The sequence below is a fragment of the Pezoporus wallicus genome, unplaced genomic scaffold (assembly GCF_028554395.1).
Source record: "Pezoporus wallicus isolate ANWC-B61680 ecotype Strahan unplaced genomic scaffold, APGP_CSIRO_Pwel_v1 contig_14689, whole genome shotgun sequence".
NCBI classification, from domain to species: Eukaryota; Metazoa; Chordata; class Aves; order Psittaciformes; family Psittacidae; genus Pezoporus; species Pezoporus wallicus.
In genome coordinates this window covers 493723-634879 of record NW_026637698.1, presented here as the reverse complement: position 1 = coordinate 634879, position 141157 = coordinate 493723, and the positions used below count along the sequence as shown (strand labels likewise).

The window sequence follows — 141157 nt, the reverse complement described above, 5'->3', positions numbered from 1 at the left end:
CCTCAAAACAGGAGCCTTAAATAGTTGCCATTCTTGTTCTGGAAGCGAGACCCTCGACACCTGCCTGTGCTCTGCATGTGTTGATGCCAATAACTTCACAAGGACTAACAGGTATGTTTGGAAGATCATAGAAGAGGGTGAGAAAACACTTTGGGCTGATGTCTCCTGTCCAGAGGAGGTAGTGCTATAGGGGTAGTGGTACCCACCCAGTGTATTAACTCTGAGGAGTAAGGTGTTTTGGCAAATAGTCTTAAAAGCACTGCAATTGTCTTTTACCTCCTGTTAATAAATCTACTTCTCCAAGGTAAGAATCCCCTGGACACTTTATCCAAAGGTCTATTGGATGGCAAGCAATGATGCACAGACATTGACTTTTGCTGTTATTTTTGTTCTGTTGAAATGGGCAGTCCCATCTGGAGACTTGACAGCTCATGAGTTGATGTAATTGTTTTTGGTTTGCATTTAACTGGATTGTAATGAGATTGACTTAAAATTATTAATTCTAATCAGTGATTAGAAATCCATGTAAAGAATTTTCTGTACAGTAGAGGAACAAAGTTACCTGATTTTAAATACTGAAACCCCAGACTATTGCCTATTCTAGAATTGGTTCTACTCAAAGAGTGACCTCTTATTAGCATGGACTGCACTGTTCCTGTTAAATGTCTATTGCATAATTGAATTCTTTTTTGTAGATATTGTATTAAAACCCAAGTGTCTGTATAGTTAATATATAGCTGCTTATGTGTAAATGCTATTTTAAACACTAAAAAGCTTTTAATTTTATGTGATAACCACAGTGTATGTCTTCAGTTCTTTGCACTACTGCATTATCTTTTATACCAGAATGATGAAATACTGGTTGAATCTTGCTCTTTTTTCCCTGCCACACTGAAGCTTCACAGGAGATGATGCTCAGGAGCTACCAACTGGGAGTTCTGGGATTCCAGGGTACTTTGGAAGTGCTTCCAGTTCAAAGCATGACAGGAACCTGATCAGTGTTCATCACTAAACCAGGTCACAGATGATTGAAGTGCAGAGGCCTGGCTCTTCCATGCAGGTTAAATGCCCTGTGGCACAAGGCCCTGCCGTTCATCAGAGCTGTAGCTCTGAGCTAATGACTAATACACTGGCACAGAGCTTGTGCTTTCCTCTTGAATTGCCCTTCTTAATATTGAGCTTCTCCCTCTCACAGCTTGGCAGGGGTAGGTGTACAGGAAAGGCTGGAGGAAGTCTGTGGAAGTAAAAGGATACATCCTGTTACAAAGACCATGAGCTGGAACATGTTTTCCTGCCTGCAGACCCAGGAGATGAATCTGCTGGTAGAGCCCATCAGTGTATTCAGCTGTTCCATGTGAATATTCCCTTCTTCTGGACTGTGCACATGCACTCCAGCAGAGACAAGCTAGGATCATTAGGACACCACTTTGCAGACTAACTGGTAAGCCTTAAATCAGTGTATTTGTCACGCAACATAAGGACAAAGTCTGAGTGGTTCATGCACAAAGAACAGCTTGATGAGGCACGTTCCCTCTTCTTAGCTGGTAGAGATCAAACAGCAAAGGTAGGGACAAAGCAGCAGTTATTATGGAAGCACCCACTATAAATGGTGCAGTTCTGCAGCAGATTTATAGCAAGAGCCTATGAGAAAGCCTTAAGAATTCCCCATCTTCTCCTTCTGAAACCCTATTTATTTACATAGGGTACAAAAAGTTCTAGCCAGCATTTTCCCAGGTAATATGAAATGATCAGAGTTTTGGACATGTTCTTTTACTGAGGCTAATGGACTCCAGCTGAGCTGGTTTGAATTGTCTGCAGGTGTCTCCAACTGCTTGAGTACTTTAATCAGCTGCTTTGCCCTTCCTTCCTCTTCCCCTTCCACCTAAAGGAAAACTCGGTCTGTGGTGGCTGTAGCTCTGCTGCCAGAAAGAAGCAATAGAGCTAAATAGGGCATTTTTCCTTCTCTATTTCTGGAATGATGAGCCAAAGCTACTTAATGCTTCTCTGCTATGAAATCACAGCACTGGAGTGAGGAGAACTGCTGAGATCCTCGGGTGCAACAATGTGCTCATGAAGACTTGCTGAGGTCTCCAGAAACAAGGATTTCCAGTCTTGAGGTGAGATTTTTGCTGGTTTGAATGAATCTGAGCACTGTTTTTGTTAAATATCTCATGTTTTTCCTCAAGTACATCAGGAGAGTTTTATCTTCAGGTGGCCACAAAACTGCCTGCAGTGCTCTGCAGTGCACCACAAAGCTCTTCACTTAACAAAGAGAATATTCCCTGGTTTGGATGAATTTGCAGATTCCTTAATGGAGCTGAATTGGTGAGTAAACTTCCAATACCATGTAGTGCATAGATGGAAAAGCTTCAATGTATGGAATAAAAGAGCAGTAGAGTTGCTTGTCAAAGTGAGTGGGGAAGATAAAATATCTCAGTGATGTGACCTGATTATTGCCTTGCTGCTGTTGGGTAGCAACGTGGAATAATGGTGCAGCTTCTCCATTTTCTCTTTGCATGGTTTGCCACTTCACATCTTGGTGCAGAAGGAGAGTGGAATAAGGGTTGTTTAAAGGATAAAAAGTTACTGTGAAGAGCCTTTTGCTAAGATATTTCTGGTTTCACTTGGAGGAAGCACTTGGCTGGTTGCTTCATTTCAGTATCACACAATGAGCTTCTTAACAACTGTGTTGGAGCCTAATTGTGCTTTGAAAGAATAAGTATGGTGGTATTGGTTAAAAAGTGTTGGATCAGGTTGTATCCTTTACTTTTGAACTGAAGGAGAGATGTCATCATTCCTCTCAGTATGATTAAAGATAAATCCTCTCCTGTATTGCATCTGCACTGTTAGGAAAAGTAAAGGTTGAGCGCTGGCTGCCACTTTCTTGACATGAAGAGGCACTACATGGCTAATATTTAATACCTGTTGGCTGATAGTTGGTAGCACAGTGTACCTGATGAGCCACCTCCTATTGCAGTAGTACTTGTGGTTTATAAGTAGACATTGAGACAATGCTGATTGGTACTGTGATGCTGTGTAATCCAACAGACCATCTCCTCTTTTCTTACTTGATCTCTGCCAAAGCTCTGGGCTGGCTGGTTTCTCTCCAGCCTTTTGGAAGGGCAGAGGTGTGTAATAAATGTGTATTACACTAAAGAGAAGGTTATAATAAGGATCAAAACTGGTGAACATCTTCGTTGGCTCTGGAAACACCTAAGACAAAAGGGAAGGTGCTGCTGCTGGGCTTTGTTAGGCAGGGATAAAGATCCTGCAGTCGTGAAGGTGAGCAGAGCAGGCCCAGGCCATCAGCTCCATCACCTGCGTACACAGCTGCATCACATAGGCTCTAATGAGTCCTAATAAATGCTTTGCAAGACCTAGAAAATGTGGACAAGTAAAGCAAAGGCACGGCAGCTGTGAGGCTGACAAGTGCTTTGTGATGACTCTTCTTTGAGGAATAAGTGATTGATTGATTTTGGGGAATGCCCCCCTGGGTAAGCGCTGCTCCTCTGTGCTGATCTTTGTGTGGTTTTAGAGAGGGGAGGAACTTTGTGCCCTGCCTTTGGATAGTGTGCTTTGCACTCTTCATTTCCGTGCCTCTCGTCCTCATTTCCATGCTCTTTGCAAATGCATGTTCATGAAGCACCAGTGGGTGAAGTGCAATTTGACTGGGTGCTGTACTCTTCATCTCGTGCGTGCAGCTGCCTGTGCGGAGCAGCGCAGCTCCTGTGCCTGTTGTGACAAAGCAGTCAAGGAAACACAAAAAGAAGTTGTTTTCCATGGAAAACATGACACAAATTTGAGCATTGAGTTTGGGAAGTGCAGCTTTTTGTGTCATGGCAGAGATATCAAACTGGACTTCATACTGGAAGAGGTGAATGATGATAATGATTTATATTACTGTATCTAAGCTCGTACAGCATAATTTAGGTGACAAACATCCCAGTTTTACTGGGATTCTGGCCTGAATAACTACAGTTGTTCTGAGTTGGAATGAAACTGTGAAATCTCTTGAGAAATACAGGTTCCATCTTGTGCTTTGTTTCAATAGGCAGTGATGTGTAAGGACCAGTGAATATGCTGCAGCGGGGTAGTGATGATATCATGAGCTAGATGAGCAGTGGTTATCATCAGAAGCTTTGCTTGGCCTTTCCATCTTAAAACCAGAGAGGCTCCTTGGTCTGAACATGGTTGTTTCCCTGTACCTCAGTTTGTGTAGGACACATCCGTTTCTTTGTGTCCTCCTCTATGTTCGTAGCTTCCCGTGTACTTTTCCAGGTATCCTCTAAACCTCAGTCCAAATAAGCAGAGCTTCCTCAGTACCATACTGTGAAGGTGTGACCCCGCTGTTTAAATAGCAGCAAGAGGGCAGCCCAGAGGATCAGTGTCCTGTCACAGCATCTCATTTACAGGGACAGTGGGGACGGTTGTATCAGGGATCCTGGTAGCCACTAGAACCAGTTTCACAGCCCATTTGCATTGACTGTAGGGTAAAAAAGAGACCCAGAGCTGTTAGGATGTCATTGACTCCATATTTAATAAGGTGGGTGCACAGACACACTAGATACATGTACAGATTGCAAGGACAGAGCGGCAGTGTGCAGGACCTTTTGGTTCTGTTCCCTCCCCTCATCTACCTCCTGTATCTAAGAGGAGCAGACCTGCACAGGAGCAGTATTTTCTGCTGTTGTTTGCTAGGAGAAGATCTTTATAGAGGGTGCTGTGTAGATAGGTACTCTTAGTATCATTAATCACAAGGATTTCTATTTATGGTCTGTAATCTCACACCTTTTCAGATGATTCCCTTTTGGTGTTCTAGTTCCTGTGCTGTTGAATATCTTTGAAGGTTCTTTTAAGGCCTGGGAAAGGATGCATGGATATATCTGGAGCAGTTATCTACGCTTGTGAGTGATGAAACAAGCAGATAGCTACAGAGAGGATGGATGCTGCTCTGCTTGGGGGTGTTTTGCTTTAGCTCATTGAGTAAAGCCCTATGCTTTGCAACTTAAAAGCTCTGCTCCTAGTGTCCAGCCCGCTGGATAAGGCTGTATTTTGTCTGGTGATTGTGTCTGGGACCATAGAGTCACCATAAACAGCGTTATCTCGTTCAGATACAGGCAGCTTCTATTGAGGAGCAGGTGATGGTGGATCTGGATTATTGTCTCTTGTTGAGGAGTCCTCTGGCTCCTCTTCAATGGAATTCTGGAAGTAATCCACTGTGTTGAGGTGAGGCTTAAGCACAATGATGTAGCATTTGGGGATATAGTAGGTCACCAGGATACCCAGGCTGATGATCAGCATGGTACCAATCTGCGCCACAGCCCTCAGCACTGATTTCAGTGTGACAAATACAGCAACGAAGAAGATATAGACGATGAAATAGATGAGGAAGGCAAACGTGATCCCTCTGGCAAAGTTGTACTTCTTCCCAGAGGCCTGAACCATGAAGGTGCACAGGAAGCAGGCAGAGCCTAAGCAGCCGTTGTAGCCGTGCATCAGAGCAAAGGCAAACCAGGACTCGGTGTTACACAGGAGCAGCACTTCGGTGGGCAGCGACTTGTAGTCAACCACCAGGTAGTCAGGGCCCAAGTGAAGGTAGCCAAGGCAGAACAAGCACTCGGGCAGCAGGCACAGGGCGACGAGGAGCCAGGCCCTCCTCTGGGTCACCCAGTGCAAGAAGGTGGGGGCACAGTGGGGGAACTCTGTCACAAGGGTGATCTCAAGGGACTTGATGAAGAAGGTGGAGAAGCAAGCACTGAGGCACAGGGTGTAGACCATGGGCTGGATCATACAGATGTTGCTGCTGGGCTTCCCTATGTAGAGGCAGCAGCTGAGACACAGCAGCAGGAGCGTGAGCAAGGCAAAGAGGCTCAGTTTGCCTCCAGAGGCCTGCACAAGGGGGGTCTCGAGGTTCTTTAGGAAGAGCACTGCTGCCAGACAGGCCAGGGTCATGGTGATGGACATCAGTGTCAGCAAGGCAATGGCGAGGGGCTCGGTCCAGAACAGGTACCGCTCGCTGCGGTTGTAGCATCGCGTGCTCTGGGCAGGGGACCACTGGTCCTGGCGGCAGGGAGCGCACGTGGAGCTGTCTGCAAAGCAGCAGTGAGGACCTGGTGACCACCTCACAGGGAGCGCTGCCCTTGAGGATGGGGCAGGCAGGACTTGGTGCTGCTTTGCCCCCTTCCTAAGTGTATGGGATCTCCAGAGCTTGTGGTAGTTCAGTCTCTTTCCCCCACCTCTGCTCCTCCACCCTCCCCCTAAAAGGACCCACATACATCTTGGCTCTGTTTCCCTTCCCCAGGATCACCAACTTCCAAAAGATCCCAAAATTTCACCATAGGACTCTCTCCTACCTCTGACCCCAGCATTTCATCATATCCGTCTCCTACCTCTTGAGGTAATAGTATTGCCCTTATACATCCTCTTTGGGATCAGCAGAGGAAGGTGCCCCACTGAAGATCTGTGCACCTTTGTGATCTCCACCAGCAGACAGACATAATACAGTTAAATCCATTGAGTTTCCCAGACCTCACCTTTAGCATTCCAGAAGGTGTTCTCTGGACAGTCTGTACAGTCATAGCAGCAGTGGTGGAATCCTTTGGTTTGTCTGACCTGTCCTGGTTTACACTGTTTGAAGCACTGTGTGGTCTCCTAGGCAAGAGGAAGAACGCACATCAGCCAGATGCTTTCAGAAGCACCATTATCACCACACACTGGAAGCTGGCAGTGCTGGGATCAAGCCATAGCTGAAATTCAGACAGCTCTGGGAATACTTTCCCTAGTTCAGCACAATGGAGGTGGGTTTCATGTTTGCAGAGGAGCAGGAGCTGGGTCCCACACACACCTTATGGGAGCAGCATGCAGGCAGAGAGCGCCTTGTGAACAGTCCTATGGAAGCGGCAGAATGGGTTACTTCACTTTGTGACTGTTTGTGCTTTTGCCCACTGTTTTTACCTCTGAATCCTTAGTGTGAAGCTCCATCTGGGACTCATTGATGTACAAGGACTCTCCATAGTCACCCAAAGGTAGATACTGAAGGGTGTTGTTTTCCCAGGACCAGAATATAAGCTTGTAGCCGGTTCTCGTGCCATGGGATTGATCAAACCTGAACTGTTGGCCATTTACCTCGAAGGGGAAGCTATCCATGAACTGCAGCAGCTGAGGAGAACATGAAAATAGACAGTAAATACTGGTACAGGTGATGTTCACAATGCAGCAAGCTGGTGTCTGGCTGAAATCAGTTGTCCCTTATGAGGGCTGTGATGGTGGTTATGGGCCTTCTGCCTGCATTACCAACTGTGTGATTAGTGGGAGCCAGAACCTTACTGTGGCTGCCCCACCCTGGCAGTGTTCAAGGCCAGGTTGGACACAGGGGCTTGGAGCAAGCTGCTCTGGTAGAAGGTGTCCCTCTTCATGGCAGGGGTTGGAGCTGGATGAGCTTTAAGGTCCCTTCCCCATCTGCCTGTGTGCAGACCGGGTGTAAACCTGCAGCGTTCCCCTTTCCTCACCTGCCAAGGCCTGATGGGTGCCCTGGGACACTCGTGCTGGCTGCACCCCAGGGCTCGGTGCAGCGCATGGGCCACGCCGTAGACGGCGACGTGCACGGGCTCTACCTGGGCTCGGCTCAGCGAGGACGCCACGGCCCGCAGCGAGACGCGGTCGCACTGCTTGCAGCGCGCGCCCAGCGTGTCCGGGCTCAGGAGCTGGTTGAGTTCTCTGGACTCCTGGCAGAAGTCCTCCTGCTGGACAGAGGTGAAGAGGTCAGCAACGTATTCCTGGAAGCCAGGGACTGGGCTGGTTTTCGTAATGAAGCCTAAGACTATCCCGACGCTCTGGATATGCGGGATGGAGGCGGCTATGTCAGACAACAGCCAGCTTTCAGTGCCAATCCAGACCTTCTTGCCCAGTCCCATCTTGATGCTGAGCTCCAGCAAGGCCTGGGCTGACAGACTATGAGAGAAAAGGACAATGATGTTGACTTGGGTCCTGTTAATTAAGTTAATGGTGTATTCCAGGTATTGTTTGGCATTGGGGTCTGCCAGGTCTGTAGGAATGATCCCCTCGAATGCAATGCAGATGCTGTGGTTTTCAGCGATGTTTAGGAATTGCTCCTGGGCTCCTCGGCCGTGTTCATCATCGCTTCCAATGACAGCAATCCAGTTCCACCCAAACTTGGTCAGCAGCAGGGCCACAGCTTTCACCAAGTTCTTAACACCCGGAACAGTGCGGTAGAAGGTTGGGTACAGCTCGGTGTTGCTGAGCTTCTCACTGCTGGCTCCGTAGCTGACCTGTGAGTTAGAGGGTAAGAGGGAAAGCAAGGCAAAGAGTAATGTGGAGGGAAGTGTCCACAGCCCAGATCACTCTCCACCTCCTTTGCTTAGTCTTGGTGCACTAGATTCTAAACAGTGATGGGAAGGAAGAACTCATCTAAAGGGATAACATCCACCATGGCTGCCTTTACCAAGAGAACCGTAAACTGGTCCATCACTTGTCTCTGGTAGCGCTGTCCCACATGGCCATCTCCTTCTGCTGTCATTTGTGTCCATCATCACAGCACCAGCCCTTATCATTAATGACAACAGTAATTTGCTGCTTTGTGCAAAGGGGGATGCAGCCAGGATTCAGGAATATCTCGGCTCAGGGCTGCGTTTACCTGACCATTCCAGCTGGCTCTATTGTGGGAACTGAGAACTTGCAGTCACAGATGTATTTGCATGGGATCCTCCCAGTTTATGCTGGGAGCTCTCTTACTCCCATTTTACATGGATCACACAGCAACCTGAGTTATACCTCTTCTCTCTCTGGGATGTCAGACACTGGACTGTGTCCAGGAGGGGAGCTTAGTGACTTATCCAGGCAATCTTTAGCAGAGGAAAGACTGGAACCTGCTTCAACAGTCCTAGTGTAGAGACCAATAGCATCAACAGAGTTGTTGATCCAAGCCCTTTGCCTACCTAAAAGGGGATTTCTTGCTTCTCCAGGGCGTTTCTTTACCTGTGGGATCCAGAAGAAGCTGAACAGCTTGGCTGTTAGCAGGCAGAGGTCGGACTTGTACGGCCCGATGACAGCGGTCACTCGCGGCTGGTAGTCGCTGTAGTTGCAGAGGACCCCGATGCCTGTGGTGCTGTTCTGGGTCAGGAACAGCAGGCTGGGCTGCAGGGCCATGGCTGGCTCAAAGCACGTGTCATACATGTCATAGCCCAGCTTCACTCCCGGGAGAAGGGAAGTGGAGTTGTTGATCTGGTCAATGGCAAACTTCATCCCTAGAGCCCATATTAGCCCGTCTACATACAGCCTGCAGTGAGAGGAGACAGGAGTTACGTGGTTTATCAGGGCTGTTAATGTGGTGATCAGCTTATTCCACACTGACGGTTCAGCATCCTGCCTGTTGCCAAGGCAGATGTACATGGCACTGTCAGAGCATCCTGGTACCCACAGCCTTTGTGAGTCTTGTCTTGTGAGTAGAGGGCCTCTGAGCGCCTTTCACAGCTGATTAGTCTTGTCTGTCCACAAAGACATCTGTGCTTCACAGGAGAAACAGAGGTACAGAGAGACCTGTAGTATGTTTACTGCTGCCCTTAGCCTTCTGTGCTGCCATGAAGCCAGTGCTTCCCACTGTAAGAGCTGTAAGTAGCTTGTAATGTGATGGTGTGAACCACCTTGGTGTAACTGAGCAGGAAACACTGCACAGCAGCAAGCCTACAAGCCAGGTGATGTTGTGACCTTGTGCACAGTACTTGAGTGTCCTTTGCCTCATAAAAGGCAATAAATAGCACAATCTCACCATGTGGCATCTGCCTGCGGAGTGCAGTGAATGCTTCTCATTCCATCTGGAAGCAAAAGCAACTGTAAGTGTTAGATTCCAAACACTAAGGAAGCCAATGCACTAAAAGCTGTCATCAGATTGGTGCTGCTTGTAAGTCTGACTGCACCAAGCAGACACAAACCCATTTCCCAGTTCAGACTCAGAAGTGGATGGTCCAGAACAGGCACAGCTCCAGCACCTCTGTTCCCATCTCCCCTTCAATGATCAGCTATGAGCCCATCAGTCACTACCAGAACTGTTTCCCTTTCTCCTCCCAGCCCAAGTGACCAAACTTAATGTGTACTTACGAAGCTGCTGTTCCTCTTACCTTTCACACACAACTAAGGAGGGCTCTGACCGCGCCGTCAGGTTTAGGATGTCCATTCCAAACGGGAACAAGCCTCCTAGGATATAATCACCAGGCTTTCTTAACTGAGCCGAGAGGCAAGTGGGTTCGAGGGCTGCTGCACAGGCAAAGCTCAAGCAGAGCAGCAGCTCCAGGACCATTCTTTGTCTGGTTTGGGGAAAACCCATCACAGAGACGTGGGGAAGGGGGATCCCATCTCCCCAGCTCCAGTTCAGTCTCTTTAAATAGAACTTGGAGAGATGAAAATGTCAGGGAAGGATTTGGTTAGCAAAATGCATCAAGTGTGTCACTGCTTGCTTAGTGGGCAATAGTCAAATATGCACCAGTACCCTGTGAGTGTGGTTGCAAACCACTGGCCTAATCCTGTTTTCCTTACTCAGTGAGTAGCCTTTACTCGAGCAGTGACTTGCTGAATTCACTGCTGCAGCTCTGGACGTTGGGCTGCTGTAGGTTGGTGGTAAACCCTAGTTAGGACACGCAGCCTTTGTATTAACTCCCATTGCCCCAGCCAAACAAGAAGCATCATCTTGAATGGAATATGGTTGTAGAAGCTGTCCCTGTTGATGGTTTTCCAAAACAACTGGGTTTGGGACTTGTGTAACAGTGGGAGCAGATCTTAATCCATGCGGGCTGCTCATCTAAAAGCATTGCCAAGGAGAATGAGCTTGGGTAGGAGCAGAATCCAGGTGTGCCAAGGAGAATGGGGCCCGTTACCATCATACAAGCATCACACACAGGGAGGATGAGAAGGAATCGCTCACCAGCATCACTTCCTGCTGTTAGCTGAGCGTGCTCTTGTGTGCTACTTGCAAGCAGCCTGCACTGAAAGAATGCCATATAATGTGGTTTTCAGTGCACCTCAGCATACACTGTGAACTAAAGGGGGTGGTGAGAGGCTTACCCAGCAGTCGCTTTTATTGTTGTTGTGTTTAATTCAAGGTCACCTCATCATGGGCATCACCAGCCCTTCCTCGGAGCACTGCAAGGACTCATCTGGAGCAGGACCCTGCACTCCGAGGCAGGTGAGCTCTTACCCAGCCTTACTGCTGCCTGTAGGCAGCTGTTGTTGCCTCATCTGAAGTTTTCTGACACTGAGCTGGGGTGGTAACTTCAGCTGAAACCCTTTGGTTTGGGTACAGGCTGCACAGGGTGTGATTGAGGTTGTGTCACGGTTTGCATTGTATCAGGTTTGCTCTGAACTGGAAAGTTCCATTTGCTGCATTTTATTGGCTTATGGTATATTTATACTGTATGACAAAACCTGCTGCTAGTGGCAAAGTGATGGCCCTCTTCTGCTGCGAGGGTAGAGTATGTATGAAGGGTATACGAGTACTGCAGGCAACAACAGTTGTAGGTTCCTATATATGTTATATGGATATGTTCATATATGTTATATGGGTATGTTCATATATGTTATAAATATGTTCGTATATCTTATGTAGATATGTTCAGGTATGTTATATGGATATGTTCGTATGTTATATAGATATGTTCATATATGTTATATGGATATGTTCATATACGTTATATAGATATGCTTCTATATGTTACATGGATACATTTATATATGTTCTATAGGTAAGTTTATAGTGACATCCTTTTAAGGTTATCTTCCCCTTAATGGGATATTTAAGTATTAGCTTTAACCGTGTCACTTGTAAAAGGTTCTAACACAAATTCAGCTGCATAGAGAAAAGGAAGTGTAGAAGCCACAGGGAATTATTTACTGCCATCCGTGCTTCCATGAGGAATCAAGTGGCAAGGACAGAGTTCATGTGATGGATTTGTGTGCATGGTATCCCACCTCCCTCTAGTGAATGTGTCCCTTGCTGCAGCTCTCGAGTAACACCGCTCTCTGCAGGGGAAGGTTTTACTCGTCTGGATTTGGCCCCATTCATGAAAGCTCCAGACTGAATTGCCCAAAGCCCAGTGCAGGACCCTCAGTTCTACTCAGTGGTGACTAAAGTGGGGCTGTTACAAAGGTTTCTGTTTGGAGACAGGGCAGGGCACCAGGGAAACAGAATGAGCACGAGGCAGTGCCTTGTGTAAATGAGCTGAGGGAAAGCTGCTTTACTTGGAAGCATCCTTTGCCCAGAATGACTGGATGTAAACTACTGAGTTCTTTCCTCTGCTGAGCAAGTTTGATTCGGTAATGGCAGAAACCATCCTGAACATGAATGTTTGTTTCTCTCGTAAGAGGAACAGTTGGGAGGAAAAGCAGTTTTCCCATGTGGCCATAACTCCCATTTCTGCACTAAACCTAAAGAGAGCAGAACCATTCTTTCACTTGACAGACATTAGCTGACATAACTTAAGGCATTTAGTACATGACACAGGTGAAATACCACCTGCATCTCTATCAGACAGCATGGGAGGCCCAGCGTTTTGTAGTCTGTACCGTGGAACTGCTCCATTTGAATACATGGATTTATCCTATGGAGCTATTTAATCATTTTAAGGTGGTCTTAGCAGAAAGGGAATGGTATTTGTGTGTTCACAGCAGAGCAACTGAACCTCCTGGTAGGACGTACAAGGAACTTCCATTTCCTATGCTCAGGCAAAGGACAGCATTGGCAGATGTGAGCAGTCAGAACAGGAGCTCAGTGCACAGCATCTGGCTTCACCTGGGTTACTCCTGACGGATTCACATCTGGGTTACTCCTGACAGACTCACATCTGGCCACCCAATGAAACAGACTCTGCTAGTGAAGGACAAGGCCTGAATGGGGAACACCAAGTCTTGCTCCATCCAACACCCTGAACCCAGCAAGCGCTCCTAGAAAGGACACTGCAGACGCACGGTGTGATTCCCACAATTTAATGTCCAGTCAGTTTAATCTCCATGAGGTAACTGTGATTTCCTGAATCCCTTGGTGTTCCAGCAGGCCACAATGGCACTACTGAGATACAATCAACTCCTGTGAGATTCCCCCTCCTCCCCCAGATATTCCTCACATCCTGGAGTGCTTTTCCAGCATTTAGAAAGCTGAAGCAAACGATTTCACATACTTGGTGGTGTGTATATGCACACACACTGGCGACTACATACAGTGATTTGCAATAGGAGCCTCCCAGAGCAGTGATTCCCAGTTCAGATTTGCCCCCAACCAAGCAAGAGAAGTTGGTTTGTGAGTGTTTGACACATTCATTAAGCAGAATTAACGAGAGCACATTTAGGAGCGTGGCCGGATGGGCAGGATTGAGCAGTACCTGCTAAAGCTGTTCTACATCGCAAGGTGCATAAAGCAGAGATGAATGGGCAGGGGAAGCTACAGGGAAGGAAGATCCTGCTGAATGGCTCCGTGCACCAAGAGGAACGGTCTCTCAGAGCACCACCACACAGCACCCCTTCCTCCTTCAGTTCTAGGGCACACAGGATGAGCAGCAGTAAGCAAATGAGTCTTTGACCACATGGAAAAGCGCTTCCTTTCAGCCATGCATCGCTCAGGGCTCTGTTTCCAAGGCTAAAACAAAAGAGGGGGCAACCCCCCCGCCCTGATCAGTTAAGGAACAGGTTGTAAACAACGTGAGCTCAGGGGGAGCGGATGTGCTCAGCCACCGCTCCTGGAGCTGCGCTGCCACGCAAGGGCACAGAAGCTGCTGCAGTTGCAGAGTTTGGCTTAAAGAAGCAGCAAACCCAGCCCTGCTGGGAGAGCTGGACCCAGAGCATCTTTAAGGTCAGTTCCTCCCCAGGCTGTTCTATCCCATGAGCACGCTGTGTTTCTCTTCCTGCAGAGCCAACACAGACACACACATATATAAAACCAGGAGGTGTGCGTCCTCTTACAAAGTGAGGCATCCCGAATAGCTTCACCAGCTCCACACTGGGAAAGGAAAGGGAACGCGACCCCGACCCCGCCTGCCCGTGCCAGCATCGCGTCCACCCTCCTCCCGCGGGGACGCGGCTCCCGAGCAGCCCTAGGGCAGGTCGAGCAGCCGGTGCTCCGCGAACAGCTCCTGGGTGATGCTGTAGACGTCGCTGATGTGGGGCAAGGCCTCCCCCAGCACGGCCACGGCCTCCTCGGCCGAGCCCACGTTCATGGTCTCCAGGAAGGCGTTGCGCGGCGGCAGCGCGCAGAAGGCCACGGTGGCGGCCTTGCGGATGACCCAGGGGTGGAAGGCGGCCAGGGAGGCGTTGTACGAGTCCGTGCAGATCGCGGACGGCCGCGAGTCCTCCCCGCCCGTCCTCAGCCCCTCCAGGAAGAGCTGCAGCCAGCGCAGGGCGCGGTGCAGCCGCAGCACCGTGCGGCAGCCGGAGTCGGGCCGGCCCGACCGCTTGTGCAGGTCCACCAGGCCGTCGGCCAGCTCGTACTGCACCATGGACTGCAGGGACACGTACCGCTCCCGCCGCTCGCCGCAGCAGTACCCCTCCATCAGCTGCACCTTGGCCTCCGCGTCCTTGGAGATGAAGGAGAAGACGGCGCCCAGGCTGTGCAGGAACCTGCAGCGGACACAGCGCACCCCCGTTACGGGCGGCGGCGGCAGCAGCGGGGCCGGGGTCGCAGCAGCCGCCGCCGCCGGCACTCACCGGATGAGCCCCCGCCAGCCGCGCAGGTAGGGCCCGAGCAGCACCTCCCGCCGCTCCGTCACGCAGGCCTCGAAGGCGCCCAGCACCTCCCGCAGGCTGAACGCGGCCGGCGCCGCCATGGCCCCATCACCTCGGGGCGGAGCCCGCGCCGCGCCTGCGCTCAGGGGAGACGGACCCCGAGCCGCCGGGACGGGTGAGGGAAGGGAAGGGAAGGACCGGGTCGGGCCGGGCCCTCCGGGGGACGGTGGAGCCGAGCGGGGCGGGAGCCGAGGGGCTGGCAGTGGCCTGTGCGTGGCTGGCGCTCAGCTGCGTCCTCTCTCCCCCATCCAGGAAGCAGCCGGGAGCCTGCGGCCTGGCGCTGAGGGGCCGTTGAGATGGCGGCGAAGTCGCCTGCTTGTGGCCGTTTCTGAGGTGATTTGCGCCGCCCAGCCCGGGATGTGAATCCTGTTCAGATGCCTGAGATAAAAGTGACTCCTCTGGGTAAGTGCTGAGGCAGGGACGCTGGGGCTGGCCGTGCACAGCACCGTGTGTAATGTGCGGGTGTGCGGTGTGCCCGCCCGAGCCTTGGCAGTGCCTCGTTGTCCTCCTCCTGGCTCCCAAGCAAGTAAGACTCAAACAGCCCGGTGGCTCTGTTCTAGTTACCGGGTTCAGGGAGAGAGTTGGGGCTGTTCAGCCTGGAGAAGAGAAGAGAAGGCTGCGTGGAGAGCTCAGAGCAGCTTCCAGTATCTGAAGGGGGCCTATAGGGATGCTGGGGAGGGACTCTTCATTAGGGACTGTAGTGACAGGACAAGGGGGAACGGGTTCAAACTGAAACAGAGGAAGTTTAGATTGGATCTAAGGAGGAAATTCTTTCTTGTGAGGGTGGTGAGGCACTGGAATGGGTTGCCCAGGGAGGTTGTGAATGCTCCATCCCTGGCAGTGTTCAAGGCCAGGTTGGACAAGGCCTTGAGTGACATGGTTTAGTGTGAGGTGTCCTTGCCCATGGCAGGGGGTTGGAACTGGATGATCTTAAGGTCCTTTCCAACCCGAACTATTCTATGATTAATACACACTAGGAAAGGAGTCAATGTGTTGTACAGAACAGGTAATTCAGTCACTGAACAGTGCTGAAGATCCACAGGAAGCACATTGCTCTCTTCCCCCCCCACCTTTTTTCCTTTATGGGTTGCATGGAATCTGTTGGGATGCATTCATGTACTGAGAGGGCAGAGGATGTGCTGCTGTATCCTCACAGGCAGCTTTCCAGCTTGGTATGGGCATAACTGGAGCTTGATGAAGGTCTCTGGTGCTTGCGGTGGGAAGCAGAGTCCCTGGGGAGGTGCAGAGCCCTGGGAGCCTCGAGTTCCATCCTAAACGCTGCTCTTGAAGTGGTGCAGCTGTGAGCGGTGGGCAGAGAGCAGCCACGTCCTGCATTGAACTGCTCCGGGCTGGATCCCTGTCTGCATTTACTGCAGGTTTGGAACTGGGCGGTCTCTTGTGAGTCCATGGGATAAATGGGACAAACCAGTTCACATTTGCTGCCCTCTGGCAGATCCGCTGCTTGGAAGAAGGGATGGAGCCTTTTCCTGCGCTGGGAAAGGGCCACGAGGTTTTCATGGGCCTTTAGTGCTGCTTTCCTGAAGTGACTGCAGCTACAGCAGAGGTTTCTTACTTGTGTCTGGTCCAGGAGCTGGGCAGGATGTGGGCCGCAGCTGCATCCTCGTGTCTATTGCCGGGAAGAACGTCATGCTGGACTGCGGGATGCACATGGGCTACAACGATGATGTGAGTACTGAGAAGCCTGGATTAGGTGGAGAGCTGCTCTCCAGGTGCATGTGCCTGCCTGTTCCCAGCTCTTGGGTCAGTGTTCTGCTGTTATTCCCTTTTACTTGAGCACTGCCTGGCTCATCCGGTGTGACACGGGTGACAAGAGCAGGGTGGGTGTCCCTGGGCTGTTACCAGCCACTGCTGGAGCTGAGTTATGGCAGAGAATGAACTGTTGCCCCTTCAGAACCTTCTGTGCAAGAGGTGCATCCCCTCGTGTATTCCTGGGCTGTGAAGTGCCACCATCCAGCCACCCTTTCCCTGGGCTGTGGATGCTGCGTTCCAGGTGGCTTGGGTCTTTCTGTATTTCACAATGGGCAGGCATCTTCTATGCTTGAAAGCATTACTGCTGTTGGTAGTTAGACTGCTCTTAACATGATGCTTGGTTATGGGCAGTGAATTACTTGTGGGATCTGCACCACCATCTCTGATGCTTTAGAGAGAGCTAGGAAATAACTCCTGATATTCGGTCAGCTGGTATTGCCTGGAATAACGGCAAAACTATTGTGTAAGGTGAGATAGAGTTAAAGCAACTGTGCCACTATAGGCAAGGTTTGGAGGCTTCCTGCCGTAGTGCCCATGGGTGAGCTGAAGCATTGGTCACCTCTGTTACCTGGAACATAAACCTGGCTGTGATTGTTTGTTTGCAAGGTCTCTCCTCTGGTCGCCCCTGTCCTGTTCTTTGACTCTCTCTGCACATAAATGCTCCATAGAGCACGTTCCCAGTGTTTCGGGTCATTCACATGGTTGTCGTGTTGGGGTACACACGGTTGTCGTGTTGGGGTACACACGGTTGTCATGTTGGGGTACACACAGTCATTGTGTTGGGGTGCACACGGTTGTCGTGTTGGGTTACACCCAGTCATGTTGGGTTACACCCAGTCATGTTGGGTTACACCCAGTCATGTTACATGTGGTGGTTGTGTTGGGTTACACGTGGTGGTTGTGTTGGGTTAGTAACGTGGTAGTAGCTGGGTTTGTATTATAATGGATATAATACATTATTATAATGGATATAATACATTATAATGTATTATAATGGATAACCTGTTTTTTCATGTCTCTGCAGAGGCGCTTTCCTGACTTCTCCTACATCACCCAGAATGGGAGGCTGACGGACTTCCTAGACTGCGTGATCATCAGGTGAGACAGCTGCCTCCCTTCCCTGTCAGAGCTCACATGGGAAAGCTTTGGGCACTGTCCCTAGCAACCCAAGCGTGTTGTGAGCTGATCACTGACATTTGGCCATTTAAAAACCTGGCGATCCAAGAGCCAGGCAGGATGGGTTCCTGTGCATCCCCCTTATCCTCTGTGTCTTTTTGCAGCCACTTCCACCTGGACCACTGTGGAGCTTTACCCTATTTCAGTGAGATGGTGGGTTACGATGGGCCCATTTACATGACGCATCCTACCAAGGCCATCTGCCCCATCCTGCTGGAGGACTACAGGAAAATTACTGTAGACAAGAAAGGGGAAACCAACTTCTTCACTTCCCAAATGATTAAAGACTGCATGAAAAAAGTGGTTGCTGTGCATCTGCACCAGACAGTGCAGGTGAGGGATGGCTTCTGCACCCTCGCGAGTCGTACCAGCTGGGTGGTTGGGGAAGGCAGGGAAGGTTTGGGTTTCTCCAAGGTGTTTGCACTAACACAGTGTTTGCCTCCTGGTGCAGGTGGATGAGGAGCTGGAGATCAAGGCCTACTACGCAGGCCACGTGCTGGGAGCAGCCATGTTCCAGATCAAGGTTGGGTGCGAGTCAGTCGTGTACACTGTGAGTATGTACAGCTAAATACAGAGCCCTTCTAATGCCCTGTGTCACTACTTAGAGAATATTAATGGATTTCTCCTCTTCCATTAGGGTGATTATAACATGACACCAGACAGACATTTAGGGTAAGTAGGAAGCTGAGTTGCTGAATTGTGGGTATTGCTGTGTTCTGTTCATACCAGGGGCTTTCAGCACTGGTTCTTTGTTAGGAGACTGGAACATTTAGTGAACGGATTGCATTGAGTCTTCCACAAGGACCTTAATGTAAACTTCTTCTGTATCATCATCATAATACATTTTTAAGGCTGCATAATAATTGGACTTCTGTGTTTAAAACACTTCTGGTCATGATGTCTTCTAAATGTGTTTAGTTTTTAGAGTGCCAATCACAAACTTTGATGTTCATTTAATTTTACTGCTATATATGGGAGATTTATATTATTAGTGATATTTAGAGTATTATTTCAATGCATTTAAAGCAAGTAATAGCCTGGAGAAGACTGGCTTTGCAAGTCTGTTCTGTGACTGGGCAGGCTGATGCACATCTGCGTACCTGTTCTCGTCTGCAGATGAGCCTGCGCCGTTCTCCGTGGCTCAGAAATGCCAGATACCAGCTCTTCATTTGCTTGAATTGCTCTTGTTCTAGTGCTGCCTGGATCGATAAGTGTCGCCCAGATTTACTTATCACTGAATCCACCTATGCCACAACCATCAGAGACTCCAAACGCTGCAGAGAAAGAGACTTCCTGAAGAAAGTTCATGAGACTGTGGAAAGAGGAGGAAAGGTACCGAGGGTTGATAACCTAAGTGGGGTGGGTTTTCCTTTGTGAAGCTCTTGTTGCCTACTGATTAACTTGGGCACCTACATGAGACCACCACCTGAAACAAGGCATTTCTGTAATCCTCCATCTGTATTTTAAAATAGAGACTATTGAACACTTAAACTACACCGAGAGGAAACCAGACTGAGTTCGTGAGGCAGGAAGGGAAATGCAGTGCTTAGTCTGCAGATATAAAGGCAAAACTAGTCTGCATCTGAACCCTGAACCATCCTCTTGGTCCTGTAAATGAAGGAACTAAGACTGACTGTTCAGTTACTGCTTTTAAACTTGATCAGGAATGCCCTCCAGTGTAGCCAGGTCTGTTCAGTATCCTGCTGCATGGTGTTCAGCACTGTTTTGTTACCATAAGCCCCTCCAAGTGCAGGGAAGATACACACTTAGCACCTAGTAAATGATGCTTCAGCACCTCAGTTGTGGAAAGGACAGAGAGTGTCAGACAGTGAGAGGGACTTGTTCAGGACTGATAACCATTTACACACAGTCTGGCTTTCACAGACTAAATCATCCCTCAATTGCAGGTTCTCATCCCTGTTTTTGCCCTTGGACGTGCCCAGGAACTTTGCATTTTGTTGGAAACCTTCTGGTGAGTGCGGTCTCTTTGCATTTCCCACCTCCTTTTTGTCCTCTTCATGTCTGTTTAGGACATAAGATGGCTCTGCAGGTCAGCCCACGCTGGAGATTGATTATGGAATTACTTCTTTCCATTTACTTCCCAGCGTTCCTGACTCTAAGCAGCAAGTTAACCATTTCCTTCTCCCTGGTCATTCTCTACTACTCCCCAAACACTCTGGATCAGTTTACTGTCCTTTAAACCATGGATTGCATCTTTGCTGCACTGTAAAACTGGTTTTAAGGGAGCAGAAGGAGGGATGAATATGAAACTTATAACATGTAATTATAAGCATTATCATTTGGTATTAAAAGCCCTAGCAGAATGATTAATATTTGTAATGGAAAGAAGGTGGCTGTAGTGGGTGGAAGGAAAATTAGACTTAAGCTACTTTATAGTAAGTGAATGCACAGGGATGTGGCAGTGTTATAACTTGCATGCAGTTGTTTTATCGTGTAGCTCATTGAGAGTAGGGTATGTGCAGAAAGCCTATGGAGACCTTATATGTTTATGGACTTCCAGCATTGGACCGTTGGGATGCTAATTAGTCCCTCACTGATATCTGGAACTCTTCTTCCTACAGGGAAAGGATGAACTTGAAGGCTCCAATTTACTTCTCCACGGGCCTGACGGAGAAGGCCAATCACTACTACAAGCTCTTCATCACCTGGACCAACCAGAAGATTCGGAAAACCTTTGTGCAGAGGAACATGTTTGAATTCAAACACATCAAAGCCTTTGATCGGGCCTTTGCAGACAACCCAGGGCCTATGGTAGGTGGGCATGATCCTTTACAACACAGGATTTATTACTGGCTTTATTTCTGACACGTGTCTTAGGCAGCAGCTGAAAGAGGAATCTGTTGAGCATGAACAGGACCAAGATAAAACCATCTGAAGGTGTTAGCACACTGTGGATGCTCACAGAATCTCCTAAAAAGCAGCTGAATTGATGTGACAGGTGTAGTTAATGTGCTGCAATGGGTATCACTGGATAGTCTCCACAGTTTCAGGGTATTTCTATATTATAAATAATGGGGGAACCCCCCCGTTTCCTGTGGTGATTCTTGAGGTATCTTTGAATTGCAGGTGGTGTTTGCAACCCCTGGCATGCTCCATGCAGGACAGTCCCTTCAGATCTTCAGGAAGTGGGCTGGGAATGAAAAGAATATGGTGAGAAATCCTGTTTCCTTCTGTGATGTTTTATATTAATGTGATAACATTATATGCATTCTGTTATCATATTATATAGAGAATCATAGAATACATTGGAAAGGACTTGAGATCATCTAGTTCCAACCACCTTGCCATGGTATATCAAGATATCTAGGTCATATTCTATATATATTACATGGTATGTTATATTGTATCATATTAGATATTATCAGAATACAACAGAATGTAATAGACTATAACAGAAGATAATAGAGTATATCAGAATATGATGGAATGTAACATAATGGGATGTAACAAACTAGATGCTAGAATATGAGAGAATGCAATAGAATGTAACAGAATATAACAGAGTATGGTAGAATGTAACAGAATCTGATAAAATGTAACAGAATATAATGTTATATAATATACATACACATAATAGCTTTTCATAATGCAACAGAATATTATAGAATCTGACAGAATATAACCGAATGTAACAGAATCTGATAGAATCTAGCAAAATATAATTGAATGTTACAGAATCTGATAGAATCCAACAGAATATCATTAGAATATAACAATGTAACAGAATATGCTAGAATGTTACAGGATATAACAGGATATGATAGACTCTAATAGGATATAAACAGATTATAATAATTACGATAGAGTGTAACAATGTCATAGAATATGATAGAGTATAATAGCTTGTAAGAGAATATAATGTTAGTGTTTAAGAATATAACAATCTGATAGAATATAATAGAATGTAATAGAATGTTACAGAATGATAGAATCTAATAGAATGTAACAAAATATAACAGAATATATTTTTTACCATACATTATATATGATATAATATGAAATGAATTTATTGATATGATACGCTAGACTAGAATATGATATAATGAGATTATAGAATGTAACAATCTAATAGAATATGATATATAATGTGGTATATTATACTATATCATATTCTATTATATCCTATCATATTATATATCCTAGTCTTGTATTTTGTTATATTCTAAATATATATCCTATCATATGCTATTATATTCTGTTACATTCTATCACATAATCTCATTATATTATAACCTATTGTAGATCATAATATAAAATGGCATATTGTAACCTATCATAATTTAATGTTATAATAGGATATGATGGGTATATATAATGATATATATATTAAACCATATGTATTATCATATGAGTGGTTGTGATAAGAACAAATGTTGCAGGAAAGCTTTTCCTCTTTACATGATGTGAGTCCTGCAGAGAACCAGCCGGGGGCAGAGGATGGTCCCATCTGAGATAGGAAGGACACAAACTTACATCCACAAATGCATAATGCTGATGTGGTTATGATAACAACACAGTCCATGTGTAGAGTCTGGAGTGTTTCTGCTCTCCTCCTCAGGTGATCATGCCTGGCTACTGCGTGCAGGGAACCGTAGGCCACAAGATCCTGAGCGGGCAGCGCAAGCTGGAGATGGAAGGAAGACAAATAGTAGGTTTGATTTTCAAAGAGGATCATTTGGGGGAAGTAAGTTCTTCAGAACTGGAGGTGGTAGTTAAACACCATGTACATGTATTGGGAATATGCCACATACAGCACTGAAAACACCCAAGGGACATTTTCTTTGGTATTGGACTGGGGGGAGTTCCCTTTTGCATTTTTGCATTGCCAACAGCTTGTCTTTTTCTGCCATAAGCTTTTGTCAGGGCATATTTATACCAATTAATAATTAGGCCCCATTAAGTCAGGTAAAAAGTATACATTTTTAGGTGGCATTAAACTGATACCAGCTGTCCTTCAGTATTCATTTGTTTTGGCAAACGTGCTCCAAGTCTTGTGCTCTGAAACTGGGTACTTTGAGCCTTTAAGTCATTAAGAGCTTTTCTGTGCAGCATCATATTCAGCATCTGCTGCCAAGCAGCTCTGACTCCAACCTCACTTCATTGGGAAATGAGGTTCATTCCCAGTCCATTGGGAAACTCAGTTGTGTTTCCTTCTTTAAACTAAATTCAGTAGGAGTTGGGGTCTGTGTGTGTGTGTGTTACACTCACTGTTCCAGATGCACAAAGTCAGTGCTTTCTGCTCCTCCCCAGCTGGAAGTGAAGATGCAGGTGGAGTACATGTCCTTCAGTGCGCATGCAGATGCCAAGGGGATCATGCAGCTGATTCGCCAGGCTGAGCCTCGGAATGTTCTCCTGGTCCACGGGGAAGCAAAGAAAATGGAGTTTCTGAAGCAGAAAATAGAACAGGAATTTCGTACGTATGGTGCTGGTACTGAAGAGGGAGTGGTGGCAGGAAGCAGGCAGGAACGTTCACATGTTTTATGGAATCCCAGCCTGGTTTGTGTTGGAAGGGACCTTAAAGCTCATCCAGTTCCAACCCCTGCCACGGGCAGGGACACCTTCCCCTAGAGCAGCTTGCTCCAAGCCCCTGTGTCCAACTTGGCTTTAAATTTAATCCACTGGACCTCAGCACAGGATTAGGCATAATGTAATTTATAGGACCAGTCACCCTCAGGAAACTAGTATCCATAACATATCTTATTTAACAGGTTAAGCCCATGTAATTCTAATGCCCATTTGGACTTGAAGTGTAAGTTGCTCTGTGATGTTTGTATCATTATAGCTTATCATTATTGTATCATTATATATATCTTATCATTATTATCATTATTCACTTAGTGAATTTGTATTAGAATCATAGAAGCTCATAATCCTGTTACAAGCCAAGGCAGGCAGGGTACATCTGAAACTGTAACTTTGGCAACTTTAGTTAAGGGGAATGAGCTCCAGGAAAAGCAATAATTCCTTGGAAACAACTGCCTTGGAAGGAGTGAGTAGGGAAAGCCTAGAGTTCACGTTGGATGATTACTTACTGCCTGCAGGTTTCTTTGCAGTAGTCTGTCAGCATCGGAGGGCAGGCAGTTCTGGTGCAGTCTGTTCTGCCCAGGCCAGCTGGGCTCACAGGGGGTTTGGTGGCTCTGGTAAAGGTGCCTGAGCAGCAGTTGTGCTTTTCAGCCCCTTTCAGAGAGCTGCAACATTCTTCTGCCATAAATCTCGGCTCCATCTGCTCAGGGCTGAAGCGCTGGTCCGGGTTTGGAACGGCTGCGGCAGCCGCTGTCCTTCTGACGCTGGTTCTTTACATTGCAGATGTCAGCTGCTACATGCCTGCCAATGGAGAGACCACAACAATATTCACCAATCCCAGCATTCCCGTGGACATATCCCTGGGACTCCTGAAGAGAGAAACGGCCATAGGTGACACACTTTCAACCAAGAAGTTCATCTGTTGGGCCCTGCCACCGTATTGTACTTGTATTAGGTGGCAATAGCTGTATATTGGGAACACCTATGAGGACATACAACAGAGCTTCCTGTACAAGAAGAGGGTTTATCAGCATTTAGAGGTTGGGAGGGCTTCCTGTGACACGCAGCAGCTACTGTGCTGTGAATGTGGGATCAGTAGTGTTTAACACACACTGCCTTGTTTGCTGCTCATTGCCCACTGCTAAGAAACAAAACCCATGCAAGTTTTTACTTGCTAGGTCTGAACTGCTTTGATAAACCTTTTTATAAGGTTTATAAAATTGGATAAATTTTGTAAAGTTAAGGAAATATATTTAAGAAAATTCTGAAAAATATTTAAGAAAAATCTGAAACCTCTCAGATCAGGAGGTGAAGTGGGAAGAGGCTGCAGGTCTGTATCGCTGAGCATGGCTTCTCCTGTGTCTGAAGTTCTGATGATGGTTTAATAAGCACCACGCGCTTTAACAGGAGAACAGAGATGTAAAATACTAGTCTCTGAACCTCAGCAAGACTCAGAAATCCAAACTGTTAAGTCCTATAGCAGGTGTCTGTCTGAAAAGTAAGTACTTCATCATTAACCATGGTCTCTTTCTTTGGCCTTGGTTTAGGTCTCCTACCAGATGTCAAGAAGCCAAAGCTCATGCACGGCACATTAATGATGAAGGATAACGTAAGTAAAAAGATTCTTATATTAATTTTGGGAACTAAAGAATTGATATGGCATTTTAGGTGGACATCCTGCCACCACCTTACCTTTACCTTCACTGCCTGTCATAGGCTCGTGCCTCGCTGTTACTGCTGCCCGAGGTATTTGAGAGGTTGAAAGGGAGCGATGGTACCTGCTGGGGTTCCCAGTGACGGACACGAGGAGGACCAGAGCTTCACAAACACCCTGTAATGGTTTGTGCTTTCCCTCTGCAGAGCTTCCGCCTGCTTTCCCCCGAGCAGGCTCTGAAGGAGCTGGGCCTGGCGGAACATCAGCTGCGCTTCACCTGCCGCGTCCACATCCAGGACCCGCGGAAGGAGCACGAGACGGTGCTGCGTGTGTACAACCACCTCAAAGGGTGAGGCCAGCCTCACCTCTCTGTGGTTCTCCCCGCTAGGCATGGACTTATACCACCTATATTAAGAGTGATAAGCTCAAATGCTCCCTCCTTTCTGCCCCTGAGTTACAAGGAGAAAAGTCTCTGCAGCCCAAAAGACTCAACTGCTCTAGATTTGAGCCTGTGTAGATCCCATAACCAGAGCAGTGGATACACTGCAGTGGCAGAGGTTGGTCATCACTTCCAGCTCCTGCTCTTTACCAGGCTATAGGCAGAACACCCCAAATCTTTGTTCCTGTTGCCTTGCTGCTCTCACTGCTGCTTCTACCTGAAGTCAGTACAGTTGTTTAGAGAGAGAGTGTCAAGTGCAGGGTCAAGACACCTCTTACAGCTATTCAGTAGCTGCAGCACATGAACCTTAAACACTTCCTACAGGCAGCTGGTCAGTTTTGAGTAGTCCCTTGCTTGGATGAACAGGGTTCAGCCTGGAGCCATACACATCATGAGAGCCAGAAATAAGTTCTGTAGGAAATGCTACGTGATTAATATAAGCACCAAAATAAGTTATAAATCAGCCCCATTCTCCACTGTGAACACATTGGTGTTGGGGATTCAGAGGTACAGGGGAGACCACCCTTCAGCCTGCACACATGTCCCATCCAAACTAAATCCTCTATCTTCTCTCTTACCAGGGTCCTGAAAGATTACTCAGTGCAGCATCTCCCTGATGGGTCTATAACAGTGGAGTCCATTCTTATCCAAGCCACGGCACACTCCGAGGATCAAGGAACCAAAGTTCTGCTCGTGTCCTGGACCTACCAGGTTGGAATTCTTCAAGATGTAATTAAATAATTGGTTAAGTACAAGTTAATTACAATTATATCTGTGGTTTGAGGACATTACAGTACCCAGCTTCTAATCTGAGCTACACCAGTACTGCCATAGCTTGGAGGTATTTGACATTGTATCTGTTAGGTGTGAACAACAAGCAGAAAGCAGGATAACACAAACCAGTGGTAACATCAGCTGTAGTCTGAACTTTCTTCCTTTCAAAAGTGTACTTCTCAGGCTACATTTTTAGATGCTTTTACAGCAAAGAGCTGCCTTCTTGAGGGCAAAAAAAGGAAAAGGTAAAAAAATCAATGGTTCTATATCCTTTTTCAAGACAAAAGGTCATTTTCCTCAAAAGGGGTACCTCAAGCCCAGACACCTGCTTTGCCAAAGGGAGTTTTGCATTGTTATTATGAAAGAACACCCAGAAATACATCTGTGCTGCCCAGACTGCTTCCATTTATGAACACTGCTAACATTAGAACTCCTTCAGTCTATTTCTAGGTACCAGAGTTGAATTTACTGCCCACAGGGCCAAGTCAAGCAGATGACTGCTTTCATCCCGTCTCTTTCTGCTCTGCTCTCTCTAGGACGAAGAACTGGGCAGCTATCTCACCTCCCTTCTGAAGAAAGGACTCCCCCAGAGCACAGCGTGAGCCCCCCCGAGGGCACCACTCTCAGGGGTGCTTCAGAGAGTCAGGTTTATTTTGGTTATTACCCTGTCAATGCTTTTTAATGGCTTTGTTTTAGTAAAGGAATTACAGTGTTTGTGCAGTGCCTGCCTACACCCTTCAGCAGCACCACGCTGGAGACCTGGGCCAGGGGTCACTGCAGCTTTAGAGTCGTGAGGACACCTTTAGTGCTGCTCACGCTGTAAGAGATGCTCTTTAAGCTCCTTTCCCTTAAACCCTCAGCAGTGAAACAAGGAGCTTTCAAAGCATCACAACTAACATGCACCCTATAATGGAGGCAAGAGAATAACCCCCTAACCCTGCTCTTTACCCAGCAGTGTAACATTTCCTTACCCATACTTCCCTCCATGGCAGCTGCCAGCCTGCAGGAAAGCTGCACTTCTGGATGGAGGCTAAGAATTAGTTTTTGCCTTTGTGCAGAACATAAAGACTGTGCTTAGGTGGAAGGAACAGTCCCTCCAGTGCTGGGAGGCTTCTCCATAGCCTATAAATGGGACAAAAATAGCAGTCTCTCATGAAAGGTAAAGGATTAGTTTGTTCTAATACTCCCACGGAGGCTTTCCTCGGCTCCATTTCCAAGTGCCAGGATTTGCACTTGTCTTTCCAACCCCATCAAGCACAGGAAGTCAGGAATCCTCAGCTTTTTAGAAGAGTTTGAGCAGGTTTGCTACTGATACTTAATAATTCCTCCAGGCTAAAAGCAGAGCACGGGAAGGGGGAGGTCAGTCACTGACCCATCATTAAACACAGACCCACTCTATGGGATTCAAACTGCAGGTAGCAATAACTCATAACTAATGCAAGTCAGGCCCATCCCAACAAATGCATCCACAAAAGCCATTTGTTACAAAGCTTTAGCTCTATTACAGTGATTTCACATCTGTTCTTGGTTTGCTTGCTGCATCCATCTTCTATTGCTGAAGTGGTTCAGTGATCAGCTTTAGCTGATCAATACAGCCTCCAAATGCAAGACCCTTGGCTTACCACCATCGTGCATGGATGGTTTCCCATCACCCAAGACCCCAACATACCCCTACACCCATGCTGCTTATTTTCCAACCCTCTTACCTCTGACCTGAAGCAGAGTAGCAGCTGCCATCAGAGAATGGGCAGAGCAACCATTGTGGAAAGAGAAGTTACAACATCATATAGACACATACAATCACTGATCTCCCCACACCATTCTGCCCCATGATCCCACTCCCTCCCTCCTTTAAGGTCCACAGCAGTTCCTGTTCCAGTAACACAGCATAACCCACGAACCCCAACGCTTGTTGTGACATTCACAGGTCCAAGTGTCACCTTCAACCTGCAGTCTGCACATTTGGAAATGGAAACACGGATTCAGCCCATTGCCAGAGCTAGGCCCTCCTCCTGCCCTGGTCAGCAGGCCCTAGGCCACCTTCCCTTTGCAGTCCTCCGCTCAGCAGTCAGTACATACACACACTTCATAGAGTTGGGAGTGGCGTGGGAAGGAACAGAGCACACAGTCTGTATCTGTTACCAAATCAACATCATCTTCAGAATGTTGTTGGCTGTTAAGCAGTTTATCAGCCTGGCCAGTGGGTTCCTGGTGCTTCTGAAACCCCCACATGATAAATTCTCTCCACAGTCTCACAGGGTGGAAAAAACGCAGCAGTTCTCAGAAGCTGTGTGGCTGTTAACAGAAGGGAGGAGATAGATAGGTTAGGTGTTGTGGTTTATAATCACAAACTGTGATGGCTGCACAGGACTGCACTGCAGCAGGAGCTGTGCTGGCATCGAGGCCTTCCCTTGACGACCATGTGGTCAGAGCAGCCTGTTCACTGCTGGTCTTGCACAGGGTTAACTGACCGGTAACTGCTTGGATCTGCCATCAGCTAAACCTGTGTTAACAGATGTCCAGCCTGAACCCACGGGTGCACAACCCTGGAAACCCTGTCCTCCTTGGGAAGGAGGGATGAGAAGCCCTTATTTGGCTGTGGAATGTAGGCAGAAAGCAGTTTGTGAACCCAGCTGGCTCTGGTGTGCCCCCCAGGAGGGAAGATCCCTCCAAAATGGGAAAAGCCAAGCAGGACAGCCCTGATCCACTCCAGCAGCAGGCTGGTTTCTTTCACATAAGCCTTTCCTGGGCTGCATGGCATTCCAGAAGAGCCTTGTGTTCTCCTACCAACCCAGTGTTAAATAAAAAGGAGACCAAAACATCAGTGTACATAAACACAGTGTGTGCTAGGCAGGACTGCAAAGAACACAGCTCCGGTTGGCTAATCCAAATACTAAGTTGTTAGGCACCTCCCTCCAGTGTGGCCTTGGATGTAACAGCCCTGTATGAAGAAAGGGTAGGGTTACAGGCTCGGTTTTGAAGGGACAGCTCGAAAGATGAACAGTGTACTTACTGCAAGCAGCTCAGTTGATTCCATCTCTATTTTCCATCTCCGTCTCTCTGATGAAGTTTATAAACATAGGAGAACTCCCCAAGTTTCTGGTCGCAGATGGTAAACACCACTTGAGGCCTGGATCTGAGCTTGAAGTTGAAGTGCCACTGCCTGCTGGAGGAGTTGAAGTAGTACAGGAGTGGGTTAAGGCAGCAGTTGAAGCTCACCAGGGCCAGGGTGACCTTCCGCATCTTGTAGATCAGGTTGGCAAATGCCTTGTTCTGGATGACCTGGGTTCTCATCAGGAAGTGGAGCAGGTGAGTGAGGTGATAGGGGAGAAAGCACAAAGTACAAATGACCAGGATGATGTAGATGGTGCTCAGGGCCTTCCTCTTGTGAATGCTGCTTTTGATGCGGGAGATCCTCTTGGCAATGAGAGGGTAGCTGATCAGAATGATGGAAAATGGGATCACAAACCCGAACACCAAGGCCAGGATGTTGTAAGTTGTCATGCGGGAAGTCCAGCTGCTGGTGGCAAAGTTCTCAAAACATACTACTGTGTTCCCCACACCCCTGCTGTGGAGGGGACCTCCGAGGATGAGTGGGACCATGATGCTCAGAGCGACCACCCAGAGCACTGCGACCACCACCACGTAATGGATGACCCTGATCTGGATGTAGGTGAAGGGGTGCAACACCGCGATGTAGCGGTCCACGCAGATGCAGGTGAAAAAGGCGATGCTGAGGCAGATGTTGATGTAGTACAGAGTCCCCGTTATCCTACAGGCTACGTCCCCAAAGATCCAGTTGTTCCCATTCAGGTGGTAATGAATTTTGAAAGGCAACACACACACAAACAAGGTGTCCACCAGAACTAGATTAATCATGTACACATAGGAATGGGAAGTGTGCTTTGCCCTGCAGGACAGCAGGTACAGAGCCAACACATTCTCTATCAGACCCAGCACGAAGACGAAGCTGTAGATGACAGTAAACAAGGAATACTGGAAGTCTGCTTCCAAATGGAATTCTGCACTGGAATTGGCACCTGTCTCATTGGAGACTCCTTCAGTCCAGGAAATGCCTGCCATGATTTCTGCTGGGGGGACATCCAACATGGGGTATGAGTCTTAAACCACCCCTTACCTCAGGAGGTTCTTGTGTCTGATTTCATCTTGAGTGGGTAAGAGCTGAAGCCTCTCAACAGCTATGTGAAGCCTTGGTGATGTCTCTGCTCAGTGTGTTCAGGTGGGAGGTGGTGTTGCTGGAAGAGAGAATAACTAATTTAAACCACAAGCATCTGAAGTTTGCACAGCAGCAACTCTGCTTTGACACTGGCATTAAAACCATCACAAGGTGGCAACACTGAAACACCAGAAGCAGCCACGCTGAACTGCTTTACCTTGTGCTGCATGTGTGGAACCTTCCTGCTAAGAATCAGTATTTAAAGCACAGAACAGAAACAGGTAGTTGGTGTAGGGTAAGGACTGGTTTGTGTGTCTGTCATACAGGAAGGAGGCGCTGTATGAGCAGACTCCTCATCCAGGTCACTCGCATCATGCAAGCAATGCTGCTCCAGCAGAGCAGTTTCTCTCCATCAAATATAAAAGACATTTCAATAACTGAGCCAAACACAGACACCTGAACAGATGTCACTAACAGAGACATTAAACCCAGCTCCAGTACGCACAATGTTGCTAAACTGAGCCATGGCCAGCACAAACCCACAAAGGGTGCTGGGTGCTTTCCAAAGGAAACTCTGAAATCACACTTCCTCCCAAGAGCTGTTTATCTGGTGAAGTCAAAAGCACCCAAAATATGTGGAAGATCAGAAAGGGAAAAGATGAGGTTTCACTTTATGTATGTGCTTACATAGGCCTTGCACCTCATAGCAAAGGGGTTGTGCACACACAGGAAAACGAACACAAAACCAGGCACAGGTCAGCTGTAACTTAAGCAGCACAGCGCTTGAAACAACCTTTATCCCTGGGTTTTGCCAGAGCAAGAGCCACTGAACATCCATCTTGTCTAGTGCCAGAGTAAAGCCTTGCAACTAGGGAAAGAGGTGGTCTGTGGAGCCATTAATGGGGCAGGACAGGCCCAGGGGATGGGTTGGCTGCTGCGCCCCACAAGTCAAGCACAAGTCATTTACAAGTCATTCTTCTACCCTGTCCCAAACAGTCACATACACACTGCAGGACCCCACCATGCACATCCATCTGTTTGAGAACACTTTTGCTCTCTGTAAGAGGCAATAGAAGCGACAGAGTCTATAATAAGCATGTATTTGCCAAGTACACAGCCACTTCCACCTCTTCTTGTAATGTACCCTTCACCCACCATGTTAAAAACTACTCTGATCAGTCCCAAATCCAGCCTTGCCTCCTCAGCGTGGTTCTGGTGGGGCTTGTCTGGGATTTTTGGGGCAGGGAGGGCTGTTATTTCTTCCAGACAACCCGGAAAGCATCACTGAACTATTTCTGCACAAAGTTATTTGATTTACAAAACCACACAAAAGCCTACATCAAAGTTTCCACTGGATCCTGAGTGCATTAAATTATTAGACACGTTTGCATAGAAAACCCAAGCTTGAGTCTTTGAACTCTGCTCAAGTGTGAGGTTTTTCTGGGTTTAATTCTAAAGCATCACTGTCAAACAATCAGACACAGAGATCTGCCCCTGGACTGGATGTCCAGATTGCATCAACTGAATAGAATTAGTAATGCACCGACATAAAAAGGAGAAGAATGCTGGATTCCCCTCAATCACAAGTCACAAGTATTAATGATGGACATGACAGAAATGTCTCTGAGTTTGTACAGAAGTTCCCCACTGCTGGTACATTCTGTGATGCTAAAGAGAGCATGTTCTTTAATTAAACATCTTCAGGTTATTTTTAACAGTAGCTCTGGGATTTAAAAAGCAAAGCAGGAGCTGACAACAGCGCTGTGCTAACTGCAGAGTCAGCCAGTCTGTGTCTGGGCCACTGCCTCCACAGCTGAGCCTGCTGCTCACTCACTGGACTTGGTAACAAGCCCAAAGAGTGACAGGTTTTTATTGTAACCAGAAGCTGGGACACGTTTCCAGACACATCCCATAGCAGGGATTTTTGCACCATGACTATCACAAAACAGCTGTACCTGAGCCTGTAGCAGCAGCTGGCTTCATTAACACCCAAACAGCAGGAGGATTTGGTTTGGTTTTCTGTCCTAGAATAGATTTAGTTCGAGAGTTGACTTACCAGAGCTCAGATCACCTCTCACACCAAAGCTGCACATGAGCACGCTGGGCTCTCCAAAGAGTCCTCACAACCGCGAGGTCACTGCTGAGCTCGTCCACGTAGGGGCTGTAACAGCAGAGCGTGCTGCCCTGCAAGATGCACTGCACAGCTCTGCTGCGTTCTGCTCTAGAGAAAGAAACCACAGGAAGCAAAGATGAAGAGCTGTCACTCAGCTCCAAGGCAGAGCACTGGCCCCACTCCCGGAGCCAGGAGAGCACAGCCCATGGCCAGTACCTGTGTGGGCTTTAGTTCTCTCCACATATCCACGCTCCCACACAAAGCTCCCCCATCACCTCCCACCCATCCTGCCCTCCAGCCTTTGTGGAACCAAGCACCAGTGCTTCAGTCCAAGACATCTGAAATGGGCCTGGAGCTGCACTCTCACTTCCCTCCAAAGGGAGGAAGAGCAAGACTTTGCTCAGGCAAATCACTGTCTAAAACCACATGGATGCATTTAAGGTCTGGAGCTGGGCTTATGTTGGAAAAAATCACTGCAGTGTGTTACAGCATGCCCACCTTTGGCTTCTTACCCAGCAAGGCTGGGCCAGAAAAGCACAAACAGGTACCACTCCATCAACAGAGCAGCCTCAACCCTCCTTTTCCATGGAGGAGCCCCAGAGCTCCCCCAAGGTTCTGTTGTCTTCTTTGGGAGTTGGTCCCTGTGGGAGTAAAGCAGCTACCAGCTGGCATCCTCTGTGGGAAGGGAGGGTAACTGGAGGTATCCTGCCTTTCCTTCCCATGCTGTCAAAAGCAGGTCTCTGGCAAAACTGCTACCTGGAACAGAGCTGGAAAAAGATGAATCCCTTCTCATGAAGAGACACCCAGAAACAGGCTGTCCTCATGCTCTGTATCAGGGCTACCAACTAACTCAATCCCCATCACCAAGGCAAGGGTGGCCTTAAGAGCGGTCAAAAAGAACCACTGCCTTTTCCTCTGCTTACCTTGTGGCTTTCCACCAAGCAAAGAGACCCAAAACTCCAGAGTCCTCAACTGTGCTGTCTGCTCTGTAACTCTCCTCCTCCCATGGACAAAGGGGAGGTCAGTTATGGTGGTATCAGGCACCTCAGCTGCACATTGTTTCCACTGTGGAGTGCTTACACGAGGTATTGTTTCTTCTCTGAGCTTCAGAAGTCAAAATCGTCATCATCTTTCCTGTAACTGGTACTTTAAAAACAGTTATTGTATAACCAAAACAGATTCTGGTATCCTTTATGAGAAGAACAACCCACAGGTTACCCAATGTGTGTTCGACTACTTGAGCCAGCAGGCGAGACCTGAGGTTAAAGTGGTTTGGAAAGAAAAAGGGGGGAAAAGGAATAAAGAAATCTCTCTACTCCGTACTCCACACCATGATTCACCCACCCTTTGCTCACTGCTCACCAGCTCTGAAAGAGCAGAAGGTAGCAAGCAACAAGCAAATTGAAGCTAGCAATGGTGGCAGCCACCTTCTAGGTCCTGGTCCCACACAGGTTTCATTTCATGGTCAGGCTCATAGAGTTGTTCCTGTGCTACTAGTCCAGGCTGTGACCATTAAAATAGGTTTTAAGGGACCTCAAAGGAACTTTGGTCTGTACCACACCACATCCTCGCTGCAACAGACATCACTCTGTACCAGGATAATGTAAAAGTCACTACAGTTCAGCACAAGAGTGACTGCTGATGAGGAGAGGAAATGGCAAGGACTTTCAAAGGCCGTTTCAGTAAGTCACTGCATCAAACAGCAACAGTTGTCCCTTGCACTATGCTGTACAAAGGGTCACAGAGGAGGAGGCCCGAGAGGAAATGCTACATTCTCCTCTGTTCTAAGCCTGTATTCCTCTCACACACACACACACACCACAGAAGGGATACAAAAAATAGATAAATCTACACACAAAACCCCCAAACCCCACTCCTTCCTCCTCCTGTTTGAGCGACAAACACAGAAGCAGAAGACAGAGCACAACAGCAGTTATCTAAAAGCAGCATGGAGTTGTTCTTCCTTTCCCCTTGGCAGTCTCAGAGGGCAAGAACAAACGACTGGAAGATGCCCACAGCCACAGTCAATGGTTTTTATTGAGACAAGATTGTGTACTGTGTAAAGAGCACTTGGCAAACCTCCATCCCACATCCTCAGCAGTCCTTTCTGTATCTCACAGAGCTGCTATTCTCCTGGGGCCGCTGTAGTGTCCAAATCTGAGAGGAAGAAACAGAAAACATTGATTTAGGAAAAAAGGATGGCACTGGAAGCACCTGAAAGCACTTCAAATCTGTGGTCTTCCCTTCCTGCCTGGGCACCCTCCCCACTGACACAGAGAGTCACCAGATAAGCAACAGGATGATGGGCTCTCTGTCCTCCAGCCTCTACAATCCCCCCATACACAGCAAGGGAGAAGGGAGGGAACAGGAATGGATCTGTAGGTACCCAGATGCCACAGAAGGTTTGATCTTTATACATGGTCAGGGACAGAACAAGTTATGAGAACTTCAAGTATCACCCATGTGAGACCTCAAAGCCATTGTCAACATAACTGCTCTTTTGCTAACCTGAAAGTAAAAGGAAAAAACCTACCAGGAAAAACACTACACCATTCTTCCATAGCAGCTATGCTGCACACACACCTCTGCACCCCGGGGGGGTCACTGTAATGCGGGTGTCAATGAGCAAAGCTGTGAGCCACAGGTCTGACAGCACACAAAGGGAGACTGTGGGTGTTGCAGTGTTAGATCTGACTCCCACAGAAATCATGCCAATCCCTGCATCCACCCACCTGCTTCACTGTATTCCACGGATTTCAGGAAGAGTCCAGATGGCGGAGCCATGGCGTTTGGTGGAAAAGCCCTTGAGTCTTTTAACTCCAGTAACTCCTTTATACGATGAGGCGTTAACTTGCCCTGGCCAACTGCAACGAGAGCCCCAACCATCCTTCGGACCTGGAACAACAGAGAACACAGCTTAGGAGCTGCCCTTGGAAAACTGAGTGAGTCCAGAAAGTTCTGTTGAGCCCTGCTATTAGTAGTACTGCGCTGTTAAACAGTCCACAGTTAGTACTGATAGCAGGTCAAGCTAGAAACCTAATCACAGTTCAGCGTCTTTCACTCAGAAAAGACTGATAGCACCATGATTTATTAATACGGGTTTGCTCCTGAATACAGGTACATCATTATTATTACACCCATAGTTCCCAGAACACCTGATTTCTGGTGTTCCTCTACTCTCCCTAATACTACCAGTTGCTCCCAGTGCCATGGCTGCTTCTAGTCCAGCTGGGTGTTAACAAAGAAGCAAGCACTTCCCCCACATAAAGAATATTTTGCCCCTTGTTTTAGGTGCCAGTATCCCAAGCAGCATCCCAAGAAATATCCCAAGTCACAGCCCAGGCTCATTCATCAGGGTTCAAACCAGTCCTGGCTGCCCCTTGTATGCCTTTGGTATCGCAGACCTCCAGGAGCAGCTCCAGTGCTCACTTACTTTCTTCAAAAAGATCATAATAGAATCCCAGACTGATTTGGGTTGAAGGGACCTTAAAGCTCACCCAGTCCCAGCCCCTGTCATGGGCAGGGACCCCTTCCACTGGAGCAGCTTGCTCCAAGCCCCTGTGTCCAACCTGGCCTTGAACACTGCCAGGGATGGGGCAGCCACAGCTTCTCTGGGCACCCTGTGCCAGCACCTCAGCACCCGCACAGGGAAGAGCTTCTGCCTTATTATCTAGCAGTCACAGTCAGCCTGCAGAGGAAAGGTTTTCCTTCCCCTTTAGCAGGGATTGCGTGGACTGCCTAGGATCTATGCTGATGGGGGTGACACACTAAGCTTGTCTGCAACGAGCAGCAGCACAGCATCTAGTGACCAAAGCTGGCGGTAGGGGAGGGACAACTAAAGACATTTATATGAATGAGATGAGGACATGCAACACAATGGCCTCCAGCTACACAGCACTACCTTGGAGCAGGTCTTGTTCTCACCACACGTGGGAAGCTGAGCAGGGGATGGTTTCCATTTCAGAAACAAGAGCAGCACCCACACATCCGTCTGTGGCAGGAAGCTCACATACATGCTGGGAGTGCTGAGCTCACAGGTTCTTAACACATAAGCAACTATGTAGGGGCTCACTTCTCTCTCAGAAAGTACAAAAACAGAGAAAAACCCAAACCCAAGTAGGGCAGCACAAGACAACACCCCCCTGTGCAGCAAAGTGGTATTTCAAACACCTCTGCATGTCACAACTTCCCTTCTTCCACAAGCAGCAATTCCAGACCCAGTGGGTTAGCACAAGTTTCACACCGTGGCCCTCACCTCCTGCATAAGCACCCTTTGTACTTCAGCATCCTCCTGGCTAAAACCACTCTTTCCTCTGTATCAAGAGGACATGCTGTTCCAGGAGTGCCAAGACTTGTACCTGCTGCAGGTATCTGGCCAGGCAAGAGCTGAACCTCCTAGAACCTGCCAGCACTTCCCCTGGGCTCACCTGTACCCATTTCCACAGGAGAGCTCACACAGCCTAAGGCAACATGCCACAGGTTTGCTGGGACCAAGTATTATTTGACAGAGGAGCCACACTGAAACTCAGCTCTTGCCAGGGGCTGATCCCAAGCCATCCCAGTGTCACCATCTCCTAGTGACTTTTGTCCATGCTCACTGGAAGAACTGTCCTGCAGGCAAAGCATGACCTAGCCTAGATGTCCCAGCACCCTGTCCAGCTGAATCCTAAAAGTCAAAGTCACCACTTCCCTGGGGAGGTTATTCCCCATGTTCTCCTTGTGATGTTTTCCTCTTCATGACCTTTCAAAGTACATTAAGCTCTCAAAAAACTTAATGTAGTGCTGTAAAGAAGCATTGGTCTAAGTGTCTGATCCAGTAACGCCTACAACAGAATAAACCAAAATCCTCTAAGCAACCTGACCATGATTACCACTGCTCATGAGAAAGGTCCAACCACCAAGATGTATTTACCCAAAGGCAAGCATTGTGTCTCCCTATGTGCTCTGATCTCACATTGCACTGTGGAGTGCCAAGAGCCTGCCTTTAAGCAGATGGCACAGAGAAGCAGCACAGATCCTGGCCATATGTTATTTTACCCAGCCCTCACTAGAGGTCATCCTATGCTGTGACTTTAGCTTTGATGTCTCCACATTTGGAGTTAGCTAGCATAAACGCAGCCTAATGGTACGCATTTGAATTAGCCATGTGCTTGGTGTCTCCCCTTCTGCCTGCTAGTCAGCAAAAACATATACAGACAGTGTCTGGGGCTATTTACTCCTGCTCTCTTAATAGAAAAGTCCACTGCCAGCACTTACAGCAGCTCTGTGAGGCGAGACCAGAGGTCCATCTGGTCCAGTCTTCTCTTTATGATGGAGGGCAGGAGCAGATGCTGAGGTAGGAGAGTGCAGACTCAGCGCACACACAGCCTGTTCCTGTTTCACCCTCACCTGACAGCTCACTGAACAAGGCTCAGAGAGCGCATGAGCTGAGTATTATGGGTAGCTGTTCTCTCTGCACAGTGCCATTAAGTAGCATTTCCGTTCCTAATGCACTAAATGGGTTACCAGCATTTTCTCCTTGTCACAAGAGCATCCGATGGAGCAAATCCCTGCTGTATATCAAGCCCTTCTCAAGCACGTTGTTGTTCTTCCCTTGCTCACAGCCAGACACCCACTGTCAGGGAGCTCACAGAGCATTACTTGGCACAGGATAAAACCAAATTTGGTTTGTCAAAACAGGATAAAAAATAGCTGCTTGCTGTTCCCACAAAACACCCCCTCTCGCCTTCAGAAAACAAGCCCTCTCTTGCCTCTTCTAGGTCTCCAGAGTGTGACCATGGCCAGGATAGGCAGACTGAGAACAGCCAACTCTTTCCTAATGAGGTGATCCATTAAGTTGTGGAGAGCTGTCTCCCCTGAGGACAGCACTAAAAACCCCACTGGAGTTATTTCAAAGAAAAGCCAGCAGAGACCAGACAGCATGGTAGAGGGAAAGCTCCTGCAGCCATGCCTGCATAGCTGAATCAGGTCTTCCCATCTCTCCTTTGTGCAACACTGACAATTACTTCATGCTCCAAAGCCAGAAAGTAAAATTCCAGGCAGTCTTTTGCTGGGCCCGGTGCCATTCAGCAGAGCAGGAACATATGTCTGTTGGGTTTCATTGCTCAGACTGCAAGGACAAAGACTGTAGAAAACAAAACTTTCCATCCTCCCACATGATTCTGTGACTTCGGACATTCATTTTAGACATAAAATTAAGAGATTCTGGTTCTACCAGATCAACCAAAGAACACAGAACCTCACCTCTCTGATGGCAGGTCCCTCCGTGTGTCACACAGCTACACCACCAGCTCCACAACAGAGATGGCACTACACAGGCATGCAACAATGCTAAACCGATCAACAGTTACAGGTTTGGTTCTTGGAGGCAACGTGTGTGCTGAATCCAGCACCAAACAGTACCTGGCGGTAAAGAAAGGATCTGCTCCTGAACTTCAACTCCCAAAACTCCAGTCCCCTATGGAAAGGAACAAAACCAGCATTTAAAAATCACATTTCAAATAGCTCTTCTACCCCCCCAGAGAAATATAAACCGCAGGTGAATGTGAGTACGATGAACGAGAAGCTGCACAGCCCTCAATTAACCTGAACCAGCATCATGAGCCTTTGCAACCAGACTGTTCATTTGCTACTCAGCTGCAGATAGTTTCTGGGGTGAAACAATTCCTGCCTTTTTGTATGCAGTAGTTGTACGGGGCTTGATCTTCTGCCTCACACCCAAGTTAAAATCCATCCAAGTAAAAGGGGAAGGGCAACATAAAGCAAGGTGAAACTTCGTACCCTGCTAAGGTGCTACTGCTTTGAGGAATGCAGCCTGATGTCTCCTGGGGAAAGGAAGAGCCAACCATAGAAAAACAACTCCACCATTTTACTGGGAGCTGGTTTGAGAGAGTCATGTGGTCCTAACAGGCTTTGCAGACTGCATTTCAACACAGCAATGCCTACTGTGACATCCACATGCTACTGGAAAGGGCAGGACATGCAAGTCAGGAGCCTGAGGAATCCAGCTGCAGCATCAGAACACAGGCAATGGCAGACAAGAAAGCATTCCAGGCTAAGAGTGAGTAGGAAACAGCAGGTGAATATCTGGGGATGGACAGATACTGCTATGCAGAAAGACCTCATCCCCCTCACCAAATCTGTTCATATAGATCCCACTTTCCAGAAAGTCCTGTGGTAGCAACCAATATTCCTTACCAGAACTCTATTGAGGCTCACTTCAGCTTCATTCTGCTGCATCCTTACAAGCTACTCTGAAACAACTCTGAGGCTTTGCTGATGTTCCATGAACAGCTCTAACGTAACACTAAACCCCAGTGCAAACCCCTTCTCAGGAAGGGCCCTGCAGGAAAGAACCCATATGCACATTTCCTTCCCACAGACAGAAACAAAAGTTTGCTGTGCACATCAGATACACATAAAAACATGCACACGTGGGTTTCATCCATCAGATATCAAGCAGGGCACAGAAATGAGCAGGTTTTCACTTCAGTACCTGTGTGCCCAAGCTTCCATGCTACAATCAGTTCTAAAAGTCACTTAGATAAAAGTAACAATAAAAAATAAACTCACTAACAGCTTATAAGTGCTCCTTATATCGAATAGCATTCCTTCAGCAAAGAGAGACAAAGCTTACCTTGCATAACCCAGAAAAGCAGGTATTTCAGTGCAAACCCTCTCCTCTCCTGCCTTGCAATGAGCCCAGTAACTGGGCATCAAAGGGCTGTGGAGATTTCCATCAGGTGTGAGAAAAGCCCAGTTGTTTGTCTGGGCTTCAGAGGGACAGGCTGGGATTGCTGGAAACACCTGAGTATGGAGAAAGGGCTGCCCAGTCCCTGGGACGGGCCATAGAAGGAAGGTGAAGCTGGGACAACCTGACTCACAGGCCCACACGGGGCATCAGGGCAAACAGACACTGCAGGGAGCAGCTACAAGCTGTTTTCTCCTAGGATTTACAGATAAATTACTGCTTTTAGCCCTCCCTGTCACGTCTGTTGGAATATGAAAAGGCAGCTCCTGCCCCCAGATTCTTCTATGTCAGGGAATGACAGTGTCTCTATCACTTACCTACACTCTGCTCTCCCCCAGCTTGATGCACATGGCACACAGGCATGTGCATTGCTACACACGTGCAAACACCCAACACTTCAAGGTGACAATTCAGTTAAGTTCTTCAGCAATGCACAAGGGACAATTTACAGCAACAAATGCCCCTCTCATCAACCTGCATGCACCTTCCTTAGCCAGGATTCTCCTGCTCAGGTCTCCTGACAAGGTCTATCAAGTTACAAAAGATGGGGTGAGATACTTAGGAAAAACATCTTGTAGCCTCTGAAAAAGAACAAGATACTCTTCTTAAAGAAGCAATCTTTGGTTTTTCTTGCCAATCTCACAGATAATTTGCTTACCAGCAAAAAAATCCAGCTGTCTTTTTCCACTTGGCAGCAGAAGCCAGCACCTTGCAATGAATAATACATATCCTGCTCAAACACAGGTGACAGAGCAATCACTCCCTAGGAAGAAGTGATGGGGCTGAGCCCCTCAACACATCCTGAGCATTCAAAAGCATTTTTGTATGGATGGGGCACTAACTCCACTTCCACTGTTGCTGAGCAACTGAGTTTGATGGAAGGAATCTTTTTAACAGTTAGCCTTTTACACAGACAAGCGGTCAATTCAGAAGATTGGATTAAGTTCAGAAAGAAAGGAAAGGACAAGGAAGAAAAGCTCCATTATTGGACTAAGAGACCATTATTCTAGGGATTCCTCCCTCCAAAATGGAAAATAAACCTCCTTAGATCAGGCTAGAAAAACAATAAATACCTATTTGTAAGTTTTCAATGCTACCCCAGCCCTTTCATTGCAGGAACAGATCATTCTGCTACTGCAGTGAAGAAATACAGATGCACTTGAGGCGTATTTGTTGTCGTCTTTGCAGAATGGGCAAACAAACACCCAGCTCCAGACTGGATCTGTTCCCACAGGGAGAAGTTTACAGATTAAAAGTAATTAGGACACTGTAATTAAAACCCCCCCAAACAAAGAAACCCCCTAACACCACCTCTCCTTTCACAAGGGCCAATCTTACAACCTTCAGAGCAGAAAATCACAGCTGTGGTTATAACAAAGTCTTTTAAGAGAGTTAAATGCCATTTTAATGCATTGAAACCAGGCTTTTCACAGCCATCCCCTACAGCCTAAACATACATTAAATCAATTAATATTGACACATTATAACAATGACTCACTATAAAACACAAGTTTGGCTCCGTGTGTCACCAAAAGCAAAAATATTCCATCAGCAGCTTGATGCTTTGGATCCAGATTTTAGGTTTGCTCTCTCCCTCCCTCATGAGCTGTTTTTGGCCTCATGTGGGATAGGTTTCTGCAGCAAGTTATGCAAAGAACGGCAATTTCCCTTTTTTACATTAAAATCAAAGGGATAAAGGAGCAGATCCATATTATATCTGAGATGAGTCAACTGACAAGAGCAGGTCTGGATTTGGAAGGAAACTTGGTTCATACTCACAGGTGACTGTTAATGGTTATTTTCAGGTTAGCTCACTGACTCTGCCACTTACAATACTTCTCTGTACCATAAAGGACAAGATAATCTTGTGGATAAAACATTTCACTGTTACTTGTGTCCCTAAACATAACCACACTGGATGGAGGGAGCCCAAGCTCTCCATTAAGCAACGGCAAGCCAATAACAAACAGCAGGAATGCAGCCACAGGACAGCACCCATTTTCCTCTCCAGCCTTCCTTATCCCATGGGGACAGTGCTGCTTAGCTGCAAGAAAGTGGCAAATAAACATTTACACCTGGCATTAGCTGCCACATCCTTGTGCTGTAGCAGTACAAGTGCCATACCCAACTGGCTGGTTCTTTATAATGTGCCTGTGTATTGACAGGCACCAGCACTGAGTAGGAAAAGCAGGAATCCAACAGGACAGGAAGAACTGAAAGCCCAGGGATACTCCGAACATAGAGATCTGTGATTTTTCAGCTTTCAGTTTTTTATCTTACATTACTGATGGCAATATAAACCATTCTAAGACATTAGAATGGGAAAGAAACAGGGGGCTATTTGCAAGCTGCAGTGAGGCTCTGCTGAAGCTTGGAGCACGGCACTTACTCTTACAGACAGCTCAGGAGGTATTCAAATGTAATGGAGGGTTGGGGCGGGGGGAACTACAAAGAAAAGGGTATCCTCCTAATCAGAAAGCAGGAAAATGTGGTTTGGAGACAGGCAGGAGCAAGGTTGGCTTTCAGGCTGAAACACAACAGCCGTATCTCTGACAGAAGCCAGCATGAAAGTGAAAGCCATGATCAGATGATAAATACCCATGATCTTTCTGGGAACTAAAATCTTGATTTACTGCTAGAGAGAAAGTTTATCCAGCCACTTCATTTCAATACTTGCAAGACCTGGTCCTGAAGGAACCTGACACTCCACAATCTTTTGTTTATGTAATGACTGAGGAATATTGGACTTGCCTCCATCAGCACCCCCTGGGAAGACAGTAGGAGTTACTGGTGTGAACCAAGTGGATCTGCATAGCTCCAGCAGTGACTTAGGTGTTGGGTGGGTGTTTTCTATCTATTTGCAGCCCTTAGGCAAAGCTAGGACAGAAGCAGAGGGGGCGGAAAAAATCCCATCCCCTGGGAGAGCTGGTCTTTAGCAACCAAAATGAGTGTAAATTCTGGAAGCACCTCAGGAATTGCTCTGTGCCAGATTCCATACACCAGTTTATAACATCCTGCCTTTTAATGTACAAACAACTTGTCCAGTTTCCCTTCCCTCATTCCTGCTCATCTTTTTCCCTGAGGACATGGTGGAGGAGAGGGAAATGAATGTCCTTTCCAAGCTGTCACTAAGCAGAACCCTGCTGACACCATCACAGGGCTGTGAAGCAAATGCACAGCAAACAGGAGGTCAGTTACCAAAGCAGTGCTGGAAAGCAGCTTTTGAGACAAAAAGAGCACCAGCTGAGCAGAGCAGCTCCTCAGCTGAGTATCTTGGCTCTCACCTGTGTTCATAGTGGTGGGACAGGAAACCAGAGGAGGGCTGGATGTCCACCTGGAAGACGGTTCTGATTGGACTCTGAAAAGGTGTTTCAGAGCCAAGAGAGCGAAAGGTGCTGAAGTCATGGGTTCCCACCAGGAACTGAGCTGCCTCCTGCATGGCAGGAACATTCAGGTAGCTGAAATGAAAGGCAAAAGGAAAGGAGCATCAGGTGGGACTTAGTATGTTACATGAATCCAAATCCAATTAATTGATGAGAGGCTTAAATCTTGCACCCAGATTTAACACAGCAGCATTGTGGAAACACATTTTGCAAGATGGAGTTTGTCTTCTAATGGTCCAAGCCACAAACCAAGATGCCAAGTGACCTGAGGTCTGAAGGTATTCCAAACCCCAGGCTAGATGAGGGCTTGGCAGACACATGCTTCTACCCAAACCATTACCCTGCTGTGATTCTTGTAACAGTTCAGTTCAAATAGCTCTATTGCTGGCTGAAGTGGAGGGCAAGAGAACCAAAATCCTTTGCAGTATCTGGATCTTATAAAGTGAGGATCATATTGCCAGGTAAGAAAATATCAAACACTATGATGGTTTTCCAAGCCTTAGATTTGCAACAGCCAGATGAAGTTAGGAAGCAACACAAAAGGAATGAGAGAACTACTGTCAGAGATGAAGCCACACTAAACCAGAGGTGGAGATACAGATGCAGAAGAAAAGGCCAAGGGTAAAACTCAATGTCAAGTGTCATTCAGATTTCTTCATTTGAAGTATCTAGGTCTGTTCAAAATAGCCTCCAGCAAAGGCATTCAGACAGATTTCCTGACACATTTGCTGAACAGATGCTTATTTTTCTTGCTTTTTGTAAACTTCTAAGAAAAGCCTGAGCAAATATGCACGATCCATGACTTCAGTCTTCCACATCTTAACTGAAGTCAAAGTGTTTCTGAAGAAAACCAAAATTCAAGATGAGATTTACCAATATCATTCATTTTTTCACTGTCTTCAAGAAAAATGACCAGCACTTCCAGAATCCTGGTCACACTGAGCAGCACTCCTAACACCTAGCTGGCAGTTCAGATGGCTACAGAGGTTTACTGTGTATTATGTGTTTTATACACCAGACATGCTCAATAGTGAATACACTATGAGTTTCTCCACTACCAGCAGCCCCAACGTCCCAACGTTTAGTTGCTAATATCCTCACTTGATCCTTTATGTGGTATTGCCATTAACTGCAGTGTCTGGACTAAATTAAATGCCATTCATAAAGATTAAGGCCCATTGTGCACATACACATGATATTGCAAAATTAGCTGTTATTTTTCCCTTCCACAGCCCACAGAAAGGAAAGTCAGCAATTTAGTGTTAGCACAACACCATCTTCACCCCTCTAAGACAGTTGAGATCACGTTTTTCCCCCTATTACCCACAACTGTTATTCCAATAGTGGTGATGAAATTGCCACAACTGGCTGCCAACCTGTTTTTCTACAACTCCACTTTCTTGACTGTATCTTTATCTCAGTACAACGTAAACTAAAAAGACAATAACAAATTATCTTCTGGGGTTTGTTTGGTTTCTTTCCTCACCCACTGTTTAATATGTTCCAAGTTGTTTGTTTTTTCTTTCTAAATGGCACTGAATTTGTTTTTCTTCCCTTGCATATACAAGTACTGATCTGTTATGACTCAGTGGCTACTTCAAGAACACAAGTGAACACCCAGCCAGATATACCAGTTTGTTATTGTAGGGTTGTTGGAGTCATTGGTCTCACTATTCAAACATACAAGTAGTCAGACAGGGAATGAGAGAGCAGATTTACACACAGTCAACTACCAGAAATAAAACTGGGAAAGAAAAAATAAGACTAAAAAGAAGAATTCTCAGCCTTCATTCTTGTCTGTCTGTATGGTCACACTTATTCTCTGGGATCTGCCAGGCAATGCATTTCTGCCTATCTGCATCATGTCAGAGCGCTGCTCCTCTGGCCAGCTGTCTGAATGGGTTTGCTGTATGAACTGGCAAGGTCATCTGAGGAAATGCTCATCAATTCCATTAGGGAAGGACACACAAAGTTGTTGATGGACTTTACCTGGAGTCACTAAATAAATAGTTCAGCAGTGCAAGCATGTTTATTACAGGTAACACCGTACAATTCAGAAGAACTGTAAGGCTCAGTGAGCTGCACCCATTTCAACAGAGAAATCTTGGCAATATGAACAGGGAATCTGGTCTCATGTGGAAGCTGCCCCCTCCCACTTCCCCCAAAAGCCAAGCCCTTCCATAGTGCTGATGAGGCTCCCCAGGGATGTTTAATGGAACACTTACCCTCCCCCAGGAGCCCAGCAGAGATCCCTTTCAAACACTGGGATTTCAGAATGATGAGAGCAGCCCATCAGCAGCCGATAGATGTAGGTTCTTGACAGCGCGGAGAAGCGTGCATGGAAGGTGCTGGGCACCCGGTGGGCATTCAGAATGCTGTGAGAAGACAGAGCGAGATGGAGGGAAACGTCATGCACTAGTTCAAAAGCTTTTGCCTCGTCACCACATAGATGGGAACTGAAACATGCAATGGATTCTTTGAGAAACCACACTTAAAATCCATTAAATCTCACTCTCTGCAGAGCCCATGACTAACCAGTGACCAAGGATTTGCATCTCTAGGCTGCCACAGGCATCTGTCAACTGGAAGAAAACAGAAGAGCCTTAGCATCATCCCTGTCATCAAACACACACCAACTTTGGGTCATCTATCAACACATTTTGGGGATGCTGACACCATCACAAGAGGCTAAGACCAATCAGCCCTTCAGCAGAGAAATGGCAATTGATGGTGTGTGTTCTTTGATGCACACTGAGACCAAACACCTCACCCAGCCCATCAAATCATCTTGCGAATCTGGCTGAGGGCACAGGTGCTCCCAGCCATGCTTAAGGCAAGAGGCAGCAACTGCCCAAGGCAAGCTGACCCCTCCAGCTGAGGAGCACACCTTACAAACATAGTGCCCTTCTGCTGCTGCAGATCCATAGTTCCAAACGTGAATGGGAAGGACTCCCCCAGCAACTGAACCTCTGTGCTCACTATCAAAGGTTCCACAGCTCATCGTAGCAGATGGAGATAGCTTAGATGAAGTCCCCACATCCCCCTACAACCTCCAAGACAAACAGGACTTTGCTATAGCAATGAAAATAAAGGTGCATCCCACCATCACCTATATTGAGTCTGTCTGGAAACAGAATGCCGCATGCAGGAGACCTCCTCACACATCATGTGTGCAGAAAATGGCTTTTGGGAATGCTCATGTCTATTTATCTTCCACTGACTGGGCAGTCAACTTAAGAATCAGCTGTCTAGGCAGATGATCTCCCCTGTTTTCTTCCACAAGCAACAGGGAGAAATTGCCTTGTTTCTCTAAGCCAGCACCATCATTACCATCAAACACAGACAGCTTGGTAGCCAGAAGGGAGGGAATGAAAGCTGTTTGAGAGGAAAACACCCTTCTCTCCAGCAAGGGAGAATACAGAGCTTCCCTGTGTTCCTGCCCCAAAGCATTATCATCGATTTGAACACATCAGCACAGCTTTTACAGGATCCGATTTTCCCTTATCCCAGAACACTGGCTACTCACCACACTGCAGGGAGCATACAGCAAAGAGCCCCTATTACGTCGGCACCATCTCTCTGCAGGTGTTACTTTAGAGGATACCTTTCCTTAGAAGTTATTTTTCTCCTGTGTGCCATGCTGTCTCTGGGGTTCAGCATAGTGAAGACAAGGGACCCAGGGCAGCCAAAACATACCATTTGGGACCGAGTAATAGAAAAAGCTATTTATTTACTTGAAAAAGGTTGGTGCTCCAGGGATTTCTGCCAGCTCAAGTGCCTCTGGCTCACATCCTTTGACTGCGAAGGCTCAGACCACAGAAGAAGAAATTAAAGCTGAGGCACAAAGATTTGCAATAACAAGCCCTGGAGATTGCTCCACTGCTATAAACTCTCAGTCAAAATGCAAACTACATCCTCCAGGCCTGCGATTGAGTTTGAACCGAGGACCTCCAGCTTCTACTAAACACAGGAATATAATAAATTACATTTATTTTCCCTTGTTTACATGCCTCCACAAACATTTCATCTATCTTGAGCTTCTCTTATTAACATTTATGTGATTTTTTTATTCAATAACCATCCTTTCACTCCCTCTGATAGAGGGATGCTTTCAGAAAAGTCTAGTTATGCTCACATGGTCTTCCACACAGACACCTTTTCTGCCTCTTCCAGCAGATGCAATTGCTACCAGAGGCTTTTTCTAGCTAGGAATGTCTTTCCAGCATTTATTCCAGCAGCTGCATTTCAGGCCTTGTTAAGATCCCATTATTTGAAAGCCTGCTGGTAAATACAGACTCATGGCAGACTTTACCTTCTCAAAGGAGCCTGAATTTCAGAAGAGACTGAAGGAAGAAAAGCCCAAAGCCATCTAACTAGCAATGGTAATTCATTGGATACAAAGATATTCTCCACAAGTACATCCTACAGAAGTTAAATGGCAATTTACAGACAGTGGGAGGAATCTCAACTCCGTCTTCTTGTCCCTCAAGCAGCACTTACTGTGTGCTTAAAAAGCTGCAACCAGAAACAGAAGGTGAAAGTCTACTGTATTACCACCCCTACTTAAGGGGCTAAGTCCTCCTGAAGTAACCCCAACTATGAAATAAACTCTGATCTTTGTGAAGATCCTTTCAAATATGCTTTGCAAATCTAAAAGACAGATCAGGTGACAGAAGAAACCCATCATGCTACAAAAGGTTATTACTGCTGCTGATACAGTCAGCAAGCTTGGAATCTTGTTTCCCTTCCAAGCTCATTGCCAATAACATGTTCTCACAAAGATCCCTCTCTCCATCACCCCCTGCTTGCAACCACATGAAAGTGCCGAGTTTTCTCTTCAGCATTAGGAGAGAATTCTTCTTGGCAAAGTCATATTTACAGAGGAGGGGATGGTTGCTGAATACACTCAGACTCATGCCCATCACCAAGCTCTTTAATGGAAAGCAGCTGAACCATTTTCAGACCAAGGGAGGAAGGAGAAGCAGAGCTGAACGCGCTCTGAGAAACCCAAACTCTAATTGATCAGGACTGTACTGCGTTTGATCAGAAGCCATCACCCCTGATAGGTACATCTCGCGTCTTAGTGCGAGATAAAAAACTCCCATCTGTAAGACCCCACTGCTGCCTCCTTTCAGAGATACTCTCTTAACTCAAAACCTTCTTCAGCAGCAATCCTGTTTGCTCTTTGACTAATCAAAGCATCACAAAGCTCACTATAACTATGTATTTAGGATTACTAGTATGGGAAATGGAAGGGTCACAACAGTAGATTTTGTTCTCTCGGACAACTTATTCCATTAAACTCAGACAACACAACTCACCTGTTCTAAGCCTAAACTCAGGGGAGAGACACTGAGATTCAGTGGCTGGTGACACACAAGAACACACTGATTATTACAGTGGTATCCTCCGGCTGTAAAATCACCTAGTTTTGCCTCCCAAACAACTGCTTTAGTCCTTTAAGGAAGGAAATCAAAACTATGACCTACTTCATGCTCCCTGTAACAGCTAAAACATCCAGAAAGGGTTTGATTTCCATAGATTCTGACCTAGTTTTCAGGCTGAGCAAAAAATAACTAAAATCCTGCACAAGTCAAACTCTGTTTCAGAATCATTTCTTTTGCTTTAACTGACACAGCAGCCTGGAACAAAATCACCTCCAGCCCCTCAGCAGATGCACTGAACTCTTCACACATATGTCAAAGAAGGTGAAAGCTATCAAGGGACATAACTCACAGATGTTAAGCTGCAACTTAGCTATCTTGAGAGAAGGATTTGCTTTGTGTTCTGGCTTCTCAGCACAGAGGAATCTAGCTGTTACTTTAAGAGGCAAATGGAAGTGCAAATCTGTCAATCCTCTGTTATTATGCTAATATTCAATCTCAGGTTTGGGATGCATGATCTGACTTGTTACTGGATGGCTGGCTGTGGGCTGTGTAGTAAAAGCAGTGAAATCAGTATTTGCTTTGCTTTCAGGTACCCACTGTGAAAAGTTTGCTTTCAGGGAGACTCCACCAACTCTGCAAGCTGCTGAAACACATTTTTGCAAATAAGGTGTGGGGGAGAGCAATTTCCCCTTACACATTTCTGGGGACTGACAGGGATGCATTTCTAATGGCAGCCACACTCTGTAACAAGCCCAAGCAGCATAATGGTCATCACACACTGCCCTTAGGTTGAGCTCACCTACTCCAAGACATCACAAGAGGGTCTTATGGAGGGGCATTAACAGTGAAGCCAATGTGGACAGTCAGAAGACTGTCAGGATCAAAGTGGTGCGGCCCTATGCTGTCCACAAAACTGTCCGAGGGCTGTTAAAGGAACATATATAAATATCCAGGGAAAAGGTCAGTTGAAAAAACATAATAAACAGTCACTAAATAATAAAGCTCTCTCAGTCCCTTCCAGCTCTTTTTCCTGAGCTCAGATTCCAAGGATTTTACTTCCTCTTCCCCTTCACCCCCTGATGGCTCCCTTGGTACTTGTCTGGATGTAAAAGAATGCAGCTAGCTCCAAGAGAGCAGCTGCAGCTTCTGCTCCAGTCACTGACCAGGCTGAGAGACTGCAGATAAAAGATCCCAGTGTATTTCATAGAATCACAGAATTATTTGGGTTGGAAAAGACCTTAAGATCATCCAGTTCAAAAGCCCTGCCATGAGCAGGGACACCTCACCCTAGACCATGCTGCCCTAGGCTCTGTCCAACCTGGCCTTGAACATTGCCAAGGATGAAGCATTTACCACTTCTTTGGGCAACCTGTTCCAGTGCCTCGCCACCCTACAGCAGGTTTGAATGTTTACAACATGCTTTGAAAGGTCAAAGCATGCGATTCAATTGCAGATCAGCACCTTCTGCAAAGCATTCCACAGTTCCAACCAACCCATACTAGTTCACTCTTTGCACAGCATGTGGAACATGCAAGAAGGACCCCCTGGGAAAAAGTAACACCATCTTTCATTTCTCCCTCCATCAGACCCCAAGCTACTTGAGCACCTGCACATTAAGAACTGAATTCACTGTTCCCCAAGCCTTGGGGAACTAGAATGCTCCCCTGCAACACTGAGAACTGAGGCAACTACAATGTCAGTCCTCAAATCCCAGGCCTTGCTATGTCAGCATTTGTGTCAGGTCCTGTTTCGCCAAGAGATTATAAAGTAAAGCAGACTAGGTGAAGCAGGAAGGGCGAAGAGTACCTCATAGTAATGTTGCTAATTCTTGCAACAATCCTGCACTGAGGTGGGGAGGGATGGGCGTTTTGGTCCTGGGTCCTTCTCTGGCATGGGGAATTTCTCCCCATAATCTTTCTTTATGCACCTGTCACCAGACATCAGGAAGACCGAGGTCTGGCACCTTGCATGACAGTTCTTCTGCTCACCTAAATACCTCCTTAGATTACCCACCTTCTTACACAACACTCTGAAATGCTTTGACACACTCTTCCATACAGTACCTCACAGAGATTCAAATCCTACTGGACCAAATCCTGGGCAGACAAAGACAATCTCTGCCTTGAAGAGTTTAGTGTATGCAAATAAGACAAAGCAACAGAAGGAGGAATAGACCACAGCAAAGCAGTTGCTGGCAAATGGCATGTTGATTCTATAACACAGCACAGATTTGGCTTTTAGTCTAAAAAAGCCCCCAGTGTTTTATTCGATTTACCCTTTAACCATAAAATGCACCCATGTCTGGGGAAGAACACAGAAACTGTCTGACAACCAACAGAGAAACTGCACAACAGCTTGGGAAGGAAAGCAAAGAACATGAAATCCAATCCACCTTCTGAAAAAGTCACAGGGTGTAGAAATTACTCATCTAATTGATGCAAATTCCAAACAAACTGTTGGTTTAATGATCATTTTTTTCTGCATTTGAGGGTGGGCATTTAGGCTTTTCTCTCATGCAGAATAAGCTCACTGTGACATTCTTCAACAAGTAATAACTAACAAGAAGAAAGAAGGAAACAGGAAGAAGAAATGGCTGTTCTGCTCTCTGTAGATTGTTGTATCAACATTCATACGCAACACTTCCTAGTCATTAACAGTTGGGTGTAGTATGAAAAGGAGTAAAACATCAAATCTTGCTATAAAAATATTCAACTGGAGTTTTTGATGTAACTTTTCCAGAGTTAAGCAGTAGCCTTGGTCTAGAGGGAAAAAAAGGGGGCTGATGACATGGGAAGGGAGAAGCAGACTGCCAACACTAACAGCATTTTGTTTGCTTGTTCTTCATCTTTTTGCATAGATACAGGTGAGAGGCAATACTGCAGCCAGGTTTTTGCTAAGTGCTAACTCAATAAACAAAGGATATTGGGGAGTTTGGGAAATAAAGCAGCACTGGAAGTTAAATACCAGTGTTCAAGCTCATGTGTGAACGTAGAGTCATCCCATTGGATTCAATACTTACATGGTGACCCCAGTCTCTCATAACTACTCTTATTTTAGGGGTAGCAGCATAGATGATCTAACAATAACAGGGGTCTGGTGGTAATAGAAATATACACATGCAAGGGAGTGGTTTGGCAACACATATTAACAAGGGAAAACAGAGCTTGTGGGTGAAAAATGGAGATCATTGCTGCATTTCCTCCTTTCTCCAACAAGAAGATTTTGACTTGCCACCAACTTACCGGATTGGCTCAGGCTTCAGGTGGCGATTAAGACCATGGACAAGCTGTTTCTCCTCAAAAGCTGGCTTCCCTGGAGCCCTCTGGATGTCAAGGTGAGCAGAGTTGCAGAGTGCATGGACACCAGTATCTGTGCGGCTGGAGATGTGGAACTTGACAGGAGCAACAGGCTTTAGGTTCTGCACTGCCTTCTGGAAGCCAAGATGAGTTGGGATTCATGAATAGATGACTTGCTTCAAGCTAGCTAGGAAAAAACATCCTCCTCCTTGCTAACCATATGTCTCTTTATTACTCACACAAAGAAGTAATTGGGAGTTTTACCGTGGGCTGCAAAGGGATGGAGAAAAGCCTGTTGGGGGGACTTCTAGCACCAGTGGCTTCTCACCTTTTGTCCTAACATTACCTCAAACAGAACATACAAAACACCATATGAGCTTCCTTATGTGCACAAAATAAAGTAAAATATATTATCTGCCCATCCTTTATATCATTGGGTGAGTGGGAAAGAGGACAGAGAATTGCCCATTTAAACCCAGACACCATCCCTGCAATTTACTGCTAAGGACTCGACTTGGATTGCTTCAGCAGATCTTAAAGTGCTGCAGAATCCAAGCCTCAAAGGGCTGGAAACAGCACCCAGGGATGTCTGAATTACATCAGCCAAGACACCTGAAGGAGCTTAGGCTGCATCTTTTGCTTCCAGTGCAGACCATAACAGTGCCAAATACCGCATCTTATTGCTGAGGGCAAAAGTTCCTTTCCATCCACAATGGGAGCAGGGCTACAGAGAGCAACATGCTTCCATTAACTGCTGAGAGCAGAGGAGGAGCCAGGGGACCAGACGAGTAGTAGCATACACTGATGCAATGCATTTATTAGTCCCACTGAGAAATATAAACAGATCTAAGAATCAAGACACAGCTCATAAAGCACATGAGTAGCTGAGGAGCTGACACTGAGCTATCCCAGCAGGTGCAAAGAACCACAGGACAGGCACAGGCCACTGGCAGTCACAAGGTGGGATTTCCTTGTATTTGCTGCTTCCACAGTTCCATTAACGCAGGACTTGGCTAATTCTTGACAGTACTGTTTCCTTCAGGAATTAGTGTTGCCTTAATAGTCAGGTGATGCCTCACTCATGCCAAGACCTCTGCCACAGGCAAGACTAAAGCAGAAAACTACCAACATTTTTTATACCATCAAAGATCTTATGTTTTATAGTCACAGAGTTCAAGCTTACTGGAGCCAAAAGGCCCCAGAATTACACTGCAGCTGAAGTGTCCTGTAAAACTTGGTTAGCAAACTGTACTGCAACAAGCTGAACTTCCTATTCTTAAGGCAAGGGGAAGAACAGCCATGGAGATCCTCTAGGTTCTGCCTATGGATTTTGGCATGGATTTGCTGGAGAGCCAACCTGCGGCTTGGCCTGTTGTTTCCCTTTCCCAGCTGTTCCTATCCACACAGCTGGCTTTTATCTCCCCACCCTGTTTCTGCCTTTCCATTCTGCCCACTAACAAAGGACTGGAAAAACAACCGGGTGAATTACTACACATTTCTGCTGGGAAAGTAAATAAAGCCCTGCTAAATGAGTCATTAATATGGTGTCTTTTAATCAAGATGCACACATACAAGAGACAGAACAAAAGAGATGCTAACATGGTTAATTAGGTAGTACATATTGAAGGGTCTGTCCAGACTGGCCTAAGCTTAGTAAAGCCAGGGTGGGTTTTGGTAAAAGACAAACACTGGTAGGTCAGCAAGTTCATGGAATACCAACGTTAAAACCATAGTAGGTCTTACGTACAGTAAGGTTTTAAAGTGGGTTGCTGGGCCACTGCAAAATACAAGTTTTTCTTTGCGAGGACAGGCTCTTAGAAAATCCAATGTAATTTGTTACAGGGAATGAGTGAAGCAGATCTGAAAGACTGGAAAACAACAAGAAAAGGCATAAAACCAGATGAATGACTAAAAATTTCTTCCCCATCTCCACTCCCAAGTAGTGAACCAGTCTTTATTTGATTTTCATTTGGTACCAAGAGTCAACAGTTTGAACTGCTGACTCACAAACACCTTCCAGACTCCTACTATTGAGTAGAGAGGATTCTGGGCTCTCAAAAGTGTACACTTAAAATGCATAGGAAGGTAACGGAAAATGTGCATCAGAGCTGCAGGGGAAGGCCTGCGAAACAAACAAAATGACCCTATCTTTTCCTCTTCCTGATCCTTCTATTTGGAGTTCACATGTGGTTACAATTAACAACAAAAATCTTTATCACCCTTAACCAGACAGAAATTAAATAGTTTTCTGCAGTAGACCTTGGCTTGTGCCTCAGCAATTTGTCTTGAAGCAGAAGCTGCATTTTAAGACCATAGTTTCTGCAAATACATGTTTGGGTTTTGTGAGTTCCCCCCCTCTTTCCCATCAAGCAAAAACCAGGCAGTGGAAAAACAGTTCAGTGGGGTTAGAGAGGGGCAAAGAACAGGAGAAAGCATGTAATACATTCTCCTCTCTTGTTAGGGGCTTGGAGAAGTTTAGACGCAGCACTCCTTTGGATCCCACACTGCATCCAGACAAAGCTGGACAATAAGAACACTGTTTGGAATGCAGACTCCCAAGGCAAATCTGGTTGTTTTCCCCACTCAGGTCAGCCAATGAATTCACAAAGGTGCAGGATTGAATGGCAGGTTCTAGAAATGGTATTTTCATGCCCTTCTCCAGCACAGCTTTCTCCTAGGCAAAGCTCTCTGGTGAAGTGACTGAAGGATGTATGTGCTGGGCATCCAAGAAGGAATATGACCACCACCACCAAATCTCAGATTGTGAAAGCTAAAAGCTTTGTGGATTCTTCCTCCAAGCCTAACAGGCATGCAAGCTGATAATGTACTATCAGCTGCTGCCTCCAGGTTCAATTCTAATATTTCATTTATACTCCACCCTAATTAATCTCCTTAAAAAGAGCATTTCTGAACTGATGAACTTTTCTGCAGACAATTCAGAAATGACTCCTTCACCTATGCAAATGTCTCCTATCTGTACCACCCAGATGCCCTTTGAGCCTACAGACAGCTGATACTTTCTCCTCTGGTTCCTGTATACTTTTATCTGTGAATATCACCCACACTCTAAAAGCCCCACATTATTTTCACTTAGTAACTGCTTGGATAGCAACCAGTTTTTTCTGCCCTTTCGGAAAAGGCAAGCCCCTAAAACAAGTACGTCTTTCATCTGAGCAGCTCAAAAGGCTTTACTGCTATTAATCCAGATCCCTATCCTGTTAGGTATCATCTATGGATTCCTATGGGGAAACTGAGGCAGAAGTTAAGCCCTTTATCCATGGGGCCCAAGGTAAAAGGCACTAGAGAAGACAAGGAATAAAGAAGCTGGGTTGCCCTCCCAGTGCTCAAAGTTCTTTAAGCCACAGAGCATGCAAATACCCTTTTCTTTAGCAGGTGTAACAAACACTGAAATCTTGGCTTGGCACCTGCTGGAGGCCTTTCACTGAACCAGATCTCATCCATTTTTATTTTGCCTTTACTTCCTGAGTCATAGCATTTCCAGACAACCATATTCCTGGAGCAGCAACAGGCATCCCAGAGTGTCAGTTTATCCTCTAATACGCTGCATACCAGAGATGCAGGGGAAAGCATTAGCTGCATGTAGTAGGCCTGTTCTGCTAACAGGTTTCATTCACTAAGTACTTCCATATTTTGAATCACGCTGAAATTTCCACTGTTGTGTGCCAGAATGATACGGATCCACATTCCAGATTGCTATTCCTACTCACAGCTCAGTTCTCACTCTTTACAAATGCTGGAGAAGCAAGATGAAGAACAGGCTCACTGCTGTATACCACCTATGGTGGGGAAGCAAAAGTTCACTTGCTTCTCTCCATGAGGTCTACATAAAAGATCATCAGGATACTCAGCATCTACCTCTACAGGCATTAGAAATGTTTTTGAATAACTAAGTGTCCATTTCTCTTTTAAAGCAGCTGAACTGTACAATCCATTAGCTGCACAGACACAAGGGAATGTACCGCATTGCCAGGAATGCTGCACGACTTATAGGTTGCTGTGTTCTAATAAATAGTAACATGCAAGCTTCTGGTTGCAAGTCATCACAGCCTCACTGATTCAATGGGTGTTATTTCAAATGAAACTAATGAAAAATCTAACTCATTTTTAGTGGAATAGATAAAAGTTGAAGTGAAAGGCAGGAAGAAAAAGCTGAGAAAGTGGCTTCTGCTAGAAGAAAGGGTTTCCAAAGCAATCTCCTATGCCACTGAATTACTGTTAAAACAGGGGTTAAAGATAACAGCTCTCTTGGTCCATTTTCCTTTCTTCCTCCTCCCCTCCTTTTTTTTTTGGGAGGGGGGGGGGGTTGTACCAAAGCTGCCTTGCATAGTAAGGAGTTTGCATATATTCTTTTTCTCCTCTCCTACTCCCCCTTTTCCTTTCATGAGGAGTAATATCTGGCCTTAGCACAAGGCTGCTGGCCAAACAGAGCTTCGTGTGGGGAAGATTAGTTTTGGGCAGCATTCACGAGCACAATGGGAAACAGTACACTCAGGAGATGTTCAAATCAAACATGAAAGGGAACTTAATTCTGCAGATCTTAGCAGGCCTTGCATATGGTGCCTGTTAGCACAAGCAACATGTTGCTACTCATTTTAACAAAAGGTGCTGCATAGGAAATCTTCCTTTACAGGAGGAACATTTGTAAGAACTGAGACCAGAGCATAAAGTCCTGCATCTTGTAAGTTTCCACAAGGAACTGGAGGAGCCAAGTCACAGGATTCAAACTTCCTCATCTGGGAGGCAAGGTCTGGAGTTTTGTTTTGGACCCATCACTAGCAAGCGGGGCTTCCAAATACTTCAAGACAAACACATTGTCTCCAAGAAAGAACAAAAGTGATGCCTGCAAAGCTTACCCTCCTCAAAGCTATATTAAAAGCTCTACATCTGTCCCTGAGCTAAAACAATTCTCCACTTCCTCCAGACAGTCCCATTGCTCTGTTACATCACAGTACTGAGGACTACAAAAGCTTGCATCCTGTAGGATACAGTGCTTTACAGTGACAAAGGGTTATGGACAAGCCTTCTGCTCAGCCCCAGTCCAGCTGTCTTACCTTACCCCACAGAAGACTGCAACACCACACTCACAGACCGGTTCATTACAGTTCTAATGACACAGCTGTTGAAACACAAGGTCTACACCTCCCAGGTTATTTGCTTGCCTGCAACTGCAGACAAATGTCTGAACATACTTTGAATACAATAAGGATCTCATTACAGATTTAATTCCGCCCTTCCCTTCAGTTGCCTTCCTGGCTTTGGAAGGCTGGGAAGTTCAAGACTGCACAAAAATGGAGGAAGGAAGATAAATTCCTACAGGCCCCAGAAGCTTTCTATTAAAGCTGTTTTAAGACTTCCCATGTGGTTCTAATAGACACAGCTCTGCTCAGCAGTGCCCAGCATCAATACCACCACATGAAAGCAAAGCACATATCCCAGAACTGGCCTGCAAAGTGCTGATACTGTGAAAAGACAACACCAAATAAGTTTATCTTTTTCTTTTTTTCTTCTTCTTCTTCTTTTTCTCCTTTAATCACCCATCCTACCCATTCGCCTGTTAAAACAAAGTTACTTGGATAATGCAAAACAACTGCTGGGCTCACCCAAAGTCCGGCGCCTGGGGCTGAGACACTGGATGGTTCGGAGCATTAGATAAATGAGACAGAAAATCCTCTGGGGCTCTTCTTTCAAGATGTGCACAATATTCATACACTTTCTCCACAACGGTCTCAGGCAAAAAGCCATACAAATACACCCATAGAACTCTTACTCAAGCCATTAACTCGTCACACTTTCCTTCTGCAGACTGCTTAGCAAGAGCATGCAAGAGCTATCACCCTCACTCAGCAAACCAAGGTATGGTGTGTAAACCTCCTGGCCACAGAGCAGCTGGGCAGGACAGCAAGGAAGAGCTCCTTCAGCTCTTCCACAACTCTTTTCCTTCAACAGACAAGGACTGAAGCTAATGTAGAGCACAGACTCACACAAACAAGCACAGTGGGTGCACTATGTTCAAACTGCTGCAGTTCATGATCTCAAGTTAGAGAGTCTGACTGAAACTGGGATCTGAGTAACAGAAAGGTTGGTATCCATACACAGGTGTGAGCTCACCTGAAGCAATTTCAATCAGTCTCTTTTCTGAGCAGGCACAGCCTTCATTTTGAACTACATGATACTTCTAAGACAAGAGAAAAATAACACACCTTCCTTTCGATCCTGCCCTGCACAGGAACATGGGACTGTTCAACAGTGCTCTATAAATGCAGCTCAACAGCAGCTTGTAACTAAATTACAATTGAGTTCCACAAACATCCAAGTGTGCTGAGCATTCACCCTATGCGAGAGACCCACGTCCTACTAGCTGGTTTAACAGTGGGCCTTTTGCACTCCTATTGCACACTCACTCCAAGCCCAACCAGCACTCACACCCTGAAAGCCATTCTTACATTCCTGAAATCCCTAGGAACAGCACAGGAACAACAGTGATGACAAGATCATACCTTTTTTACCCCTGGCATATTAGAAGAACTCCAGAAGAATGGAAACCAAGCATTTTTTTTTCTTCCATTGGAACAATGGATATCCTGGTGTGCTTTGTTCTGAAAATAACTATCAGAGATATCCTCTCCCAAGAGAATGCAAGATCTACAAGCAGCACAGCTCAGCCTAAGGCAGTTCTGAGAACAAGCAGAGGCATAGCCACAAGTGCCAATATGAAGCTCACAGGCTTAAGTCCCTTCAGGTGTGCCAGTACCTGAGCAGGGGCTCTCAGAATCAGAGTTCCACACTCAGGTGCCTCAATTTCAAGCCTCATTAAAGGGGTCACATCTTTATCAGGGTGTAAATGTGTCTGACTTCACCCTGCCTTATTTCTCCCACCTGTATACTGACATGAATTCTAAACATCTGTTTTGAATATTATAGTGTTTAATACTATGCAAGTGTCCCTTATAGAGTGTCAATCTAAAAATAATACTTATCTCTGATAATATCTGTAACTCCCTAAGAAGTTTAATGACAATATGATTAGCAAAGGACCTACCTCCAAGTAATTCTGGACTCCAATCAATGACTGATCACTTGAAGTCTCCATAACCCCGCTGCAGAGCAAAACAAATACAGTAGTTAGTGATACATATCAGGACCCAAGGACTTTGCAAAGAGCCCACCAGCACATCCAGAAGTTAATGGGGACAGTCATCAAACCGTTTGCTATAGCAGGACCTGGAGGCTGGCACAAAGATAAGGCAGACAAATTACACTAGAAAAGAAGCTGTAGATAAAACTATTTCAGGTGCAGGAGCTGGTTGCCTGGTGCAGGTCCCTTTCTTGCAGGCTCTGGGGATGTCATAAGTGACTAAAAGGCCATAAAGACAGTCTGCGGTGAGCTTCCTTCTCTACCGTAGAAGTCACAGCCATTCACAAAAGCTGAGGTGCAGAGAGACACATCCTGAGGCTAAACCCAACCTACCTGTAACTACTCAGAGTACTTTAGGTCACTACCCACAGTGATACAGACCATGCACTGTAAGAGTTGTGGGGTTTGGCACATGATACTATTATTCTGTAAAATCCCCAAGGAAACAGGCACAATTCCACAGGTTGGAGCTGTGCAACTTCTCCCCCCCGTAAACAGGCACAGCTACACATGTGGGATGCTTGAGGCCTGGGGAAACCCAACCTCAGCTACCACCCTGCAGGACTCAGCCCACAGACCACTTCAGCTGCACCCCTGGAGCAGCACAAGCATCTGCACGGCTGGAAACCGGACACACCACCGGACACCCAGCAAACCACCACCACCACCACTGCAGGAAGCAGCCGCTTGCCCTCCCTGAGCCCCAGTCCGTGATCACAAGTTTGCCTTCTGTCTCCATCCTTTGATGTTTTTCTCTGTGCCTATTTTATGCATTTCCTGCCTAAACCATCCCCTTCCTTACACTTCTGTGCACAGCACAAAGCACAGCCCAGCTGTCTGCTCTCAGCACGGATTTAACCCTCACCTAAAGCACCACATACACCCATCCCTTCCCCAGGTCTCCCATCACCACTTATGGCGGCCGCCCCTCAGGGCTGACCCCCTTCAGTGACGATGGCCCCTCAGCAGGCGCTGGTTCACTTCCACCGCTCACAGCGAGGATGCAGCTCAGGCACCTACCTATATTTAGTGCCAAAGTACTGAAAGAACACTAGGTACCGTGCTGGGGCACAAACCACCATGGCTACGAGGGCTGCAGCCCTGCGGCCTGCCCTCTCCCCTCAGCCGCCTTCCCGCCGGCGGCCCGCCCACCGCCGCCCGCTTCCGCCTCCGTGTGGGGCGGGCCCGCTGAGGCGGCGCGGCGGCAGCGCCATGGAGGGGCCGGGTTTACCTCAGGGTGAAGGTGGCTGAGGCAGCCATGGCAAGGGAGGGAATCCCTCTCAAATCCTGTGCTTCATCTTACCAGGGCTCTTCAGACATCGAGTTTTCCTGCGGGCAGGCTCTGTGATCGGCTTTATATTGCCGTTAGAAATAACCCGAGCAGGAGTTAGGTTTGGGGTGTTGTGTCCGTTTCTAATGAAATTGAGCCTTTGGGCTGTTCGAACACACTTGTGGTTGACTCCTGAGTCAGATAAGCCATCAAAAGTGTCAGAGCAGGAAGGTAACTCCCACAGAAAACACGGTTTATGGGGCTGTAAATGTACAGTGTGAGGCATGGTGAGCGCCCCTCCACAATTCACTTGCGACTTTGGGACTGGGGACTCAAAGGCTTGAATGTTCCCAACCAACAGGCCGAGGGGAACGGCTTTAACCTGCCCAAGGGGAGACTGAGATGAGCTCTTAGGCAGAAGCTCTTCCCTGTGAGGGTGCTGAGGCGCTGGCACAGGGTGCCCAGAGAAGCTGTGGCTGCCCCATCCCTGGCAGTGTTCAAGGCCAGGTTGGACACAGGGGCTTGGAGCAAGCTGCTTTAGTGGAAGCTGTCCCTGCCTGTGGAACTGGATGAGCTTTAAGCTCCCTTTAACCCAAACCAGCCTGATTCAATGATACAGTGAACCTTCTCCACATGAAACTGCTCTCGACTCAGCCAGCAGCCACATTAAAGTCCCTGCAGAAAACATCACGGGCATTTCAGGTAAGCCATGTTCACCTCTTTCAGCCTGTGAAAGGATGTGTGTGGGCTACCATTTACTGAGGGTAAATAACAGCTACAGGGACAAAAATAGGCCAAGATAATGATAATAAAACAAAGGCTGCAGATGTTCTTCATGGCTATGCTTTCTATTGTGGAATCTTCCCTCATCTTTCCTGAGCTGCAGTATCTGTGTGTACCATCAGTAGCCCCAAACCAGCGCAAACAATAGCCCAAGTCATTAGCAAAACAGGGAGAGCGACAGAAAAATCCCTGCCTCCCTCATACAAACCTGGGATCTGCTTTGAATAGGAAAATCCAACCGGCTTTCAACTCGCACAATGGCCTCCAGAGCCTTTTATAATGAAACTGATGATTCTCGGCTCTAAAGAGAGTGGTAATTTGTAATCCCGGAGCCTGTGCATACGCACGCAGGCAGAAACATCCCCACGCTTTCATCTTGTTGGGAGGACCAAAAGGAATGGAAACGGTGTTGACTTGACCTCATGGAACTACATAAAACAGAGGCCACCAGAGGTCAGCTTGCTCCTTCTCCTGGATAGAGGGGACTGAGGGGCTAATTCCTTCTCCTGCCTTCCTCAGAACCCTCCAGCATCTGATATCTGTGTTAAAAAGTCAGCTTTTTGCTCGCACACTGATACTTCTGGTTGGGCCTGAGCAATCGGGCAGGTCTGGGAACTCAGATGGAAATGGGAGCCTGCTCTAGAGGTGACTCTGGGCTGGAGTTTGTGCAAAGAAACATCACTGAACACCTCATTTCATCACGGCTCAGCCTGTGCCTGTGGTGAGGCCTCATCATGATCCATTTTGCTGTGGATTCAGATGCTCTGGCCCTTGTTTTCGTTTAGGTCTGTGTTACACGGGATGCATTCTCTTAAAAGGTGATGATTTACACTTCAGTCCCTTCTCCCAGTCTTGAACTCCTATTCAACTTGCAGTGAATGATGTGGTTTATACTGTTGTGTCTGTGGTGCTCGATGGGTGGAGGATCAGAACTAAACCCATCATCATTAGCCTCGTTTATCCATTCCACATTACACTGCTCTGTCCTGCAGCAAACATGATCTGTTCGGCCGGACCCACAGGCCCAGATGTCTTCCTTCCTCAGGTGATTACGTTGGCTCCAGAGGAGTTACTGCAGATTTACTGCCCGGCTGATGGCAGCAGCAAATCCATTGCGTATAGAAAATTAAAAACTAGATTAAGTAGTAACAGGATTGATGGCAATCCTTTTGACACTGCCACTCTCGGATCGCGCTGGACCCACTGATCTCCATCAGCGCGCTCAGCTCTATGTGGAAATGGCAGCCGCACCTCAGGCTGATCGCTTGGCATGAGGTGATGCACGAAGCATCGCTGCCACGGCTTCAAACGGTGCCGCGAGCGTCCTGCCAGAGCCCACCCTCGCCCGGCAAGAGGGGCGAAGGCCCCGGGTGAGCGTTCGGAAGGGAGCCGCGTTTCGCAGGGACACGGACCCCGCCGTCCCGACCGTTCGCTCCGAGCGAGGGGACCCTCGCGCTGCCGGCGCAGCGGCCCTGCCCTCCGCTTCTGCCCGCCGGCGGCCCCAGGCTGGGCCCGGGCCAGCGCGGCCTTTCGCGCCGCTGGGCGGCGTTGGGCGGTGTTCGGCGGCGCTCGGTGGCGTTCGGCGGCGCTCGGCGGGCGCGCTCATCCCGCTGAGGCGGCGGGCGCGGGGGGCGGGCGCTCGCTCGCTGCCTCAGTCGGTCGGTCGCTCGCCGCGTCCTTGGCTGCCGGCGGGCGATGCGCTTCCTCCGCTGAAGGCGCCGCGGGCCGAGCCGGCAGGATGACGGTGGAGTTCGAGGAGTGCATCAAGGACTCGCCCCGGTTCCGGTAAGCACCGCGAAGCCCCTGCGGAGGAGCAGCGGGACAGCGGGGCGCTCCCATAATCGCTTTAGGCGGCGGGGGGCCGCGGTAAGCCGGGCCGGGGGGGGGGGGGGGGGGGACACACGGGCAGCGGTGAGGAGCGGGGAGCCGGCCCCACCACACGCCGCCGCCGGCCTGCGGGTGCCGGTGCCCTGCATCCCTCCGTCCGCCCGGCTCGGCCGCTGGGTAGATGAGAAATGACCGGTTGTAGAACAAGCAAGGCAGCGCCGGACCCCTCGTTCGTGACCGGGAGAACGGGCAGCACCCGCGGGGATCAGCTGGAAAGTGCTGAGAAACAGGCGTTTTCCAGGCAGTCGCATTCCCATCTCTCGGAGGGTGGATTTTTTTAGCGGTCTTGAAGGAATCCGGGCTCTGACAACAAAGACTCGGTCTTGGCTGTGCTGCGTTTAAACCCGGCTGGTTCAGAAATGCCCAGGGCTGGAGAGGAGCCTCCACGTCCTGGGTGCAGATGCTCCATTGTGCCAAGAGCATCCTGGCTTGATGTCTGGATGGGCTGGGATGCCCTGGTACTGTAAAGGGAAGATCAGAGCTCCCATGGCAAACAATCCCCTGCTGCTTTCAATATTGTGTCTGGATGGGGACAGAGGGAAAGAGAGACAATAGCCTGCAGAAGCAAGTTGGTTGTGTGTATAAGGGAAAGAGTTATCAAGAGGTTTCTCCTTCCCCACAGACAATTCTTGTTGCTCCTTCTCAAAACCTTGTTGTTTATTAAATAGAACAATTGGCATTTTCCTTTAAATGTGTTTAGAGATAATTCCTTGGAGTACAAGATGCATGTGGAAGGCTGCAGCGGTCTGTTGCTGTGGCTACTCTGAACAGCTGTCATTCTGCGTGTGTGGTTGTGGTTGTGTACAGCTGCAGGTAACACAAACACCGGGGCAAGTGCATCTTCCTTAGCCCTGCACATGGGAATGTGGAAAGTGCCCTCCTCCACACGTTTCCATTCTAGCTGTATGGTAAAATCCAGCTCTTCCTTGTTCCAAAGCTGGTTCTGAAAGTCTAATGGACAGTGTCGTGTGAGATGACAGGCTGGTCTAGCATTGGAACCGTGGGAGTTTTTCATCAGGTAAAAGTTAGATGTTAGGTTTGCAGAAGGGGGCAGCTCCTTCCTTAATCCTCCTCTCATTCAGCATCAATTAGAATTTATCCACCCCCTTTTTTTTTTACCTTTTTTGACTGTCATGTTATCCTATTGTGCTGCAGAGCATGTGAACAGTTCAGTGGCATCCTTCCAGAGCAGTGACTTCAGTGGCCAGATGTCTCCTTCCACATGGCAGTGACCCTTTTCCTGGTGACGTCAAGATTGATTGAGATGCTTATTTATTTATTTTGCCTTTGGTGTGTGTGTGGGCCTCGGGCCAAGTTTCTTAGTATGCAGGCAACATCATTCTGCTCTGTCTGCTCCATCCCTGAAAACAAACTAGCTCTCTGAGCGCTCTCTTGGACCTTTATCAAAAGGCAGTTATTTAAGCATGGAATTATGAACTATTTCCCAAATGGCCAGACACAGCCTGCCTGTTACAGGGAGAATAAGAGATTAGACTAGAGAAATAAGCTTGGATACTTCAGGAGTGCTGAAATACTTATAGGAGGGGAGTTTGTAAATTGTGAACACCTCAAACAGTGAGAAAATACTGACATTATAAGGAAAATAGAATCCTTCAGACTTTCTCAAAGGGTCCAGATTTTAGCCTCCTTGGATGCTTTTCTTGTCCCAACTCTTTAATTAGTTCTTCCATTGCAATTATTTGTTTGCGATACAAGGGAATCCTTAGATGCTGTAAGGGATAGGATTCTTCCATAGTGCATGGCAGAATTCTTGCTAACATGTCCCTAAAATCTTACAACTACAAAAAAGAAGTAAAATACCATACAAGCTAAACTAGATACAAGCTATAGATAAAAGTGAGATGAGGCACAGCGTATAATCCACTGTCTCAACAGACTGACACAGCAATAGGTAAAGTCCCTTACCAGAGGAAGCGTCTGTGGAAGAGGCAAAAATTGAATCCAGATTTTCCATAGTGCTTAGCTGGGATCACCCTCCCTTTCCCACCGGCACCCACTGCTGCACAGAGCCCCTTTGCATCCCAGTGAGCGTCCCAGAGAGGGGCTGTGCCTTGTGCTACAATTGCCTTATTCTCCTCAACAGTGAGCCTTGGAGATAATCAACTTGTTTTCTGTTATACACAGGGAGGAAAAAACCACTTCCAAAAAATATATATTGCACAGGCATTAACAAACTCTGTATTAAGCATCCCATAATAAAGCTACCAAACTAGTTTAGCAATCAAATCTGATTGCATGTCAAAACACTCCTCATCAATGCTCGGTATACGCTCAATCCATCACTGCCTCCTACTTTATAGGGACTAGTTGCTACAAAGAAAACTTTTGATTTTAGATTTTGTTACTTAAATGTGTACAGATCCTTAGATGGGTAGATAAGCTTTATTTCTGTGAGGCATCTTGCAGGGACATGTATATTCAATTCCAGTAAACAAGTATAATTACCTTGAAAGACCAGTTCTGGTACATTTGAATGCAACCCCAGCAGATACTGTGGCTTTCATCTCCCTTCTGCACTGAGCCCTCTGTTGAGCTAGCAGTAGTCTGGGAGATCTAGGAATATGTTTCTGACTTATTCTACTCAGTGGTCTGGAGTGATGCAAAGAACGCATGACTGCCCTTACTCTTGCAGATCTGCTAAGCAGCCTTGCTAGAGGAGTACGTTGGGGTCATTCTTGCCAAATGGAAGTCCTTGAGGACACTGCCAGCTCCCGAGGTTACCCCCTACCTTCATTCCCTCCTTGCTCAGAGAAGATTCACTTGGTATTAAGGGGATGATAGGGACATTGTTACTTATTCTGGGTGTAAATGTACTCTAGGAACCATCAGGAGGACAAGGGAAGAGTAGGAGCAAATTGCAGAGGTTGGACCAGGCCATAGCACTCTGGGTCCCAGAAAACCCCAAATGCCTCTGTGGTAATTCCCACAAGGGAGGGAAATAACTGGTTACTTCCCTAACTAACATCGCTATTGTAATTGTTGTTGCTATTAACTTAACGTTACTAATCAGATTGTGAGGTCAGGGTTACCCACTGCAGAGCAGGGTGAGCCAGGAGGTGCTGTGCTCTGACCCGAGCAGTGACTCAGATGCTGGAATCTTCTCATGAGGAGCCCTTAGAGCTCCCATGACCTAAGGGAGCAGACAGCTAACAGCAACCCTCCTTCCACATCCAGCCCCAGGCCACCGAAGGACCTCAGTGCTACTTAGCAGGACAGGGAGACCTACAACTGAGGCACAGGCTCCACAAGCCCATGTAGGTGCCCAGATCCGAGGGTGCCAGGCTTCACTTTCCCCGTGTCTTGCAGCCTCTTGGCTGGCAGAAGTTCAGAAACACCCAGGATTTCCTGGAGCAGCGCTGCCATGAGGCAGTGACCCAGGGACATGGGAGAGATGTTTGTTCTAGCAGTGTGCAGCACTGTTTGCACATTACTGTGGCTCTCATTAGGCAGACTAAAACCCAGGCATGTCATCCTAGCTCTGTGGAAGATGCAAGGAAAGAGAAATTGTGATTTACCAGAGAAAAAGTGGGAAGTCATTTAGAAACTATCATCTAGCCCTTACTAGGGTGTTTCCAGCAGAATGGGAAGAATTAAAACCCTTAGTCAAGCTGATCTTGCTAAGTCTGATCACAGATTGAATTAGACAAGTTTCAAGCTAGCAAAACCAGTTTTAGTGCATCCATGCTTTGTGAGTGTGCAGAAAATAACTTCAGTGGCTTCTGTGTGACTTGTGTCAATTGGCACTGCAGGCCACTGACCTGCACTCTGAGGAAAGGCAAACTTGTTAGCTTCAGTTGCTTAAAAGCAAATTTAAAGTACAGCCAGAATGGCCAAAGAAAGAATCTTCATGTGCTCAACTGAATCACTTGATCAAAAAGAGCACATGCATTGATTTGAAATTGGTTTTTGTTACACAAGGCTTCTTATGTAAGCAAGATCCCTGATTGCTGTTGCATGAAGATAGGAGCTTCTCTTTGAATTGGAGACTAATGAGCACAGTTGCAATCACTTGCTGGTTTAGTTGCATGACAGAGAAGATACTATCATGAAAGCAGCATGATATTATATGTAACAATCATAATACCTGTCTTTATTTCTTATCTCTTCATCATTGCACTTCAAAAGTCTGAAGTATGTAAAGGGAGAAGTCAAAGCAGAGATGTCACCATATAGTTATTTCTCCTCACTGTCCCAGCCATGAGATGCTCTCCCATTTACAGCAGTTGATCCAGTCCCTAAATATCTATGCATCAGTGCAGTGTGTTCTGGATGCAGTGAGGCTTTGTTTCCCTTCCTGGCTTTCAGCCTCCCTTGTTTGGCATCACTTCGAAGTCAGTAATACAGACCCAAATCTGGCCTTTTCCGGTGTTGTAGTTGGGCATGGTTTATGGTGGGGTCCAACCCTAACTTCTTGGGTTGGCTTCTCACCCCCTATGTGTATTTGTGGCAACTTCACCGAAGGGCCCTCCTTCACCATTGAAGCTGCAGGGCATTTCAGCTGGTCTGGTGATTCCCATTCACGGCAGATCACAGCAGAACCCTCACATTGCACAGGGTTTTTTCCTCCATAGGTCATAGGCCCTGTCACCAAAACTACCCTGTGAATCCTGAAGTACTTAGGAAGAAGTTGCAGTCCTTCAGCCTGCATTAGGAGGAGAAGTGGGCAGATCTGAAGGTAGTTATTCAGTGTGCAGTCAGGGAAAATCCCCTGGTATGAGAGAAGTGACTGGGTGACAGCTGACTTGAGATCTCTGGCTTGGCTTCATAAATAGTATTTGGGGCCAGATTTTTGGTGAGCAGTTTCCTTAGTAACTTTAAATTGTGAACAGCGTAAGAGGATATCCCAGAGGGCCCAGGTTCTGAAGCTGAAACCCCACTGATCCATCCCAACTTTCCAAATCACAAAAGGATTTTGAATTCTTTTCTTTCCCCCAAGATAAAACTACCCACACTTAGAAGCTGTGGGTTTGCAGTGGATGATATTAAACTCTGAAATACAATCTCAGGCTGCTCATGGGAGTTCTAGCTCATAAATGTCATGGTTTAGCACACAGACAAGGGAAGGTTTGATATTTTATAATCTGATGGTAGACTTTGCTACCAGAATAACATGCCTGTAACTCACCTTGCTTTGGAGTAGAATGTACCCTCTAAGAACATCTGCAGACTGTGACATGTTTCTAGCTGTTTAACAGACCCGTTTCTGAGTCGGAATGTGCTTTCGTTTTCAGTGGCTGTTCCTCTCTGTTGTCTTTCTCTGGCTGGGAGGTACATGGCTACTCAGAGATGAAAATCATATCTTTTGTCACTGATAGTCTTCTGACATTTTTCTCTCTCCATGGCTCTCTTTCTGGTTCCATGTAAGAAGTGTAAGGAGAAAACTGTCCAACCTGAATGGCTGGAATGGTCTTGCTTGTCATTCATTCACGAGGAGAAGTTTTGCAAAGTGTGAAACTCTGGCTGTCATATGCTAAAGGTGTAATTGAAAGAGGTTTAGATTAGACATTAGGAAGAAATTCTTTGCTGTGAGGGTGGTGTATGAGCTTAAGATCCGTTCCAACCCAAACCATTCTATGATTCTTTGCTGAATCTGGACTGCTTTCCCTTAAAGCCCTCCAGAGGGCAAGACCACAAGGAGCCATAGGCCTTATCCTATTAAGATGGCCAGAAGCCACTGAGAAAGCCAAGATCAGGGTTTTGCTAGCTGCTCATTTTCTAGCTGTAACCAAGAATGTAAGAGGGTTGGAAGACAGATGACAAAGCTTGCTAGGAGCAAAAAGAAACCCAACAAAAGAGCAGTCGCCCTGTGGTGGAAGAGGGTAATTAGCCCCAGAGGTGTTGTGGCTGAGAGATGCTGATGCTGGCTTATCTGTGCTATTGAAATATCTGTGGGAGAGTCATCCACTCCTCCTCACAGAGTGCCACATGTCTTGATAATTATGCTTTTCTGGTTGTCTTGGCACCATGCAGTGCCCCTGGGTTCCAAGCCTGGTCCTCGAAGGACTGTGGCTTGGCCAAGTGAGCACGTAGAGTAAGAGCTCAATGGGACATCATTTGGAGTAACCTCACTCATTTGGACCCTGGACTGGCTCCTGTTGAGATGTGTGTTACTTCAAAGCCAGGAGCTTTGTGTTCTAGGGGTAAGTCAGAGCTCAGGAAGCTGGAAAGGTGCCACAAAGCTAGTTCTGTGGTGATGGGAAACAAAGGTGTGGAGGCTTTATCTGAAGGGAATCCAGGCTCTCTGCTAGTGGAGATTGGGGAGTCAAGGGGTTGAGGGCTGCTGCTTGCTTTGGCACTCAATGATTATGCAACTGAGGAAGGTCCCTTTTATTCATTTCAACAGCTGCGTTGTGTCATTTTCCTTAGCTTAGGGAGGGGGACAGGGTGGAAGGGTCACCCTGCGTATTTGAGTCAAGAGCCTGTGAAATATATAATTAGTATTTGTGATACCAAAGCACCTTCAATAATGTGATGCCATCGCTGAATAAGGAATAAATCACTGTCTCATCTGCTAATGCACAGACTGTAAATTCCACTACAACTCCTGAGTTAGCTAAATCCATGGTGGGGGATCTTCCAAGTCTCTTTCTGTGGTCAAGCAGTAGTTTCTGATTTGTAGGGCACATATCCTGAGGTTACTAACACAGGTACAGTGAGTTGAGAGACACTATTCAAGCATTGCAGTGGATATAAAGAGGCTGAAGACTTTCAGTTTGTTATTGGATCTTACCAGGGTAACAGATGAACTCAGAATGGAAAGTGAGTGCGCTGGATTATTGGAGATTGGGAACAGTGTGAAGATTGAGACCGGTAATCAGAGCTACAAGAGAGCCTTGGGGTCTGGATGCAGCTGTCTCTGGGCTCTGTCCTTACTGTTTCACATAGTTTGTGGGGTCAAACGCATGCCTAGGCCCTGTTCGCATACATAAGGCTGCTGAAAAAGCCAGTTTCCCAACCAGACAGCAGTTTCCTGTAACCACTGCAAAAGAAGTTGATGTTAATTCCTCCACCTAAAAGCTACCTGAAACTGCTATCCCCAGAAAGCCTCTGCTAAAGTAGAGGTAGCATCCTAAACTCTGTTCTCAAGGGCAGTGGAAGAGCAGGGATGGGAGGAAAGAGTGCAAATCAAGCACAAGAGCTTTGGAATCTCAAGCTTTCCTGAAATGGCAACAGCCCCTTTAAAACCTGGTTTCATAACACTATGAAATTTCAGCCACAGTATTAATTTTGCTGCAGCAGGAAGGCCAGTGGAACCATGAGTTTTTCTGGCTTCATAAGCACTGGCTTTCCTTAAGAAAACAGGCTTCTGCTAGCATTCTAAATTTGGTTGTATGGGTTAAAGAGCCCTAGAAGCAGACCTGCAATCCAAGTTGTTAGCTCTTCCCATCAGTAATGTGGTTCCTGTCTAATGTAAAGCTAGAATGTAAACTGTCAGTCTTCCTCTTTGTGGGACCTCATAGGAAAATGAACAATTACTCCCATGCACTGCAAGGAGGGTGGAGGCTGATTTCCTGCAACTCCACTGCATCTATGCCCAGCTGTAGCCAAGCTGGCCTCAGCCCACAAGGAGCTGCCCACAACTGCAGTCACAACACGCATCCTAGCTGGCCATCTACACCCATTATGCTTCACATTCTGCCCATTGTTGTGTGAGCTGCTAGAAGAAAGGGGAAAGTGCTTCTACTTCTGGTGCAACAGGTTAGGAAAGAGGACAGGGTATGCAGAAGACTCTGTTCCTCCTGAAGGCTTAGAGTCTAAATGTGTTTCTTCCTCCATATTCGTGGTGGTGAAGAAGCTGGCTGTGCCGCCAGTCCCGTGCGTGAGAACAGATCCTAGGCATGCAAGTATCTGCCCTGACAAACCAGGTAAGACAATACCTACACAGGTCAAAGAAGCAGTGAGTAAGCCACACGTGTTGCTGCAGGAGCTCATTACTCCTCTGAGCCACTGCATCCAAAAAAAAAGAAGAGGAGGGAAGATAATTGCCCCTACACAAACCTCTGGGCAAAATGCTCCATTCTTTTCACGTGGTGGGTGCACGTTTTGGCTCACTGGGGAGGGTTTGTTTCAAAGCTGTGCATCTCCAGATCTTTTTCTTGCATGTTGCTGTCTCTTCTGGTCTCTTGTTTTGTAAAGTAGGGAATGAATTCTGAAGTTCAGAGACTTTGATTTATTTGGAGGAAGAAAGGACCAGGAAGAGGTAATGGCAAGGTTGTATGTGTGTTCTCAACAGCCCATAGCAATCCTCTGTTAACCCAGTGCAGTGCAGTGTGCCCACACACATTACGTTCCTGTCTTGCTTCACCTTATCTGTGAGAGAAGTTTACTTTGCTCCTGTGCCAGGTCTCTTCTTGAGGGAGGCAAAGCACATTCTGTTGCTCTGATACAGTTAACCATCACTTAATTCCCTGTGGAAGAACACACACGTGTACGTGGTCTCTGAGAATGAATCGTTCTAGCACAGAACTTTTACTGGATATAGAGAGGGAATAGCTAAAAGCAAAGCAGTATATTCATTACAGTGGCTCAAAGGGATGATGTCAGAACTCATGGGTGGCACATCCCAGAGCAAAGTGCTCATTCATTCCTTAAATAAGCAATAGAGTGGCACAGTCTAAACAGATTATATAGTATCAGAGAGTGAGCTAATCCATTCTCTGCATACCCAGTCTGCTTCATCACATCACAGCAGGGCTTAATCATTTCCATACTCTTCATTCAGTGCTACTGCTAGCAGAAACAGCATGTGTGAACATGTGTGTAAATGCATATGTGCACATGCGGTGTTTCCACAGGTAGGATACATCTGCCTGTTGATAAGGTAAGAGGATATTTAGTGGGAATAAAATGTAGCTGTAAGGCCTCCATGTGCATGCATCCAGATGCAGAGATACAGAGAGCCCCGAGTCTGTATGTCTATAGGTGTAGTTTTGTAGTCTCAGCATCCAGGCAGCTGTGCCAGTCATCACAGCACATAGAGGAGACTGACATGGTTTTGTCAGCTAAATCTCTGACCATTGGGCTGAAAATGCAGTGTGCAGATTTTACAGACATGGTCTGCATATATTGCTACAGTAAAGCATCTGCACAGAGATTTAGCTGTACTCCTATGACAAAGAAAAGTTAGGCTAAACAAGTATACATTCTTGTGTCTTACTTAGAAGTCACTTGAGAACACCATCAGCTAAACATCACCATGGTTCAGCTACACTTCGGTGTTGGGGTGATGAAGAAATCCCTAGAACTGTTTGGGAGAACAGCTCTTGAAACATGTCACTTGTTCCTGCTCTATTCCAGCTCAGTGAAACAATGCCATTTCCCACAGCTCAGTCTCTTTGCAGAGTATCACCCCTTTGTTCTCTCTGATAAACCCAGGTTTGGGCAGGAAGTATGGATTTGTCCCTCAGGATGTAGGAAACAGCCACTGTGATAGCACTGACATAACAGGAAGCCCCTATCCTCTTCCCTTCCCTTTCCTTCCCTATCCTACACTTCCCTATCCTACACTTCCCACACACTTCCCAGCTTTTCTTTCTTCTACCATCTGGAGGCTGGCACTTCAGATGGTGCTCTGGGTTTGCAGAGAACAGCCTACCTGAAGGTTGGAGGAGGAGGAGGAGGCAGCCTTAAGTGTTCCAAGAGTGCAATAAAACCAGTTCTGCCAGATTGAGTCCAGGAGTTTGGAATAGCACAAGCTCTTGGAGTGCCACTGACTCATCTGAATGCAGAGAGAATGCATGAAACTGAGGGACAATGCCAAACTAGTAAACAGCACTGAGACACTGGAAAACTCCAACTGATGGATACATTGGTGGGATGGGAAAAGGCTTCTCTCAGAAGCCAAAATGCTGTAGCAACTCCTCAGGGACTTCAGTCTTTGCTTGTGTTCATCACAATTACTCATAGTTAGTACTCTATACTTCTCTTTTACCTGCAGTTCTGAATGGTGTGGGTTGAGCTGAGCTGTGTGAGATGCCAAGAAATCATGAAGTGGAGGTTTCTAGCTAAGTTTTCAGTCTGGAGGATGAATGCAGGGCTGAACCCTGTTGTTCTGACCCCTGACTTTGTGCTTCAACTCTTTTTGTGCTGCTGAGGCCTGGTTACTACAATGCCAACTTTGTTCTCTCTTGCCTGGACCACATCATGCAGTACAGAGGATGTATTAATTTTACTCCAAGCAGCACTGGTCCCTGTTTCCTGCCCGTGATTCCCTCTACCCCCAGCACGCTGGCTTTTTGTGTGAGCTTGGGAATTTTCTCCGTGTATGAGCCTAACCAGCCTATCTCCAGAGCAGGATCCAAGACAGCCCCAGCCTGTCACAGCAGTTGTGTTCCCTCTGGAGAGGTGCAAGAGGAAGTCAGAGCTAGAAAACTGGGACCATACCTACCCTTGAGAGTAGTAAGATGGGGCTTTGGGCAACCTGGTCTAGTGGAAGGTGTCCTTGCCTGTGGCGTGGGTCTGAACTAGGCGAGCTTTAAGGTCCCTTCCAACACAAACCAGTCTGGGATTCTATAAAGAAGAGCAAGGGATGAGCAGTGTCTAGAACTCCTGTTTCCCCGAGCAAGCTTCCGTGCAGCACGAGCCGAAGTAGCACAGCCATGGACTCTCATCCCTTAGAAAAGGGTTGTGCTGCTCACTGGTGTCAGGACTCTACAGGGGGAAAAAATGGTGTTTTATGGCACTGGGACACAGCAAAAACCAGTTGGAACCTCTGGGAGGGTGCAAAGGACACTCGACTCTCCCAGAGCAAAGGAAGGGGCGAGGGCCCTCCCTGGTTGCCCCCAGTCAGCACTTTCAGCACTTCTGCTGCCAGAGAGGGCAAGACCTTTGCTGTGTTTGGCAGGACACGACACAGGAAAAGCCTTTCAGACAGAGACAAAGGGAGCATAGAGGTTGGGGAGCTCCAGTTCTGAGCCAAGGCCCAGGGGAGGGAGAGAAAAAAGAAACAAGGAGCATTTAATACTGAAAGAGATCCCTGCTGGGGGAGGGTGGATTGAGCTAAACTATGGACTAGGGGAAGTCTCAACAAAGCCTCCTGGAGCTCATCCAGCCCTGTTGGTAAACGGATGCTGCTGAGTTCACCCGGGGAGAAGACTGAAATGCTTGATAGAAGGGTTTTGATAAATCTATTTTGCTTGTAAAAGAAAGCAAACAAATGTCATCTGAGGAGTCCATATGCTCACATAATATTTCTTTCCTCAGAAAAGAATATTTCTGTATTCAGTCTTTATTGTGCACTTCCCATATTGCAAAAGCTCAATCATTGCAAGCCAGGAAGGACAATGCCTTCTGATGAGCAGACAAGCAATCTCTACTTGTCAGTGAGCTGGATTGAAGTGTGTAGGGAAGACAAAGTGTCACTCATGGGAAGGTGCAAATGAGCTGATGAAGTCCTGAGGGTGGAGAATATTTGGTCCTTGGCAATGTGTCTCTCCGGAGTCCTGACATTCCAGGATCTGAACTGGACAGTGTGATGCTCAGAGAGGCCTGGAGAATACTAAAGGGCATGAGTGCCGTTTTCCATGCAGACTTCAGATGCAGAGTCCTGTATCACTTCCTGGACTTTTCTCAAAGCATATTAGAGATGTGGTGTTAAGATCTACTGCACATTGAACCAGAGAGGTTGAATCTTGTGGCTGTGTCAATCTTCTGCAAAAATACTGTTCAGAACAGAAAGGAATGTAGAGATCCATTCAGTTTGATAGCCAGAATTACCAGCTATCAGCAGAATAGTGCTATGCTCTGATGAGCTGGAGTTTGCTGTGTGGTACTTACCAGATGATCTTTGTCAGTTGTTCTGCTAATTCATCAGCATTAGTGCCCTTGTGAAATGGTCTGCATGGAGAATCCATCACTTTGAGGTGCTCAGCTCATTTTAGCAGGGTAATGACTTTCAGTGAACTGAAGGGGACGAGAACAACCTTGAACAAGAAATAATGGGTAGTTGTGACTGCTCTGGCAAGCGGAGAACCTGCTTTGCCTTGGGGATGGTGCCTTTTTAAAGTCAGCTCTCTGATGTGCTGTCAGTCAGATCTGGAATCCCCAAGAGGTTGATGTTCCATACTGGTTTTACCAGAGTTTGCACAGACATCTGCATACTGCTGATCTGAACCAAAAAGGCTGTGTAGACAAGAGACACTATTCTAGGGAAACACTCCAGCTCAATACTGATTCCTGACCAAGTGAGTTTTCTAATGGGATTTTCCTTTTCACACGCTGAAATAGCACTATTGGAAGATTAACAGTGCTGCTTCCCTTCTCTCTCAAGATGTGAGAAGATGCTCAAGTACTATGGGCAGAAGTAGGAAATAGTTGTGTCAGATTTTGCCCCCTAGGCTGTGATGATGAGTGGTGAACCTGCTTTGTGTATAGCATTTCCTGTCCGCTTTCTGTACATGGTATGATCTGCAGATCAGCCAGAGCTGGACAGTGAGATGCTCAAGCTGCTATTGTCTCCTTGAACATTTGGCGGTGGGTTGGAAAGGAGAAGCTGGGGGAAACCTGTGAACATCAGATAAATTACATAAGGAGTGCATTAAAAGAGCTAAGGAAGGATTTTGTCTTTAAGCTGTTAAATCCTAGAGCAGTTTAAATTGGAAGAGACCTCTGGAGGTCACCTAATCCAATGCCATTCTCAATACAGGTCCGACTAGATCAAGTTGCTTTGTGCCTTGATTCTGCAGAAGCTATCAGGAAGTAGTGATGGAAAAAACAGTGTATGGGAAAACAATCTTGGTAAACTCCAATGCTTTGATAAATTCCAATGGGCCTTTTTGTGATTTGAACATAAATGAGAAGCAATATAGGAAAAAGTACTGTGTATGTATAGCAGAGTGCTTAAAAGCCATATCTGTCATTGTATGTCTCCTGAAGAGAGGTGTCAGTTTTTGCTAAATATTAATGTACTGCTCTAAAGTCAATGGAACACCATGCAACCAAAATACGAAGGCTTATTCATCTTGCTTCAAAACTCTGTCTAAACATACACCTCCAGCCTCTTTGTAGAAGGGTAAGAGCCATAAACTGATATTTAGCACATTTCAGACAAAGACACGGGTATTTCTCTAGCTGTGCAAAGCATGTGCAGAATGATGTGAACACTTTTACCAAAGCTAAAACACAGTTAAGTTTAGGCACAGAATCTCTTCACCCATGAGGAAACATACTGGGAATTGTTTTAGGGGTTGTATATGTATATATATCTGTGTGTTTATATGTGTGAATATATATGTGTGTGTGTATATATATATATATGTATACTGCCCCATCCCTGGCAGTGTTCAAGGCCAGGTTGGATGAGGCTTGGATCAGTCTGCTCTAGTGGAAGGTGTCCCTGCCTGTGTCAGGGAGTTGGAACTGGATGAGCTTTAAGGTACCTTCCAACCCAAAACCAGTCTGGGATTCTGTGTACCCTCCATGAAAAACATGAGAAAATAGAGCACCAAATACCAGGAAAACATCTGTATTCATCTTCCAGTGAAAGACAGATTTTCATGTGCTTTCCCTATATTAACTGTTTATCTACTCGAAGGCTCTTGTAGCATTCAAAAGTTGTGCTGAGACCACCTCTGACTGCTCCGAGCACCAGAAGCTGATGTCACTTGCTGGCTGCATTAGCTTGCTCTTAGCAAACTAGTAATCCAAACCCCATTTTGAGCAGGGCAAGCCAGCAATCTCCAACTGTCCTGCCCATTGGGACTCTATAAGGAGCAAAGAGCTGAGTCTTTTGGCTGCTTGTGGTTCTGGAGCAGGAGCTCAAGCTGGTAGACTGATGACAAGTTCAAGTGTTTGAGCCATCACTGGGCTCAAAAGGGGAAAAGAAACTGTTCAGTGGAGCCTTTGAGAAGACCACATGAGACTAAAAGAGTGAGGAGAGAGGTGAGGGCCCTGAAATCCTCTCAGTGGCACTTACATGTTCTGAGCTTCTGCTGTTCTACCTCATTTTTTACTATGGAAAACTCTGTCATGCTCCCAGGATCAAAAAGCATTGGCACAGCCTTCCACATCTGCATCATGCTTATAGCCATCTGCAGAGAGATTTTAGTCAAGATTAGAAATACAGCTTATTCCATTATCCTGCAGCAAAAATAGGAGAGTCAACCTACTAAACCCAGCTCTTCCATTGCCATTTCTCCATTAAGCAATTGGTACAGTTTATCCCAAAGACAGAGGCATTTTAATGATGAGGAAAATCCCCTCCACACTCCTGAGTTCACAAGAGTGATAGTAAATGAATTACTCTCCAAAACACAATACAAACCTCAGAGAAGGGTTAAAAGCAATTAGACTTCAGATGTAAGTGACTTTAAAATCACTTCCATGATCTGTTTTTGCCTGGGTTTCTCCCATTTATTCAAAATACAGTGTAAATCTTGGATTAAGCCGGCAATTCCTAAAGAGAGATCCGCAGGGATGAGGGAAATGGAGTACTGTATGTTCACTGGAAAGGGAAATACACACCTACCTTGTAGTAAGTACTGATGATCTGGGGACAGAATGGCTCCTGGCTGCACAAAGTGGTTAAAGAGACCAGGTAGCAGGAAGCTTTACTGCTGCAGTGGTACAAGTGGATCAGACCAGTCTATGGAATTAGCATAACACCTACTATAAATAGATTTATCTGGGCCAGAATAAATCTCAGCTGTTTTGACCAGAATGACAAGTCACCTCTAACTGAAGCAGATTCTTGCTGCATTCAGCCACAAAGAAGTGTTTCAGCCTAAACCACAGTCCTCAGGGTTGATGGGAGGAAGATAGAGCAGGTCCTGTCACAAAGCCAGGGAGATATGCCAGGCGCTTCACTTCCCATTACCTGGCTGCACATTGGGTTGATCACAGTGAGGATGCAGAGCTATAACAGACTCTGCAAAGCAAAACCAAACTAGGCATCTGTGAATATAGTTATATGTGCACATATGTATTTCCTTAAAAGAGGGGAGGACTTTTCAGTTACCCTGATCCGCAATTTTCCTCCATTCTTTGGAACAGGAGCTCTCCCATCTAAGGTAGAGGTGTGAGTTAGTGCTCACCTTATGGCTGGTTTTACTGGTTGCCTGTTCCCTTTCCCCAGCCCCTCAGCCCATCCTAGTGCTTGGCCTTTTGCAAGTTCTCTCTGGATGTTATGCTTTTCTTCTGATTTATGGTTTCCTGTGGGCTTGGAGGAATGTGAGGCAGGAGTTGTGTTCTGCTTTGTCACTTCGGAGCAGAAAGGGAAACAGAGATTAGTAGTAACAGGTCTTGGGTTTTGAGGAGGTTTGCAGGCTGATAGCAGAGCTTTAGGAAGGATCAGAACTACTCTGTGATGACAGGCCAGAAGTGCTGAAAGCAGAGTGAGCCACAGACCAGGCAGAAATCACTGCAGCCATTGTTCCCATTGAGCAATAGCATGGACATGGGTGATATCAAATGCAAACAGCAGCCATCTATTTCTTATTCCAGATGATTTTTATTTTAGGTAATCTGAATGTGCAGAAACCCTCCACAAAATAGAGTAAAATCCATGGTTAAGACTTGGCAAGCAAGCAATGAACCTTCCCTCCTGCTGCAGAGGGGAATGTATCTAAGAATATATACGTGGGAATAAACCAGTCGCTGCACAAAGACAGCTGTAGAAATGGGAAGATAAGGAACCCAGAAACCAGGATACTGTGTGTTATTCCTGCACATCCTACAGGAACATGTGGTGGCTTTGCAGTGCTGTTGGATCATCTCTGTGTCTGGGATGGAGCAAAGTCCTGTTAGAGCATTAACCCGTGAGATGATTTAGGATGCGAACTGCCAAATCAAAGCCCATTTGGTTCTGGAATTCGGTGTCTTTTGGGGTTGGGTGATGTGCCACAGTCACCAGTTCAGAGGAAGCTTTGTCAGTTGTTTTCCAAAGTCAGGCCAGTGTGATCTCAATGATGGAGAATCCAGGGCTGTGGCTTGGCCTTGACTCAGCCTCAAATCAAAACCAGGCACTCCTTCCCACTTGAACTCTGTCTTCTTGGCCTGTTTCTTTCCAGGACATCTCATGCAGAGCGCTGCATTCTCATCTTCCCTTTGCAGTGAGAGGATGTTGTCTGTGTGGAGGATGCTGACAAGATTTCCACTGTTACCTGCCTCTGTCAGTCAGACCTGATGGGCTCCCTGCTTTTTTGGGCAAGCATGAGGAATACTTGCAAACAGACTTCATAGACTTCTCAATGAACTATCCATGCATCAGGGCCTCTAAACACAACCTGCCTGCTATTAGAGGCCATAAAATTATCCCTTGCCACCACTCACCAAGGCCAAAAGTGTGGCAAGTAGCTGTGTCTGAACAGCATCCTTGGCCTGGCATGTGGTTAGCCTGTGGACTGCTGTTGGATGGCCACTACAGGTGGGTATCCAGCTTGTAGTCACATCTTGTATTAGCTGAACACTGGATGTAGTTTTATTTTACCTCAGTGCGCGGTTATACTTCTTTTCTTTGAACAAGGTGCATGGTAAAATATTTCCTTTGTTAATCTGCTGTGTGAGGCTGTAATGGAATGTTCAGAACAGAAATGCTCATGTATGGAAGAAAACACCTTTTTACATGATGTACTGACAGGCAGTGGTCCTCTTTCCCAAGGCAAACGAGGTCTTCATTAATTAAATGAGAAGCAGTTGAAGCTCCATGCCAGTGTTCATAGATGTTCAGTTAAATGATGGCTGATATAAATAGCATTCTCTGCCCACTGCCTCTCCACTCATGGAGCTCCCTCTGATGGGAGAACATGACTGAGCAGAGCATCTTGGATGTGCTGTGAACTTGCTGCTTGGGGGTGCCTGTGTGGAGGAGGTAGCAGCTCTGCTGGGGCTGACATCCTTTCATCCTTTCATTCCAGGTGCTCAGCCAGTTGAGAGCAGAAGATGCGTCACACAGTGAACTGGGAACCTGTCTGCAGGGTTAGTGCCAGCATCTGGGGTGTTTTGGCTCTGGTTGTTGCTATATGGGCAGAGAAGAGAGCTCAGTGGTCAGCAAGGACTTGGAGGCATGTAGTTAAATGCTGTCTCATTTCCAAAGCGGGGATGATACAGTGCTGTCATCTCACTTTACGGAGGGTTTGACAAATCCTCCCACCTTTGGCTCTTCTCCTGTTCTCTTGTATTCTTACTTAAAGGCCAAAATCCAGATGTGCTAGGTGCGAGGTAGACAGGGAATGGGCTTCTTCTCAGCATCCCTGAACCGTTTCACCACACTGACTGTGCATGCTTATTGTTGGGTCCATTATGGACCAGCTGCAGGCTTGAGAACATCTGGCTTTCTTCCCAACTTCCAGTCTTGTTGCAAGACATACTACTTCCAGCTTGCTTTAGATGATTGCCTTTTATTTTTCAAGAGAGGTTTTGAATTAGGTTTGTGTGACAGGTATAAAGTGCTGGGTAAGGGATCAGCCAGATCAACTCTAGTCATGGGTTGGGTGTTGAGCTTTTGTTTTGACTTCCTTTGGTCACATTATGTCTCCAGCGCCTCTCTTTATTTCTCTTGTTCTTTACCTGCCTTATCTACTTAAACTCACTGGAAGTGTGAGTCTCCTCTGGGGTATTGTATAACATCAAATCTATAAGGGTTTCAGTACGCCTGGAGAACACAGTCGCTACAACAAGTAATGCCAACAACAGCGTCCTTTGCTTTCCTGATTTTCCTATGGGTGTGACTTCTCTCTGGATTTTGGAAGCAGTCAGCAGTAGCCAAAACGAGTACAGAAAAACGTAGCCCCTGGCTTGAATAGTCATGTAGAGATATTAATAACCAGGCACACAAAGGAAATGATTAAGGAACAGGCAGAGTTCCTAATTGAATGCTTCTTCCCCATTCATGGGAGGAAGGGTGTGAAATCTTTCTTATGCTTGCCAGAAATCAGTCATGAGCCCATTTGTAGGACAGGTTAGACTGCAAAGCAGAGCCAGTTCCCAGGGCAGGGCTGGGCTCTTTGGAGCTGTGTGAGGAGCTGGGAGTGCAGGTTGGCAGGAGGTTCTCTATTTTTTTTCCCAATTTTTACTTCAGAATTGAAATGCGCTGAAAAATTGGTCAAAGAAAGTCCTGTGATATGAAATTCCAAAGTAATTTTTCATTTGAATACTGTCATTCCATTTCCAGCTGAGTTCAGATCTTATTGTGAACCTTAGATGTCAAAGGAGCTTCAGAGTGCGGAAGCAGAACATATTGATCCATCTTTTCCTTCCAGAATGGGATATTCCCAATCTCAACATTGTCCTATGAAGTGTTTCACTCTGATAGATCATCACATCCCAATGGCAGAGCATTCCTTCAGAAAGTACTTTTTCTCTCCAGAAAATTCCCAGGCAGCTCTGCATTTCATGTAATGCTTCATGAATTCTGTGCCACCCCATGCTGCAGTGCCCTGAGTTAGCTCTTGGCCCTCATGGTTGCATAAGCAAAGCCTTTGATGTGCGATCACTCCTACTCAGCCCTGAGCAGGAGAACCTGTTTCACAAGGAAAGGAAGTGTTTGTTAAAACACATCAGTTATATCCAGTGCTTTTCAGAAGCTTCTTCATCTTTCCTGTCAGATTGGTGCATCCCTTAAATCCCAATATTGAAGAGACACAGGCTGAAGTATCTAAAATAGCAAAACAATGGCAAAGGTAGCTTTAGGTAGTTCTGTTGGATTTTGCACTGAAGCAGAGTAGATCTGATGATGTGGTGATGACAAGATGCAGAAGCAGAGGGTTGCATGAGTGTCCTGCTAGTTGCCTTTCAGAATAGGTATCTAGAGGGGTGCACTGCATGTGCTGCACAGCTAAAAGCACTGAGTAACTCTGGGCTTTTGAGCATGTAGGTCTGTCCTCACACAAAGGTCAGCGTGTTTAAAGAGCTGGAAAAGTTTAAGTTAAACCAAATTAATCAGGACCAAACAAGAGCATTAAGATTTACTTTTGTATATCAGTGTGGCTCTGCAATGGTAACTAAATACCAGACAGCATTTGGGGTGTGTTTATACTTGTGGAAGTTTGCAGGGTTTATGGGGCTGGTATAAATGGAGGGGATTTAGGCTAGCGGGAAGTGAATGTCCCAAAAGAAACGCAGAACATTCACAAACCCAAGTCTCATTCAGTCCTGAGTTTGCTTTGTGGTTTCCTCGTGAATCAGAGGAGAAAAAGGGAATGGGAAGAGGGGAGAGAAAAGATGTTCAGAACCCAATCCAAACCCAACCCCTTTCTCTCCCCCCAGCCAAGGTCTCTCATATAAGACATTTGTTTCTTCTGGCAATAGGAGGAAACCTTTCCAGACATTGTCCTCTGAGAACTGCTCAGTATTTGCAGTTAAAAGGGCAGTGCACACGTAGACATGTGTGCACTGAGAAAGAGGGAAGAATAACTGTTATTGTAACACAAAGGACAGGTTGTCTTATTGTTTTTAGCCACAAGAGTTCACACTGCATCACATAGGAGGTTTGATTTCATGGAGCACTTCCTGACCTGCAGGACTTTAACTGCCTAAAGCGCCAGCCCCCTGCAGTTAATTCCGGCAGTGAATTCTCTGTTGCTGGAGGACATGATGAGGACTCGTTTCTTACTGCTTTAGGGCTGCACGTGTATCCTGAGTCTCAAAAACATTGGATAAGAAGAACAATTGTTTTCTTATCTGTCTTCATGAATCAGTAACAACATTTCTTCCCACTCCCTCTACAAGAGGCCAAGCCAATTTCTTAACCCCCATCCTACTTCTTCAGCCTTAATAGGGAGGATGGAGCTTCTGGCACTGAGATGATTTTCCTTGCAAAGGGTGCTGCCTGCAAGCTGTTCTTAGGTGCCAGCATGGAATGTATCTGGGAAATGCAGTGTACAGTGTTCCTACAGAGCACTTGTAGAGAAGCTTGTCTTGTGAGGGCTGAGATGGTGCAGCACAAACGTGTTCCCCAACAGATTCACATTGAAAGCAAAAGTGTGGGACAGAAAGCCTGGGAGTGTTGTGTCACAACCTGGTTTAGCAGATATAAAGAGCCAATCAAATAATACAAAGCCACCTAAGGGTGACATACCATCCATTACCCTGGATCTGGGGCATGGCTTGTGTTATACTGTGCTTTGTGTAAACCCTTCAATAGGATTGTTTTGGAGGCCACAGTAATTAAGGGATTATCCATTGAAAGTGGGAGATGCTCTCTGCCTTAGGTAACAGGACAGTGCTTCTTCTGTGGCTGGGATAGATGTTCAAGGACTGTGTCTCTGGCAGGAACTTGCTCTGGTACTGGTGGTTTTAACTGGAAGCCTTGTGCCAAGGGGACTGGTGTCATGCAGAGTTGAAGCATGGGTAGTTTTGGTCTGTGCAGCACTTTCCAGGCTGCAGTACCTCCCAGTGGGTTGGAGGTTTTTTAATGTCAGATTTATTGTTGTCTTCCATGGATCCACTTTCAATAATAGCTGTTGTGCTGAGACTAGCTGAAAGCTTGGTTCTGCTGCAAAGGCAAAGGAGATGTCAAAGAGCTGTAAGGCAGGGTGCACAGAAAAAGGCATCAGTGTTTGTTCCCAGGAGAGTGTAGTTCTGAATATTGCTGCTCTCAGGGGCAAAAGAGTTCCTTCCATCTGGAAATAGAAACATTGAACACTGGCAAATATTGGCAAGGTAGAATCAGTGGACAGGGTCTGTTTTATGACTTGAGACTGAGGAGGAGGATGCTCTGCTCTGCTGCTGGCCTTGGAGATGGCAGCGTGGCTTTCATCCACATGTGTATCCCTGTCTGCAGGCTGGAGGAATGCACTGACCTCCTGTGTCACTGCTTGTCGTGCTTTAAGCCACACTGACAGCTAAGCTCATGCACTCCTCTCCCAGCAGGATGGGGGAAAAGAATTGGAAGGGTAAAAGGGAAAAAAACTCATGGGCTGAGATAAGAATAGTTTAATAATTGAAATATAACAATGATTATTATAATAATAACAATTATAATTGATGGTGATAATAATAATAAAAATAACAAGGAGAGAGGAATAACCCCAAGGTAAGTGATGTAAATGAAAACAACTACTCAGCACCCACCAACTGATGCCACCCAGTCCCCGAGCAGTGGCTGTCCCAACCAACCTTCCCCCTGCTTTATTGCTGAGCATGATATCCTGCAGTCAGGAAGATCCCTTGGATCAGCTGGGGTCCCAACTCCTTGAGCACCCCCAGCCTTCTCACTGGTGGGGTGAAATGAGGAGCAGAAAAGGCCCTGACTCACAGCGATAACAAAGCCATCCCGGAATTATCAGGAGTTTCCAGCACAAATCCAAAGCACAGCCCCATCCCAAGGTCTAAAAGCACTTAAACCTCTGGGAGGTCCATTTTCCAAATGACTCAGCAGGATGAGCAAGAAACTCTTTCAAAAGGCTTGTCATAAGTGTCACAGCAAGGAGTGCCAAGTGCCAAATAACTCATGCAAACTGGACTCCTGTTGGGAAGAACTCTGGAGGTTCTGTAGGGGTCAGGGCCTGGATTCCCAGCAGAATGGGGTGACTGTGGCTCAGGTGAGCCCCTGCTGATGGAGCTGCCCTGACAGTGATGCCACTCTGGGACATGGAAAGCAAACCCCAGCGCTGAAAAGGCCAGTGAGGATCCGCTTTGGCAGAGGGTCGGGAAATCTCACTGAGCAGGGAGAATGGTGGAGAGGCAGCCAAGAGGAACACAGCTCCAGTGTTGGGGCTCACAATGGAGTTCCTGTGGCAGCAGCCACAAGGGAGGGCTTTGTCTGCAGCCTGTGCTCCACGTGCAGGACCATTAGCAGCTAATGAGTTCAAACCTCACCGGCCAGGCAGAGGACAAGCAGCAGTCAGTGCGAGATGATACCGTGTCCTGGAACAGGCCCTGTGTGGTTGTCTGTTCCGGAGCTAATGGGAACAAGAGATAAAGTGTGTGTGTGTTTGTGTTCAGGAGGTCAGGGTGACATTTATCTCTGCCATCGCAGTGAAGGGACACCTGCCACTGGCAAACTGAACTGTCTGCCTCACTCTGCATTTGTGTGTGTGTGTGTGTGTGTGTTTCTCATCACAGTCCCTCTTTCTGCCTGTTTTGGCACTTCAGAGACTGCCAAGGGATAGGAAGGATTTGGAGCCAAGGCCAGGTGCATGATTAGTGCCCATGGTTCTGAAACACAGAGAGGCATGGGAAGCAAAGAACTAATGTGAAGCCTTATGGCAAGACTCTCTTTGGATGCAAAGATGCAGAACCAGTGCTGAAGGCTGGATTCCCACTTGGTGCAGGTCAGCAGTGCTCCACATCGACTTCATATCAACTGAAAGACCTTATAACATCTTCCAATACCTACAGGAGTTGTCAAGAAATCTGGAGTGGGACCTTCTACAAGAGCATGTAGTGACAGGACAAGGGGAATGGCTTTAACCTGCCAGAGGGGAGACTGAGATGAGCTCTTAGGCAGAAGCTGTTTCCTGTGAGGGTGCTGAGGTGCTGGCACAGGGTGCCCAGAGAAGCTGTGGCTGCCCCATCCCTGGCAGTGTTCAAGGCCAGGTTGGACACGGGCTTGGAGCAAGCTGCTCTAGTGGAAGGGATCCCTGCCCGTGGCAGGGGGTTGGAACTGGAGGAGCTTTAAGATCCCTTCCAACTCAAGCCATTCTATGATTGTATGATCCCATTAAACTGCTCCTGAGACAGCAAAAGCACTTTTCTCCTTCTTTACTTGCACTTCCCTTTGCTAATCTACCCTTCCTTCTCTGCATCATTTTCCTGACTTGCAGCATCTCCTTTTATTGTCAGTGTGTCTTTTCCCCTCACTGTTCTTTGGCTCCCATTGATCCCTCTGAAATTCCTTCATATTCCAAACAAGCAGGCTCTGCATCTCCTGCCAAACTGTGTGTGTGCATTGTGGTTCTGTATGTGTGTGGGAGAAGGAATATTTAGGAGTAAAACAAAGTTTTCTCTGCAGCAATAACCATGATAGACTAAACAAAAGCTTGCACACAGCTGCAGTCCAGCTATTTCTGGTTGGAGGCAGGAGGCTTGTGCTGCACATAGCAGAGTCCACCTAACATCTGCCAGTGGGGCTTCTTTTCCCAATACAGCTTTTCTGTGGAATTCTAGTGAGTTAAAGGCCCTGATTCTACCTGCACTCCACGCCACTGCCAGCAAGTTGCAAGGCAGCACTATTCTGCATGAAATTCTTCATTCTAATGAAAAACCTGGTAGGAATTTGATGTACATCAGTGACAAGGTATGCAGCCTTCATTTCAGGCTTTAATTCATCACTTGTGCAGGTTTATGTCATTTAAAGTCTCCATGTAATAGGAAGACATTTAACAGTCAATTCTGCCATTCATCACCCACCTACAGTGACTATACGTGCTGATTCTGCATATATCCTGGCTTAGTATTAAGGATGATATTTGTGGCAGCATGGTGGGGGTGTTTCAGTGTCTCATGCTAAAGATCCAGCCTGTGTGCTTTCACTTGCTGGCCAAATTCACCTCTCCCACCATAGCAACCGTTAGGTTGCTGAGCATTAGGAGTTGATAATTGCTTTGTGGTATTTAATTTGTCTTTAAGTTGCAGCTTCTGGTACCAAGTGATCCCATGGGACCCAGAGAAATCAAAGAGTTGATGGTTTCCATAGAGAAATGCCCAATGGCCATAGGCAGGTAAAAAGGATTTTGTGCTTCTTATTTTAGGATATGTCATGTGTTTGAAAGTGTGATTTGTGGAGTCACAGAGCAATGCGTTTCCATGGACAAGGACATCTGTGGTGTCCTTGCATTAGGCAGTAGCAGAAATGAAAGAGACACAATGGTCGTGCAGACTTCCAAAGTACCTCACCCTCAGTTTTGTGCCTGATTTTACTGTTTGTTTGCATAAAAGCATATTTTTGTATAGAGAAATTTAGCAACCCGCAGTTTGACCTACAGTGTCCTGGGGCAACAACTGCTCTCACTCTGTCTAGGCTAGCTCACTGTGTTAGAAACGCATTGTGGCTGGCATCTTTGTGGGGTTCACTTTGTTAGTTCACACATACCTCTTGTGCTCTGTGCCAAACTGCTCTTTAATGTTAAATAATGCAGATGGAGCAAGACTAAAGAAACCTGTGAGTGCTTCATATACCATGGTTAGCAAGAGGCACTCCATGTCTTCCGTCTCTCAGTGTGGGACAGCAAGGCACCCAGGGGTGTAAGTGTAGCAGCATGTAACATTGACTCCCTAGCTTATTCTTCTCTGGGCATATCTCTGGATCTGGTTCATCATACTAGCTATGCAAGTGCAACTGGTTTTACAAGGACATTTCTTCACTCTGATTCCTGTTCCAACTTAGCAAGCTGGGTGAAGCATGTGCTTAGCACTAAGCATATATGTGAAATCCCATTGAATTTGGTGGGAGTGAGAGACAGGTTTCAAATCAAGTATCTGCTTGAGGACTTAGCATATGCATGCCCTTTAAAACCTAGCTGACTCCAGGACTTCTTCTCTAAGCCTTTGTCAACGAAGACATTGATGTTAACCCACCTTTGGTAGCTTTCTCACTGGCTTAGCTATTGCCAGGGAGCCTCTGCTGATCTGCAGTGAAACCCTGTGGTGAGACCTCCGTGTCAAAGGCAAACTGTCTCCTCAGTGAGTCTCTCTCCTCCAGCTACCATGGAGCCATGGAGTACAGTTTACACATGTGCTATCCATTGAGAATTGAGGTACAACTCCATGTTTGTCTCTTGTGAAGCACTGAGCTCCCTCTTGCTGCACCGTGCACTGCTCTCTGGGGCTATTGGATCAAACAGGAGAAATGGGAAGTTCACACATTTTGGGGAATGATGGATATATTAAAAAAATGATTTTTTATTGAAGGGATAGAAAATAGGTAAAAATTCTCACTGTCAAGATGATCAGTACTATGTGGGTGTCCCTACAGTCAGCCAAGGTAAGATGAGGTACACTAACACCATAGTTCCTACCAGCTGCTCACTGTAAGGATTAGGAAGGAGCTCTTTTCTCCTCTTCTCCATTGACAATTGAACTAATGTGTTAGGGGAATTTCTTTCACCTAAGCTGTATGACATGTGTGAAGCATAGAATCGTGGAATGGTTGAACACTGCCAGGGATTGGGCAGCCACAGCTTCTCTGGGCAACCTGTGCCAGGGCCTATTTTTTCCTAATATCTAATCTAGATAAGGCTCCATTCATGTTGTCAGAGCGCTTCTGTGTCTGGGAATGGCTGGCTTGAATGGAGGGAGTGTATGTTCTAATCCAGGGCAGCTCTTCAGTCCCTTCTCTGATCCCTCTGGGAGGTACTCCCGTAGGATCATGCTTGTTGCAGAACTAACAGAGTGATTGAAATCTCCAGTATTTTAACAAGTGACACGGTGTCTGAGGTGGCAGTTTGCTGTCAAGCCTGGTGAGCTACAAACTTGTGTGACTGTAGCCTTGAGAAAGCATCTCACGTAGATTCTCTTCTCTTCTCTTCCCAGCCAAGGCGGGATGCTGAGCTAGCGTTTATGACACTGTCCAGTTTCATTCCTCCTTAGAACTCACATCTCCAACACTCTTCTGTACTCTCTGCTCACTGTCCTCAGAAACCTTTGGCTGCACTTAACCATGTCATAACCAATCCCGTGCTATTTCCATGAGCAAAAGCAGAAGCCATGGAAATCAGACTCTCATTTTGAACAGGAAGGCATCGCACTTGCATGATCTGGTTGTCATGGATATTGTCACCATGGAGCTGTTGCCATGGTGCTCTCTGCTCCCATCGACAGAGATGCAAAGTATACTTTGAAGAAAGGAGGAAGAACAGTGGATACTAGAGGGCACAGGAGCTTTCAGATAGGGATTTAGGGAGGTTGCTTTAGAGTTTTGTTGACTCTGGTTTCTGTCTGTGTAAGGTTCCTTATTTCCTCTTTTGTATCTTATAATAGCAGCCAACAAAAGGAAGTGAGATGTTACATATTTGCTGTAGCATCCTCCACAGCAGTATTTCACCATGCTGTGAAAGCAGCACCTTTCTCTATTGCAAAAATAATCCAAAGAATGACCACTAGTAACCAGTGTTTGGCTTTTACCTCATCTGAGTTGAAACCTCCAGAAATCCAGTATCTTTCAGAAGATGAGGGTGGAATTTAAAACCCCATCTCCCCTGCAGGCCCCCTTTCCTTGAAGGAACACACTCACCTCATTTTAATTTCTAGAGAAAGTCTGTGCTCCTTTGGCAAGTACTTTGGCAGCTCTTAGTGACCTTGTCAAGCTGCTGATGGTTCTGGAAGGCGGAGTTGAATAAGAACTGAATTGTGTCTGTGCCAAACATCCTTGTCTAGTTAAGGGCAGAGCTGTTCTCACCAAGGCAATGCTGGTTTCACTCAATATCAAATAAAGCCCAGTCAGATTTGATAAATAGTCATGCCCATATCTCCACTTTGCACACCTACAGCTCCTCTCTGAACCTTCTGCCACTATTGTGGATGAAACCCTCCAAACACCCCAGAGAGAGTGGGAAGGATTCATTTTTCTTAGGCTATTAGTGATAATGGAGCACAGAGATTGCGGTAAGTGGCCTTCTGTAGATGCTGTAGCCATCAGGAATAGGATCCAGGAGTTCCTGTTTCCTGTCCTGAGGTCTGGAAAGCCCATGTTTCATTAAACTAAGGGAGACCCTGAACATGACTGTAATGACATTTAGTGTTGGGCCCTTAGCAGCCTGATTTGGAGCTGTGTTAAACAGAGAGCTGAATGCTCCGCGTGGCTAAACATTGATCTGAATATGCCAGTGGCTCACTTCCAAACACATTAGGCTCAGGAGGCAGTCCTTTTCCTAGCCACAGAGGATGTTTCTGTGGAGGAGTTGTCACTGCAAGGCATGGATTAGCTGTTTCCCTGCATTTGACAGGCACTTTTGTTGCTGCTAGCAAAGTGGGGTTTATGCACATGTAGCTATTCCTGGTGCAAGGTGGGTTTCTAGGAATCTCCCAGCCCACTCGACATGATGATCAGGTACATCACAAGGTATAAAAGCTCTATTTGAATGTGGTGCTCCTGTTTCATGCGTGACTCATCTAAGGCAAGAGGGATGTAGCAAGCCTGCCTGCATCCAAGCCCACAGCTGGGAACAGCTGGCCTGCAGGTGGGTCTGTTCAGGGTTCAAGGGCTACAGCTTCTCCTTCCCTCCAGCTTGGGGAGAGTTTTATGCACAGCAATACATAGGGCTTGTAAGGGAGTGCTAACACCATGTAGCAGTTAGATCACATATGTAAGAGTCACAAATCAGCCCAAGTTGGAATTGGCACCAGTGGAGGTAGAGAGAGGGATACAGGCTCTCCGGCAACATTCCTGTTCTGCTGAGCTAAGGGAATATCTTCATGTTGACTGCAGTGGGAGCTGGCTTGAGCCCCATGTGTCCTGCTGGTATGCTTGGAGCAGGATCAGCTCATGCAGTGCAGAGCTGGGTGGCCCCAAGATGTACCTACATTTGGTGGGCACCTTTGTAAGCAAGACCCTCCAAGGTGCTTTTTACCGGCTTGACTGTGAAGATGCAGCTTTTTTGGAGGTGGTGAATGAGGAGCCCTTTGTACATAAGTGTTTCTTAGGGAAAAAAGAGCCCTTTGCTTGACCAGTTTAACAAGCTGTAATGTGGTGAGTACATGCAGAAAATAGCCTTGAGTTTTCCTGAATTTAGGATTAAAAACCAACCTTAGTCTGTATATTCCTGTGCCTCAGTTTGCCTGCCAGCAAAGTGAGGGAAACCAGATGTGTGTTTGTGTCAATAGCACTCAGTGAACAAAAGCATTCAAGAAAATCATTACCACTGTTCCACCATGAAGCAAAAGAAACATGAAACATGCAGGGAGGCCTCTCTGAGAAGTGCCTGTTGATCACTTCATGCCTAAGCTGGTTGGTAACGTGCTATTGTTTAGTTCTAAGGTGTATTAATCAAATACATGACTGTTCTTTGCTGTAGTCAGCTCGTCACCTGAGGATCCCTGGAGCTTGCCAAACATGGATTAATCACTGAACACTCAGTGTCACTGTGAAGCAAATGTTTATCAATGTAGCAATGGGGAAGTCAAAGCTAAGAGATGACTTATATGGCAGCTAATAACTGCTTTGGTAAGCCTGCTTGTTGCTCCAGTCATCGTAAACCCTCTTTTGTAAGACTATGACTCTGCGAAGTCAGAAGCAAATAGTGACTAATTGTAACTAAAAAAGGAGCCTTGTGGTTGACCTGTCACAGCTAGTGCCCCACAGTCAGGATGTCATTTACCCTCCGGGTTTGACCATACTCCTCTACCATCTCTGTCCTAAATGCACTCTAAGCACAGCTTATGAAATGCAGTTGTAGGCACCCACACAGTTACACTTAGCTTAGCTTGTAGTGATGCCAGAGGCAATTTCTGCATCAGTTTCCTAGTGGATTTTCTTGCTCTGATTGCTTTTTGGATGTGGGTGATTATTCTCTTGGTGCTTGGCTAGGACCATCTAATGCAAGTCAGTAGAATCAAGTCACAAGAGGTGAAAGGCAGATGTGTTCTTGCTGCGGACTCTGTTCTCTGATAGCAGTCTAGCTTATTATTCCTGTTCCCATGGGATGTAAAGATGCTTCTGGGAAGATTTCTTTATCATGCTTCTAAATGGCTTCTTTAAAGGACAAATTAAAATTCACAATGCAAAGCCTTCTGGACTGTGGGGAATTGCTGATTTCTCTGAGCAAGGAAGCTGAAGCCTCATCCCTGTGGTCGGAAGGGCTCTGCTTTGCACTGAACCACCACCACATGAGCTCGTGGATTGTTTTCTCCCCCCTCATGACGGAAATAGCCCAAGGCCTGGAAAAGCATTAGCAGGAAGAGCACAGCATCAGGAAACACAAAGGGCACCCAGCCAGGACATGACTACACAGCTTTTAGCTGCCCGGCAGCTGGGACATTGCGTTTTTGGGTGAAGGGATTCAATTCCCTCTTGTCAGAATCACTGTTTCCCAGCCAGATGCTTCCAGCTGGATGAGTGTGTGAGCAATGAGTGCTGAGCATCCCTGTGCACACACTGTGGCTACTCCTGTGCTTGGGGTCTTGTGTTTGTGGATGTGGCAAGTGTGTAGGTTCATATGTAGGGATCGTATGTGCCATTTGCCATGGCTGTTCAACCCACCTGTGCGTTCCTTCAGGATGGAGCAGGGGAGCTCAGCAGTGCTGAGGTGTCATTACTCATCCCTGTGGAGTTATTCCAGGTTCCAAGCTTGCTTGTGTAACTGAAAGGGTTTTGCCTTTTATCTATGACATGCGGGCGGAATAGTGGGAGGATTTAAATTTGGGAATGAAATTGCCAGAGAGTTTAGCCCAATGCTTGTGTTCTGCAGTAAGCAGTTACAGTGAAACCTGTTATTTCTCTAGGGAAGCATCATCAGTGGACTTTGGAACTGCATTAGGGAGCGGGATAAGATATTGAACCCCAAAAGCCATAGACTAGACGTAGACCCAAAAGAATAGACTTAGGCATGCTGTACCCTTGAAGGATGGGAAATCCTTCAGAAAAGTGTTAAAAGAACCTGGTATAATCTCTTTCCCAAAGCTTTCTACTTCGTAAATGGGAAAAGACACTTCAGGGAAGGAGTTAGGCACTTGCTTAAGGACTGAGGTCTTTTTGTCTTCCACTACAGCTTATCCAAGATGAATGCATGGCTACAGTACCCCTAACCACAACTTGGCTTCATAATTCATCTCCCCAAAGACTTCATTCAGATATAAAAGCACCATGTGACTGGAAAGGATGGATAAATGTTCGCTCTCACTTCCTGTAATGAAGCTGGAACTCCATTACAGTGCTGGAACTGAATAGGTCCCTGAGATCACTGTCCTTGAAACCAAAGAGTTGGAACCTTTTATAATCAAGCCTGTGCACCAAAGAGCAAGCTCAAGTTTCACGCTCTCCTAGCCACAGTCAGTTGTATTCGTGCCTTAGTGGATACCAGACCCAAAATGTCTTCCTCCTCCACAGAGTCCAAATATATCAGCTCCTTTTCTTAGGTTACGATAAAAATGGGGAGCAAATTATAGATGCTCTCTCCACCTTCTGGCAGGAGACAGGCTGCTAGACCGCCTTGTTTCACCAGCCTCTAGCTGGTGGCTGCAGGTTAAACAATGCTCTTGCCTTCCTGAAAGGAAAAGCATCCCCAGAAATGCCAGCTCCCTTTTGTAGCTGGTTGTTATGTCCAGCTATCAGAAGCACAAAGAAACCAAGTGGAAAAATTGAATCTGGCAGGAAGAGTGCAATGCATGAAGGCACACAGCTTCCAAACCCAGAGAGCAAAAATAGCTGCAAGAGCAAAAACTGGCCTGCAAGAAGCTCTTTAATTATTCCATCTCTTTCAAAAGCTTTGCCCCTGGCACAGCCAGGCTGCCATTTGTATAGGGAAGCTGTATGTGTTGTAGTAAAGCTTGAGCACTGCATTATTAGAGAGAAAGAAGCGGCTTTTTTGGCTGTGTTTTCAAAGAGCTGGTAGCAGATTGATTGTGGGCAGAGCCCTGGGCATGAGGCAGTCTGTATGTTCCTCGTGAGTCACCAGGATTTCAGTTTCAGTCCGGCTGATGTGAGGGTGAAGGGGTTTAGGTTTCTGCTTGGATTCTAGAGGCAAAGCCATTTAGCTTTTAGCTGACACTACAGTAACCAGCAGCCTGGTGAGTCTGGGTTTCAGGGCATCGATGGAACACCCTGTCTTTCAGAAGCCACCCATTCCCTCTTGTGGTGTCTAAGTCTATATGTTTCTCCAACCCTTGCAAGCTGACACTTTTGAAGCTATTGAGGAACACTGAGAACATTGAAAAGCTTTAAAATACTCTTGTGTGTGTTGTCTGTGCTGAAGAGGACATCTGAGTTTGCTCAGATTAAGGAGCAGATACTTGGTTATTATTATACTGGAATATAGCAATTGCATGAAGCCTCCCTGTTGGCTGAGATGTTCAAATGAGCGCTGCAGCAGGACTGGAAAGAAAAGGAATTGCTAAACACCAATGACCAATCCAGTGTAATTTGCAAGCCAATGGAAAGACCACTGTTAAGTACACCAACTTAAGGAACCTTTTCTGAACTGTCAAAGTTGCTTTAAAAGTAAGATCAGTTTCTTCTTCTTTGGGCAAGTCCCTTGCTGCCCACCTGGGTACCAGAACAAGAAGAGAGGGATGCCAGGTCAGGTGAGCACTGTGACAGAGCAAGGGAGCAGAGCTGGAGCAGAGATTGTTGTCTCTCTCTTCTGTTAGAGTTTGCAATGTCCTGTTTTGTTGTACGGCTTGAGAGAGCAGAGAGGTTATCAAGGGAAGAGAAGATGATGTGTAGGGCCAGGGAAGGTATATCACATATGCTTCATTTGTCCTCAGCAGGTGTAAACTGTCTGTAAGTGGGTGTTTCTGCTTGCATGGCAGGAAATAGAGGAGCCAGTTGTAGACAGTAGTTGTGTTTTCTTGCATCCGGTACTCTTGAATGAAAGCAGATTCCAGGCTGTCTTTTAGGATACATAATGGTGATGAGTAACTTAGGCTGTTTCCTCTGGATTTGATGTTCCGCTTATGTTAAGATGTAGGGAGTATTGTTTGCTGAGATGACATCAAGAGCTCTTGGATGAAGGGAGTAGAGACCCATCCTTTCCTCACACAGGGTTTCAGCTCCCACTGCTGCAGAACATCACAGCTCATTGAGGAACAGCAGACCTACCCCTTTGTTAAAAGAAACCAGATGAGGAAAGGACAGCAGTGGAGTCACCAGTGGCCTGTAAATGGTCAGCATCCCCCTTTTGCCCTCCCTGGCTGGGAGCAGCATGGAAAAACCACAGGCTAGAAGGAATTGTTAATGGAAAGGGACATTGATGGAGGTGACACTTCTCTGCTTGTAAGTATTGTCATCTGGGAGCAGGAGAGCAGTGGAAGGGGAGGACAGGAGTCTGAAGAAGAGTTCCAGCTCTTACATCATGGCTCTTGAATACGCTGCCAATTCACATTCAACAAGATCCATGGACTTTGTGGCCAATAACTGCCTGATGGCAGACTCTTTCCTCTTTACTCCATCCAGATTAGTCAGAACTATAGCAAATGCTGGCTGTCTCATAGCTTGCAGATGGGGCCTGCACTCACCCGTGTACGCTTTTGTGCATACTTCCCATTGAAGGATGCTTGGAACAGATGTTTACTGGATGTACTCTATTTTGGTTACGTGTAATCCATGTAAGGTACATACAGGTACCATGCTGCTGGCCTGAACCCTTCCTCAGCTTGGTAGAAAGTTAGATTTAGACCTCAGGGGCTTTCTTCTTAAACCTGTCCTTCCTTCTCCAAGAAGCTCCCTTAGTGATGACACTGTTTTCATCCTTCACTAATTCACAGGGGACATCAAGAGCCCCAGAGACACAGAGCTACTACATACTCTAATGGTCCTTTCAGGAATTCTGCTGTTCCCTTTGGTGGGTGTCCTACCCTTTTGCTGGGACAACAATATTGACTTGTGTGGCTCTAAGTCACAGCTCTCCCCTCCTGTTCTGCCAGCTGGCACATGTTCAGAAAGCCTGAGTGTAATATTTCAAGAACCAACCTTTTAAATTACAAACCCACACGCTTAAGGAGCTCCTTGCAGGGAAATTTGGGTTGCTTATCCTTGGTGTGTAAGGGTGGTGTGAGGCTTACCACATTTCCAGGTGTGTGGTTAAAGAAACATCTGTCCAAGTACAGAGATCCTACAGCAGCAAGCAGCTCTGCAAGGGAATGCTCTCAGGTTTACAGTGCTTGCTTTTGGACTCTAGCCTCCAAAACGTCATTCCATAGCACGTGCCTCAATCTGGGAATGCCTATTGCAAATGCATGATGTCATGTTAATATTTCACTTTGTGAGGGAGGCCCAGTGACCTTTGCAGCTGGATTCTAATGGCCTGTTACTGTCACATCTGCCCAGTGACGTGGAAGGAAAACAGATCTGATAATCATGAAGCAGATTTATCCATAAGCAGGCAGAGCCCACGTGAGTGAAAGAGACTCATGGTGTTAAAGGACCAAGTTGTGTTTCTGTTTGAGTGATGGCTCCTAAGGTTCAAAGGGCATGTAATTCATCACATAGCTGCACTTCAGGCACAGTAATAGCCTGGAAAATAGGGTTTGGTGGTACTGAATAAGCAATCTGTGACTGATATGAGTGGACGGCTAAGGTGTAACAGTGGTTATTTCTGTATCACTTGGCATTGCTACCAATTAACAACATTGCCTACAGGATCTCTTTTCCCAGCCCTGTGGAATTCATTCCTGATGTGGTGTGATCCTTCTCCAGAGTAAGTCCTGAGTTTATGTAGCAGCAGGAAATCTGAAGTGGGAAGTGCGAGTCCCTTCTCCTGTCCACCACCAGCACACATACCTCAGTCCCTCTCATCTGTACTCATGGGACTTCTGGCTTCTTTCTCCATCATAAGCAATGGATTAATGATTGCTTTTTGCTGTTGTCGTTGCAGGGCAACCATTGATGAAGTGGAAACAGATGTGGTGGAGATAGAGGCAAAGCTTGACAAGGTAAGATGGGGCAGCTCAGTGCAATGGTTTGAAGAGGGACTGTTGAGCTCCTGCTTAGGAATATGGCCCCAGCAGTTACTTCTAAAACATAAGCCCATCTCAGGCAGTCAGGAAGCTAATAGTGTACAGGGCTTGTCAACAGAACCATGACTCCCTCTACTGACAGGTACCTGCCAAGGCTCCTTTGTGACTGCCAAAGGATTCAGAACAAGAGGTCCAGGTGGGTTCCTAATGGTGAAGGAAGGCCTTCTTTTTCTGGTCCTGGATCTCAGGGGACTGACACTGCTTCTCTTGCTGTGAAAGTTATTTTAGTGCTGTCTGATGCCTCTCTCCATCACCTTGCTTGTGACATTAAGGAGCTGTTACACATCCAAACAGCTCCAGCACTGCTGTGTCAGCTAAGGAATATAAGGTGACCCTTGCAGGTAAACAAGGGGCCAGATCCAGACTGATGGTGATGGTGCTGTCTGATGTTCAGCCAGGCTGTGCACCACAGCTGCAATCTGACACTGGAAATAGTCTCTCAGGGACCAGTTTGGCTGTTTTGCTTTTATGCTGGTGATTCTTTACATCCAGTTGGTAGTTTGGATCCAAGTCAGAGGCTTTATGATGGAAGGCGGCTTTTCCACCCCCACTTCTCCTGATGTCTGAGACATCAGCCAATTTTTTTCTGAACAGGAACAGAGAAAAATGAAGAAAAGGAGCCAGAGGAGCTGTGGGCTTTTTATCTGAGAGATTTCCCAAAGCTACCAAGGGATAAAACTCCTGCGTGTGATGGAGAAATGGGCTTTGTTGAAGTCACCAGCCTTAGGCAAAGCTGTGTCCTATAAAGCCTATTTACTAATCAAGCTGCTTGAAACAGTTATCTGCACAAGCTAACTAGTGACACTGGTGAAAGCTGCAGAGGGATTTGGGCTATCTGTTTTCCTCTAAGCTAAGGCTCTAAAGACAAAGCAAGGGGTGAAACTTGCTCTGAATCTTCCACTACTGCTGTCTGTGCCCGCTGTAGTTAGACAACTTGGTGTGCCAGGAGCAACCCTGGAGTGAGAAGGATGGGCTGGAAGTACAAGAGCAGCTCGAGGCTCTCAGTTTTTTATTGTTCAGTGCTTTGTTGCAAATTGATTTGAGCTCCTTTGGGTGAGGACTGCATCAAAACAACAGTTTCCTGCAGCTTTGCCTTCCCCTGACAGCAGGTATGGGGTGATGTTCTGGTGGGTGGCCATTTCATTCTGTTTGCATGCATCATTCCCCTGCCTGCTGCAGAGGTGACATGAAACGCTGCCTCAGTCTCCATCGACTACAGGGTGTCAGCCCTGGGTGCAGGGGGAGTGAGGCTGGAGTTTGAATCTGAAGAGCCACTGAAGTTCAACTTTGTTTTGCTGAGAGTAACTTTGGGCAAGAATCAGTCACCCTCATTCCTAATCAGTCAGTATTTGATGGCCCAGCTCCTCTCTTTCGGCCTTCCTAGGGCTTGGTGTTGTGCAGTGGTACCCAAATAGCCGGCATCACTAGTTCTGAAAGAGCAGGAAGCTGGCAAGGACTGAATGTTTCTCTGCCTTTTACTCTGCTCGTGACCACTTAGTTTATAAATGATAAGCCTTTTAACACCTCTTTAAGATAGAGGTAAAGGGCAGTGCAAGAGATTCATCTAAGGGAAGACCAGAAATGGGGGCTTGTTTTGCTGTTTCAAAGAGAATTCCTTCATGCTGTCCTGTGCTCCATCTGCAAAGCCACCACTGCTCCCCTTGGGAATGTGTTTGTGCTGAATGGCCTTCAGCTACCAGTAACTCAGCCGTGGCCAGGAGGGTGTGCACAGAGGCATGCTAGAAACCGCCACGTTGCAGAATAGGCTGGGTTTCCTTTCCAGAGGATCTGTCCAAACCTCTAGTGTATGTCTGGGCTCCAGATGTGACAGGAACTGCATCTGTTTGCTTTGCTTCTCTGGGCTTGGATGGGGTAGCACAAATGTGCTAGCACCCAGCATCAAATTGATTGGCCAGGAGAGGATGTAAGTGTGAAAGAGTGAAGACTATATATACTGTGTATACACAGATAAACCCTGTGTGACTATATATATAGTTATACATTCAGATATGTTCTTACAGAACTGCAGACAGAGGCAAGCCAGCTTGTTCTGCAATGCATGCATAGAGATTAGGCCCCAAAGCCTTGTGGCTGCATAAATAGAACAAGCACCAAGCCCCAAACCAGCACACCATGCTGCAGTGGGGCTTTGGTATCCAGCCAAACTGAAGAGCTGCCCATTGCCAGCCTGTAGGTGAGGCTGGTTGACAGGACAAGATTTCTAAAGCCATTTGTCATGAGTAAAATTAATATCCCTAAAAACCTCCTGGATTTTGAGAATGGAAAACTTCAGTTCCAAGAGTTGCTCATTATCGGCAGTTAAAGTTTTCATTTAAAAAGCTCAGAACAGTGATGATTTAAAAAATAAACCAACAACCAAAAACTGGAATCATTTTGCTCAGTGACCAGCCATTCCCGTTGCAAATCTCTTGGGCTTTTGGTTTATGGATTTATCTGAAGTTGTTTAACATAACCTTTTACAAGGAGATTTGGCTGAACGGAGATAGGCTAATGGCCAGGAATCCTGGCTAAGCTAATGCTCCAGTCTTGACAGTGAGTTCCAGGCATGTTATAGCAGTTTGGTGTGGCTAGGAAGTCTGGGAATGTTCCCTGCAGCTGTTAAATTATCAGAAGTTAATAAAGGCTGTCTGGAGATGCAGCAAAGTGACTCCAATGGGAGGAAGCCACCCCATTTTGCTGCAAGCTCCAGGTAACTTCTCTATACCAAGGCTGGTGATGAGATTCAGAGCGTGTGTACCTTGCTTAAAGTTAATGTTTCTCTGAACAGAGGTCCATCAGAAAGTCTCTGCTAAGTCACAGGCAGTCCAGAGATACATGGTGGAATCCCTCCCAGTGCTCCAGCAGTTTCCTTGGGCTGCAGAGCTGTGGGAATTGAAGCATACTTAATCTACAGTCTTGATGGTTCCATCCTTGTGTGTGATAGAACATAGGTTTTCATCGGCTGCACACAGCAGACATAGCTTAAGCAGTCCTGGTCAGTTGGTTTAAGCAAAACGTGACACAAAACCATCAGGCTCCCCTTTATTCCAAGGTAAGAAGAGCAAAACAAGTCTCCACAAGTATATGGAACAGCCAGCTGTGCTTAGAGACTTGACAGTCCCAAAGAGCAGCATACTCCCAGCAAGGAGATTCTAGACAGCCTATCACTTCCAGCCAGCACCAAGGAGTCTTTTCCTTTCTGCAGTCAGTCTGTGTGATCAGGTTCCTTTTACTGCAGTCCTGATGCCTCAGGATAGAATGAACTGGAGGATCCCACTGGAAAGAATGGGCTGCTCTGATTTATCTGTCCTCAAGGGTAGCCTGGAACCCTTATTCTTAAGTGAGAAGTGAAATGTTGACAGCATGACATGCCCTGAGAGATGTGATTTGCATCCCTGTTGCTGCCACGTGCAGTAAGGGTTGCTGGTGTAGCCACATGAATGGCATCCTGTTCTAAAGGTCTAGGGCTGGGGTGCTGGTGCACATTAAAACCGACCTGGCTGCAGTTCAGTTTGAAGTGATCAGCTCCATATGCACTGACACCTCTCTCCTTGTGCAGCTGGTGAAGCTATGCAGTGGGATGATTGAAGCAGGCAAAGCCTACATCACCACCAACAAGCACTTTGTCACCGGAGTCCGGGACTTGTCACAGCAGTGCAAGAAGGATGAGATGATTTCGGTAAGTGATCCTTTGGGATGGAGCATGGGACACAGTGAGGCCTGGAGAGCATTAACCTTCCTGATGCTGTGAATGGAGCATCAGGAGCATCAGCATTAAGTAGCCATTTAGTATGAGATTTTATTTTTAGAGGAATGTAGAGGTAATGCAATGCTGAAAGGTCCGAGTGAGATTCATTGTTTGCAGGGAGAACTGGACTTTTAAGAAGCTGCAGTGCTGGCAAGGCTGCTGGAATCTAGGTCAGTGAGCATCAGTGACTTAGGAATGTGGGAACCAGCCTGCACAAGTGACAAGTGACATCTTCATTGCAGCACTGAACTGGAGAGGACAGGGAGTCTGTGGCTTCAATGCCAGGCATTCTGAAACGCCTTCTTGCCAAACAGCAGTGTGGCTCTTTGGTGTAATGGGGGTGTCTCCCAGCCGTTGAACCCCTGGGAATGAAGGGCAGCTGCTTCTATTCACTGCCAGTTTCTTCACCTTTTGTTGCAGGAGTGCCTTGACAAATTTGGAGACAGCCTGCAGGAAATGATTAACTACCACATGGTAAGATGCAGCTTCCTCTTGTCTTGTTGTGTGCTGATGACAACCTTTCTCAAGGCACTGATTATGGTCTCCTGAGTTTGGCTTACCTGACACTGCACAAAGGTGGGGTCCACAAAGGAAGTGTTTTCAGGTTCCAGTCCCTGCTCACTGTGTAGCCTCGAGAGCAGCAAAGGGCTGGGAGTTATTGTTGCCTTTTGCAACAGGATTGAATTGAATGAGCTGTGACTCTGTTACAGTGTTCCATCCTGATGCATCATGTATGCTAGGAAATGGGATTTCCATGGGTTAGAGGAGGTATCACTGAATGTAGGTACTGCCACATGGGTGCCTTTTGGCTCATTTCAGATCAGAGATACACAATGAATATGAAGAAGGGTGGAGTTAGAGACCCCTTCATCAAAGGAAGAGGAGAGCTTATAAAGATCCCACACTCCATGTGCTTTGTTCCTTTTGGACAGAACAGGGTTTTTATAGGAAGGACAGAGAGGTCCTGAGGAGCTCGGACAACTCAGGACTCTGGCTCTTTGCAGCTTGCATGTGCAACCATATTGCTGCAGATCTGGAATACTCTCTGAAGCTTGGCATTCACATTTTTGACATTAGGACACCAGCAAGGCTATGAATGGATCAAACTGAAAGGATTGCTTTGTTCAGCTGATGCTGGGAGCAGACTCAGTGCATTTTGTGCAGCTCCATGGCTAAGGATAACACAGGACATATTAATGATACACTGAGATGAAAGGAGGGAAGTGTCCAGACAATGCCTGTTCTCCTGAGTTGACTTTATCTCACTAACAGAGCCCAAGAAGTTACAATCTGCCCTTACTCCATCCCAAACATCCAGCCGTGACATCTGTAAACTTCGTAGAAGAGGAAGGCACTTCATGCTTGTTGGCTCCATGCCAGACCTACAATATTAAGTCTGTAACTCAGCTGGAGCTTAAAGCACAAATGCTGTAAAGCTTCAGGGTGCCAGCAGTGCCCTGACCCACTTTTATACCGCAGTGCCCCTGTCTAAGTACATTAGGCACGATGCTTGATTTTGGGATGCAAGTTAACCACACGTACCTGGAGAAGAAACTGCATCAAGTCCTTGTAATTATTTCATGAAGCAGGTGGGAAGGCTGTTTCCTAGTTAAAAAATGACAGGGAAAGGAGGTAAAAAGTGGTGGGGGGGTTAGAGTGAACAAACCAATGTGAGCATCAGAGAAAAGGTGTGTTTTTGTGAAAACAGAGAAAGTCAAACCCTGGTTTTCTGGTGCTGCTCACATTCCCTCTGAAAGCATGAGGCCTTTTGGCCAAGAAGCATAAGAACCCCTGAGCTCCTTCCTTCCAGGGATCCCATCACAGCAGCACTGACAGAGGCTGAGCAGTGCGTGCAGCCCAGGCAGGAGGGAGCAGTCCCAGCCAGGAGCCTCTGGCTGCAGGATGCTGTCAGCTCTGAAGCTTCCCTGGATCCCCACTCTCTGCCAGAAGTGGCACTTCAGGGATTGCTATTCTCTCAGCCAACTAATAAGCAGAAAGACCTTCCCAGAGCTGTCAAATCCCCGCTGGAATAACCCTTCCCATGCACCCCACCCTCTACACTCCCAGCTACATACAGCACATCCCTACCATGAGCTGCATGCACAAGGGATACTTACATCCTCCCTCCCCACTGCCTTTGGAGAGCACCCTCTTCCCTTGGTGCTCAGCAGTGTGAATCCCTCTCCAGGAAATGGCTTTGGAATGATGGCTGCATCTTGAGCCCTTTCCGACGGCTGTTCAGTTAATGGAGTTATTTTTAGTGCTTTCTGCTGTCTCCTTTGTGTGTGCTGCGTGCGTGTGTGTGTGTGTGTATCTTGGCTCATCCGTCTCTGGGGAGCTCAGCAATGAAACAGTTGTCAGTGCTGACTCCAGGAATGTGGCCAGGACAGTATGTACAACTGGAGCAAGTTAAAAAGAAGGGAAAATATCCCCTAAAAAATCAGTTGCAAAAGCTTATTCTATGATTTTATTGCTAGAACAATGAATGTTAGATCAGCAAAATCCAAGCTTGAAACCTGCTTGACTGTAGAAGATGAACACACTGAGCTCCAGAGTTTTCCCACCTTATAGTGCAGAGGGAGGGAAAAGCATCAAAGCAACCTTAGAGGAGAGATGTCAAAGAGAAAGTTGAGTTCAGAAGAGCTGCAATCAGTGTCCTGTGCCTTTTGTGCTCTTAACCACATGCATGTGGGCTGATGCTCTTTCCCATGCAGTTCCCTTTCTCTCTCTGACCAGAAAGAGGAGAAAACTAAAAGGATGCAAGTGAAAGTGCTGTTGGGATGGGATCAATCTGGCTGAGCCCCGTAAATGCATCTTCAACATCATTTTCAGAAGCCGTAACAGGAACATTGCCCACATCAGTCCTACCCCAGCTTCGTTGTGTCCTCAGCTGCCATAAATCATTGCAGCTACGTCAGAGGGATCCTCCAGCAGGAGCAGCAGCAGCTTGCAGGGGAGATTTAGCTTTGCTGAGCGAGCCAGGAGGCATTTCCTGCTGACAAGGAGAAAAGCCACCCAAGCTGTGATGAGTCAGTGAGGCAGATGGCAGATGTCATGGGTGGAGGGTAGTGGTGGAGTGCAGGGGGAAGGAAGGAGGAAATGAAAGTGGACAGGGCTTCCACAGCCTGTTCTTCACAGGGTTGGGGGGTCCACCTGTGTTATCTGACAGCACTTGGGAAGGGTCCAGGGGCATCATTGGTGGATGCAGAACGACCAGCTGACAGGGGAGATGCTTTCTGTCATCTCATGGCTTCATAGGTTTGGCTATTGTGCTCTAGTGCAATGATGTTATACTAGTCTAACAGACTTCCATGAGCTGCTGCTCTTGAAGTTTGGTACCAGTCTAGCAGTTACCACCATGAGCTCAGTGCTGCAGTTAGGGTTTCAGAAAGACCAGGTTTTGTCAGTGTCTGGAATATCTTAGGATGTCTCCTTTCTAGTTAGGGGAGAGAACCAACTTCATAATATCTAAGGGGCAGGAACAAATGTCCTTTGACCTAAGCACAAACTGGAGCTCTTGAGCTTTTTGTGAGCAACTCAACTTCAACCTGGTTCAGAAGTTAATCTTAGACTGTTGACATCTGATATGTGTGATAGAAGTACTCTTGTCATCTTGTTTTCCAGAGCACAAATCCTCAAGTGGGCTGTATTACAGAGGCATCACAGATGGAATGCTGTTCATGGGTGGCATTTATCTGGTGGGGCATTGCTCAAGAGATGAAGGACCGAATCATGTAGCCAGACAGCAATAAAAGTCATTTAAACATCTCCTGCCAAACAGAGGATGTTTGAATTCTGCCTGGACCTCCTGCCCCTTGGGTTACTGTATTCAGCTGCTAGAAGCTGCCGTGAAAGAGAAACATACTGTAGGAATATGAAGTCAGGGAGAAATGTACAGTATGCTCTCGCTGTTGAGGTTTAGTTGTTTGACAAGTGTGGTGGTATTTGTATGCTCTTTCTAGAGCTGTGTCAGGCAAACACTGGACAGATATGCCACAGAACGAGTGAGAACCCAGGTCTTGGAGATCCTCTTTGCAACTCTGCAGCAGGACAGGTAGCTGAAGAGAAGAGGAAGAGGTGGAGAGGTCAGGAGAGACTTCCAAAGCCTAAAATAATTTGAGAAGGAGCAGAATGGGCCATCTTTGGGGAGCAGGGTGCCTGAGAAGGTTATGGATGATCCCCTTCTGCAGGCCAGGGAGGGGGGTTACTTTTGTTCCCCAGCAGATGCTGAGAGGTAGCTGATGGAATCCCATGTGGGCAGTGCTGTAGCTGCCTCCTTCTCTCACAGACACGTTGCAGTGCCCCTGTTTTGGGACAGATAAAAGGATCAAGCTCTGATTCCCAGGCCACCAGACAACCAACCCTCATTTAAACTCAGCACAAACCATTCCCCAGACTGGCCATAAGGGAGATAAGCACAGGGATGTGACTCATCCAGCTCATGGCTGTGTGGTGGAGCTGGACAAGGGGGAGCTGCCGCTGTCCATGTGTCAGGCAGCTGCAGAGGAAGCTCCACACCCTCTATCTCACATCTGGAGCTAGCTCTTGCAGGATGGCTGATGTGCTTAATGAACTTCATCCCGTCTCAGTATGGCTTTTAGTGCACTAATAGACCATAACGGCCTGACTGGCTTCACCTGCGGCCTCCATCCATCCCCTCCACCCATGGGTGGGCCCAGACACTCCATTTAAGCTCCACCCCAGGACCTTCAGTCTTGGCTTGAGCTGTGCTGTAGCAGCTTGCTCTTGGTGGAACCAGGTTACCAGCTCTGAACCAGCCCTGTTTTCTTGGTGTGATGTGGTGGAGCCTTGGCTGGTGAGGCTCATATCCTATCTGCTGCGTTATCCCTCCTCAAGCTCCTGATCCAATGGCCTCTGCTGCTCCCAGCCAAAACCCCACCGCAAATGCTCTTCATAGAATCAGTTAGGGCTGGAAAGGACCTTTTAGATCATCTAGTTCCGTTGCCTGCTTTCAATCTCTACTCGAGCACTATTCCCACGTGCAGTCGTGATGTCCTACTTCTGAGCTTTGTGGATGTAAGTGCTGAAAGAAGCAGTTCACAGCCAGGTGATCTTGCTTATTTTTAGCTTCTGCTTTGCTTTGGAGCCTGGTGGGATCTCTTCTCTTGTAAGCCCTTGTGGGACTGTAGCAATGGCATCCCTTTGTTCTCTGTGACGCATCTTGAATTTTAGGCTTGCACGTCGAGAATTAACATCCTGGGCTGCTGATCTTGCTTGCATTTCTTGGGGACATGAAATTCCTGTCAAACACAGGTTTGGATTTATCCTGTTGCCACAAAAGCCCGTGCTGGGAAAGGGCAATGTAGGACTTAGCCTTTTGCTGCTGGGTAAGAGCTGTGCTTAACTCTCTTCTTCCACGTTGACCCTCCTCAGGCACAGATGTGTGTGAGTCATGGGCTGGACTTCCCATGTCTTGGTGGAAGCTGAGAGGGTGGGGTGATATTTGGTCTGGAAAAATCTGACAACAAAGAGTTTGTTCCAAGTATGTCTGGGAAAGGGGAGGAAGCCAAGGGATGACTTCAGGTTTGAAACTCTAGCTCTTGAAACTCCTTAATTTGTGTTGAAAATGGAATGGAGGACCCACCTCAACGGATTCCCCTGGTGCTCCTGCCTAGCAAAACTAATGCAGAAGCAGGCAAAGCAATGCTGGTATCATAGGATGCTTCTCATCAAAGATGCTGCTGGCAAGAAAGGCTTACTTATTACCTGGTATCCCTTCACAAACCACTTAGCAATCCTTGCCGCATGTGAATCAGTGCAAGCTAGAAGGAAGGGCGTCCTCACAGTGATGGGGCTCAGCACATGGATAACAGGAGCAGGGGAGAGGAGTACTGACAGAGCAGGAGGTGGATGTGTATGTAAATATAGCCTGTCTCCCTCATCTGTGCAGTTTTCCTGTTTGGATACAGACACATTTAAATTAAACTTCCACATAGCAGTGTCCCTGTACCACAGGCCTAGGAATACTGCTTATGTGATCACCTCCATTCCCTCTCAGTAAGCAGCATTACGCATGTAATGTATCCTGGAATCTGTTCTTCCCTGGAATGTCCCAGGGCACTTGTCTGCAGTCCTGAGTATGGCATAATAGTGTCCCTTCCTTTCCCTGATGGAAGTGTGTCCTGATGGAAGCTTTCCAGATGTGGGTGCAGGTGGGAACCAGATGTCTTTCTTACTGCCTGCCTATCCCTGCATGGTATCAAGCATTGCTTTGGGAAGCAGCTCCATGGGAACAGTTGCAGGCCAATGCCTCTTGGAGTTTTGTTGGAGAGAGTGAATGGATGCCAAGAGGAGTAAATAATTTACATTGGTAAAAACGCAACGCTGGGTGGTCTTGGTTTTCTTTCCTTCCCCTTTGCATTGCATCTGTTCATATTTAGAGGCTGTTCATGGCTGTTTATACTCAGCTGGTCCTGGCAGGTCCCTTGCTTTCTCCTTGGCTGCAGCAATACACATGGTGAGTGTGTTGGAGGCTCTGCAGCCAATGCTGCTGCTTCTATGCAGAGTGCTTTGCATTCTCCTTGGGGTGCTACATCTGGGCAGTGTCTGCTTACCTCCTAGTAGGAGGTGTTAGGCAGGGAGGATGTCTGTTCAGGCTGGGAATGCCAATGGCAGACTGGTTTGTGTTGGAAGGGACCTTAAAGCTCTTCCAGTTCCAACCATGGGCAGGGACCCCTTCCACTAGAGCAGGTTGCTCCAAGCCCCTGTGTCCAACCAACCTGGCCTTGAACACTGCCAGGGATGGGGCAGCCACAGCTTCTCTGGGCAACCCAGTCATGCTCCAGGGGAAAGGTGTTCTTAGTTCTGTTCTTTATCACACTATCCTCTTTTTAATTGGCAGTTAATTAAATCAGTATTCTCCAAGTTAAGTCTGTTTTGCCTGTGACTGTCATGTGAGAGATCTCCCTGTACATACCTCAACCCATGAGCTTTCTCATTTTGTTTTCCCCCTTGTCTTGCTGAGGAGGTGTAGTCAGTGCCTTGGTGGGTACCTGAGAGCCAGACAAGGTTCACCCACCACCTCCTCACCAAAAGCTGCTGCTTTAGGCAGTGCCAGCTCTTCTGCAGTGTAAATGGTCTGAGAGAAGAAACTCCTGCCCCTTGGATGATGTGTACTTCCTGCTGCAGTTGCTATGTGGTCTGGGAGCATCTGCCCATCTGGTCCCCATTAGCCAGAGTGCTGTGTCATCCCGATGCATGTCTGAAACATGGAGTTATTTGTGATCATGCCTGTCAGAGATGGATGGGAGGGAGCCGAGCAGGCACCGCTGTTCGGCATCAAGCAGAGGGTAGGGGAAGAGCATCTTTTAAAGGAAGGTGGGGAGGGCTGGAGAAGAGATGGGCAGAGAGTGCAGAGTAATGAAAGGGCTTGGGACCATTGTTTTTGTGAAGGACAAATAGGAGAGTAAAATGTAAAAGACTTGTAAGAACTCGGTCTCTCTTTATACCGTGTGCTCGGACCTCTGATGTTCACCAGCTTGCGGCTGGCGGGGATGTACCGTCAGCGGTGGTTCCTGTGGCCGGGCCTAAGCGGTGCAGTGCTGAGGTGACAGTGCCCTCCTCTGGCAGAACGAGGAATTCCACACAGGCGACAGTTCAAAGTGGAGACTGAACGCGACTGCTCCTCTTATGTTGGTGGCACAGGTCTCTGTGCTGTTCAGAGCCCTGGCACAGAACCTGCAGCACGGGAATTCTGTGCTTGTAAGGGAGTGCTGAACACCACCAAGCACTGAAGTAATGCTGACTCCTACACACTGAAGCTCCTAAAGAGTGCTCATGGATTTTCTGGCTCCTCAGTCTTTCCTGTTGCAAAAACATTTGCTATTCTTTGCCTTTTCTTCTCTTGCAGATCCTGTTTGACCAGGCTCAGAGGTCAGTCCGACAGCAGCTGCACAATTTTGTCAAAGAGTGAGTACTTGGCCCATCAGTTTGGGCTTCAGCTTCTTGAGCTTCCATTGCCCCTCTCCTGTGTGCACTGGAAACAGGACTGTGACCTCTGCACAAGTGCTGAAGCTTGGGGCAGAAGAGACACTGAAGGGCAGAGGAAAGGATCTGGTTTCTGTGCTGTCATCGTGCAGTCATTTGGTTGCTGTGTTGTCTACCAGATGTCTTTGTCCTGTTCCCAGCTCCTAGTTAAAGCTGGATATCGGGCATAGCTCCAGATCAGAGCATCATCATGAAGTTCTGTTCTTGGCTCCCCATGCATCATGTTTAGTTGCTCAAAATTACAGCAGCCCTGCTCTTCTGGAGTAACCTGAGCACTTGTCAGATGACAGGAAAGCCTTTCTTTCTGTAGAGGGAGCAGCTATCATCACTGTGCCTTCAGCTTGGAGCTTGAGTTATTTGCTAATGAAAAGCAAGTTTACAGTGGTGTGAGCGATGCAGAATATTGGTATTAAGGATGTTGACTTGCACGTGGCAAGGCTGAGGTGCAGAAGAAGTGGGCCCAGGTTGTTAAATGGATGGGGACAGTGTGTTCCTTGGATCATGGCTCCTGCCAGGCTGTTCCTGCCATTGCTGCATTGACGTGCTTCCTCTGAGTGCCTCTTTCCCTGGGGCAGTTACCGGGTGCAGCACATCCCAGTGTGTGAATATGGGTCAGAGAGGCAGGAGAGGCTTCAGCTCAGCAGGAGCCAGTTGCCATGGGAACTGGGAATTGTGCATCCCTCAGCAGCTGGGTGTGTTGATGGAGGAGGGAGTCACTGGCTGACCCCCTCCTTCTTCATCCCCATCTTCTTGCCTCGTGCTTACCCTACCCCTGCTTTCTCTATAATCATTTCTCTGATGAGCTCAGATTTAATCTGCTTAAGGCTGGCAGCCAGGAGGAGGAATTTCACCTTTCTTTTGGGTCTGTCATCCTCCCACCATCTTTGCAACTTACTCTTTTTTTGCTCTTGTACTGCTCAACCTCTGTGCTGGCAGGCCCTGGTGCTTTGATACCTGCATTGCTCCTGCCCTTGGTCCAGCATCTTTCCTTACCAAGTCTCTGTAAAGATTAAAGACTGTCTAGAGTTAATCTAGAGTCAGTCCATCTGAACACAGTGGAGCCTGCTGGGCTGGGTTAGGATCCCAGTGGCATCTGGAGCAGGATCTTGATGGTCACAGTGTACCTGATTGCACTCCTCCATATATATTGCTGGTATCAGCAAGATCCTAGTTGCTTTGTAGCAATGATTCTCACCACCTTATCCTCTCTGGGTTCCAGTGATGTCCGGAAGTTCAAGGAAACCAAGAAGCAGTTTGACAAGGTGCGGGAGGACATGGAGATTTCCCTGGTGAAGAATGCCCAGGCACCTCGACACAAGCCCCATGAAGTGGAGGAAGCAACAGGCACCTTGACCATAACCAGAAAGTGTTTCCGACATCTGGCTCTAGATTATGTGTTGCAGGTTGGTGTCTGTGCCCCGGCTTTGACTGGATCTCCTAGTCCAGGACAAGACATCAGAGGGAAATTGCTAAACAATCTCATGGACCTCTGTGAGCACAAGTACACACATGTTTACTTGTACACAGACCCAGATGTTTGCCCTTAAGGACATGTCCTACATGTAGGAGCATGCAGAGAATGCTTGACAGTGTTGTGTTTGGTCCCTCACTTTCAGTAGTTTCATGACACTGTTTGCCAGCCTCTCTGGAGAGTTATAAAGATCAAAGCAGCTAATGACATGGGGAAGAGCCTCGCCTCTCTTACACCACTTGTGACATCCTTTGGCTATTCCAAGCAGATGTGATCAGTGACAGAACTCACAGCCCCACCAGTGAAGGTCCTTTCATCCCATCACAGCCTGCTCTTTCATAAAGACAGGCTGCATTATGCCTCAAGGCAGCTCAGAGAACTTTGGGACCTACTGCAGCACAGGGCTTTGCTGTCCTTGAATAGTTTGTGGTTTGCTACTTAGGGGTATTGCAGCAAGTTGCTCATACTTAGATCTCTGTGCCAGACTGATGCTGCTGGTTCTGAGAGTCTTCTCTTCATTCCTTCACAGATCAACGTCCTGCAGGCCAAGAAGAAGTTTGAGATCCTGGATGCGGTAAGGGCTCTCTGTGTTCTCTGTGGCTGCTCTCAGTGACTCAATGAAAGGCAGCCCTCTCCATTTCAGGTTGCATGGGTCGACATACCGACTCCTCAGTCTGCCCTGGAGATGCTGTCTGGGACTGCTCTGGGGGCTGCAGGTATGCCAACAAGAGGGGAGAATGAAGGACCAGCAAGAATCTCCACAGGCCAGGCCTGGAGGGGACTTTTAGGGGTGAAGGACACTGCTTTTACTGCTTTGTGCTCACAACAGGGTTACCTGACTGTGGATTTGTGAGAGGAAGAAAGGAGAAGAGGGAGAGGCATCTAATAGACAGATTGCTTTGGGAAAGGAAAGGGTTAGACCTTGTAAAGACTTTTATGTGGGTGATGAGGACTTTTCATATTCACTTTGTCCCAGGACCTGTTCTGACCTTGCTGTTGTTTCCCTCCCCAGATGCTGTCCTTCATGCATGCCCAGTACACCTTCTTCCAGCAGGGCTACAGTCTTCTCCATGAACTGGATCCCTACATGAAGAAACTAGCCACAGAGGTGAGGGGACAGGAAATACATTGATTCAATGTGTTTGTACCCCTTCACCCTGGAAGGACTTACTCTTTCCTATTCAGCTGCCATACGTGGTAATCTGGGAGTGGTCAGAGCATCATGCTGCTTGGGTGTTGGATGAGCCACACTGCACTATGGGGTGGCAGCCAAGAGCCATGGTTACTTTCAGTGCACACCCAAACACAGCCTTTCCCCTCTTCTGGGGCCTTATGATGTTAGAGCTGATGTGATCCCAGAGCAGGGAAGCAGGGATAGACAGTGGCTTATAAACCTCCTTCTTGACTTTTATACCTGATGTTCTTCTCCCTGCCTTTAGCTGGACCAGCTGGTGATTGATTCTGCAGTGGAGAAGAGGGAGATGGAGCACAAGCACGCACTGATACAGCAGAGGGTGAGTCTGGGGCTACAGCTTGATGCAAGCAGCACTTCTTTCCATCATTGTGGTTCTCTGGATCATAGTGGCAACTGCCATCTGATGAGGGGTCTTGCTGGGCTAGTCCTTCACAGCAGTAGCATTTGTGACATGACATGGCTGCAGCCTTGAGCAGCATGACTTTGGAAAGCTCTATTCCATGGGGACGCAAGGAACAGAGCTGCTGTGGCTGAGCAAGGGGTTGTTCTCAGCTGAGCTATGGTACCCCACTGTGTGTCTTCTCACCTGCTGTAACTGGGATTAACCACCATGAACTGACAAAACAATAGGATTTATTATCAAACAAGTCTGAGCCTTCAGTAAGGAGGCATCTTTGATTAATGTGGGCTCTGATTTTCTGACCATTTATCTGGGAATGATCCCAAATCTGAAGTTTGCAGAAACATAACTGTTGTTTTTCCTTTTCCTTCTCTCCATGGATTGCTGACCTGCCCCTGCAGACCCTCCTGCAGGTGAGTACCCACATGTATTTCCTTCTTCTGTGCTAAAACAAGATTCCCATCCCATTTACTCTGTGTGGTGGCCAGTCTTGACTCAGAGCTCAGTGTTGCAGTGGCAGCAGTACTTGGCTGGCACTTAACACGTGTTTGGTACCTAAGGAGCCTTTGAGGACCATGGGTCTGGTGGAGGTGAACTGGATGCACAGGCTCATAACAGAAGCTGATGGTGGACTTCAAACATACACATTCATGCTCTGTGGGCACAGTGAGAGTGGATTTCAGAGAGCCCTGAGGAATAGCTGTTCATGAACCAAGCTCTGATCAGGAACCACTAATGAGTCTGTATCTGTCAGGCACTTGTGTGAATCAATAACTGTCAGCAACAGGAGTGTAAGTGGCTGTTGTTTTCTTTCTAATGCTCTCTCAAAAATGTCATAACCCATGAAATGGAAATTTAACCAGGTTTGAAAGCTAATGACAGCCATTCCCTGTGAATCAGCCTGTGCAAATGCTCCCTTAGGTTAAGTGTTCCGAGGGAGGGGTAAAGCCATTTGTGATCTCTCAGCTCCCCTGGGACTCTGGTGGAGTGATGACTTCATTCAAGGGAACATGGAAGATCTCTCTAGTGTAGTGCATCAGTTAAATCTCTTTATGTGGCTTTGACTGGACTAGCAGGGAATGAAGCAGAGGTCAGGCTCCAAGAGGGAAAAGAGCAATTAGTCTTCATTAGGGTACATATGCATAGAGCTGTGACTCTCTGTATGCATAAGCTTGGAGGAGAGCTGAACATCCCTACTGCAATTTAGGATTTAAAGCTTCCTGCCTGGAAATGTTAGGCTGCTTTTGAGCTACTCTGAGTCAGTGTTGCTCCTCCCTTTGCAATGGAGCATGGCACTCTGCAGCTGGTGAGCATCTCACACACAGCTGAATCTGTCTTCATGCTGAGCCCAGAACACTCCCTGGTCTCTTGGAGATTTAGCTGTGCTTAATTAAAGTGTGGTATGGTGGCAGAAATATCCTTTTTTCCTCAACACAGGGATTTCCCAGGCAGCCTGCTAAGGCATGACAGGAAAGGAGGGAATCCAGTTTAAACATAATACCTTTTGAAGTGTTCTTGGGGAGGGGAAGCTGTGCAGATTCTGAAGGCAGGGAGTTAAACTGTCCTTGGGCAGCTTTGTGAGGCCTGGAGGGCAGCCTCCTAAGAACCAAATTCACAAGGAAGGGGGGTGTTGCATTTTATTTAATTACTCTTTCAATTAAATTTGCTAGGAAAGAAAAACTCAGCACAAATCTTGACTATTTCCTTTGATACTCTCATTTTGGTGCCTTTTTCCTGTGCCAGTCTTTCCCCATCTTCCCTAATGGAACATCTGCCACCTTCAGGGCAGTTTCCTAGGACAGATGTCAGTTTAAGCTGTCATTTTAAGTGCTGCCCAGCTCCAAAACCTTAAAGATCTCCATTTGCAGCTTCACACTTTATATGAAATAATGCTCACTTATACAAAAGTGCTCTAATAAATCAGCAAGAGGAAAGGAAGAGCCTCAGTTTTTACGAGCGACATTAAATATTTTAGTTCTCCTCCTGTTGTGCAAAGGGAGATTATCTTCAGCATGAAGATGCCTTTCTTCAGCCTGTGTGTGGGATGTCTGTGTGCAAGGACATTTCTGCAAAGGCTGAAGAAATAGTCCTGTACCTTCCCACATTTCTCTTGTGTGTTAAACTAAACTGTCTTAAACCACACATATAATGAGCTTATATATTTTTATGTGGGTTTAGTTGCTTTAAATGGATGCACAAAGACATGCAGGACCTGGTGTAGGTTGGACCACTCAGAAGGCAAAATCTGGAGCATTTAGCACTGGAACACAGTTTTTCCCAGTGGGAAATGGGTAGAGAGATGATAACGTTTAAACCTGTCCTGCCTTGCAGATTCTGAACCCTTCCACTGCATCACAACTGAGTGGAAGAGGACAGGGCTCTATAAAAGCTTCTTTGCATCCTCTCACATATTCCATGGTCGAGAGCAGTGAGGAAGCAATTGTGCTTCTGTTGCCCTTTTGCATGGGGTGGATGCAGTGCCAAGGCAGAGCTCTCTGCCTCATTTAGTCCAGCTGGTAGATAACAAACCAAGGGCCATATGGCACTGCAGCACCCTGATTTCTGTGGAGCTGGGATGGAATTGCTGGCCAAAGAGTGGCTCTGCTCCAGGAAGCTGGGGGAAGCAGCCCCTGCTAAAGGCAGACAAGCCTGGCTCTGTTCAGGTCAGGGAGGCATTCGGTGAGCATCTTCCTGTCAACTTTGCTCTGTGTTGCCTGGCTTCTCCTGCTCCCTCTGTGCCTCTGTGGCAGCTGTATGATAATCAGCCCTTGCTCTAAGCTGATTGCCAGTGAATAGAGGCGAGGAGGGGGTAGGCAGGTGGTCCCCAGGGGCTAGCAGACTTCCTTTGCCTGGTGCCCCTGCTTTGACAGGAGCCAGTGGCAGAGCTTACAGCTTCCCAAAAAGGAGTAGGAGGGGTAAAGGAGAAAGGGCTGAAAAAGAAATCCCTCCTTCCCTGCCAGCCCACGGTGCTTAGCAGAGATGCTGCTCTAGAGAGCGAAGAGAGAGGACACACAGAGCTGCTCCCTGCTCTCTAGGCGAGAGCAGCAAAACCTCCCTTGGAGCTGGCATCATGAAGATCTTCAGCAGGCTTGAATACCTCCTGGTAAGGAGACTGCTGCAGGGTTGGCTTGACTTGGGGAGGAAGTTTAGAGGGCACTTTTCCCTGGGGGAGCAAGGATTGTGCCTGTAGGACCGTGCTTGCTGACCCAAAAGCTTTATTACTGCAGGAGAGCAAATGTGTTTGGTTCTGTTTTGGGTTGGAAAAGCTGTGGGGCAGGGCACAGATCTCTGTGCATCATTTGGCATTAGGAAATTCAAGAAACAAAAGGTCTGTAAATGGGATTTGGCCAGAATGGATGAAAGCTGTCTGCACAGAATAGGAGTGGAGGTGGTGGAGCCCTCCTCCAAATTCCATCTGCCTCTGAGTGTCTTGGGTTCTACACAGTGTATACACAGAGGTAAAAATAGCCAGAGAAAAGCTTGAAATATATTCAGGCACCAGAAGTGAACAGAATGTGCGTGCCCCAGTGTTTGTGTGGGAAGGGGGTGTGAGCATCTTTAATGTATGTAATGTATTCAATATAAGAGAAGAATATAAGAGAAGATAATTCTCTTTAGAATCAAATAGTCAAACTAGTCACACACAGTTTTTAACTCGCCTCCAGGAGAAGTTCTTTTCAATGCATGGATGGATACCTGATGCTGTTAGAGTGTGCTTAATATTATTGTTCAATACTCAGCATCATTGGTTACTTAAGAGGGCAATTTTGGGTAAAAGCCTGTCTTGTATGAGGAACAGTGTGTATTGCATGTGTTGTGCTTATCCTAAATGGTATTGATTGAAACTAAAATAACATGGAGGTTTGGTAGTGAGCTAAATTTCTCTATATCCAAATATCTAAACCTACCTGGACTGAACTGATTCACTGGTCAGGATTGCCTAGTTTTGATGGTGTTTTCTATCAGTAGAAATCAGAACATTGTACAGAAAAGGGCAGTATCATTATTTCCATGTTGAACTGATACACTGAGGAAGTGATGCTGTGGCTTTTCAGGTAAGGCCATTGCCATAGTGGATGCATTTTAAAGAGGTTTAAGAAAGCTTTCGTATCTTAGAGAGGGGTTCTGTCTATTCTTACCCAGATTGGGATAAGAATGGACTAATAAACCAGACCTTCCTCCTCCCATGGTGCTTAGGCAGTGCTCCTTACTCAGAACAGGATTCCAGGGTGATGAGGGGCATCTTCTCTCTTCATAATAAATCTGCTCTCTGAATCTGAGGGTTATTTAATTTCATCAACCATTTTCTCTGCCCAAAATGCTTCACAGGAGCAATAGGAAGAGCTTGTCTGGCCTCTGCAGTGCAAGCGTGTGTGGAGGTAGGCAGGGAGTTCTTAACTGAATGGTCTGTGAATCAACCTTCAAATAGGGGTTTTCTTGTTTCTTCTTCCATGGGTCTGTCTGTGCCTGTGCTGGGTTTCCCCTTCCCATTTCCTGGGTTGAAAGCATCCGCATTAATGTCCTTTTCCACATCCCCATGGATTTGTCTCTTGGAATGTGTTACTTCATTGCTGCCTCAGCAGCATTTGACGTGCTCCCCTTGAAACCATTGCAAGGTTATGTCCAGAAGAATAGCAGTTCCCAGGCAGCCCTGTGTGTAAAGTTGGAGTGACAGGACTGGGAAGGGAAGGGGACAGTGAGACAAGGTTGCTGTGATCCACTGGAAGGGAAGCAGATGATGGCAGAGATCTGGTTTCTGATTCTGGAAGACATCCCATTTATTACACCAATGTGTGATCCAACATGTCACTGCTGTTGCTAATCGTGCTGTAGCCAAAGCCATCCACATCCTGATCCCAGGCAGCCTTTTCCGTGTCAAGTACTCTCCCTGTTACATAGACAATGAGGTGCTAAATTCAGACTTCATAAATCAGTCCAAACTCATGTAGAGCTGACTTGCCTACTCTGTGTACACTGCAGTGATGGGAAGGATTCAGTAAAAGGTAGTTTATTAAAATCCTGCATTAAAAACTCATGTATGGCAGGAAATGGAAAAAGAGGAGACAAGACAAAGCCTATGTGTGCCCTCTCCTACCCTGCTGTAGCCACTTCAACACCATTGGCAAGATGATCTCCTCACACAGTTTCTAAGCCAGCTCTGGCCTGGAGTCAGATGTCAACACATGTTCTTTATTTCCAGAAGTCTGTCCTCTCATCACAACCATTGATAGGAAAGTTCCCTGCATGGGCTGCAGCAGGAAGATGTGCTCAGGAATCCAGTGTTTAAGCCCATGGTTTAAGCTTGTTCTGGTGTGCTGGAAGTTTCACAGTTGCACTTGCTATGATTTTGCCTTTCAGCTGCCTGAGCTGCCTCTGTACATCTCCCTTTTGGCTTTGGCCTGGCTGAGAAAGGAGAAATGCTTCTGATTAAGGGGATAACTGCTGGATTTCTTTCACTCTCCCCCCCCTCAATAATCTATTAGCAAAGACTTCAGGTCCTTCCAAGCAGAGTGTAATGAAACAAAGTGCCCCTGAGGATCAGACTGCCACAAGCCGCAGGGATAAGAGGCAGACAGGTCCTTATCCCTCGGATCTCTCCCTTGATTTCTACCTACTTTACAAATCCAGCTTACAGCTCTGGTCGATGTGTTGTGCCCTCAACTGCCCTTCAGTACTTACTGTTGAGAGCAGAGGAGTTGCTCAGGAGTTACACCAGCAGACACATGAGCAGAGTTTGGCCTGGGGATGTTTCCTGACTAACGAGGGAACAAGGAAGAGAAATAGCTTCAAAGTAATGTGAACACAAGCCATTCTTCCCAGCAGTGTTTCTATGTTTGCCCATCACCCAGATGCCTCTCTGTCATCTTAACTGTACACGGGCTTGGTGGTTTGTGTACGATTTTCTCTTCCTAAAACTGGGCTTGATGCAGGTTAGGGTCCTTCCCAAGGCAAGGAACAACTCCATGTGCCTTCAGATGTTCTGCTTTGGCCACTTACTTTGTAGAGGTGTAATACAATACAGACTCAATGAGGTTAACTTCACACCTGGCTTGACTCCACTGGTTTGTAGTGGATTTACTCTAGTGACGCATATGGCCCATCTGTTTCCTCTGCACTCATCAGCAATCTGTCCTTCTTACCATCACACTGCTTGAGTAGATAAGGACAGCTGAGGAAGTCAGGTGTTTTTATGTCCATTCCCCCCCCCCCCCCCTTATTTTTGCCTGTTCTACAAAGTAAGGCACAGCTTAAGAAGGTCATTTTAAGAAGGGTTTTGCCCTACACTTGCTGTGTGTCTTTGAGCAAGGCCCAGGTTTGTGGCTGTTTGCATTATTTATTACACATCTCTCATCAAAGGTACAGAATTGTCACTTTGGAGCAGCTCTATAAAAATCCCATCTTCAAATACCTACGAGTTAGAGGAAAATTCCCTCTGGCCTCTGTTTGCAGCACGTACATGAAAGACATCTGCAGAAGAGGACCCCCCTGGGATTCACCCTCTTCCAGCAAAGAAATTTAGGGCTGAGCAGACCTCTTAATTGGGTGCCTTACAGCAGTTTCTAGCATGTAATTGGGCATCCTGCTGGCTTTCCAGGGAATGACTCAGTCCTGTCCCATTACATCTCCTCCTTCTGTATCAGCTTTATTCTTACTATGACACCTCCCAGGCAAGCTTGCATCTCTGGGCATGAAAATAACTCATCTTAATGAGAGTGAAGTGCATGTTGCTTAGCAACACAGCATCACTGGGGCCTTCTGTGCTGAGCTAGGAAAGGCACTTAACAGGGCTGTTTTCACTGCACTGTTGTGTCTTTGGACCACAAAGTATGGGGGGAAATATTTGCACTCAACAGAGAGGGAGCTGTGGGTAGAATGAACCAGTGGAGTGGGATCAGTGTGCAAAGAGACAATGTGCCTTAGTTCCCCAGGTTAGAGGGGAAAGTCATTTGGCTTTCCTGACCTAGTTTCCCTTGGGAAGGAGGCAGACCATGGCCCAGGGAGCAGGATCCTGTGTTCTGTGGGAGCAGCTGCTATTCTCTGTGCTCTGTGTCTTGCTCAGCAGCTGTCAGAATCCATGAGATCTGGCTGATGAATCAGTGCCAAACCTGACAAATCAGCTCTGACTGGTAGCAAAGCATAGACTTGAATGAGCACAGATTGGAGGTGGCACATGATGATAGCTAAGGAAAAGGGAATTGATAAGTCTTCCTTCCAGAAATCACCATGGCTGTGTGAAAAGGGGTTTGTTCTGTTCCTGGCCATTTGCAGAACAGAGAAGTGGCAGAAGAATTGCTAATTCAGCCAGTGAAAAGCACTTCTATTGCTGTATTTCCCATTGCAAACTGCCCCAAATACTGGGCATTTTTAGCTCTCGCTATCATGAGCAACCTGCCTTTCTCCTCATGAGCTACCAGAGCATAGAAATATAGCATGTATTTGCTTTAGGCAAAAAATAGGGTCACATAAGCTTACTGGAATGAGAACAGCTCGTGACTGCTATTCACAGCTGCAGCCCACTAAGGCATAGGGATATGGTGTGGCAGACAGCTCTGCCTGAACCTTAGGATTTTACATAGATGTTTTTCTCTTCTTGATCTTTTTACTAAGCTCATCTTCATCTTGGTCCTGCAGAGTGCTGTCGTGTTAGAGTCTCAGTCTCTTTCTGTTTGCAGGACTTCTCCTATGATGACTCGAAGGTGGAGTTTAATGTTGATGCCCCAAATGGAGTGGTGATGGAAGGCTACCTCTTCAAGAGAGCTAGCAATGCTTTCAAAACATGGAATCGGTGAGTAATAACTCATATTCCATTTGATATTTGGGCTGAGACTCTTGAACACAATTAATACTGCCTGCAAAGGAGCACACTTCACTTTTAGGGGCATCTTAGCAACTGTTATTATCACTGGAAAGATTCTAAGCTGTATATTCCTCTTGAGGCTGCATCATAGAAGGAGCCAGCTCATGTTCTGCATCTTAGTAAATGCCAGGGAATTAAAACCCCAGGAGTGCTTTCTACAATGGAAGAATGACCAGGTTCCATGCAGGGAAGATAAGGCACAGCCAGCTCAGGTATTGCCCTAGGAAAGCTATGCATTTATAACAATTAAGAGAAACAACAAGACATGCCATGAGAATCAAACCTGTCTCTTCTGAAACAGGGAGATATGTGAGAGTGGAGACACCAGCTGTGCTGCTGGGAGCTGGGAAATGGCTTTCAGTGCCCTGACCCTGCTCTTAATAATTCAAACTGTTTCATCTGGTAGGTCACTGGGAATGCCATGAGCTGCCTGCACTAGTCAGGAGTGTCTGCAGCTGCCAGAGACCTTGGGGAAGTGGAAGCAAAGATTTCATGTTCTAGCCTTGGTCGATATTTATGTGTTTAGCTTCCCTTGAGAGAGTCAATGGGTTTCATACAAGGCTGTGCAAAAGGATTCAAGCCCTTCCCATGAGTTTCTAATGCATGAGATCAATGCCTTTTTGACCTACATTTCCTGCTCTCACATAACAGGGAGATGATACAATATTAAGAGGTATTTTACTTGGCTATGAGGTACATTCAGAGTATGTTGGGTTAATATCCAGACCTGTGCTTGACTCTTGTGATAGAGAGGAATGGTTCCTCCCTGTGTCCTCCTAATTCCCAGTCATACGCAGTCTGTAGCCTCCCCGCAGCCATCTCTGTCTCCTCAAACCCACCCACTCTTAGCCATATCTGCCTGCATCTGAGCTATTCACAGCTCCTGCAGCCTACTCATCACCTTCTCACTGTCACTTAGCTACTCACTGTTTGTGCCTCCCCCTCCTGTGAGCAGGAGGGAGCAGAAAGAAAGAACAGCAAAATCCACAGTTTGGGATACTGGGCTGGGAGCCAGCACCAGGCAGAAATACATGCTCCAGTGTGGCCTCCAAGTACCTGTATTTTCCCATTTCTCCCCAGATGTGTCAAATCCTTTTGTTGTCTCTTATCTATTTAATATTTCAGCAATGGCAAAGAGAACCCTGTCTCATCTCATTTTCCCAGGGAACCTAGTTCATTTGCAAACAGAATGTGTAGTACATGCTCTAAATAGCATCCTGCTGCAAGCCTCTGACTCTCTGCTCAGGTATTCCAGTACCTTCTTCCTAAAGCTTAGAGGTAGTGATGGTTTCCATTGCCCTCCATGAAGGTGACCAGATTGCTAAATCTTAGGCTGTATCTTGGAATGAGGAAATGACCTGAGGGTTTGGATTAAGACACCAGAGAATTATCTGTTCTGTCAGCATCACATGGACCTTCTGTCACTTGTATTTTAATGGAAAGCTGCTAGCTAGTGATTTGTTTCCTCCTAAGAAGGTAGACTTCCTTCACACATAGCTGCCTGTAGAGGAAACAGGAGCTTTGGCATTGTTTGACCACCTTCCACAGTAAATGTCAATATACCCACTGAGCACATATGGAAGTATGCCCTAACCAGTGCAACGTGTCCCACAGGCACTGGATTTACTGCCTGCCCCAGTGTGCAGACAGAAATCATAGGCAGTAACATGGGACTGCCCTACTCCTCTGTTTCTCCCTGTCTTTCCTTCCTTCTTGCTATCCACTGATGTATCTAGAACACTTGCCATCATAGCATCCTGATGCCAGGAGTCATTCCCTAAGGCTGGAAACCCTTTCTTGTTCTCTGAGGGAGGGCACTGGGGAAGTGTGAGCTTTTCTTGAGATAAATCATACTCTTAAGATGGAGAGATACCTGCTCTGCCAGAACAAGCTGCTAGTACTGTTCAATTCTGATGTCTGTCTGTCTGTCTTCCCTCAGGAGGTGGTTCTCCATACAGAACAGTCAGCTGGTGTACCAGAAAAAGCTAAAGGTCAGTGAGGCTGCCCCAGATGACACTGGCAGATTAGCCAACTTGTCTGGTATCCTGCTTTGCTGGGGACTTCCAACCATGGTGGGGGAGTGGAGTGGAAGGAGTGGGGAGGGGAATTGCATCAGAGGGACAGGAAGCCTATTCAGGCATTACTCTGCTCCAAAGTTAGACTGTGCTGAGATCTCAGTGGCAGCAGACAGTGTATGTGGCATCCTAAATACCCCTGTTCAGCAGAGGAAGTTGAAGTCCCCACTAAGCCTGCCACTTCAGGTGCATGTTGTCCCATGCTTTGATTCTGTGTAACCTCTTCCTATTGCCCTGGAGTTATGCAGTGGTGGGCTGGCTCTGCTCTTCTGCACTCAGCATATGCCAAGCCAGCAGGGTATGGGAAGGAGTTTTCTGAGAGGCCTGATTGTGTCCTACACAGATTGAGGGAACCAACAAAGCCACCTCTTCTCACCCTTTCAGGATGTCCTCACAGTCGTGGTGGAAGACCTGCGGCTCTGTACTGTCAAGCCATGCGAAGACATCGAGAGGAGATTTTGCTTTGAGGTCGTCTCACCTACCAAGTAAGTCTGTGGAATGTCTGTGCTGAGGAGGGGAACCCTGGCCTTTTTCTCTTTCCAACTCATTTCCTTCCTTCTCAGGAGCTGCATGCTGCAGGCTGACTCGGAGAAGCTGCGTCAGGCCTGGATCCAGGCTGTGCAAGCGAGCATCGCTTCTGCGTACCGGGAGAGTCCTGACAGCTACTATATTGAAGTGAGTGAGAGGGTCATGAAAGACCCATAGTTGTACCTCAGAACCCTGATAGTGGCCTTTTGGGCTGTGGCAGGTCCCGTGTGTCTATGTGGACTGTTGGGAAATACTTCTGCCCTCAAGGAAGGGAGCTAATGTCAGGATGAACTCAAAGGCAATGATTATTCACCAGCAAAGCCAAGCTTGTAAAGCTTGTCTGGGGGAAAGGCAAGGCTTTAAATCAGTGTCCTGACATCTTCACTTTCTTGCCATCACTGTGGATTGACGTTCACCTGGGAATTAAGTTCCCCTGTGAAGGGCTCGCTCCCTGTCTTTAACAAGTGCAAGCAATGCACTTAACAAGTGCAAGCTATGCAAACACAACAGGGGTTTGCATGCTGCCGGAGCAGGGATGGGGTGCAGCACAGCCTTGGAGTAATAATAAGCATTAATGAGGCTTTACCGCTTCCTTTCCTGGACTAGCCTTAGTCTGTTCTTCAGGTGATGCTTCCTATCAGTGCCTCTGCTATGCAAAGGTCTGGTTTGTTCCAGTCCTCTGCAGAATCCTAGATCCCCTTTTTCCCTGCAGAGACTGGACCGGACTGCTTCCCCATCAACCAGCAGCATTGATTCTGCTACTGACTCCCGGGAGCGCAGTGTGAAAGGAGAATCCATCCTACAGAGAGTGCAGAGCATTCCTGGGAATGACCAGTGCTGTGACTGTGGTCAGCCAGATCCTCGCTGGGCCAGTATCAACCTGGGCATTCTGCTGTGCATCGAGTGCTCTGGTATCCACAGGTACTGTGTGCATGTATGCTGTGCACTGCAGGCACAGATGGATTGCAAGCTCCTGGAAAGAACAGTGGAGCCTGAATTATAACTGATCATAATGTTGGTACAGATAGATCCAAAAGTGATGCACATCTGTGTATGCATATGCATAAAACTCTGCTGTAACTAAATCTGCATGGATAAATACATAAGAACTGGATTGATCTTGTTCATCTGATGATGCATGAAAAGTTCTGTTTTGAGGCATGTAACCATTTCAGTTTTCTTCCTTTTGGATAAATAGGAGCCTGGGTGTTCACTGCTCCAAGGTCCGATCTCTCACACTGGACTCCTGGGAGCCAGAGTTGCTGAAGGTGAGTGTTGGCTTTTAACAGCAAGAGATAGATAAATGTTGGACATGGAGGGAGACTTACTTGGTGGCAGGCTAGACTAGAGGGAATTTAGCTCCTCATCTGAGGATTTCGTTTGATCCCTGTTATATTGCAGCTGATGTGTGAGCTGGGGAACAGCACCATGAATCAGATTTATGAGGCACAGTGCGAAGAGTTGGGACTTAAGAAGCCAACATCAGGGAGCTCCAGGTGAGTCCAGTCCCTCTGTTTCTAGCCTGAGCTTGACTCTCAGAAAGGTCAATGGGACATTACCAGCCAGCAACCTGCTGAAACATGCTTGGGAACCAGGGCTTGCTGGGTTTCCACTTGCTCTGAGACCATGCAAATACATGTACTGAAGCACGCGGTGTTGCCTTTAGGATCACAAAATAGTTAGGGTTGGAAGGGACCTTAAGATCATCCAGTTCCAACCCCGTACCATGAGCAGGGACACCTCACACTAGACCATGTCACCCAAGGCTCTGTCCAGCCTGGCCTTGAGCACTGCCAGGGATGGAGCATTTAGGTTTGCTTTAGCTGAATGGTGATGCTGGGCACAGCTTTATGCCACTCTCCTCTTAGGCAGGACAAGGAAGCCTGGATCAAAGTGAAGTATGTGGAGAAGAAATTCCTCAAGAAGCTGCCAAACGGGGAGACGCTAACAGAGAACGAGCGGAAACCTCGGCGCTGGTGTGTGAAGAAGTGCCAGAGGAACAACAGCACCACCAAAGCACCCACAGCTCGCAGGAAGTACCGCCACGAAGCAGGCAACGCATCACCAGCCATGTTGTCCTCAGGTGGGAGCCCCCTTCTCCCTGCTCCCCATGCAGAGCGTGGCCTGCCCACCGCTCTGTAGGTGTGTACAGCCCTTACAACACTGGGGGGCCCTGGCTTTAGGACCTGCAAGCCTGCCAGAGGTAGAAGCAAAATGCTGTTGCACAAACTGTTGACGTGGGGATTTAGAGCCACTTCTTATTATTTTCCATCTGTTTAAGGAGGTTTTTGTGGCTAAAGGAAGAGATGATTACACTAAGGATATCCAGCATAGGGTGATACATATATATATATGAGCATATATATGCTGCTTTGTGCGTTTTCTTTTGTATCCCGGCTTCCTGCTTTGTAATAAGTTTCAAATCCTTTGATTTTTACCTGGTCTGTAAGAGAGGCCATGCTTCTAAGGGATTCTGGCTGCTCAGGATGCTCTGGGATGACTCTGTCTGCAGTGTATCACCTGTGGTCAGCTCTTTCTTGTACTTTGGTGGTGTACATGGGCATGAGGATGGCACTGGACCCTGGGTTCCATCGGATGTGCAAGCTCAGCCTGTGTAACCACAGCTGCAGAACTCTCACTTGCTGTTATGAACTGTGTCTTTCATCTCTCTGTGTGTGGAACAGCAGCTACGCTGGAGAGGAAGTTCCGCCGAGATTCCCTCTTCTGCCCCGACGAGCTGGACTCTCTCTTCTCCTACTTTGACACTGGTGCTGGCTCCGGCCCACGTAGTAAGTACAAAGAAAGTACCCCTGCTCCTGGCACGCTTCACCTCCAGCTCTGCCAGGGCACGTGCATTGCACCAGGCCTAAGGGAAGGTATCGGCCTCACTGGAGAGAGGGTAACTATGTCAGAGGAGCGATGGGGAGTTAGTTACACCAACTCCAACCCGTTGCTCTGTTGTTAATACCCAGTCAGTCCCTGGTGTTTGCATTCTGATGGGATTTTTTTCCCAACATCTTTTGCATTCCATCAGCTTTTTTTTTGCTTTTTTTTTCCTGGTTTTAATTTTGGCTTTTAATTTTTTTCCTCCTTTTTTTTTTTTTTAACAAGTCCTGCTCAGGACAGTTCTTCTTTTTTGTGTTTGTGACGATGAACTCCCCTCATGTTCCGTCCACCTTCCTCTAGGTGCCAGCCACATCTCTATGCAGCATCCGCTAGCAGCTGGCCCATGGAGTGGCAGTGGCATTGGTCCCGGTGGGAGCGGTACGCCGTTCCTCCTGGACGGAGGTAAGGTGACGCTCTGGCAGCTAGCAGCAAAAGAGACACCCAAATTTCACTGTTCCAAACCAAGCTTCAGAAGCAGTTTTGTGTTTTCTTTCAGCCAAATGATTGGAACCCGTACAGAGAATCATGGAATTGTCAGTCCCTTGTGGGAAAGACAGCCTGGTTGGCTTTTGAAGGGCAGGAAAGCTTCCTAGGGTTTCCTGCGTAGACTGGTTTGGGTTGGAAAAGACCTTAAGATCATCCAGTTCTAGATGGGGCAGCCACAGCTTGTCTGGGCAACCTGTGCCAGGGCCTCATCACTCACAGGGAAGAACTGCTTCCTTATATCTAACCTAAGTCTCCCCTGTTTAAGTCTGAACCCATCACCCCTTGTCCTGTCATTACAGTCCCTGATGAAGAGTCCCTCTCTAGCAGCTCTGTGGCCCACTTCAGACACTGGAAGCTGCTCTCAGGCCTTCATGCAGCTTCTCTTCTCCATGCTGAACAGCCCCAATGTTCTCAGCCTGTCTCATATGGGAGGTGCTCCAGGCCCTGATCATCCTCCTGGCCCTCCTCTGGACTTGCTCCATGTCCAACAGTTCCATGTCCTTCTTGTGCTGGGGCCACCAGAACTGTTCAGAGTACTCCAAGTGGGGTCTCACTTGGAGAAAGACCTTACTTGACTCAGCAGTTGAGTTACTATATCTTAAAGGATCAACTATCCCTCAGATGAGATAAAGGATCCAGTCCTCTGCAGATGGGATCTCATGGCAAATAGGAAGTGAGAAGTGTTTACTTCAAATGCCCCACATCTTCACAGAGCAGTCCTGTAGTCCATTATCATACTTAACTGAGGAGTGGTAACTTCTCACCTACCAGCTCAGTTCCTTGTTATTGTATGAACTTCTGAGAAATACTTAGGGTCCTGAGTCAGCACAGCAGAAAATGAGAGGCTTTCCTACAAGTACGTGTTATCTCTTGAAATCAAGCAGATGATGCTTCAGTGCTTGTCTGAATCGGTGCCTTGCGGGCTCTTCCAGTCTTGAGGAATTTAGGGTTATTAGTCAACAGAAACAGTACTTGGGGGATGCAAGACCTCAGAGTTGCTCCACAGCCTTGTAGAAGAAAATGGGAATTTGTCACTGATTCAGTGGGAACAGAACTGGGAATTTGATGTATTAATGTTTGTGTGATGGGAGCTAGATCCTCCTTTCTTGCTTGGATGTAGCTCTAGACTTGTTGGAGTCACTCTTTATTGTCCTGACAATGCAGAGCACAATCTCACCAAGCACCATGCTTCCTTTCTGCAACAGCCAGCAATGATTTTCCTGACAGCAAATCCAATGGGTGTCACTTCAAACCTTCCCTGTTGTAGCTTCATTATCCCCTCTGGCTGTTGAGCAGTGCTGAAGGATTACTTGTGAGCCAGAATGTCAGGACCACTGATTTAGATGATATTCTTTATCTGGGTCCTAGCTGTAGCTGCTTGAAGTTTTCAACAGCCAGCCTTTAAGGTTAAGGTGTCTTGTTCTGCTTGTTTCAAGGCTCAGATCCTTAGCTCTTGCAGCCTTCCCTGCTGTTCCCCTTTGCTCTTTGCAAAGAGTACTCAGCTCATACTTCAGGAGCTTTGTCAGCTTGTTTTAATCCCTAATCACAAGGGGTTGAGGGGAGGTCTTGGGGTAGATGAGGGGGACTTAACCTCTTGAGTTGTGGGAGGACAGGCACCCCCAGCCCTTACAGTCATTGGGAAGTTAAAAGCAGGAAGAAGCTGAATCCAGATGGAGTTCCCAAGAGGTGCAGGCATCCCCTGGGGCAGAGGGGATGTGCCATCCATGCTCCCACAGGAGCAATTCCTGTCTTCCTATCATTTTCTTGACTGCTTTTGGGTGCAAGCAGTAAAGGTACCGAGTTTCTCTGCCACTGACACATTGCGTGTCCTCGGGCAAATCACTTCATCTCTTCCTGACTCCATTTCTTGTCTTGCCACGTTCATCAGCTAAGCAGGGAAGGTGGGAAGCACTGTAGGGAACGGGAGGGGAGGTTCTGTGAAGGTGAAGGAGCCAATGGACAATACCTTAGGAGTCTGGCCTTGAGATACACAATGTTGATGATATTTGCCCCAGTCGTGGTCAGTAATCTGTGACAAGAGCAATGCATTTGCAAGTGACAACTGCAAAGCTCCGGGGAGAGCATGGCTAGAGTAGAAACTGAGATTACCAGTGGTAAAAGCAGAGGGATGTCTGTTTGCTTCTGACACTGCATAACCCGCTGCAAAGCTGTCTCTGCTGCTGCTCTGCTCCAGTCTACGTCACGGCGTCCCTCATGGATTGCAGCAAGGGCTGTCCTCAGCAGTCCAAAGTGCCATGGCAATGTTGGAGCATCCCTGCATGAAGGGCAGCGTGGGGACACGGACACCATAAGGCTTTGCCATTTTTCCTTGGGCAGTGTTACTGAGTGGGGCTAAATGGGATAGCAGTCCCCCTCTCCCTTGCTGCAGTGCCCGGTGCAGTGTGTGTGTGACGTTCTGCGCAGCCCTTTTCCCCTGTGGTCTCAGCTGTGCCCGGTACTGGAATGCCAGGGTATTAAAATGGGCTTGGTTTGTCTTCTGTTGGCCCTGCAGGTCTGAGCAGTGACAGTGGACTCGGAGGGAGCACAGATGGCAGCACGGATATCCTCGTGTTTGGCTCTGTGGTGGACAGCGTGACAGAGGAAGGTGGGTGTCACAGGCCACAAGTGTGGGGAGGCAGCTAATGCTAAGGCAGGATGGATGGTCAGGGCTGCCTGGTGCCAAGAACAACAGGGAACAGAAGACACTGGAAATATGAAGCTATTGGATCATCTCTTTCTATCCTTTACTCTTCTTAGAGTGCGAGGTGTCAGAGGAGTCGAGTGGTGAAGCAGAGATTGAACAAGAAGCATCAGATTTGGAGGACCTGAGGGAGCTGCATCCTGGCTTGTTGATCTACAAGGCAGCACAAGCCCGAAACCTGCCTCTCATGGCAGAAGCACTTGCAAATGGGGCTGAGATCAACTGGGTGAATGATGAAGATGAGAACAAAACTCCTCTGATTCAAGCTGTGATGGGGGTACGCTGTGGCTGGCAATGGGAGGTCTTGACTCTAGTTCAGGGTGCACTGACCATGGCCAGCCTACAGCCTGGTACATGCCCCTGTATCCTCTCAGTACTGCTGGCTGAATTAGGTTAGAAATCCCCCTTTCTCTTGGCAGGGCTCCTTGATAGCCTGTGAATTCCTGCTGCAGAATGGGGCAGATGTTAACCAAAGAGATATCCGAGGCCGAGCTCCCTTGCACCATGCCACATACCTGGGGCACACTGGGTAAGTTCTTTGCACGTTGCTGGGATGTGCTCCATCACCCTTGGACTGAGGTACAGCCTTAACACTGGGAGCCAGGGGGTGAGGTGGGCAGGGGAGCTGGGGTTTGGTGAATTGGTTATTGCAAAACATGCCCTTTTGGTTATCTTTAAGGGTATTTGTCCCCATATTGGTGGACGGGGGTAATTGGGCCGCTGTACACCCATTCCTTTCTCCATGCCAGTGCAGCATGTCCTGATTTAGACCAACACAAGTGAAGCTGTATCTGCCTAGAGAAGGACAGTGCCCTCTGCCTGTATCAGCGTGGGGTGGGGGAGCTGGAATTGTGCTCTGATGGTCTTTTCTTTCCCTTGTACAGTCAGGTCTGCTTGTTCCTCAAGCGAGGAGCAAATCAGCACGCGGTGGATGGCGATGGGCAGGACCCGCTCAGCATTGCAGTCCAGGCAGCCAATGCAGACATAGTCACCTTGTAAGTGCAGCCAGGACTTGGCAGTGCACGTGCAGAGCAACGCTGCCTGTAAATGGCCATGGGGGGGAATAACCAAACCCCTCTCCCTTGTGCTTTCTCTCTAGGCTGCGTCTGGCTCGGATGAATGAGGAAATGCGAGAAGCAGAGGGGCCCTTTGGACAACCAGGTCAATATCCCAGCAACAGCCCTACTGAGCTGCAGTACAGGAAGTGTATACAGGAGTTCATCAGCCTTAATATAGATGAGTGTTAGTGACAACTCCCCCACCTCCCCTTCGCTGTCTTGAAGTTGGGCTGAACTTGTAGAAGCCCTGAGAAGCCCCATCCTTGGTATCTTGGTGTTTCTTGCAGATTGGTCTGTTTTTGATGCCTGCACTTATAGGTTGAGATGCACGCAGGAAGGAAAAGGGATCCTTCCTGTTAGCGTTAAGTTCTCATGCTTGACTACTGGATGGTTGATTTTTGTATAGGAGACTCCTAGGGCATAACCACAGACCATGGCACGTGGACTTGAGTGTGTGGGAAGTGTGGGAGGTGAGTTTAGCATTTAAAATGAAGACAAGAAAAGGAAGCCCTCTGTCACCAGGAGGAGCCCACCAACGATACAATCAGACCTCTCTCTGCGTCAGCCTGGTTTCCACGCACTGAGTTCTCATCTGAACAGCCTGGGAGGGATTCTGACGTGGAGCCCTCTGGCCTGGCAGCGTGACCAGCAGCCTGCTCACCCATGGCACTGCTGCAGCAGCTTGCACAGCTAAAGAGGACCTCGAAGTCAGGACCAGGCTGTTTCGAGGGGCAGAGAGAGATTTGCTCCAGAAGGCACAACGGAAGGGGTAGGATTGAGAGCGATGGCTCCTCACCTCGATTGCTCTCAGGACTATACCAGCCACACTCCCCTTGTTTTGCCTGTGGTGGTTAGCTGGTCAAAGCCATAGCTCACCTGCTTCCAGGGCCAAGGTGCAACTTGCCTATAGTGTTACGGAAGCAGCAGTGCTAATCTGTTGAGGCTGGGAGAAGCTTGTCGCTGGCGATGGGCTTTCTGTCAGGGAAGAGAAGCCACGTCCAACTCCCACTGCCTGAACGAGTGGCTGCACGATGCAATTGGACTTTGGTTCAGTTTGTTTCCTGCTCCCTTCAGGTTTCTGACTTAGCATCTCTGTGAAGGAGACTTCGACTTGCATGTATCCATCCCTCTGTGCTCTCCCCCCGCATGCTGACGCGTGTGAGATGGGCATCTCAGCAGCAGGCCCAGGGGCTTTTGACTTCCTCAGTTCCAATGCCCGGCAGAATCTTCTCCTTTTTGTTTCTTTCCTTGGGTTATTCTTTGCTGGAGTGGGGGAACGTGGTTTGACTTGGAGCACTTTGTTGCTGTGTTTATGGTCTGCGTGATGGGATCATGCTACAGTGGCTCCGCAGAGATGCTGCAGCCATGGAGTGCTGGCTCTGAGCACGTGTACCACTGGCAGGTATCCTCTGGCTGGGGTCCTGGGTGCCAGGCTGAGGTGTGCCCCTGTCAGAGCCTCTGGGAGTGCCCTCAGCTGCAGCTGACATCAGTTTTTCAGGGCTCATGGCTGTCACTTCACAACTGGTATTTACCTGCTTGGGCTCCCAGGCTGCTGGCTCTGGGCTTGGGCCGTTGTGCCTTATGGATAGTGCTGGGATCTTGAGGGGATCAAGACCTAGCAAGGAAGGCAGGAATACCAGGCAGAGTTCCCCATCCTCCTGCATTCCATCAGCAGTGGTGCACAATCGGAGTATTTTTCACCCAATACATGTCTGAGTCCTTTATATTGTTTTATCCTGGCTGCTGGCGTGCTGCTCCCCTTACAAACCTTCACAGCTCTGTCCTATTGACATCATGTGTCCTCAGATACTGAAGCAGCAGGGATCCAGCTCCTCACTCAAGATGCTGCCCTCAGACAACCAACAGCACCGGTGTCCATGCTCACATCTAGAAGTGGAACAATAGACTCCACTTTAGTCTCTGGTAGGAAGTTCTCTCAGTGCGTGGGAGGATCCCTGCTTCCTTAGGAAGGTGCTGTCCCAAGCTCTGCTGGAGCCAGACCGCAGTTTTGCATCTGTGCAGGCTGGGTTTTGAAATCCATCTTTTTCTTGTTGCTTTCTCCTGCTTGTTCCCTTTGGGATGCACGGTGCTGAGCACCACGTTCTGAGCTCGGGCCCAGCTGTGAATCTGAAATGCTCCTGGTGACTGTGCTGGAGCTGCTGCAGGTCATGGCAGTGCAAAAGCTGCCCCAGGGCCTTTGTGCTTCCATAAATAACAATCAGTCTGCTTCCATCAGTCCTGGAAAACAAAAACGAATGAGCTTGGCCCCATTGGCCTTTCATGGCATTTTCTCCTTCAGCCCACTCTTTCTGTCCTGGGGTTCCTTTCTGGTCTGAAGCTATCCCATAGCCTCTGACAGGCAATGCTCCCTCTGAACTCTGGAGTAGAAGCTGTGGGATGTGCCCTTCGTTGGCAGAGGGCAGGTCCCTTGGTGATACTCATGTTCTGTTCAGGGATTCAGGATGGGTGCTTCTGGGATGGAGCAGTGTGCATAAAACGCAGTTCAGCTTCAGAGGAATGCAGGATGTAGGAATCCTTGGTTCAGAGGAGCAGGGACCATGTCCTCATTGTAGCTCCCACAAGTGACTCTGGAATCCGGTCGCCCATCCCTGGCACTGTTCAGGGCCAGGCTGGATGGGGCTTGGAGCAAGCTGCTCCAGTGGAAGGTGTCCCTGCCCATGGCAGGGGTTGGAACTGGGTGAGCTTTAAGGTCCCTTCCAACCCAAACCATTCCATGATCACTGAGTGAAGAGGGCTGGCCCCAGGCATCCAGCTGTGTGATGCCAGATGCAGGCAGATGTGCACTGTGCGTAGCTGTTGCTGCAGTGCTGCTGCATGGTCTCCTGCAGTTTGGGTTTAATACACCCTGGGTTAAATCTTTCTTCCTGATGCCCATGTGAGGTACAGCTGGCGTTTCTTGTGCAGCATTATAAAGGTTACCACTTTGTGTTCTCCTGGAGCTTCATCTCTTGGTCCTTTGCATTGGGCTTTGTCTTCTTCCTGGTCCACTTCACCCTAAATTCAAATGGTGATGCCTTCACTTGTCATTGCCCCATTGACACCCCTCCCTTACCAGTGGAGCCCGCTTTGCAGCTGGTGTTGCTCTCAGTCTGGGTTGGGTCAGGAGCAAGTCTGTCATGTCACAGATCACCCCTGGTGTGAAACACCCTGCGATGCTCACTGCTCTGTGCAGAGCCCAGATGGTGCTGGATGCTGTGGTCCAGCAGGATGGGATGCGGTGCCGAGCCTGCAGCAATACAGCAAAGCCCTGAAGCATGGGTCTGCCTTCAGCAGGACTGTGCTATGCTTAGGCTGAGGTCTTGCAGGTCACCCTGTGGCATCCACATCAGCACTTAGTGCTTGGTACAGGAACCAGCATCCAGGGTGCTTCCTGGGTTAGGGATTCTGTGTCATGAGTTCTCTTTGTTAACCCCATCCCATTTCACACTGACCTGCCCCAACTGAGGCTTTGCCAGTGCTGATGTCCCCTCAAGCTGTGCCCTTTCCTGGGGCACTGAATCAGAGCTGGCATCTTTCGGGGTACTTCAGCGAGCTCACAAGTGAAATGGACGTTTCACCAGTGCCATGGTCCTGCTGTGCTCCCGACTCCCAGCCCGCTCATGGCCCAGCAATGGCTGGTTTCCCATGGACAGCATCTTCCACCGCCCCCGTTGGTTTTCCAGCTTTTTAGGAGTTAGAAACCACTGATCCTTGCTGTGAGCCAGTGAGAACTGGAGCCGTGGCTTCCACTTTGGGTCGTTTGATTTCACAGCAGCAGGGGCTCAGGGGAACAAGACAAAGGTCCTGTCCAGTTGGGTCCACTGAAGCTCTGCCTCACTGCTGAAGTACACGAAGTCAAAGCCGATGTAAATACTGATGCAGAAAGCGGTGTCTTGCAAGACAATTTCTCTATTTAACTTGTATTGGTACTTTATTTAGACTCAATGTATAAAGCAACTTTGTGCACTTTTCCTACATACAGTATTGGGGGGGGGGGGTATGTTCTTTTTGTTATGGGTTTTGTGCTGTCTTTTTTAAGCAGTGAACTTGTTTGTTGAGTGTTTAATTTATTCTCGCCGTGCCCAGAGGATTAGTGCAATTCCCTCCAATACAGTCGCTCTGTATTTAATGTCAGGAGTTTTTTTGTAGCCTCCTTAGGGATCACCCTTCAAAACCTCCCTTCCCCTCCTCCCCCCCCAATTCCTTCCCTTTCCTCCCCCCGTGCCTCCCATCAGAGCTGCCTCCGGTTCAACCCGCGATCGCTGTCACCCAGCCTGCAGTTTCCAAAGCAGAAAGGTTCTCCAGGGAAAGGCACTTCTCCGTGTTCTCCGTGGTCCTGTGGGTGGGTGCCTGCATCCGTGTGTGCGTGCGTGGAGGCTTGGAGGGCAGAGCAAAGGGAAAGGCCAAGCAGGCTCCAAGGAAGGTGAGGATCGAACGCCTTCCTTTGCGCCTTCAGCCACAGCTGGGTTTGTGTTGTGCAGCCTCATTGGAGGTATCCAAAGCCAAACCCCCTCTCTTTGCATTCCTCCTGTGTTATCCATCCGCCGTGGTCGCAGCCACAGTTAACATGAGGAGAGCCACCTTTAGAAGGCAACGTGCCAGGCATTGCCCAAACACAAATGGACCCAAGCCATCGCCTCAGCCCTGCGGATTCTGTCACTGTTTGAGGGTTGGGGATCAGGCTGGACAGTTCCATCCCTGCCCCAGCTGTTGTTCAACTCGACCCAAACCCTGTACAACCACGTGCCTGGACAAGGCAGTCTAGGGTTGGATCTTTGGGGTCTGCCACGTCTCTGATTCCAAACGGGATGAGGTCAGGTTGCTGGGAAGCGGAGATGATGCCACGGTCCAGCTCCACACGTCACCCAGGGAAGCCTCACGTTATGTTCATGCTGTTGCCTCTGAGATGGGCTCTGCAATGAGGAATTCCTTTGAGCAGTCCAGAGGGAAAACAGGGAATTGGCAGAATCTGTCTTGAAAAAGAAAGGTTGGAGGAGCTGAGGCCGTGCTCAGCATGAAAGAGATGAGGAAACATCTCAGCCCAGCCAAAATGGCCATTATTTATGCAAGAGGAAAAGCAGGACCTCCTAAAGGAATGCACTGATTTACTTACAGTCCGGTGGCCACAGCGCAGCCAGGGTGCCTTGTGCTGAGCTGCTGGCGGTGCTGCGCTGCTCGACTGTCCCTGAACCCCCTTCCCTCCTCGCTGCCCGAGCGTTATCGCTTTCAACCAAAGACAAGAGAGGCTGAAGGGATTAAACCGCGCTCCTAAAGCATCGGGCGCCTGACGCCAAGTGTCCCTGTGAGGGCTCGTGCGTGCGGTGCTGCTCCGTGGAGAAGGGGCTGAGCAGGAGAGTGGGAGCTCTGAGGAAACCAGGTTTTCCTTTGAGATTCCAGGCTGTCGAGGGCTGTTTCCATAGGAATGGGATTCACATCGATCTGCTGGCTCCTCCTCAGCCTTGTGGGGAGTTGGGGTTACTGTAAACCCAGTGGGAGGGCAGAGCCTCTGAATGGTTCTGGGAGGGAATGAGGGACAGAGGTGGGAATAAGAGTTTCCAAGGCATGAGGAGGACCACGTGTGTTCGCAGAGGCTGAAGCAGGAGCATTTGCTCCACAACCACACCTCGGCCAGCCCTTAGCACCAGCGTACAGTGAGGGCTGTGAAGGAGCAGGTTGAGTTTGTACCTCCCTGTGCTCCCAGCAGTGATGCGTTGCCTTTGAGTGTCAGCGCATCCATAGACCTCAGCTGACTCGAATCCATTGTGTCCCTCAGTAACAGCACATGGATGTCAGTGTGGATTCCCAGGGATCAGTTGGCTTGAATCCATTGTGTCCCTCAATAACAGCACATGGATGTTAGATGGATCCCAGGATCAGGAATCCACGCTATGTGAGACCTGTGGCTTCTGCATCACGGTAGAACCTTTCTTCCCATAGGGTTACATAGGTGAGAGCCTTTGGGATGAGAAAGCCTCCTCCTGGCCATGAATCCCAACCCTTCCTATCGAAACAGCACAGAGAGGAAGAAGTTCTCTCTTTAGGCAGTGGAAGCTGCCCCGTGTGGTGGTTGCACACTGGCTGCTGGGCTGTAAATACGCTGTAACCTATGACCCCCCTTCACTTGCCTGCTTTCAGTACCACTTTGTACCCCGTTTTTTAATGCCCCCTCTCCCTGCACAGCCTGTGCTGACTGTAACTACGGACCCAGATCTCCTCTCTGTGATTATCTTTGTACTATTTGAAACCTGTTGCTGTGGTGTCTGCCTTTCCCCCCCCTTCCCTGCTCTTCTCTTGTCTCTTGAAACACTCTTAATAAAAAGCTAGAGAAACTCCTTCCCTCCTCCTTCTTTGGCTTCATTTATTCGTGTAGGGTTTCTTGCCTTGCTGCCTGTATTAACTGGATCTAGAAACCCAGCTCCTTTTAACCTGTTTTCCTTCTCTGCTTGAGTTTCAGGGCAGTGAATAGAGCGGAATGTTACATAATGCTCTGCATTTAACTGTGGGGTTCTGTGATGCTCTTTTGTGACGCTGTGGTGTCAGGATGCTTTGGGAGAAGGCTGGGGTAAGGGTGAGAGGCTCAGCTCACCCCCCCTGCCCCAACGCACCCATTCCTGTTTCTTCAGAGCACCTGCATCAGTCAATGCTTGGTATGTGATGAGCAATCCTGTAACAGGAGACCTTGCACTACACGGAATCTTCTGCACATGGACCACCCTTCCCCACGTATCTCGGTGCAATCCTTCCCCTTGGTTTCTCTCACACTGTGTGTCTATGGCAGAGAAATAAAAGAAGAAGAAAAGCCTGGCCTGGCCTCATCATTTCTGTCATACTTGGCATGGAAAACAAATGTAGAAAACCAGGATTGCGGAATAACCTCTGCTTCCCCTTGGAGGGACAAACACATCCCAGTTAATGCATCCAGGTAGGCTCCTAACCTCAGTGGAGGAGTTAAAGAGGAAGGATCCATGGATATCAGGAGTACTGCAGTCATTTAAGGCATTAATAGGAGAGCTGCATGGTCTTCCAGTGTGTTTGCAAGCACAGAGCTTTGGGGCCACGTGGTTTGCTCCTCACCCTGCTGCTGCCTCCCACTTCGCCCCTGTTTCCTGTCTGAAGCAGAGTGTGGTGTCCCCAAACCTCACAAGGATAAACACATTGGAGACTGGAATGGGACTGCAGGCACCCAGATCCCCAAAAGACTCTCTTTAGTTAATGAGGATTAAATGCTCAGCTGTCTTCCCCAGTCTGGGACTGATGCTTTACTACAGCAGTAGGATTCTTGTAATTGGAGTTAAATCTCAGTGTCAGCAGAATGAATACTGGATCAGTGCACAGGAGGATTGGTGAGCTCACTGAACAAGGACAGAGTCAGGATCTTGCCCACATCACCTGGCAGGAGGCAACAGGAATTCTGTGTCCCGCTGCCTAAGGTACCACTTGGACACCAAAGAGGAGAAGTAGTGGCTGTTCCTGGGTCTCTCCATCAGCACCTTCAGTGCTTGCCTACCTGCTGCTGCTGGGTGAGCTTCCCGACTCGAGACTCATCCTAAAGAAACCCTGGAGAGCTGAGTCTTGTCCTCGCAGCAGTCACCTCTTTGCCATGTGGGTGGGCTGGGGTTTTGTCTCTCCTAGAAAAGGAGGATTTTATATAGGGAAGGAAGGTAGGGAGCAGGTGGGAATGCTGGGAAGCTGCGTGATGCACCCAAAGAAGGAAAGGCAGAGTGGGAGGTGGGATGGGATGGGATGGGATGGGGGCTGTCCAGGGCTCACTGTAACATCGGGACGTGTTTGTAGGCACAGGACAGCACTGGTGGGGCAGTGGAGGCCAGCTCAGTCCCACTGTTAAGGAGAGGCTCCAGTGACTGTAATCAGGAGCTCACAGGTAGGTCAAGGTGGGTTTGTGGCAGGCACAAAACCTGCCACTGCCTGAGCATTGATGTACCTGAAACAGCAGCTCCTGATGGAAGCCTGCCTGACGATAAGGGTCGTGCTGTGAGCCTTTGCCATGCGCATGTGGGTAGTGCTGAGGGCTGGTACCCTCCAGGTCTTTGGGCTGGACACTTCATAGGCTGCAAAAGGACAATTCTCTCATCCCAGTGTGCTCACCCATGAGCTGGGGTGAAAGAGGGCACCACGATCATGCTGGATCCTGCTCAAGTTGGCTTTGTGGAACCACGTTTGGGTATTACCCTCAGCACTGCACCAACGGGGACAGTGATGTGCCTGGGAGCTCTGCAGCTCCGGACCTACCCTCCAGTGACTCTCCAGGACTTGTCTTCTGTCAAACAAGGGGCACGGGAGCTCTGTGTGAGAGACTAAAGGTGGCTGTCAGTGAATACCTGCGATCTTTCCACTTATCTTCTCCCCTGTGGCTACATGGGTTCATCACCAGGTAAAAATGAGCTCAGCAGTCCATGGCCAAACCTGCCCTAGAATGTCAAGCAGCAAACGCAGAGCAGAGATGTCACTGTTGGGATGCGGGTGCCCAGTTATCTCTAGGATTGCAGCATAAACCTGAAACCATCCCTGCACCGAGGGAGATCCTATCAAGAACCTCTGCTGGGACACCTGAACTCTTTGCCTTCACTTGTGGTTTGGACAGGCCTTGAGTCAGCCGGCGCCAAGAGCTGTTATTACCTGATAGTGCCCCTCAACAGGTTGTTGTGTTGTTCCAGTGCAGGTGGACTGATGCTGTACCTGCCACAACAAGCTCTGGGAGGTCCGGCTGCTGGAAGAGAAGCCAGACAAGGAGTAAATGCCCTTATCTCTGTTCCTGGCTGAGCACTGGCTCCAGCAAACTGGTTGCATAAAGCACAAGGAGTGACCTTTGCCTTCCAGAGCACTCAGCGCTCTCCTTCCAGTCTCTCTGCTGTCTCTTGGGCTCTGGAAAAGAAGAACCATGGTTATTAAAAGGGAGGAATTATCCCCAGTCTGACTGTGAAGGCAGAGGCCTGGGAGCAGTTTGCATAGTTCAAGCTCATGGATAATCCTGTTGTTGTTAGCGGATGGAAAAGCAAAGCAGAAATAAGGGGATTAATGCCTCTTCCTGTGTATCTTTGCAGGAGATGCCACGTACCTGGACATCTTCTGGGAGTTCTCTTACATGGCTTCAAACAACCCTGAGAAGCTCAAAAGAAGGAGCCTGCACTTCAGCCACTCCTGCAGATAGCCCCATCTATCCATCCATCCATCCCTCATCCATTTATCCATCCATCCATCATCCATCATCCATCCATCCCTCATCCATTCATCCATCCATCCATCATCCATCATCCATCATCCACCCATCCATCATCCATCCATCCATCCGTCCATCCATCCATCCATCCATCCATCCATCCATCCATCCATCATACATCCATCATACATCATCCATCCATCCATCCATCCCTCATCCATTCATCCATCCATCCATCATACATCATCCATCATCCACCCATCCATCATCCATCCATCCATCCCTCATCCATTCATCCATCCATCCATCATCCATCCATCCATCCCTCATCCATCATCCATCCATCCATCATCCATCCATCATCCATCATCCATCCATCCATCCGTCCATCCATCATCCATCATCCAGTCCATCCATCCATCCATCATCCATCATCCATCCATCCATCCATCGTCCATCCGTTATCCATCCATGCATCATCCATCATCCATCCATCCATCATCCATCCATCCATCCCTCATCCATTCATCCATCCATCCATCATCCATCATCCATCATCCATCATCCACCCATCCATCACCCATCCATCCGTCCATCCATCCATCCATCCATCCATCCATCCATCCATCCATCCATCATCCATCCATCATACATCATCCATCATTCACCCATCCATCATCCATCCATCCATCCCTCATCCATTCATCCATCCATCCATCATCCATCATCCATCATCCATCATCCACCCATCCATCATCCATCCATCCATCCATCCATCCATCCATCCATCCATCCATCCATCCATCCATCCATCAGCCATCCATCCCCAATCTATCATCCATCCATCATCGATCCATCCAGTATCCATCATTTGTCATCCATCCATCCGTCCATCCATCCATCCATCATCCATCCATCCATCCATCCATCATCCATCCATCCATCCATCCATCCATCCATCCATCCATCCATCCATCCATCCATCCATCCATCCATCCATCATACATCCATCATACATCATCCATCCATCCATCCACCCAACCTCCATCCATCCCTCTTCTGAGACCTGCTGGAAGCTCACACTCAGAAGCAAACTGAGCTCAGCTCCTGAGGAAAGCAGTTCTCTGCTCACACACACTTCTCCCAGGAGCCTGTGTTCTCTCTGTGTCTGCCTGTGTCCTGACCGGGACAATGTCAGCCCTTCCAGGGGTAATTCCAGAACAGGGATGGATTCAGACCGTAGGGTTAGGATCCAGCCTTGCAGAACCTGATTTAAAATGAGTTAAGGTGATCTTTGAGCTCTCTATGCCCTTTCTGCATTGCTATTCCTGGGAAAACCTCCCCATCCCAGGTGGATGCAGACACTGGCACTGGTGATACTGCAGCAGCATCATGAACCATTGACCAGGAATCATTTATCACCTCCAGATGAAGCACAGGTCCTGAGCATTGACTGTGCAGAGAAGACCAGGTCTGAAGTGCTCTGAAACAGAAGTGAATGTCCCACACTTGGTTTCCTCCTCTGTGGCTGTGTCACTGGAGCTGGACTCGAGCTGGACTATCCCAGCCAGCACCAGCCACTGGGGTGTCACCAGCTTCCCACAGTGGCTACAGGATGCAATTCCCTGTGGCAGGATGCTCTCCTCACGCCATCATCCCATCCTCTTGGAGGAGAGAGGCCACACAGGACACAGCTGAGCTGTAGTGGGGTCCCAGACCTCCACAGACCCCTTTGGCAAAGCGCTGAGTAACTCCTCTTAGGACAGCTCCACACGGAGTGCTTGGAGCCGTTTGGTTTATCATGGACCAGGAAATACAACACTGGTTCCATGGACGCTTCCCAAGCAATATGAGACCAGAACCTTTCTTTCCTTCCCCATCTCCTGCTGGTTGTGCCTCTGCTGGGAGAGTTGTACTCTTCCCTAAGGCACAGCTTTCATTTTTAGTATTGTATGTACCAAAACTAGTAAGAGGTTGTGTGTGGCCTATACAGGTATAGGCACCATGACATAAGAAAGTGCATTATCAGAATGATCTATATAAATGAAGACATGTAATATATCCTATGGCAGAAGGAATGTATTGCTTTGAAGAGGTGGGAGTGAAAAGCTCCCACACAAAGTGTCTATGAATGGAGAATAAAGACAGGGATTGTGACATGCCCACTGCTGAACTCTCTGGGAGCTGGGATGCCTCAACAGAGGGGCAGTGCACAGAGGGGGGTTTAGGTGGCAAAGCAAGGGTGGATTCCCACGTTGGTGACACCGTTCTGGAGCTCTCCATGTGCAGCTTCTAGATGCTCACAAGCCAGAGAAGCACTTTAATAGGAGAAGGTTTAAATATGAAATTTATCTGGCACAGGTCAATGGCTTGACAAGAGGAAGGAAATGAACCTTCCCCCGAACAGATAAGAGTCGAACTCTCCTGGTGGCCTTTATGTGATTCAGACACTCTCTAATTTCATTAATGCTATTAACAAAACACTCCAGCAATGGGGCACCTCAACAGACATCTCAGTCCTTCTGACAACGTGTTTCTCCTAAGAGACAAACCCCAAACCCCTCCTTACCAGAGCACAGCTCCACAGGCAGTCACAGACACAGGGACCCAGAGGGCTGCTCCGAGGTGAGCGTGAAGCCCCACAGCAGGATGTGCACACAGTGAA

General features: G+C 47.4%; 7 protein-coding genes across 11 annotated transcripts in view; 3 read left to right on the top strand and 4 right to left on the bottom strand.

Moving 5' to 3' along the window:
• Positions 1–794, top strand: part of DVL1 (dishevelled segment polarity protein 1) — a 69729-nt gene extending 68935 nt beyond the window's left edge. For both annotated transcript variants that reach the window (XM_057407260.1, XM_057407259.1), the window contains exon 15: positions 1–794. This exon is cut by the window's left edge and continues 3686 nt beyond it. The gene's annotated coding sequence lies outside the window, so the exon portion shown is untranslated.
• A 3804-nt stretch (positions 795–4598) lies between these two features.
• Positions 4599–10450, bottom strand: TAS1R3 (taste 1 receptor member 3). Its single transcript, XM_057407258.1, is given in 8 exon segments — positions 4599–6089; positions 6534–6651; positions 6955–7158; positions 7509–8288; positions 8995–9295; positions 10134–10360; positions 10362–10429; positions 10432–10450. Coding segments are annotated over 8 exon segments (2682 nt in total). The 3' UTR covers positions 4599–5124.
• Positions 10451–14064: 3614 nt separating this feature from the next.
• On the bottom strand, positions 14065–14854 carry CPTP (ceramide-1-phosphate transfer protein). The gene is made up of 2 exons (XM_057407257.1): positions 14701–14854; positions 14065–14613 (listed from the first exon to the last, which is right to left on the bottom strand). The coding sequence occupies exons 1-2, from the start codon at positions 14817–14819 to the stop codon at positions 14091–14093; spliced, it is 642 nt and encodes a 213-aa protein (XP_057263240.1). The 5' UTR covers positions 14820–14854; the 3' UTR covers positions 14065–14090.
• A 283-nt stretch (positions 14855–15137) lies between these two features.
• On the top strand, positions 15138–26807 carry INTS11 (integrator complex subunit 11). Its single transcript, XM_057407256.1, has 17 exons — positions 15138–15180; positions 16367–16464; positions 17573–17646; positions 17829–18057; positions 18176–18274; positions 18362–18396; positions 18918–19056; positions 19632–19696; positions 20307–20496; positions 20812–20895; positions 22304–22393; positions 22996–23158; positions 24052–24159; positions 24816–24877; positions 25129–25271; positions 25943–26072; positions 26672–26807. The coding sequence occupies exons 1-17, from the start codon at positions 15153–15155 to the stop codon at positions 26735–26737; spliced, it is 1803 nt and encodes a 600-aa protein (XP_057263239.1). The 5' UTR covers positions 15138–15152; the 3' UTR covers positions 26738–26807.
• A 2233-nt stretch (positions 26808–29040) lies between these two features.
• LOC130598155 (lysophosphatidic acid receptor 6-like) lies at positions 29041–30357 on the bottom strand. The gene has a single exon (XM_057407309.1). The coding sequence runs from the start codon at positions 30243–30245 to the stop codon at positions 29175–29177; it is 1071 nt and encodes a 356-aa protein (XP_057263292.1). The 5' UTR covers positions 30246–30357; the 3' UTR covers positions 29041–29174.
• A 4087-nt stretch (positions 30358–34444) lies between these two features.
• Positions 34445–60480, bottom strand: PUSL1 (pseudouridine synthase like 1). 4 transcript variants are annotated; one of them, XM_057407251.1, is made up of 8 exons: positions 60418–60480; positions 59302–59359; positions 52188–52375; positions 45784–45933; positions 43460–43633; positions 38828–38882; positions 35158–35320; positions 34445–34582 (listed from the first exon to the last, which is right to left on the bottom strand). In XM_057407251.1, the coding sequence occupies exons 1-8, from the start codon at positions 60477–60479 to the stop codon at positions 34551–34553; spliced, it is 882 nt and encodes a 293-aa protein (XP_057263234.1). In that variant the 5' UTR covers position 60480; the 3' UTR covers positions 34445–34550. The 4 variants fall into 4 exon arrangements, with proteins under 4 accessions (XP_057263234.1, XP_057263237.1, XP_057263235.1 ...); XM_057407254.1 differs by lacking the exon at positions 43460–43633; XM_057407252.1 differs by lacking the exons at positions 59302–59359; positions 60418–60480 and adding an exon at positions 58760–58922.
• Positions 60481–91083: 30603 nt separating this feature from the next.
• ACAP3 (ArfGAP with coiled-coil, ankyrin repeat and PH domains 3) lies at positions 91084–131100 on the top strand. Its single transcript, XM_057407250.1, has 24 exons — positions 91084–91178; positions 96760–96817; positions 100461–100580; positions 101070–101123; positions 108520–108578; positions 109876–110059; positions 110657–110701; positions 111140–111235; positions 111567–111641; positions 112124–112135; positions 119396–119508; positions 121520–121571; positions 122040–122140; positions 122219–122330; positions 122896–123104; positions 123382–123451; positions 123585–123679; positions 124052–124266; positions 124868–124972; positions 128068–128160; positions 128313–128533; positions 128676–128785; positions 129141–129251; positions 129356–131100. The coding sequence occupies exons 1-24, from the start codon at positions 91126–91128 to the stop codon at positions 129501–129503; spliced, it is 2511 nt and encodes an 836-aa protein (XP_057263233.1). The 5' UTR covers positions 91084–91125; the 3' UTR covers positions 129504–131100.
• The last annotated feature ends 10057 nt before the right edge of the window (positions 131101–141157 follow it).

Excerpts from the sequence above, each read along its gene's own strand:
- CPTP (XM_057407257.1), bottom strand. The coding sequence starts at position 14,819 with ATGGCGGCGCCGGCCGCGTTCAGCCTGCGGGAGGTGCTGGGCGCCTTC. Across the intron at positions 14,614-14,700 it reads GGCTGGCGGGGGCTCATCCG|GTTCCTGCACAGCCTGGGCG; the intron begins GTGAGTGCCGGC and ends TGTCCGCTGCAG.
- INTS11 (XM_057407256.1), top strand. The coding sequence starts at position 15,153 with ATGCCTGAGATAAAAGTGACTCCTCTGG. Across the intron at positions 16,465-17,572 it reads ACATGGGCTACAACGATGAT|AGGCGCTTTCCTGACTTCTC; the intron begins GTGAGTACTGAG and ends ATGTCTCTGCAG. Across the intron at positions 25,272-25,942 it reads GTGTACAACCACCTCAAAGG|GGTCCTGAAAGATTACTCAG; the intron begins GTGAGGCCAGCC and ends CTCTCTTACCAG.
- LOC130598155 (XM_057407309.1), bottom strand. The coding sequence starts at position 30,245 with ATGTTGGATGTCCCCCCAGCAGAAATCATGGCAGGCATTTCCTGGACT.
- PUSL1 (XM_057407251.1), bottom strand. The coding sequence starts at position 60,479 with ATGGTGGTTTGTGCCCCAGCACGGTACCTAGTGTTCTTTCAGTACTTT. Across the intron at positions 59,360-60,417 it reads TACTTTGGCACTAAATATAG|CGGGGTTATGGAGACTTCAA; the intron begins GTAGGTGCCTGA and ends TTTGCTCTGCAG. Across the intron at positions 52,376-59,301 it reads GAGTCCAGAATTACTTGGAG|AAGGCAGTGCAGAACCTAAA; the intron begins GTAGGTCCTTTG and ends CTTGGCTTCCAG.
- ACAP3 (XM_057407250.1), top strand. The coding sequence starts at position 91,126 with ATGCAGGGAGGCCTCTCTGAGAAGTGCCTGTTGATCACTTCATGCCTA. Across the intron at positions 121,572-122,039 it reads TGTACCAGAAAAAGCTAAAG|GATGTCCTCACAGTCGTGGT; the intron begins GTCAGTGAGGCT and ends TCACCCTTTCAG. Across the intron at positions 128,161-128,312 it reads GGACAGCGTGACAGAGGAAG|AGTGCGAGGTGTCAGAGGAG; the intron begins GTGGGTGTCACA and ends TACTCTTCTTAG.